Source organism: Globicephala melas, chromosome 20, assembly GCF_963455315.2.
Source record: "Globicephala melas chromosome 20, mGloMel1.2, whole genome shotgun sequence".
In the NCBI taxonomy this organism is placed as follows: domain Eukaryota; kingdom Metazoa; phylum Chordata; class Mammalia; order Artiodactyla; family Delphinidae; genus Globicephala; species Globicephala melas.
In genome coordinates this window covers 17871988-18002441 of record NC_083333.1, presented here as the reverse complement: position 1 = coordinate 18002441, position 130454 = coordinate 17871988, and the positions used below count along the sequence as shown (strand labels likewise).

General features: G+C 52.7%; 3 protein-coding genes, 2 long non-coding RNA genes, 3 other non-coding genes and 1 pseudogene across 13 annotated transcripts; 7 read left to right on the top strand and 2 right to left on the bottom strand.

Annotated features, from left to right (window-relative positions):
* Positions 1-10832: 10832 nt before the first annotated feature.
* On the top strand, positions 10833-12941 carry UBB (ubiquitin B). The gene is made up of 2 exons (XM_060290356.1): positions 10833-10989; positions 11654-12941. The coding sequence occupies exon 2, from the start codon at positions 11660-11662 to the stop codon at positions 12803-12805; it is 1146 nt and encodes a 381-aa protein (XP_060146339.1). The 5' UTR covers positions 10833-10989; positions 11654-11659; the 3' UTR covers positions 12806-12941.
* A 4370-nt stretch (positions 12942-17311) lies between these two features.
* LOC115855792 (uncharacterized) lies at positions 17312-35715 on the bottom strand. The gene is made up of 4 exons (XR_009560307.1): positions 35588-35715; positions 34542-34659; positions 18944-19032; positions 17312-17645 (listed from the first exon to the last, which is right to left on the bottom strand). It is a non-coding gene; the product is annotated as an uncharacterized lncRNA (long non-coding RNA).
* A 789-nt stretch (positions 35716-36504) lies between these two features.
* On the top strand, positions 36505-53073 carry TRPV2 (transient receptor potential cation channel subfamily V member 2). Of its 5 annotated transcripts, XR_009560368.2 has the most exons (16): positions 36505-36720; positions 38092-38328; positions 40226-40359; positions 42182-42475; positions 43085-43383; positions 44915-45088; positions 45486-45641; positions 46185-46280; positions 47096-47166; positions 47634-47799; positions 47931-47997; positions 48091-48416; positions 49327-49454; positions 50265-50344; positions 51778-51967; positions 52074-52949. XR_009560368.2 is itself a non-coding variant. In XM_030861337.3 (15 exons), the coding sequence occupies exons 2-15, from the start codon at positions 38129-38131 to the stop codon at positions 51870-51872; spliced, it is 2286 nt and encodes a 761-aa protein (XP_030717197.2). In that variant the 5' UTR covers positions 36506-36720; positions 38092-38128; the 3' UTR covers positions 51873-52938. The 5 variants fall into 5 exon arrangements, 4 of the variants coding, with proteins under 4 accessions (XP_060146613.1, XP_060146612.1, XP_030717197.2 ...); XM_030861337.3 differs by having other exon boundaries at positions 36506-36720; positions 51778-52938; XM_060290628.2 differs by lacking the exon at positions 36505-36720 and adding an exon at positions 36732-37592 and having other exon boundaries at positions 51778-52939.
* A 665-nt stretch (positions 53074-53738) lies between these two features.
* Positions 53739-56073, top strand: LOC132594249 (uncharacterized). Of its 2 annotated transcripts, XR_011377084.1 has the most exons (5): positions 53739-53754; positions 53869-54242; positions 54463-54528; positions 54939-55008; positions 55701-56073. It is a non-coding gene; the product is annotated as an uncharacterized lncRNA (long non-coding RNA). The 2 variants fall into 2 exon arrangements; XR_009560450.2 differs by having other exon boundaries at positions 53740-54242.
* Positions 54316-54382, top strand: LOC115856220 (small nucleolar RNA SNORD49). The gene has a single exon (XR_004040743.1). It is a non-coding gene; the product is annotated as a small nucleolar RNA SNORD49 (small nucleolar RNA).
* On the bottom strand, positions 54736-91448 carry LRRC75A (leucine rich repeat containing 75A). Its single transcript, XM_060290979.2, has 4 exons — positions 91197-91448; positions 67495-67623; positions 60042-60157; positions 54736-58068 (listed from the first exon to the last, which is right to left on the bottom strand). The coding sequence occupies exons 1-4, from the start codon at positions 91446-91448 to the stop codon at positions 57549-57551; spliced, it is 1017 nt and encodes a 338-aa protein (XP_060146962.1). The 3' UTR covers positions 54736-57548.
* Positions 54788-54858, top strand: LOC115856219 (small nucleolar RNA SNORD49). The gene has a single exon (XR_004040742.1). It is a non-coding gene; the product is annotated as a small nucleolar RNA SNORD49 (small nucleolar RNA).
* Positions 55556-55628, top strand: LOC115856226 (small nucleolar RNA SNORD65). Its single transcript, XR_004040749.1, has one exon. It is a non-coding gene; the product is annotated as a small nucleolar RNA SNORD65 (small nucleolar RNA).
* A 20257-nt stretch (positions 91449-111705) lies between the features above and the next one.
* Positions 111706-112298, top strand: LOC132594201 (NAD-dependent protein deacylase sirtuin-5, mitochondrial-like; annotated as a pseudogene).
* Positions 112299-130454: the final 18156 nt, after the last annotated feature.

Below are 130454 nucleotides of genomic sequence, written 5' to 3'. Positions count from 1 at the left end.
GGAAACAGTCTATGGTAATCAGAAAAAGAAATGAAGAATAACTCCTTGAAGTCTAAGGGATTGGTGTTAAGATTAATTTATTTATCCAAGGATATAATAGCAACTATTGCCTAGTCATTTCTGGATACCTAATACAATTTTCTAACAGATTGAGAAACTGATACACTAAGCCTCAGTTTCTTGGTTCATTGACTAAGTTTCAGAATTCCCTAGAAAGGTATTGGAAAAAAAAGAAAATACCAGTCTTTCCAAGGGCAGCTCTCTTTTTTCCTTGGCAAAGGAAACCAAGCAAAAAGGCCAAGAGAAAGGTGTGGAAATGACATTTTCTCAGCACCAAGTGCCAAGCGATTTGCCTAGATTTAAGACTCACCACAACCTGACAAGCTAGGAAGACAACTAGTCCACGATTTTTCTTTACAAATAGGGAAGTTAAAGGTTAAAAGTGGTGAGGGCCTTCCCTGGTGGCCCAGTGGTTAAGACTCTGCGATCCCAATGCAGGGGGCCCAGGTTCAATCCCTGGTCAGGGAACTAGATCCCACATGCATGCTGCAGCTAAGATCCTGAGTGCCTCAACTAAGACCCGGCGCAGACAAATAAATAAATAAATATATTTTTAAAAAAGTGGCGAGTAGGGCTTCCCTGGTGGCGCAGTGGTTGAGAGTCCGCCTGCCGATGCAAGGGACACGGGTTCGTGCCCCGGTCCGGGAGGATCCCACGTGCTGCGGAGCGGCTGGGCCCGTGGGCCATGGCCGCTGAGCCTGCGCGTCCGGAGCCTGTGCTCCACAACGGGAGAGGCCACAACAGTGAGAGGCCCGCGTATCGCGAAAAAAAAAAAAAAAAGTGGCGAGTAAAATACACATAGTCATAGGACTGGTGTGAAATCAAGCTGGGAATCTGACACAGTTGCGTTTGATTCCAAATCTCATGCTCTTGTTGCTGCAGCACACTGCCTTAGGTTCCTAAAAGGATTTACTGACAAATCTGACATAATTACCAAATTTTTAAATTAAAAATAAATCACCAGTTATTTGTAGTGAGGTGGATGGACCTAGAGTCTGTCATACAGAGTGAAGTAAGTCAGAAAGAGAAAAACAAATGCCGTATGCTAACACATATATATGGAATCTAAAAAAAAAAAAAAAAGGTTCTGATGAACCCAGAGGCAGGACAGAAATAAAGATGCAGACGTAGGGAATGGACTTGAGGACACGGGGAGGGGGAAGGGTAAGCTGGGACGAAGTGAGAGAGTGGCATGGACATATATACACTACCAAACGTAAAATAGATAGCTAGTGGGATGCAGCCGCATAGCACAGGGAGATCAGCTCGGTGCTTTGTAACCAACCAGAGGGGTGGCATAGGGAGGGTGGGAGGGAGATGCAAGAGGGAGGGGATATGGGGATATATGTATACGTACAGCTGATTCACTTTGTTATACAGCAGAAACTAACACACCATTGTAAAGCAATTATATTCCAATAAAGATGTTAAATAAATAAATAAATAAATCACCAGGGGCTTCTCTGGTGGTGCAGTGGTTAAGAATCTGCCTGCCAATGCAGGGGACACAGGTTCAAGCCCTGGTCCGGGAAGATCCCACATGTCGCAGAGCAACTAAGCCCATGTGCCACAACTACCGAGCCTACGTGCCACAACTACTGAAGCCCTTGCACCTAGAGCTAGTGCTCTGCAACAAGAGAAGCCACTGCAATGAGAAACCCACACACCCCAACGAAGAGTAGCCCCCGCTCGCCACAACTAGAGAAAGCCCGTGCACAGTAACGAAGAGCAAACACAGCCAAAAAATTAAAAAATAAATAAATAAAATAAATTTAAAAAAAATTAAAAATAAATAAATCACCAAACACTGCAAAGGCAATTTGTTTGTAGGAGCTAACCCAACATTCCTTTGCATCCTCACACCCTCCATCAGCAGCTACAAGTCACCTTTCTCTGCCTCATACAGGTCTTCCCAAGAGGCTCCTTCGAGCCTCACACCAATGGACCTCTTGTGGCCAAATCTACCAGATGTCAGACCTGCCTCAGTGGTGTCTCCCTCCCTATAGTCAAAACCCATCTGAAAACAAATAGGTTCATATTTATAAATTAAACTGAAGGGGACTTTGTAAATCTTGTTTTCTAAAAAAAAGTCTTCCCATCAGGTTAGCAAAATTTTAAGAGCCTGCCAATCCTAAGCGCTGCTGAAGCTACAGAACTGTGGGAACTGTCCTACACTGCCGGAGGGAGTGTAAGTTAGTACAATCACTTGGAGAGCACTTTGGCAAAGTTTAGTAGAGTTTAAGACACATCCCACAATCCTATTCCTAGGTATATTTCCTAGAGACATTTTCACACATCCATACAAGAATATACATGAATGCTTTCATTGTTGGTGGGAATGTAAAATGATGCAGCTGCTATGGAAAACAGTATGGTAGTTTCTCAGACAATTAAAAACAGAATTACCATGTGATCCAGCAACTGCACTTCTGGGTAGATACCCAAAAGATTTGAAAGCAGGGCCCCTCAAACAGATATTTGTACACCATGTTCATAGCAGCATTATTCACAACAGCCAAAAGATAGAAACAACCCAAGAGTCCATCAACAGATGAATGGATAAACAAAATGTGGTACAGGGACTTCCCTGGTGGTCCAGAGGGTAAGACTCCATGCTCCCAGGGGGCCCAGGTTCGATCCCTGTCGGGGAACTAGATCCCACATGCATGCCACAACTAAGAGTTTGCACGCCACAACTAAAAAAAAAAAGAAAATATCCCACACGCCACAATGCCTGGCACAGCCTAGACAAATAAATAAATAAATAAATGTATACATATATATATTTTTTTGCGGTACGCGGGCCTCTCACTGTTGTGGCCTCTCCCGTTGCGGAGCACAGGCTCCAGACGCGCAGGCTCAGCGGCCATGGCTCACGGGCCCAGCCGCTCCGCGGCATGTGGGATCCTCCCGGACCGGGGCACGAACCCGTGTCCCCCGCATCGGCAGGAGGACTCTCAACCACTGCGCCACCAGGGAAGCCCCTATATATATTTTTTTTTAATGTGGTACATACATAGAGTGGAATATTATTCAAGTTTTAAAAAGAAGGAAATTCTGACATATGCTGCAGCATGATGAACCTCAAGGACATTATGCTAAGTGAAATAATCCCGACACAAAAGAACAAATACTGTATGATTCCAGTTATATGCGGTATCTAGAGTAGGCAAATTCATAGGAACAGAAGGTAGAATGGTGGTTGCCAGGGACCAGGGGCAGGAGGGAATGGGGAGTTATTGTTTTCTAGGTACAGTTTCAGTTTTGCAAGATGAAAAGAGTTCTGGAGATGGATGGTGGTGATGGCTGTTCAATAATGTGAATGTACTTAATGAGCTGTGTACATAAAATGGTTAAGATGGAAATTTTATGTGTCTTTTACCACAGTTCTTAAAAATAAAATAAATGTAAAATAAAATTTTAAAATGCTTTTAGCAGCTTTGTTTGTAACTGTGAAAACTAGGGATACCCTAATGTTACACTGTGATAGGTTCACATAGCACAATACTATATAGCAGCTAAAGCAGTTGAACTAGATTTATCAACACAGCTAAATCACAAAAACAATATTAAAAAAGGGAAGTTGTAGAATGATATGGAGGGTATGACATCATTTACATAAAGTCTAAAAACAGGTGCCGTAATCCATTCAGTCTGCTCTAATAGAATATCACAGACTGCGTGGCTCATAAACAACAGAAATGTATCTGCCACAGTTCTGGAGGCTGGGAAGTCCAACATTAAGGTGCTGGCAGATTCAGTGTCTGGTGAAGGCCCACTTCCTGTGTCCTCACATGGAGCAAAGGGGCTCTCTGGGATCTTTTATAAGGGCACTAACCCCATTTCTGAGGGCTCTGCTCTCATGGCCTAATCACTCCCACAGGCCCCACTTCCAAATACCATCACGTTGGGGATTAGGTTTCAACACATGAATTCTGGGGGTCACAGTCAATCTATACCAACATGTAATATTTACGGAAACATAAATTTATATTATTAGACTTAAAAGGTTCCTGGGGTTGATAAACATCGAACTCAGCACTGTGTTACCTTCAGGAAGAGAAAGAAAGAATTGTTATTGGAAAGGGAATAGTTTAAAAACCAAACAACTAACATAGATCCATACAAGTCCAGCCAACTGAGTTTTGACAAAGGTGCAAAAGTAATTCAATGGAGGAAAGATAGTGTTTCCATGGAGAAACTGGAGGAACTGGACATCCAAAAGTGAAAAAATGAACCTTAACTTAAACCTCAAAATGAATAATAGATTTACATGTAGAAAAGATCCAGGAGAATGGGACTTCCCTGGCGGTCCAGTGGTTAGGACTCCACGCATAGGATCCCGCATGCCATGCCTCCGGGCCAAAACAACAACAGTACCAACAACAAACAAATCTATGCTAAACTGATAAGGAAAATAATTTAAAAAAAAACCAAACAAACACAGAAGAAAATCTTTGGGATCTAGGGCTGGGTGAAGAGCTCTTAGACATGACACGAAAAGCACAATCCATTAAAGAAAGAAAAGAAACAGTAAATTGGACTTCATCAAAATTTTTAAATTTTGCTCTGTGAAACATGCTGTTAAGAGGAAAAAAACAGAGAACTGGGGAACTGCAGGCCTTAGAAGGTTTACAGAGCAGATGCAAACAAGGTAGAAAGACAGCTAGACAAGCAAGAGGTTGGGCCCTGAGAGTTGAATACTGGGGTTTAAGAAAGCACAGTTCAGTCAGTTTCCGGTGATGCCAAGGTTCATTGCTCAGGTAAAATGGAGGTGATTGTGGAAGAGATCAGGTAAGCGTGATATAAGATAGGGTGTTGAGACGTCATCAAAATAACAAACTTATATTTCAAAAGACACCATCAAGAAAGTGAAAAGACAGGACTTCCCTAGCGGTCCAGTGGTTAAGAGTCCACGCTTCCAATGCAAGGGGCGCAGGTTCAATCCCTGGTTGAGGAACTAAGATTCCACATGCTGTGTGGCGTGGCCAAAAAAAAAAAAAAAAAAGTTAAAAGACAACTTATAGAATGGAGGAAAACATCTGTATTTTCTTCTAAGAATTTGTGAACTTGTATCTAGAACACATAAAGAACTCTCAAAACTCAACAGTAAAAGGGCAAACAATCCAATTACAAAATGGGCAAAAGACATGAACAGACATTTTAGCAAAAACAATATCCACATGGCAAATAAGCACATGAAAATATGTTTAACATCATCAATCATTAGGGAAATGCAAATTAAATCTATGATGAAATATCACTACACAAGTATTAGGTAGCTAAAATAAAAAATAGTGACCATACCAAATGCTGTAAGGATGCAAAGAAACTGCATCTCCCAGACACTGGGGGTGGGAGAGTGAATAATACAGCCCCTCTGGAAAATAGCTTAGCAGTTTCTTAAAAACCTAACCATATACATACCATATAACCCAGCAATTACAGTAGTGAGCATTCATCCCAGGGAAATGAAAACATATGTTCACACAAAAATGTACATGGGGCTTCCCTGGTGGCGCAGTGGTTAGGGATCTGTCTGCCAATGCAGGGGACACGGGTTCGTGCCCCGGTCCGGGAAGATCCCACATGCCGTGGAGCGGCTGGGCCCGTGAGCCATGGCCGCTGAACCTGCGCGTCTGGAGCCTGTGCTCCGCGACGGGAGAGGCCACGGCAGTGAGAGGCCTGCGTACCAAAAAAAAAAAAAAAAAAAAAAAAAAATGTACATGAATGATCATAGAAGCTTGTGTTAAAAAGGAGACAAGGGACTTCCCTAGCGGTCCACTGGTTAAGACTCCACACTTCCACTGCAGCGGGTGTGAGTTCAATCGCTGGTCAGGGAAGTGAGATCCCGCATGCTGCGCAGTGTGGCCAAAAATAAAAAATTTAAAAGGAGACAAAATGTCCCAAATGGAGTCACTCGTGTTAGGCCCCAGGGCAGCAAACCAAGACTTAATACCTAACCCAATTGCAGTTCCAAGCTTCCCCGGGAATGTGACCTTTAACCAGACAACCTGGAAATGTCGTAGTTAGCACTAGGAGGTAATCCGTGGGTACACCCCTTCCCTTCCCCTTAGGAGGGCATCCTCGCCCAAAACAAGGTACTCTTTGCTAATTCTTTCCTTTTTTCTGCTTCCTCTCTGGCTTTAAAAACCTCTCCTTGGGACTTCCCTGGCGGTCCAATGGTTAAGACTCAGCACTTCCACTGCAGGGGGCATGGGTCTGATCCCTGGTCTGGGAACTAAGGTCCCCCATGCCGCGTGGCGGGTGGCCAAAAAAATAAAAGCCTTTCCTTTTCTGCAGCTCTACAGAGATGCTTTCTGTTGCTAGGTGTGATACTGCCTGATTCACAAATTGTTGCATAAAGCCATTACTCAGTTGAATTTTTGTTGCTTAAGCCTTGTAATAGCCAAAAATTGGAAGCATCCCAAAAGTCCATCTGTAGGTGAATGATTAAACCAACTGTGGGACACATATACAACAGAATGCTACTCAGCAACAAAAAGGAATGAACTATGAATATATATTCAACAATTTGGATGAATTTTAGACAAAAGCTAATGTCAAAAAGTTACACATCGTACGATTCCATTTATGTAACATTCTCAAAATGACAAAATTATCCAGGTGCAGAACAGATTAATGATTGCCTGGGCTTGGGGGTAAGTGGTGGGAGAAACTTGTGACCAACCATAAAGCGGTATCAAGAGGTTATCCGCACGGTGATGAAAACAGCTCTGTATCTTGACCGTGGTGGGGGGGACATGAATCTACTACCCATGTGATAAAACTGCACACAACTATGCACACACACAAAAGCGCACGTAAAACTGCTGAAGTCTGAATAAAGGTCTGTGCGTTGCACCAGTGTTAATTTCTCGGTTTTGATATTGTACTACAGTTGTGTAAGATGTTATCACTGGGGGAAAATGGGTGAAGGGTACATTGAGACTTCTCTGCTATTTTTGCGACTTCCTGTGAATCTGTAATTATTTTAAAGTAAAAAATAAATCATTAAGGAAATGCAAATCGAAGTCACAAGGAGATATCATCTTACACCCGTGAGGGCAGCCACCATTTTGTGTTTTTTTTAAGTAACAAATGTTGAGGAAGTGGAACAATCGTGGCTGTGCCTTTTTGGGTGGGCATGTAAAATGGTGCAACGGCTGTGGAAAACAGTATGGAGGCTCCTCGAAAACTTAAAAATTTTGTCACATTAAGATCCAGCAGGGCTTCCCTGGTGGCGCAGTGGATGAGAGTCCGCCTGCCAATGCGGGGGACACGGGTTCGTGCCCCGGTCCGGGAGGATCCCACATGCTACGGAGCGGCTGGGCCCGTGATTCATGGCCGCCGAGCCTGCGCGTCCGGAGCCTGTGCTCCGCGGTGGGAGAGGCCACAGCAGTGAGAGGCCTACGTACGGCAAAAAAAAAAAAGATCCAGCAATCCCACCTCCGAGTGTCTGTCTACAAGAACTAAAAGCAGGGTCTTAAAAAGAGATATCTGCACACACGTGTGCATCGCAGCAATTCATTATTCATGTGAAAGCAATCCAATATACCCATAGACAGATGAATGGATAGACAAAATGGGTTCTATACACACAATGGAATACTAGTCAGCCTTAAAAAAGAAGGAAATTTTGTCACACGCACGGATGAACCTTGAATACATTATGTTAAGTGAAATCAGCCAGTCCAAAAATGACTAATACTGGGACTTCCCTGGTGGCACAATGGTTAAGAATCCGCCTGCCAGTGCAGGGGACACGGGTTCGAGCCCTAGTCCGGGAAGATCCCACGTGCCGCGGAGCAACTAAGCCCCTGTGCCACAACTACTGAGCCTGCGCTCTAGAGCCCACGAGCCACAACTACTGAAGCCCGCACTCCTAGAGCCCGTGCTCTGCAACAAGAGAAGCCACTGCAACGAGAAGCCCGCGCACCGCAACGAAGAGCAGCCCTCGCTCGCCGCAACCAGAGAAAGCAACAAAGACCCAACGCAGCCAAAAATAATAAACTAAATAAATTTTTATATTAAAAAAAAAAGCTGAAGCAAAATAGCAAAATGTTAAGATTTAATAAAGTTGGGTGGTGGTTATATGGTGTTTATTATATTACCTCCAACTTTCATATATGTATGTAATATTTCACAGTAAAAACATTTTTGAGTACCTATTTTTAAATGGACAGATTTTTGTAATTTTGAGGCCCAGTGTAAAGACAATTTAGAATTTTGCTCTGTGTTCATTTGGGCATTCAATATCAAAGTTTCTAACTCGGTGGTAAGAAATTAGGAATTAGTCTCATAATTCTGTCGAGATAAATTGCCAAACAAGGAAATGACAAACCACAGACTAACTCCATACTTTAAATATCAGCTGATAATGTCAAGAAAACAATTGTGAATTTATAATTGGAAACATAGTTTTCTCACAGATTTTTATTAAAAGACATCTAGCTAAGTAAAACATCACTTTGAATCTCAGAATCAAATCCTCTTCGTTTTTTTCAAAGGAACTGCCTAGGCAAAAACTATTTGCCTATGGATGTTAAATAAGTACTGTGTTTCTGTTTTGTATTTTAAGTGTCTAAGGGTGTCACAGTTGTTTGTTTGGGTTTTTTTTTCCCAGTTGAACAAAAGGGAAACTGCACTTCACTGAACAAACATTTATTGAGCACAATACCAAGTATTGTGCTAGATTTCCAAATTCCTGATTTGGGGGATTTTGCCCATCTAGTCTTTAATTTGTTTACCAATTACTTTTTACAATTTATCACCAGAAATGATGCTATTATTAAAAGTATTATTTATAAACAGGCCATAAAAAATTCATCTTGTTTTTATTATACAAGGAAGGCACAGGCCTCCTTTCTGAAAACAGTTTGCTATGTTGAGCTTACCAAATGCCCTTCGGTAAAACATTAAACCAAGAAGCTGTATAACTAACTTATTTCTGGTAACTGCTAGAATTCCCAGCCAAGTCATCATATCAAACCATGAGATCTCCATTCTAGATCATTCTACCAATTCACATGTATGACTCAGGAGGAACTGCGATTTGGTGAAACAAGCTCAGACTACTCACTGTCAGCTTAACGAAAATGAAAATTTATACTTTGCGCAATAAACATTTTATCAACTACCTCCCAATCCAAATGATCTTAAAGAAACTTTATTTCCATCTCCTATTACCCCTGTAAGTAGATCTTACCAAGTTTTAAATAATTCAGAGCTGTCTAGGCGTTAACGCATAAACCTGTCACATTGCAGCTCCACCGACATAGTCTTAATGTTAAGCTTAGTGATGTCATTTAATGACTAACGACCTTTTCTAAGTGATAGCTAGCCAGTTGGTACTCATGCGCACATCGTTACACCACCTCTTAACTTAGGGAGGCTGCTATTACGTGACAAACAGCCGCTCACATGTTTGTTTACGCCTCCACCTGCATGACTTAGACGCGGGGCTGCGGGGCTCCGGATCCAAACACGCCTGCCTGACTCACGTTCCCTGGGTTATCTCCCTGCGGACGAGCGGCCATAACCCCAGTGCGCGGAAACCAGTCCGAGCTGGTTAGGCCCACCTTTACTGTCGCGTGCACAACCAACACATTGATGGGACACTAAAAATACTAGCTATTTCTCGTACATGGATTCTCTGTCTCTCCAAGTGGGTTTTCGGCTCCCTAATCCACATTCCCTCTTTCCCCACCAGAGTCTGGACAAACTGCTAGGAGGGAAAGGGATGTGCAGTTTTGGTCGTTGCACAGCCGCCGGGTCACATGGAGGGTGTTGGGGAGGGGAGAGCGGGGCCTCCATGATGCGGAAGAGGGAGGGAGCCTTCGCAGCGTGCGTTGGGTGGGGATCCGCGGTGGGGGGATGGGGAGTGGGGGAGGCGTCGCCGTGGGAGAGGCTGGGGGAAGGGGTGCTCCGCAATGAGAGAGCTCAGGAGAAACCTCCACGGTATGGGGTGGGAGCCGGGGGCTCCGCGGTGGAGGAAGGGTCGGGGGAGAAACCGGGGCTCAGCAGAGAGTCCACCGACAGAGTCTAGATTTCGTCTCCTCAGAGCACGACCAAAGCACCCTAACTGTAAAGCGTGACTAAAGCTCCGCAACGCTGATCCAGACAAGAACAAAAATAAAAACAGGCCAGTGTGAGGGGGGCTTATGCTTCAGAGCAGACACCGGGAAAAACTACTACGGGCCCCGCCGCCCAGCGCCTGGGCACCTCCAGACCGGGACAGGGAGCCCTTCTCAGGAAGGTCGCCGCGGAGCCCGCTATGCTCCAACCAAAGCCCTGAAAACACGACATTTACGGGGTCGGGGCCTCGGAGGAAGGAGCGAAGGCCCCCTCCTCCACCCCCGGCCGGAAGTACGCTTCTCTCCCGAAGGCGCTCCTCTGCCGCGCACGCGCACTCAGTTACTAAGCAACGTCGGTACCGAACCACTCCAGCCAGAGCCCAGCAACAGCCGAGCCGCCGCGTTCTCCACCAATCAGCGCCGGCCTCGCCTCACACGCCTCACCAATCAGCGCCGGCGCCGCAAGGAAGTTTCCAGAGCTTTCGAGGAAGGTCCCCTTAACTCGAATTCATCCGCCCGATAATTTTCCTACCTTTTCCGAAAGGAGGAGAAGAATCACCTGGAAGAGAGGTGAGCTGACTTGTTAGGATCCTTTGCTCGGCTCTAAGCAATTTAGGGCTCAGTCGAAGGGCCTAAGTGCGTCGCGGGAGGTGGGGGCCGAGCGAACTACTTTCAGCGGCGCACGGACACGGCGCCTACGTAAGAGTGATAAGTGACGCAACAGACGTTGCATAAATTTCGGCCCTGCCGAACCGGAGCGTTCAGAGGCGACTGGCATCGTCGGGGTTTGCTGTGTTGGGGTGGAGGTGACTCGGCGTCGTTGAATTCGCAGCATTTTCGGATTCGCTCACAGGTACTGGCCCACGGCCTACGAGTGCCGGGAGAACTGGAGAGGGGGGCGTCCGTGAGGGTGAGCGGGCGGGGGCTCGGAGGCCGCGGGGAGGGGTGGGGGAGGGGAGGCGAGGTGACGCGGCGCCGGCCTTTCCGGAAGAGCGGGCCTTGTTTACGGGTTGGGAGCGGGGCGGTTGGTGCGCGAGCCCGCAGAGGCCAACGGATACTTAACCGATGGAGATTCCATCCTCTCTTTTCGTGGCGGGGAAGGTGGAAGAGAGGTAGTCGGCTGGGGCTTCTGGAAAGGTTTTAATTTGAATCCCGACGTGGAGAAGGTATCGCACCGTACTTCCGTCTAACCGGGATTTTTATTTTAATGCCGCCATGATACTAGGTTTGGGGGAAATTGGGGCGGGGGCATTTTAGCGAAATACTTGTAGCAGTTAAGGGAGAGAGAACTGGATGTTCATCTCAGAAAGCACTTTTGATTCTGCCATCCCGTTTGGGTTGCCGTTTTGAGGAATTTTGTGTTCAGTGATTAACTTAATGGTTAGTCTAGTAATTGGGGGAGGTTTGTGAGAGTCATTAACGTAGTTAAGAATAATAAACTGTTCGTTGTAAAGAATTGATTACCGACGAAAGCAGTAAAAAATCCTGAGGTGAAACACTAACGTTTTACTTTGTAGGTCAAAATGCAGATCTTCGTGAAGACCCTGACCGGCAAGACCATCACCCTGGAGGTGGAGCCCAGTGACACCATCGAGAACGTGAAGGCCAAGATCCAGGATAAGGAAGGCATCCCCCCTGACCAGCAGAGGCTCATCTTTGCAGGCAAACAGCTGGAAGATGGCCGCACTCTCTCTGATTACAACATCCAGAAAGAGTCGACTCTGCACCTGGTCCTCCGTCTGAGGGGTGGTATGCAGATCTTCGTGAAGACCCTGACCGGCAAGACCATCACCCTGGAGGTGGAGCCCAGTGACACCATCGAGAACGTGAAGGCCAAGATCCAGGATAAGGAAGGCATCCCTCCTGACCAGCAGAGGCTCATCTTTGCAGGCAAACAGCTGGAAGATGGCCGCACTCTCTCTGATTACAACATCCAGAAAGAGTCGACTCTGCACCTGGTCCTCCGTCTGAGGGGTGGTATGCAGATCTTCGTGAAGACCCTGACCGGCAAGACCATCACCCTGGAGGTGGAGCCCAGTGACACCATTGAGAACGTGAAGGCCAAGATCCAGGATAAGGAAGGCATCCCCCCTGACCAGCAGAGGCTCATCTTTGCAGGCAAACAGCTGGAAGATGGCCGCACTCTCTCTGATTACAACATCCAGAAAGAGTCGACCCTGCACCTGGTCCTCCGTCTGAGGGGTGGTATGCAGATCTTCGTGAAGACCCTGACCGGCAAGACCATCACCCTGGAGGTGGAGCCCAGTGACACCATCGAGAATGTGAAGGCCAAGATCCAGGATAAGGAAGGCATCCCTCCTGACCAGCAGAGGCTCATCTTTGCAGGCAAACAGCTGGAAGATGGCCGCACTCTCTCTGATTACAACATCCAGAAAGAGTCGACCCTGCATCTTGTCCTCCGTCTGAGGGGTGGTATGCAGATCTTCGTGAAGACCCTGACCGGCAAGACCATCACCCTGGAGGTGGAGCCCAGTGACACCATCGAGAATGTGAAGGCCAAGATCCAGGATAAGGAAGGCATCCCCCCTGACCAGCAGAGGCTCATCTTTGCAGGCAAACAGCTGGAAGATGGCCGCACTCTCTCTGATTACAACATCCAGAAAGAGTCGACCCTGCACCTGGTCCTTCGTCTGAGGGGTGGCTGTTAATTACTCAGTCTTGCATTCATAATGCCCAATAATGGCATCACCCTGCATTCTAGCTATTTGCCCCAATTTAAGATAGTTTCAGTAGTAGCTGAACTTGTTCAAAATGTTAATAAAGGTTTTGTTGCATGGTAGCATATTTGGTGTCTGTTGTCCTGAAATTATGTAGTGATGGTGGGGACTCCTAACTGGTTAAAGTGGTGTTCAAAGAAGACATTTAACTTGAGGTTGTCAATATGACCAAAATTAAGTCACTTGATTTTGGTAAACATTGGGTGTGCCAAGGTGTAGGGACTTTTGTCCTTTGTTCAAGATCATTTACAAGTTAGGATTCTGGTGTCATTAACACAATTTTAAAGTGTAAGAATTTAAAACTATTGAATATGGAGGCATATTGAGAGAAAGCAAACTTGCCTGTGTGCCTCCACTTCAGATGGTGATCCAGGCTGCTCAGTTGTGCTTTCAATATCATTGTTGACTATCCTTGTGCTTTTTTTTTTCTTTCTAGTGCATACATTTAAGTGCTCAGCCTTAGACAATGATATAGAACCCTAATTCTGCTTTGTGAACTGAGCCAAGAACCAAGTGGAGCCCTAGTCAACAAAGGTGGAGAGACAAATCGCTTGGAAGAATTCCTGAGTTAAAAGGGTATACTAGGGCTTCCCTGGTGGCTCAGTGGTTGAGAATCTGCCTGCTAATGCAGAGGACACGGGTTTGAGCCCTGGTCTGGGAAGATCCCACATGCCACGGAGCATCTGGAGCCTGTGCTCCACAAGAGAGGCCACGATAGGCCCGCGCACCGCGATGAAGAGTGGCCTCCGCTTGCCACAACTAAAAGCCCTCGCACAGAAAGGATGACCCAGCACAGCAAAAATAAACTCCTACCCCCAACATCTTCTAAAATAACAAAGGGTATACTAACCTAAGGCAACTTGCTGACTTGGGTGTGTTAGGCAGCAAATTAAGGTGGTTCCTAACATAATTGGTTCCTAATGACTAACAGCTTTGCCTCACTGTAAGGATAAGATTGCTCCAGTAAGAAATTCTCTAATTCAGGTCGTGGTAAGAATCTTGTCTAAGCCCTACACAAGCAGTTTTTGTGCTGCCATACCAATAAACACTAGGCAGTATGTTTCCAATACTGATACAAAACCGAGGGAGTAAGAATCTTTCTGGGCACAAGGTACTCTTTTTTAATTTATTTTTTTACAATACTTTCAAGTTCTCAACCTTTTCCCCCTTCACAGTCGACTCGCTGTAATGTAACTTCAGTGCTCCTTCTTAACTTGGTACAAAACAGTGGTGAGGGGAGGGACGTGCAAGTAAGGGGGAGGAGTTGGAAGCCCTCCTGGTTATCTCAGTTTTGCACTATGCTAGGGAAATAGCTCTTCTGGTACTAAAGCTGGTGTAACCACAAAAGCAATGTTAGGGGTAAGAATCACTCAGAGGCGTGTTATAAAAATGTAGAAAGCCGAGCATGTCTAGAAATACACCTTTGATAACTCCAGGTGTACCTGGGAAGTGCTTGGCGCATAGTTTTAGGAACTCTGCCCTCGCAGTAGCTTTTCTTAAACTTCTGTCCTAGAAATAATAAATTGGAATACTTACCCGGTTTTCTTGGTTAAGTTAGACACTGGAGGTAGCTCTTAATTTTAGACTGTTAATGCTTCAACTGCTTGGAGTGGTAAAAACTTGGGCCAGAGAGGGGGGGAACTGCTTATATTAAACTTTTTTTTTTTTTTTAATTTTTTGCGGTACGCGGGCCTCTCACTGTTGGGGCCTCTCCCGTCGCGGAGCACAGGCTCCGGACGCGCAGGCTCAGCGGCCATGGCCCACGGGCCCAGCCGCTCTGCGGCATGTGAGATCCTCCCAGACCGGGGCACGAACCCGCGTCCCCTGCATCGGATGGGGCTTCCCTGGTGGCGCAGTGGTTGAGAGTCCGCCTGCCGATGCAGGGGACGCGGGTTCGTGCCCCGGACCGGGAAGATCCCACATGCCGCGGAGCAGCTGGGCCCGTGAGCCATGGCCGCTGAGCCTGCGCGTCCGGAGCCTGTGCTCCGCGACGGGAGAGGCCCCAACAGTGAGAGGCCCGCGTACCAAAACAACAACAACAACAAAAAGTGGTAATGAAACATCAAGCCTTTAAAAAGCCTTAGACTTAAGGGAACACATTATATTCACTGTCAGATTGGAAGGTTATATCCTTCCCAGTCCCAGTGTTTTGACTTGCTCAAGGCCTGGTTTTTGTTCCAGGCAAACCAAGGACTGGAATCCAAGTGTCAACTCTGACATAGCTCAGAAAATTCATGAAGTTTTATTATGTTCCTTGCCCCTCAAACTGCTGCTTGCAGGTCGGGTGTTTTGCTGAATATTTAATAATTTAGGCCTTTTGCAGTAAAGCTGGGTTTTGAGGATTAAAAGTTCTTTCCTACACGTTACACTTAATAAACCTGAAAAATCATTTCACCTGAGTAAGTGAAGACTAGTGCTGATTTGGGCGATAGGACTCGCACAATTGTGTTGGCCTTTCTCCCAAATCACTGACTTGACAGGCTCGCAGGTCTGCAGTCCTGTGAATCCCTTGAGTAAGGTTTCAGCTGTTGCCCTAATTCAGGATCTCTTCCTATCTGTAGGGATCCCTTAAGGTATTCATGGATCTCAGCAAACACTCTACACACCTGAAATCTGTGGATCTCAGGAAACTCACTCTACACACCTGAAGTCTGAGCAAGGAAAAGTCTCTCTAAATGTGTTGGTCTTCAACAACCTGTGCCATCAGTTGGTTATGGAAGTCGGTTTTTCACTCTTGGCCTCAAACCTTGCTCTACGCTGAATTCAACAGGCCAGTTGTGGTTTGTGGTTCCAGCTGACTCCTGTTGACTGAGGGGTCAGCAATGCAGTGGGGAAATGTGATTAGGAGTGAAACTTTGGGATGACCTAGAAAGGGATGGGAGAGTTCATAAAAATTTGTTCACGTATCTCAAGCCAAGAGAGTTCTCAGTCCTATCACCTACTCATCTCAACGTTCCTTGTCCAGTTAGCTTCTCATCCAACTGTCAGGAATATAGTTCTCAAGTCCAGTGTTGGTCCAAATGTTAAAGAGCCCATGGGAAGGAAGATACATGTATATTCCGTTACAGCCCATGGTGCAAATACTTCACCTGCCCTTCCTTTAAGGGAATGTCTCCCTGGACCTCTCCACCCCTTATAAAACCTCAGAAACAATAACACAGAGGGATGCTTAGGGGACCTTTGTGACTTGTTAGACTGGTGTCCAAAGTGTATGTGGGTCAGTCTTGCAAATTATTTTAAACTTAATCTTGGACCTGTGCTATCTCAGGAAAGCAGATTCCCTGTGTTGACCAGAACTGCTTGTACCGTACATCATTACGTGCCCTGAGATGCCAGAGTTTGCACAACAAGCTGCCACTCAACCACCCCACTTGTAATCTTCAGTTTCCCTTTTACTTAGGAATTGGATAAAAGAAGAGTTTCTGTTAATATATTTCTTGTTCCCTTTCCTGAAAGAATGCTCACATGTGTGTGCAAAGATGTGTTAAAAGAATACTTGCTTGGTATACTGAAAGCAGTGGTCCCAGGGGCTGGTCTGTGGCCTGCTGCCACTCCAAGATAAGTTTTTGCCAGTTCTCAGTGAAATGAAAAATATGAAAACGGCACAGTGGATTTTACATAAAATTAGGTCTATTCAATTTAAAAGATCATATGCCCTCAGTGTAAAAATGTCTAATGTAATGGTTCAGAGTGTTGCTCTGGAGACAGGACTACTTGAGTTCATACGTGGCTGCACCACTTACTGGCTTGTAACCTTGGGCAACTCATTTATCCTGTCAGTACATCAGATTCCTTACCTATAAAAATGGGGTAGTTATACCTATCAGAGTAGTTATGAGGATCACATGTGAAGTACTTAAAACAATGGAAAAACTTGCCTAGTGCCGACAACGCTACTGTAATGACAAAATTGGGAACAAGCTAATCGCCCATCAAAGGGGAGTGGTTAAATGATGATAATGCAGTAGTTCAACAGAATGAAGGAGATAGGAACTCATGGAACACCATTCAAGACAGTGAAAAATGCTAGAGCAAAAGGTGTGCGCATGTGCACAAGCACGCAGATGAGTGGGCCCCTGTGTGTGGCTTCAGGAGAGGAAAGGGGGGATTGTGAAGGGAGATGTATTTCAGCTTATCGCCACCCCCAGGCTTTCAAGAGGACTGAAGTCACTGACAACACAGCAGCAGCAGTGTTCACAACAAGCGGGTCCCCGTCCAAGGGCCAGTCATTCCGCCCTGAAGTCAGGCCGCACTCCCAAACTGCAGAGTAGACTTATTTTGCACCAGTCTCTGTTTCATTTTCCATGGAAACTACGTCTCACGAGACTTTCCGAACCTCAACAAGATTACTGAACCTCAACAAGCTTCATTTAAAAAAAATTTTTTTTAATTTATTTTTATTTTTGGCTGCATTAGGTCTTCATTGCTGTGCATGGGCTTTCTCTAGTTGCGTTGAGCGGGGGCTACTCTTCGTTGCGGTGCGCGGGCTTCTCATTACGGTGGCTTCTCTTGCTGTGGAGCACGGGCTCTAGGCGCGTGGGCTTCAGTAGTTGGGGCGCACGGGCTTAGTTACTCTGCAGCATGTGGAATCTTCCCGGACCAGGGCTCGAACCGGTGTCCCCTGCATTGGCAGGTGGATTCTTAACCACCGCGCCACCCGGGAAGTCCATCACAAGCTTCATTTTAGATACACTCTGCTCATTCCTCAAATAATCCAAAGGGGCAAGTCATGGCTCTCTTTCAATCAGGCCCAGCCAACACCAAGTGGAAGCTTTAAGATAAATGTTGATTTTTGGGAAAGGATCTTGCACTTAGTGCAACGATACTAACTGGGAAATAAGTTTTGAGATTTTCCTTTCCTTTTTTTTTTTTTTTTGCGGTACGCGGGCCTCTCACTGCCGTGGCCCCTCCCACTGCGGGGCACAGGCTCCGGATGCGCAGGCTCAGCGGCCATGGCCCACGGGCCCAGCCGCTCCGCGGCATGCGGGATCCTCCCGGACCGGGGCACGAACCCGCGTCCCCTGCATCGGCAGGCGGACCCTCAACCACTGCGCCACCAGGGAAGCCCGAGATTTTCCTTTTTTCATACTTTCTTGATCCCATCACCATCCTTATCTCCCCCTCTTTTTCGTGGCCATCAGAAGCTGAGTGTCACTCTCCAGCTAGTAGGTCTGCCAACGCCTATAATTTACTCTAGCACCTACTCCTCTAACCATGTTAACACCAGCACTCCTCTTAAGGAACACCTTTACCTACACAAGTTTCTGATATCAGTGTTTCCCAAACTCTGTCCTCCAAACATTACAACCACCGTGAAAGGATGCTGTGGTCACAGGAGCTCAGGAAGTTGTCTGTTACTTCCCCCTTGGAGACCATCTTGAAGACTCCAAGAAGTTCTGCCTTAAAGGAACCGGTTTAATGTGGTTCAACCCAGTGTGTTCCAATTTCACTTTTTTTTTTTCCACTTAACTTTTCAATCGGGTAACATCCCTCACACTTTGAGAAACCTTGTTAGAGCCATGACCCCTCCCATCTCCCTACCCAGCACTGCTGATTTTGCTTGGTTTCCTGGCCTCTGCAGGGCAGAAGCATTGCTGGCCTCAGGGAGTGTCACAAACTGGGTCTGGATATTCTACTACTAAATCAGAGCAACACAGGGGCTTCCCTGGTGGCACAGTGGTTAAGAATCCGCCTGCCAATGCAGGGTACACGGGTTCGAGCCCTGGTCCAGGAAGATCCCACATGCCGCAGAGCTCCTAAGCCTGTGTGCCACAACTACTGAGCCTGCACTCTGGAGCCCACGAGCCACAACTACTGAGCCCATGTGCCACAACTACTGAAGCCTGTGCACCTAGAGCCTGTGCTCGGCAACGAGAAGCCACTGCAATGAGAAGCCCTCGCACCACAACGAAGAGTAGCCCCCCTCGCTGCAACTAGAGAAAGCCCACGCGCAGCAACAAAGACCCAACGCAGCCAAAAATAAATAAATAAATAAATAAAATTAAAAAAAAATAGAGCAACACAAATACAAAAGAGAACAATATAAAGGAAAACATTTTTCCAACTCACAAGGAAATGGATAAGACTTTTCAGGTTAAATGTTTCTTCTGTAAGTTGTTCTTAGTCAGCTGGTACCTGCTATGGCTTGTCTTCATCAGCTGTTAACAGACAAAACAGTAGTAAAGTTTGGACATGTGATTTTTTAAAAAAGTTACCTGATTTTTTTTAAATACAAAAGTGATACAAGCTCTTTTTTTTTTTTTTCCGAGCTCTTGATAAAACACATCCAATGACATATAGGAGTATCCAGTAAAAAGTGAAAAATCCCCTCTTACCTCTCCCACACATCCCCGAGCAAACCATTGAAAGAGACTATTTTTCCATCCATTTATTCATTGAACAAATATTTATCGTCTACTGTGTTTCTAGCATTGGAAATGTAGCAATGAACAAAATTGACCAAGTCTGCCCTCATGGAACTTACATTAAAGAGGAGAGGAGACAGACAAATACGTAAATACATCATATTTTAGATAATGGAAAGTACTATAGTAAAAAAAATAATAATAAAGCAGAATAAAGGGCATTGGGTGATCAGGGAAAGCCCCACAGATAATATGACATTTCAGCAAAGGTCTGGAGGAAATGAGGGACTTGCCTCATGATATCTGGGGGAAGGGTGTTCCAGGCAAAGGGAACATCATGTGCAAAGGTCCTACGGCAGAAGAAAGCTTAAATTCAAGATCAATATGATGGCCTGTATAGCAGGAACTTAGCAAGGAGAAAAGTGGAATGAAATTATATCAGGGGTGATGGGAACATTACTTATTGGTTCATAAGGACACTGTAAGGATACACGTTGTAGGTATCCTTCTGGATTTCTATGCCACTACAGACACATTTGTGTAAATATATACATGTCCCAATGTATATATTTACTTCAATCTTGCTAATGTCTGCATAATAATTCATAGTAGGTACACCATGTTTTCCTTAAAATAATTTTATTGCTAAACAAGGACCCGGGAATTCACTGGCGGTCCAGTGGTTAGGACTCCACGCTTCCACTGCAGGGGGCAAAGGTTCAATCCCTGGTCAGGGAACAAAGACCCCACATGGCGGCATGGCCAAAAAAACACAAATAAACAACAAGGACCTACTGTATAGCACAAGGAACTATATTCTATGTCTTATAATAACCTATAATGAAAAAGAATCTGAAAAAGAACATATATATTCTGAATCATTTTGCTGTACACCTGAAGCTAACACAACATTGTAAATTAACTATACTTCAATTTCTATGTCTTATAATAACCTATAATGAAAAAGAATCTGAAAAAGAACATATATATTCTGAATCATTGTGCTGTACACCTGAAGCTAACAACATTGTAAATTAACTATACTTCAATTTTTAAAATGGTTTAAAAAAGCGCTACTAAAAAATAATTTTAGGGCTTCCCTGGTGGCGCAGTGGTTGAGAGTCCGCCTGCCGATGCAAGGGACACGGGTTCATGCCCCGGTCCGGGAAGATCCCACATGCCGCGGAGTGGCTGGGCCCGTGAGCCATGCCTGTGCTCCACAACGGGAGAGGCCACAAGAATGAGAGGCCCGTGTACCACAAAAAAAAAAAAAAAAAAAATTATTGCTTTCCTAATTATGAACGTAATACATACTCAATGTAATTAACTTGAGAAATACAGAAAAAGAAAGCACCCATTAAACCTACAATCCAAATATACTCAATTTAGCATATTTCCTATTTTCTCAGTATTTTTTACTTAAATAACAGTGAGTGTGATCCAGTTGTCAAGACTCAATCAATGGATACGTGTGTGTGTGTGTGTGTGTGTGTGTGTGTGTATAGAATAAAACTTGAAAGTCCTTTTTCAGTGTCCCTCCTCGGAATCTCTCTCCACACTTATCTTTCTCTGTGTCACTTGGTAAAGGTTTGGTGTATTTATCACCAGGTTGTTCTAGTGTGTTTACATATGTATGTATTATATAAAATCATACTTTAAAAATTATACATAAAAGGAATTGTACAGAACATACTCATGTAGCTTGAAGCCAGCACATACAGATCTCCCTGCTTCTTTCTGAATTGCTACAATATATTTCACAGTACAGATAGACCATATTTTACCCATCTCTTTACTGATGGATATGTGTGGGGTTTTTTGGCTATTAAAACAACCCTGCAGGGACTTCCCTGGCAGTCCAGTGGTTAGGACTCCAGGCTTCCACTGAAAGGGGCACGGGTTCAATCCCTGGTCAGGAGCTAAGATCCCACAAGCTATGTGGTGGGTGGCCAAAAAAATAATAAATAAATAAATAAAACAATGCTCCAATGAATATCCTTGAGAACGTCTCATCTCAGACGTGCAAATATTTCTTCAGGATATAGCTAGAAGTGGAATGGTATCAAAGAATATGGCACTGAAATCTGTGATTACTACAAAGTTGCCCTTCAAAAAGACAGTACAGGGGGCTTCCCTGGTGGCGCAGTGGTTGAGAATCTGCCTGCTAATGCAGGGGACACGGGTTCGAGCCCTGGTCTGGGAAGATCCCACATGCCGCGGAGCAACTAGGCCCGTGAGCCACAACTACTGAGCCTGCGCGTCTGGAGTCTGTGCTACGCAACAAGAGAGGCCACGCTAGTGAGAGGCCCGTGCACTGCGATGAAGAGTGGCCCCCACTCAACGGAACTAGAGAAAGCCCTCGCACAGAAACGAAGACCAAACACAGCCAAAAATAAATAAATAAATAAATAAAATTTTAAAAATAAAATGCTTTATTAAAAAAAAAAGACGGTACCACATGCAACGAAATATTATTCAGCCTTGAAAAGGATGGAAATTCTGACACATGCGATGTAGATGAATCTCGGTGAAATAAACCAGACAAAAAGGACAAGTACTCTATGATTCCACCTATACGAGGTCCTTAGAGTAATCAAATTCATAGAGACAGAAAGTAGAATGGTGGCTGTCAGGGGCTGAGGAAAGGGGATGGGAAGTTAGTGTTTAATGGGTGTAGAGTTTCACTTTGGGATGATGAAAAAGCTCTGGAGATGATGATGGTGATGGCGCATAACAATGTGAATGTACTTGATGCCACTGAATCTTATATTTAAAAAGGGTTAAAACGGTAAATTTTGTTATGTATTTTTTAACACAATAAAAAAGAGAACTATACCAATATGAATTCCCACCAATACTGCACAAGAGTACCTAGTTCTCCAGACCCTCGTATATATATATTTTGGGGACTACACTGCCCGACTTGCAGGATCTTAGTTCCCAGACCAGGGATCAAACCTGCGCCTCCTGCAGTGGAAGCATGGAGTCCTAACCACTGGACCACCAGGGAATCCCATATATATATATATATATATATTTTTTTTTTTTTTAACATCTTTATTGGAGTATAATTGCTTTACAGTGGTGCGTTAGCTTCTGCTGTATAACAAAGGGAATCAGCTATACGTATACATATATCCCCATATCCCCTCCCTCTTGCGTCTCCCTTCCACCCTCCCTATCCTACCCGTCTAGGTGGTCACAGAGCACCAAGCTGATCTCCCTGTGCTATGTGGATGTTTCCCATGAGCTATCTATTTTACATTTGGTAGTATATATAAGTCCATGCCACTCTCTCACTTCGTCCCAGGTTGCCCTTTGCCCTCCCCGTGTCCTCAAGTCCATTCTCTACATCTGCGTCTTTATTCCTCTCCTGCCCCTAGGTTCTTCACAACCATTTTTTAAATTTTTGTTTCGATTCCACATATGTGTTAGCATACAGTATTTGTATTTCTTTTTCTGACTTACTTCACTCTGTATGACAGACTCTAGGTCCATCCACTTCACTACAAATAACTCAATTTCATTTCTTTTTATGGCTGAGTAATATTCCATTGTATATTGAAGATGTGCAACATCTTCTTATCCATTCATCTGTTGGTGGACACTTAGGTTGCTTCCATGTCCTGGCTATTGTAAATAGAGCTGCAATGAACACTGTGGTACATGACTCTTTTTGAATTATGGTTTTCTCAGGGTATATGCCCAGTAGTGGGACTGCTGGGTCGTATGGTAGTTCTATTTTTAGTGTTTTAAGGAACCTCCATACTGTTCTCCATAGTGGCTGTATCAATTTACATTCCCACCAACAGTGCAAGAGGGTTCCCTTTTCTCCACACCTCTGCAGCATTTATTGTTTGTAGATTTTCTGATGATGGCCATTCTTACCTGTGTGAGGTGATACCTCATTGCAGTTTTGATTTGCATTTCTCTAATGATTAGTGACGTTGAGCATTCTTTCATACGTCTGTTGGCAATCTGTATGTCTTCTTTGGAGAAATGTCTATTTAGGTCTTCTGGCCATTTTTGGATTGGGTTGTTTGTTTTTTTGATATTGAGCTGCATGAGCTGCTTGTAAAGTTTGGAGATTAATCCTTTGTCAGTTGCTTCATTGGCGAATATTTTCTCCTATTCTGAGGGTTGTCTTTTTGTCTTTTTATGTTTTGCTTTGCTGTGCAAAAGCTTTTAAGTTTCATTTGGTCCCATTTGTTTATTTTTGTTTTTATTTCCATTTCTCTAGGAGGTGGGTCAAAAAGGATCTTGCTGTGATTGATGTCATAGAGTGTTCTGCTTATGTTTTCCTCTAAGAGTTTTATAATGTCTGGCCTTACATTTAGGTCTTTAATCCATTTTTTTTTGCGGTACGCGGGCCTCTCACTGTTGTGGCCTCTCCCGTTGCGGAGTACAGTCTCCGGACGCACAGGCTCAGCAGCCATGGCTCATGGGCCCAGCCGCTCCGCAGCATGTGGGATCTTCCCGAACCGGGGCACAAGCCCGTGTCCTCTGCATCGGCAGGCGGACTCTCAACCACTGCACCACCGGGGAAGCCCTTTAATCCATTTTGAGCTTATTTTTGTGTATGGTGTTAGGGAGTGATCTAATCTCATATTTTACATGTAGCTGTCCAGTTTTCCCAGCACCACTTATTGAAGAGGCTGTCTTTTCTCCACTGTACATTCCTGCCTCCTTTATCAAAGATAAGGTGACCATATCCAATATATATTAATAATCACTTTAATTTTGGATAATTTGAAGGGCAAAAATGACACTTTTAATTTGCATGTCCCTGATTAAACTTGTGAGATTAAACACTTTTTGCATTTTTTGACATTAATTTGTATCGCAAATTACCTGTTCACATCTTTGCCCGTTCTTATTATTAATTTGTAGGACCGCCTTATACATTCTAAAAAGTAATCATTTTTCTGTTATAACTGTCATAAACAGTGTCTTTCAGAGGGTTATTTCACTTTTTGTTTATGGTGTCTTTGTAAAAACTGAAGTTTTGGATTTCAAAAGGAAGCTGCCAATCCTTTTCTTTATGATTTCTGGGCCAAAGAAGTGAGGGAGCCGTTCTGAAAATTGGGGGCCTTCCCTCCATCCCTCAAGGCCAGTGTTTGAGAGGCATGGACCACACGCTGAAGGAGTGGAGGGGCTGGGCCAGCAGGGCCACCTGGCCCCAGAACTCAGGCTGCTGCGCGAAGCAGCAGCAAGTTCACATCCATCCGCGCAGGAGGCTCTGGAGCGGGAGAAGGCCGGAGGGAGGCCCGGCTCTGCTCAGCTTGCCTTTCTTCAGACTTCTAGTTTTCAGAACTGCTCTGCTCGCCCTGAGTCAGAGCGGAAAATACTGACCGCTCCAGCAAAGGGGATGCTTCAGCATTTGGGAGAGAAAAGGGCCTTTGGGGCTTACCCAAAGAAGGCCTTACTCCCCAGGGAGAATGCTCTCCCCTTCCATAATCCTCGGCCTTCCCACTCTGCTACATATGGGTTAGCTGGCAGCCCCAACACCTCCTGCTTTGCCCTGGCTTCTGAGAATCGGCACCCCGGCCCCTCCCACTCCTGTGAAAGCTGTTTTTCTGAGCATCAGGCCTGAGCGTAATCACCTTTAGAAGCTCAAGCGGCCTGCTCTCTTTTTGCAGCCAATACTAAGTTCAGATGCTCTGACGGCCTTTTAGATGATGCTACTCCTGCCCCGAGCTTTTCCTGGAGGCTCCTGTTCCCACACCAGCCAGGACCTCGGGAGGGACCAAGGCCCCGAGCCACCCAAGGGCATGAGCAGGGAGCTGAGACAAACAGAGATCTCCAGAGGCAAGAAGACAGAGGCTGAAGGGGTGCAGCGGGGGCTGGAAGAGTATGCACATTGCAACCTCTGCACTCCTCTGGCACCCCCACCCCCACCCCGACGCTGAAACCTCTGCGACCTCCTCTCCTCTTTTCTGTAAAACCACAAGAAGGCAGGTGGAGACTGCTCAGTCCTAGTAAAGTGCTGGTGGTTTCCTCTAAGAGGCTGCTCCCCTGCAGACTCACGTCATCCACCTAAAATAATTCACTCATCTCACTTCCTGCTTTGCCGTCCCCACTTGTATTTCAGGCCAGAGCAGTGCAGCACGGCTCCAACCTCTGGCCACGAGGTTCAGGTGAGCGGGGCGCAAAATGGGTCTCCTCACATGGAAATTTATAGTGAAATACGAGGCCCATGCCTAAAGACATACCCCAAAGTATATACACCATCTGTGCAGGCTCTCTGGGGTGACCCAGGAACACAGAACGTAAGGGGCAGAAGGTGGAGACACAAACTTTCTGTGGGGCATGGTTTGGTCTCACCCAGAAATCAGCAAATGTCACCACTTCCATCTGGACAGATGGGGCCGAACAGCTCTGTGTGAATATGGGCCTAAACATCTCCTGGGGATACGAGTTCTGGGCCTTACTCCAAAGCCTCACGTGTGTAGAAATAAAATTTGTCTTTCTGGGAGGGGAGGGAGAGGGACGGACTGGGAGTTTGGGGTTAGTAGATGCAAACTTTTACATTTAGAATGGATAAACAACAAGGTCCTACCGTATAGCACAGGGAACTCTGTCTAATTTCCTGGGATAAACCAGAAGGGAAAAGAATATTTAAAATAATGTCTATATGTGTATAACTGAGTCACTTCGCTGTACAGCAAACATTAGCACAACACTGTAAATCAACTATACTTCAATTAAAAAAATAAAAAAGGAAAAAAAAAAATTCGTCCTTCTTACCCTGTGCAAAGTGCTGAGGCCGCCCAGACAAACATGCCCAGTCTTCAAGTGGAACAGGCCTGTAACATCCCCATATTTACCAGGGAAGATAAATACCAAGCTAGGTCGGGGTCAGGAGCCCTGAGGGCTGCTCCCCAAGACAGGGGAGGGTGGGAAAGTCTCCTGGGGTGCTGGGGGGGGACGCGTGTTCTGAATTGGGACGATGAAATGGAGCAGTGGGTCTGCTCCTGCCTCTCCCCCACCATTGCGCTGGAACACGCAGTACCTGCTGCCACCCCTCCAGTGACTCTCATCTCTGCTCCAGGCCTCTGGAGCCAAATCAGGGCGGCCCAGACCTCCTGTGTTTGGGAGACGCTGAGAAAAACAGGCTGGGACTGACTGATTTCGGCAATTGCCTACTCATCCCCCCTCCAAACCACCAGGCCTAACGGATGATATCGTAGTGGCGAGTCCCTCTGGAGAGCACAGTGTGGAAACAGGCCTGGAGGGGCTGTTCTGTGGGTCGAGGGGTGGCTGGCTGTGCTTTTCTGGAGCCTCCCTCTGGGGTTTATCTACTCCCCATGCGCTGAGCTTGTTGGGGCCTGCGGACAGAACAGAATATACCCAGAGGATATAGTATGGCAACCTCCTCTGCTCTCAATACTGCACTTCTGATACTTCTGGTCACCAAATGTGAGGTTGGTTTTTTTTTCCCCAACACTAACCAATTCAGCAACACCAGCTGGGTGTCCTACAATTTAACTAAATTCTGACACTATCTACTTGGAGACAGGTCAGATCCCACAGGTTAAGGACATCACCACTTTCAAGAGAAAAGCTACACACTGCATTATCTTCAGAATAAGAATTTTAAATTAGGTTAATAAACATGTTAAAAGATATAAGGAAGCTATTGGAACTACAAAACAAGAAAATATCAAAAAGAACCAATAAGAGAGACTAGGTTGAATACGTAATAGTTGGACTAAAAAATAATATTTAAACATTCTCTTGAATGGATGAATTAGACAGCTGAAGAATGAATTAGTGAACTGGAAGAACAGAAATTCCCCAAAAGGAAAAAAGAAAGAACAAAGGAACAGAAAGTATAAAACAGAAGCTAAGAGATACGGAGGATAAAAGTAGAAGTGGTAACATTTAGAAAATAGGAGTCCTGGAAGAAGGAGATAAAAATGGAGGGGAGGAAAGGCAAAATAAATAAAAGCAAAAATAAACAAATGGGACCTAATCAAACTTATACGCTTTTGCACAGCAAAGGAAACCATCAACAAAATGATATGACAACCTATGGAAGGGGAGAAAATATCTGCAAATGATGCAATCGACAAGAGTTTAACTTCCAAAATATACAAACAGCTCATATAGCTCAATAAAAATAAAAAAATCGGCAGAAGACCTAAATAGACATTTCTCCACAGAATATATACAGGTGCCCAAGAAGCACATGAAAAGATGTGCTAACTAATAACATCGTTAATTGGGACTTCCCTGGTGGTGCAGTGGTTAAGAATCCAGCTGCCAGTGCAGGAAACATGGGTTCAAGCCCTGGTCTGGGAAGATCCCACATGTGGTGGAGCAACTAAGCCCGTGCACCACAACTACTAAGCCTGCGCTCTAGAGCCCGTGAGCCACAACTACTGAGCCCACGAGCCACAACTATTGAAGCCCGTGAGCCTAGAGCCCATGCTCCACAACAAAGAGAAGTCACCACAATGAGAAGCCCGTGCACCACAACGAAGAGTAGCCCCTGCTCGCCGCAACTAGAGAAAGCCCGTGTGTAGCAACGAGGAGCCAACACAGCCAAAAATAAGTAAAATTTTTAAAAAACATCACTAATGGGTTTCCCTGGTGGCGCAGTGGTTGAGAGTCCGCCTGCCGATGCAGGGGACACGGGTTCGTGCCCTGGTCCGGGAAGATCCCATGTGCCACGGAGCGGCTGGGCCCGTGAGCTGTGGCCGCTAAGCCTGCGCGTCCGGAGCCTGTGCTCCGCAACGGGAGAGGCCACAACAGTGAGAGGCCCACGTACCACAAAAAAAACCAAAAACAAAACAAAACAAAAAATCACTAATTAGAGAAATGCAAATCAAAACCACCATGAGGTATCACCTCACACCGGTCAGAAGGGCCATCATCAGAAAATCTACAAATAAAAAATGCTGGAGAGTGTGGAGGACAGGATGGAGGTTCCTTAAAAAACTGAAAATAGAGTTACCATTTGATTCAGCAATCCCACTTCTGGGCACATATTCAGAAAAGACAAAAATTCTAATTAGAACTGAGATCCTCGAGCCACACAGCACAGCCAAAAAAGGAAAAAAGGAAAATATATATAGCTAAGAGCAAAGAAAAAGGGGAAATACTTTCATAAAACCAACCATTGAAGTCAGAATTAAAATAACTTTTGCACACATGAGTTCAGAGCTGGTAGAGCCTTGGCACTTCTGCAGGTTTGAGGTACAGAAGTGAATTCAGAGCCCCAGCCCCTAGCATGAGCCCTTTATTGGGCAGGATCAGCTCTCTGGGTTGGAGATTAATTGATGCCCCCTACTTCAGCCTCTGGAAAGCCCCTTCCCTCTCTTTCCTTCTCTGACATTCTCCCTGAGTTTCTCAGGCTCGGGCAGATTTGTGCACCAGCTGTCATGTGGTAACTGGCTTATTTACAAGAGAGGCTGGGAACCCCTTTAGCCTTGGGGTACCCAGGGCCCTGGGAGCTGCTGGGGTGGGGGAGGGAGGAGAGGGTCTGATCCCTGCATATACCCTCCCTTGGAAACACACCTCTTCCTCTTCCCTAGTCACCTAGCAAAACCTGAAGCCTGGAAGAGTCCTGCACCTGCCTTCGGGGGAGGGTATCACACACCTCAGCTGACTGGCTTCATTTTAAATTCATGACGACAAAACTCGGAAGGGGTTTGAGCACTGCCCTGCAGTTCTCCATTTCTCTAAGAGGTGATAGGCTCTATTTCTTCAACCTTCCCACACCCTTACTCCCAGATGGTGACCTTGACCTCACGTTTCTTTGAGAAAACACCGGCCATCAGACCTTCCCACCCTTGGCCTGAAACCTGTCCACACTTGGGCCACCTGACTCCTTTTCTCGCTCCATGAACAGAGATGAAAACCTCCACTTGGGCCATCCTCTCACCTTCTTGAGGTCTCTGTTCTTGCAGGTACCCTCCCCCCTGCACTGACCACTGGACATGCATCAGCATACAAACACAATCTGTCATTTCATGGACAGTTGATCTTTAAACGAACAATCCCCACCCACCTTGACCTCACGTCTCCTTAGTTACTGTGCCACCTCCCTGCTTCCCTGTATAATGAAACACCTCCAAAGGGTGGTCTGCACATTATCCCAACTTCAACTTCTTCACCTTCTGTGGGCAGAGGGGGTGGGGATGACTTCAGATTGTCTTGAAAAAAGAAATAAAACATCACAACCATGGTTTAAAAATGGTTTCCTCCCCAAGCCCCTCTAAAGTGATCATAGAAGATTTAAAAAAAAAAAAAAGTAAATCCACAGGGACAAAGAGAGTGGGAGGGGAGACCAGGCAGAGGCACGGCCAGCAGTGTTTGCGCCATGGACGGTGGATGGCCACTCGTAACTCAGTAGAGAAGCTGAGACCTAGTGCCCTGGGAACCCAAGCACAGAGGAGACCCTGCTGACTGGGGGGAATGAAGTGGACACCTGTCAGCTAAACTGTGGGAACTGTGACATCACCCATGGAGGATGCTCAGTGAAGCCCCATCCACACAGCTGACTTTTTGGTGCCAGACATTCGAGGAAAGCCTCTTCCATGAAAGGCAGAGATCCCCCCAAAACAAACAGAAAAAGTGGAACTGGGACCAAAGGAGACCACGCAGAGACACAAAGGAGACTCTGAGGCATAAGCTTTCCTGTTCTCGCTCCAACTCACTGGACCCAAGTGCTGCTTTCAGGCTGTGCTGGCCTGGACACTCAGCCTTCCTGGCCAACACCCTTTCTCTTCTGAGATGGGTTTTTAACATTGAGGCAGCCCCCTGGGGCACCCTGGGGCTCTGAGGGAGGGTCTAACAGTCAACTCTAACTCACTCTCCACAACTTACATGATAAAGTCTAAATGTGAGTGGCATTTCTGAAACGTCCTAAACCCTTGTTCTGCACTCCTGTCCCTGGTTCTTGAGTCAACTTGTCCTTCCCTCTGCTGTGGTCTGAAAGTCTCTGTGCCCCCCAAAACTCACAGGTTGAAATCCTATTGCCCAGGATGACAGTATTAGGAGGTAGGGCTTTGGGAAGTGCTTAGTACAGGAGGATGGAGTCCTCATGAATGACATTAGTGCCCTTATAAAGGAGACCCAGAGGGATGCTGCCCTTGCATCCGGTGAGGACACAGGGAGAAGGCCCTGGCTACCATCCTGGTCCTTACCAGTAGGTGACCATGCTGGGGCCTTGACTTGAACTCCCAGCTTCCAGAACTAAGAGGAATAAATGTCTGTTGTTTATAAGCTACCTAGTCTGTGATACCAGCCTGAATGGACTAAGGCACCTTCAAAACATCCTTCCTTTCCAGGCCTGCACTAGCCCCAGGCAGGGACAACAAATTTTCCTCAAAGTCTAGGGGCCTGGGAGGTGGTCAGACACTGCCAAGGGGAACTGCAGCAAAAGCAAGATATGTGGGACCTTAAAGGAAGCCAGGGATGACACGTACTGTGTGACTGCACTCACATGACATTGTGGAGACCGCAGATGTAGAGGACAGAAATCATCAGTGGTTACCAGAGCATGGCGGTGGGGGAGGGGCGGGCAAAGGGGCAACAGAGCACATTTTGGGGTGATGACAATGTTCTGTATCTTGACCACTGTGGTGGTCATATGCTTATATGCTTGTGTGTATATATATATATATATTTTTTTTTTTTTTTGCGGTAGAGGTGGGCCTCTCACTGTTGTGGCCTCTCCCGTTGCGGAGCACAGGCTCCGGACGCGCAGGCTCAGCGGCCATGGCTCACAGGCCCAGCCGCTCCGCGGCATGTGGGATCTTCCCGGACCGGGGCACGAACCCGCGTCCCCTGCATCGGCAGGCGGACTCTCAACCATTGCGCCACCAGGGAAGCCCATGCTTGTATATTTTTGTCAAAATTCTCTGACCTGCTGGCTTTAAAGGGGTGTAGATTCTTAAAAATTACAAAGCACATTAAAGTTTTAAAGGGTGTAAGTTATACTACAATAACCCTGACTTTTTTAGAAAAAGAGATGGGAACGCAAAAGGAGACGGGACCGCCTGCTCCCAGTCCCACCGCCATCACCTGCGAACTGAGCTGTAATCAAGAGCGAGCCAGTTAACTTCACCCCTCAGACTCCGTTTCCGCTTCTCAAAAATCGAGACGCCCACAGATCTCCCTCTCAGCGTGGAGGTGGGGCGTAAAAAACAGAAAGCCTCCGAGGCGCCGGCTCGAGCGCGTGCCTCCAGCTTTGCCCACGCCCAGAAAGCCCGAGGCAGGTGCCTCCCTACCCGCTGGGTGCGCCCCGCGGGCGCGCACCCGCTCCCCTGGACGGAGGCGGGGGCCACAGCCCGGACGCCCGCACTCCCGCGCTGTGACAGGGGAGGGGAGGGGGGCGTCAGCGGCGAGGCTCTGCCGCGCTCCTACCGCGTCCTTACCTGGGAGGCCCAGCAGGATCGCGGTCCCCTGGCTCCCGCGGCTCGTCGGGAAAAGGGGCGGGGCCTCACCTGGGCGGGTAATTGAGGGGACGCGAAGGGAGGGGCTCCCTCGGGAAACTGGGTGTGCGAGCGACGCTGAGGCGCGGAGAGGAGGAGTCCTGGGTGTGGTCGTGGCTGAGGCGCGGAGGGGAGGAGTCGCGGGTGTGGGCGTGGCTGAGGCGTGGAGGCGGGCCCTTTGCGTCACCTGCTTGGTCTCCTGATTGGCATTCACCCCTCGGTGCTCGACCGCGGTTCTTTGGCTCGACCTCGGACGCCTTCCGGCTCATCCTTTGTCTCGGTCAGGCTACCTGATGCTTCCTTGGTCCAGGCTGACTCAGCCTGCGTCTGGTCTTTCTCCTGTCGCTGTCGCTGGTTCTGGCCTGCCTATCTGGCCTCAGGCTGTGCCCCTCTAATCGGGCTTGACTCTGTCCCTTTGACCAGAGCTTCCTCTCTCTGTCCCGTCTGTATCTCGCCTCCGCCTCCCCACACCCCCTTTCTCTATTCTTGTCTCCCAGACGACAGAATATCCTTCTCTCCCGGTCTTTTCAGTAGTAAAATCAGACATCTATTAGCCAATAGCGGGGGCTGTTTATGACGGGCCCAGATCCAGCCCGAGGTCGGGGAAATTCCCCAGAGGCTATGCGCTTGGGACTGGGTCCCCGGATTTAGCCCTCGGCCTGGCTGTGGTTATTCTGAGTCCTGGGAGAGAGGCCCCACATCTGGGCCTGGCTGAGCAGTGGCCTGCGGGGCGCTGAGGCCGTATGGGAAGGGGCAGCTCGCTTTCCCTGAGAGCCAGAAGCCTCCCAGGCCAGGAGGGCCCCACCCACAGCAGCAGGACTTCGGTCCCGTTCTCCTGCAGGAGGCACCCTTGGCCTCCGTGGCCCTCTGAGGGCCAGGGCCACCTCAGCCAGTATTTTCCTCTCCCATTACGATTCTGCTCAACTCCAGTCCCTGTCTCCCTTGTTCCAGGAAGACTGTCCAGCCTCCTAAACTGGCTTATTTCTATTTCTTCTCTGTCAGTCTCAGACACAAAGCTGCTCAGAGAGGCTGCATCTGGCCACTAAACAGGCCCAGCCCAGGCTCTGGACCAAGTTTTGGGAGAAGCAGAGGTGCAGGCTTGTGCACCCCGCTTCCCCCCCAAGTCCCACCCTCCCTTCCCTCCGAGGCCAGAGCAATTCCCTCCTTCCCACTCTGGACTCCTCTCTCCCACCTCTCTTTAGAATTTACATTAATTATGCACAGGCTTTAGACATCTCTTGCACAGTTGAGTTGGGTTTTTTTGTTTGCTTGTTTAACTCTGCAAGAGATGCCATATTTGTTTTTCTAAAGGCAGTGGTAAAAAATTCAAATAGTCCAAATGATGCATATCGTAAAGGAAGTTGCCTTCCCACCCTCCACCCTTACTTAGTTCCCCACTCCAGAGGATATCTCGGATGCGCTTTTTTCTTTCCTTCTTTCTTTTCTGTTTTTGGCCGCGTGGCATGCGGGATCTTAGTTCCAGACCAGGGATCGAACCCATGCCCTCTGCAGTGGAAGCACGGAGTCTTAACCACTGGACCACCAGGGAAGTCCCCTGCTGCACCTTTCTTGAACCTCTCACTTGTTTTTGTTAAAATCGACTCTGAAAATCAATTCAAGTGAAAAAACATTCCTTTACAAAAAGTTACTAAGTGTGAAGTGAAACACATGGGAAGATTGAGCCTAAAGACTGCTTGGGGGAGATTTTCCTCGCGTGGAGACTGGACTGGTTGAAGCTTTTTGAAACATGAGTCCAGTGGCCTTGGAATTGAGGAAGCTGTGTTTCTTCTCTGCTCAGAGGACCTTTTCTTTCTTTTTTAAGATGAAATTCACGTATAGTTCTCTAATTTAAAGCGCACAATTCAATGGTCTGCCATATTTACAACAATCACCACAATCAAACTTAGAACATTTTTCATCACCCCCAGAAGCAGCCCTGTACCTTTCAGCTCCCCTTTACCCCCCAAGTCCTGTTGCCCTAGGCAACCACTAATCTACTTTCTGTCTCTGTAGAGTCCCCTATTCTGAACATTTCACATAAATGAAATCATGCAATATAAATCCTTTGTGACTGGCATCTTTCACTTAGCCTAATTTTTTCAAGGTTCATCCCTGTTGTAGCATGTATCATTATTCCATTCCTTTTTACGGCTGAATAATATTCTATTGTATGGATAGAATTTTATTTATCCATTCATCAGCTGATGGACATTTGGGTTGTTTCCACTTGGCTATTATAAATAATGCTCTTGTGAACATTTGTGTACAGGTGTTCGTGTGGACTTAAGTTTCCATTTCTTTTGAGTACTTACCTAGGAGTGGAATTGCTGGGTCATATGGTAACTCTATGTTTAATTATTCTGAGGAACAACCAGACTGTTTTCCAAAGTGGTTGCACCATATAATCCGCCAGCAGTGTATGAGGGTTCCAACTTCTCCATATCCTCACCAACACTTATTATTATCTGTCTTTTTAAAAAATTTATTTTATCCAAGTATAGTTGATTTACAATGTAGTGTATTATCTGTCTTTTAAATTATAGCTATCCTAGTGGGTGTCAAGTGGTATCTCATTGTGGTTTTTGATTTGCATCTTCCCGATGACTGATAATCTGAGAACTTTTTATAAACTTGATTTGCAATTAGAGTTGTCTGCCAACTGTCATTGTCACCTGATGTGGTGATGCCTCTGAAGGACTTGAGGGTCTCCACTTACTCTTTAATTTTTCCCCAACAGCACAGTAATGTCCTCTGCATTATGATCATAATTCAAAGCCTTCCTGAGCACCAACTGGGGGCTGGACGCTGTGCTGGGTGATGAGATACAGCAAAAAAAAAAAAAAAAAAGCAAGATCTCACCTCTTGGAGAGCTTGGTGGGTAAATGTGTGGCTCTGGATTTGAATCCTTGCTTTGTCACCTCACAGCCACGTGGCCTTGGACAGGGTATCCACTCTTGCCCAGCCTCAGTTTCCTCATCTGTGAAATAAGGTTGCTCTGAGAGTTGCACGTAAATCACTTAGCACAGCGTCTGGCACATAGTGACTGCTCACAAGGCATCTGTTATTGTTAAAGATGAAGCCAGGACTTCCCTGGTGGGGCAGTGGTTAAGAACCCGCCTGCCAATGCAGGGGACACAGGTTCGAGCCCTGGTCTGGGAAGATCCCAAATGCTGTGGAGCAGCTAAGCCTGTGCGCCACAACTACTGAGCCTGTGCTCTAGAGCCTGCGAGCCACAACTACTGAAGCCCGCACACCTAGAAGCCCATGCTCCGCAACAAGAGAAGCCACCACAATGAGAAGCCCACGTGCAGCAACGAAGACCCAATGCAGCCAAAAATAAATAAATAAATAAATTTATAAAAAAAAAAGAGATGAAGCCAGATGATAAAGTAAATGTTAACAATACTGGACAATGAGTTATGATCAGAGAAATGTAAAGTGTCATGGAACACATAGTGGGGTCTAGGAAAGGCTACCCAGAGGAAGTGATGTTTAAACAGAGAGGTAGGAATTGGCTAGAGCAAGGCAGTGTGTGTTTGTTTGTGTGTGTGTGTGTATGTGTGTGTGTGTTCCTGGCAGTTGCAACAGCTTGTGCAAAGTCTTGGAGGCTTGGAGGCAACAGAAGAGAGCATGGCATCTGGAGAGACGGAAATGTGTTCAGAATGTCTAGAGCAGGGCTGTGCCATAGAATTCTCTGCTATGATGGAACAGTTCTATCTCTGTGCTATCCAACGTGGCAGCCACTAACCACATGTGACTATGAGCATTTGAAATGTGGCTAATGTGACTGTAGAACTGAATGTTTGATTTAATTTTATTGTAACTGACTTAAATTTAAATAGCCACTGTGGCTGGTGAACTTACATTGGACAGCACAGGTGTTTACACTGGAGTGTAGTGTGTACCTTCAATCCGAGATGAAGGTGGAGTGTGGAGAAGGGCATCCAGACTGCACCGGCTTGGTATGGACTTTGCCTTTTACTCCAAGTGTCGAGGGAAGCCACCAGCTGGGGGGAGGGGAGTTAGGTGATCTGGTTTTCATTTTTGAAAGATCACTCTCGTTGCTGTAAGGAGAATCGATTATGGGGGTGTTGGGGACAGGAGTGAAGCAGGGAGACCAGCTTGAAGGCAGCTGTGGTCTCCCCGGCAGGGATGATAGTTGCTTGGATCAGGCAGAGATAGAGACAAATTGGTAGGTTTGCCGGGTGTGGGGATCCTGACGGCTTGGATTTTAGGAGTGAGGGAGAGGGAGGTGACCTAGGGCTGGATACTTACTTGGATGGTGGCTGCGTCCCCAAGTCCCAGCGCTGAGTCTGGACCAGGGCTGGTCTGGAAGGGAGGTCTAATTTCGAAGCCCAAGTCGGCCTCCTGTCCGCCCCTGCTGGCTGGTGCTGGAAGCGCCTTTAGCTCAGGGAAGGAAGGCAGCGGCCGTCAGGGCCCCTGGCTGGGGGGCTGGGGGGCTGGGGGAAGGCCCCGGAAGGTCGGGTGGGCGGGGTGCATTTCCAGGGAGAGGTGCTGGGCTGAGTCTCTCCTCTCCGGGGGGCGTTCACATCAGCTCTCCCTGCCCTGCGACGGGTCAACGAGTTCCCAGGCTGAGCCACATGGCCGCTGGGGGGCAAGTGGTGGGGAAGGGGAGGGGCGGATGTCCGTGCAGTGGGGCGAGTCCCCTCCCCGCCCCATGCGACACGCCAGCTCCCCCCGAGGCAGGGCCCCGCACCCAAGGGTTGCCTCAGACTGCCCCCCGCATCTGGGGGCCTCAGCAGCAGGCAGTGGGGTGGGGGCGGGTGGGAGGAGGGGCGTGTCTCCCCAGAGAGGGTGTGGCCCATGGTGCGGAGGGTCAGTCTCCCGGCCAGCGGGCCCTGCCGCGGGAGAGCTGACCCCGCTGCGGCCAGGCGCGCGGGCCGGGTGGGCTGAGCGTGCGGAACGCCGACGGACCCAGCCGGCTCGCGGGGCTCCCAGCCACTCTGCGCCCCCTACGCACTTCCTCGGCAGCTCCGCCGCCCGCCCGGACGCGCCGCGCGCAGCCTCCGCCGAGCCGGTGAGTCAGGGATGATGCGGGCTTCCCAGGGGCCCGGGCCCCGAATCCTGACGGTGAAGGGTGGCGGCCGGGAAGCCTGGGTGGGCGCCTTGCTCCCCCAGCCCTGAGCCAGGGTCTTCGAGGGGCTCCGGCTCTCTTCTCCACCTGGCCTACCAGATCCTTCCTCCCCGGCCGGGAGGATGGGGGGTCCGGTGGTGCAGCGGCTGGGCAGACAGCTGTTGCTGCGGAGACTTGGGAGCAGGGCTGGGAGGCAGAATGGTGAGGGGCTGGGGACATCAGCCAGGCTGAATGGCGTGTGGCCCGGGAAGGACGCCCCAGGGTGGGCAGAAAGACGCGAGGTCGAAACTGCATGATGAGGCAGTCGACAGGCCCTGGGCTCTCCTGCTGCTGTGGGAAGATGCCCCCCGCCGGCCCCCCGCCCCCCCGGGGCTGAAGCTGCGCAGAAGATGGTCCAGGCCCTGACCCTCCCACCCTCCGCTTCCCGTCCCCAAGCTCTGCTCCGCTCCCTGCCCCCTTCTCCTCCCTGCCAGCCCCGCTGTCTCCCCCCTCCCCAGCTCTGGACTCATTTGCCTTCCTTCTGCCCATCCACTGGGGGGGCCCCCGGGGCTTCCCCCTCCCCGCCCTGGGGCCACGCCCTGGCGAGCGCTGGCGGCTGTGGTTTCAGCTCTCCCCGGAGGGTGCGCTGAGCTCCCCAGCCTGGCCTCGGGCCTGCCGGGGAGCTGCTGGGCGAGGGGGGCTTGGGCACCAGCGAGGCGTCTCCCTCCTGCTGTGAAGCCCCTAGAGACCCTAAGGCACACCGAGGTGGCACTCCTCAGAAACTGCAAGTACAGATGGGCCCTGAAAGGTTTTGAGAACTGCAGAGGAACCTCACGGTAGGCCGCGGTGGTTTCAGACTAGGCTCTGCCAGCAGCTTGGGACCTTGGGAGAGTCACTTCCCCTTTCTGAGCCCTGGTCCTCCTGGCAGCAAAATGAGGGGTTTGATAGGCCAGGGGGTTTCCAACGGTTTCCCCAGATCACCCCACACCCCCTGTGTGGGAGGTTGAGCGACCTGCCCCACCCAAATCTGCATTTTTTTTTTTTGATGTAAATATTGGCCACTGAGCAAGATGTTTTCGGACCAGGGCCTGTGGCCTCTCAGGGATCAGGAAGTCCCAGAGGGAAGGTCAGGGACAGCTGTGGCCCCTGTTCCTCCAGCAGATCCTGGCCCTCCCTCCTGCTCTCCTCCCTGCTCCTGCCGGGCCGAGCTCCCGGCTGGCGGCTGGTCTGCTTGTACCCAGCTTCTAAACCTCTCTGGGCCTGGGCCTCAGCCAGCCCTCCTGCCCCCACTCCTGCTGGGAGAAGCAGATGCCTCTGACATCTCTGTCCCCACAGAGGTTCCAGCCGGAAGGAGCAGCCTCCTCCCCTTAGGATGTCCTCGCCCTCCAGCCCGCCCGCTTTCAGGCTCGAGACGTCAGATGGAGGCCAAGAAGATGGTGCCCAGGTGGACAAAGGAAAACTGGGCAGCGGTGCCGGGCCACCCCCCATGGAGTCACCATTCCAGGGCGAGGACCGGAACTTCTCGCCTCAGATCAAAGTGAACCTCAGCTTCCGAAAGGGGGCAGGTGCCAGGTGAGGCAGCAAGCGGGGCGGGGGGAAGCCCGGGGGCCTCACCTCCAGCAGAGTCAGACTGGGTGGTCTAGCCCAGCCCCAGTGCCCCTGTGCCACAGCCTTGGGGGTCCTGGGTCTGGCTCTGATGGCTCCTGGGCCCGACAGGCTGAACACTGCTCTGCTCTCTGGGGCTGCTCCTTCCAGAACCTTCCCCACTCTTGGCCTTCTGTCTCCTGGGGTTGTGTTCTTCTTGTAGGGACATACTCTTTCCCCTCCTGGCACGTCCCCTTCCCAGCCACAGTCCCTGCGGGGGGTGCTAGCAAGATCCATGCTCCAGTCCAAGAGAATCAAGGACATCTGGAAATGTCCCAGGTGTTCCCGGGCTCTGCTCCAAGGCTGGACCTGTTGCCCTGGGGTCGTGGACTCTGGGGATTGAGGATGGTGGCCTTCTGCTCAGAGCCACCTTCACTGTGACTTTCCCGTGATGTCTTCTAATTCAGACTGTGGGAGCCACTCTCGCGGGAGCGCCACCTCCGGTCCTGTGGGTGTGGGGGAAGGGTGCACCTGGATCCCCGCACTGTGAGGTCCGACATGCGAGGCTGGAGAACGTGCGTGGGCCAGGCAGCACTCTGCCAGGGAAGCCCCGCCCTCCCTGCTCATGCCTGGGACTCAGCCCCCAGCCTCGGCCTCCCAGCGCAGAGCCGCCTGTCCTGTCTGTGCTGCAGGCCCGAGGTCAGGTTCAGACCAGGTCAGGAGAGGATGCTTGCAAAGCTTCTGGGAACGGGGAGAGGCTGCCCGAGGCAGAACCGGCCCCTCGATGCCCTTTGGTGCTTCAATCTGTGCTCCCGTGGGGCCTCCCTATACCAGGACCGTGATGCCTCCCTGTGACAGGAAGTGCTTTGTCCAAATAGCCACTTCCCCTGGCCGGACTGACCACGGGACCCACCAGTCAGCCGCAGTGACCTATTGGTCACGTCGTGGCCGCGTGGTCTGCTGGATCATGGCTTAAAACACGACTGATCCCAATAGTCCCACTCATCAGAGCCCCCAACCCTTTCTTGGTTAATCCATTCCATGGCAGACCTGAGGGTCCCCAAAGCATCAAACAGTCCCCCCTTTCTTGTCCCTTCCTTTCTGCTGGTCGTGGTACCAGGAGCCCCAGGGGCGAGCCCAGGCGGGGATGCCCACACACGCTGGATTCAGAAGGGCTACCAGCACCTCCTGGGGCCTTTCCCGGAGGTGTGGCTTCTCAGGAAAATTCTGTGAGTGTCTGGTGTCCGCTCTGGACCCCACGTCTCTGAGAAACCTCCGTCTGTCCAGCCTGGAGTCTCTCTGGGGTTGGGAGTCGGGGTCTAGAGTTAGTTGAACAGCCAGCATCCCACACCCCGTGAGCTCTGCACCGTGTGACTTTGGGAAAGTTACTCTACCTCCTTGTTTGTCTGATGGAGAAAATAGAGATTACTCACGCAGGGCAGAAGTGAGGGCCAAAGGGGCAGGTACTCCATTGTTCGTCCATAGATGGTTTCGGAGAGGATGTGGGGCTTTTCTTGATTTTCTTGTTGAGGCCAGCGGCACGTACGGCCCCCAACAGTCTGTGGGCACCTCCGGTAGCCCCGCCCCGCCCCAGAGCCCAGCTCAAGAGCCATGACGAGCTCCTGTGCTGAAATGGATAATGAGGCTGTTGCGAGCACCTGGCGAGTGACAGGAGACGCCTGCAGTCAGGATGCGTGGTCCGGTGCCCCAGACAGAGCCCCCTGCTCCGCGGGTCTGAGCACTTGCGGTCTCCTTGGTCTGCCTGGGTGCGTAGAGGCTCTCAAAAGGGGCTCCTGGGCCCCAGAAAAGGCTCCCTGGGAAGCAGGACTTTCTGGGGGTCCAGGGCTCTCCTGCAGCGTCAGTCACAAACCACATCCCCCCACAGCCAACCAGACCCAAACCGCTTCGACCGTGACCGGCTCTTCAGCGTGGTGGCCCGGGGGGTCCCCGAGGATCTGGTGGGGCTACCAGAGTACCTGCGCCGGACCAGCAAGTACCTCACGGACTCGGAGTACACAGGTAGGCCTGCTGCTCGGGCCAGAGCCGCCGTGTGCTGTGCTGAGACCAGGCTCCCGCTGGGTGTTGGCCTCAGTCAGGAACTGAGGGGCGAGCAGGGGCGGAGTTCTAGCAGCCCTCCTGCCAGGATGACTGCAGGGGCCCTGCTGACAGAGCGAGGACAGCCCACTCCCTCTTCCACTCACCCCACCGGCTCCCAGCCTGTGTCTGCCGCCCTCAGCCGCTTCAGTGGCCGAATGGAGGGATGTTCACGGCCTTCCTCAATGCAGCCTTTCCCTGTCTCTCTCTCTTTTTCAGTAGCAGCATCGCTGAGATCTAATACACGTACCTTACACTTTATCCATCTCAGAGCATTCTTTGCCCCAAATCTAAATATCTGTATTGTTTGGGGATATCTGATTAGGAAAAGAACATGTGTGCCTTCTAGAAGGTTCAAATAGTAATGAAATGTATAAAGCTGAGGATAAAAACTGTCTGTCATCCTGGACCCCTGATAATGATTTGGGGTACATACTTTCAAACTGTTTAAATACATTAGGCATATATTTACATAAATGGGGTCATGCCATTGATGTAAATACATAATGATGTGCTTGTAATGGGCTTTCCCCCAACTTAGTCCATTTCAGTACACAGGCCTCTAACTCAGTCACTGTAACAACCTGCAGAGTTTCCCATCCTGTACATTTACCACAATTTACTTAACTAACCCCTTATTGGTGGCCATTTAGGTTGTGTGTAGTTTTCAGCCTCAACACACTGTGTGCCAGGCCCTCTGTGGGCTAAGAATTTTGTATATAATTCCATGTGATCCTTACAATAACCCTGAAGGGTCCCATTTTACAGTGAGGAAAACTGAGGTTAAGAGAGGCCAAGGGGCTTTCCTGGTGGTGCAGTGGTTAAGAATCTGCCTGCCAATGCAGGGGACACGGGTTCAATCCCTGGTCCAGTGGGCCACAACTACTGAGCCTGTGCTCTAGAGCCCATGAGCCACAACTACTGAGCCCGCACGCCACAACTACTGAGCCCGCACGCCACAACTACTGAAGCCTGCACGCCTAGAGCCCATGCTCCGCAACAAGAGAAGCCACCGCAATGAGAAGTCCACACACCACAACAAAGAGTAGCCCCCGCTCACCACAACTAGAGAAAGCCGGTGCGCAGCAGCGAAGCCCCAGTGCAGCCAAAGATATAAATAAATAAACAGGAGGCCAAGTGACTTGCCCAGAAAAGACAGAGGCATTAAGTGGTAGAGCCACTTAAGAAATACTGCTCCAGGGCTTCCCTGGTGGCGCAGTGGTTAAGAATCCACCTGCCAATGCAGGGACATGGGTTCGAGCCCTGGTCCGGGAAGATCCCACATGCTGCGGAGCAACTAAGCCCGTGCGCCACAACTATTGAGCCTGTGCTCTAGAGCCCACGAGCCACAACTACTGAAGCCTGTGCTCCTAGAGCCCGTGCTCCACAATAAGAGAAGCCACCGCGATGAGAAGCCCGTGCACCACAACGAAGAGTAGCCCCTGCTCACTGCAACTAGAGAAAGCCCGTGCGCAACGAAGACCCAATGCAACCATAAATTTAAAAATTAAAAAAAAAGAAATACTGCTCCACATGTTCTCGTGTAGATAGTGTTGCACACATGACGAACTCTGTCTTAGAAACTTAATTTCTAGGGCAGAAACTATAGTCATACCTGTTGGTATTCTAACACCTGTTGGCTCGAGTCTTAGCTCCCTCCAGCCAGCCGGGGTACTTTGGGGCATGGGCTCACTGTACAGGCGGGTGGGTGGCCTGAGCACCACGGTGCCCCCCCCTCCTCCCACAGAGGGCTCCACGGGGAAGACATGCCTGATGAAGGCCATGCTGAACCTTCGGGACGGAACCAACGCCTGCATTGAGCCGCTGCTGCAGATTGACCGGGACTTGGGCAATCCTCGGCCTCTGGTCAACGCCCAGTGCACAGATGAGTACTACCGAGGCCACAGCGCCCTGCACATCGCCATCGAGAAGAGGAGCCTGCCGTGTGTGAAGCTCCTGGTGGAGAATGGGGCTGACGTGCATGCCCGGGCCTGTGGCCAGTTCTTCCAGAAGAAAAGCCAAGAGACCTGCTTCTACTTCGGTGAGGAGCCTTCTTGGATAAATTGAGCTGCAGAGGGGGTAAGGCCTTGCCCAAGGTCACAGGGTTAATGTGACCCTTAAACCCAGATCTGTCTGACCCTGAGGCTCATGCTTCTAATAGCTAGGCCGCCTGCAAAAGCAGTTTGTCTTAAGAGGTGTTTTATCCTTGTCTGGCCAAGGAAGCTCACCACACATGAGCTCAGACCAGGGCAGGGGAACGGGGGCGTAGAACTGGTGTGTGAGGAGACTAGACCAGATGGGGCCTGAAGAAAGGGGTGTCTAGGCCCCGGCAAAGCAAAGAGAAAGAGGCGAGGGGCGGGAACCCTGGTTGGCAGGCTCCCGTTCTGCTCCCTTAGATGGTGAAGAGCTTTGGGCCCCTCTCCCTTGGGTCAGAGCTGGACAGAGCCACCTTGACTGGGGCTCCTAGGAGGATGCGGGGCCCGGGGCCTTCTCCGCTCACTGCACTGGCCTGGGTGGGCCCGGGACCCCAAGGCTGTGCGCATCCTCTCCTGTGGGCGCCTGACCCACCTCAAGGAGGTCCAGGGAGGGTGAGAAGCAGGCGGGTGGATGCTGGGAGGCCCAAGGCCCAAGCTGTCCCCTCGGCCCCCAGGCGAGATGCCCCTCTCCCTGGCCGCGTGCACCAAGCAGTGGGACGTGGTGACCTACCTCCTGGAGAACCCGCACCAGCCCGCCAGCCTGCAGGCCGCCGACTCGCTGGGCAACACGGCCCTGCACGCCTTGGTGATGATCGCAGACGACTCGGCCGAGAACACGGAGATGGTGACCCGCATGTACGATGGGCTGCTCCAGGCGGGGGCCCGCCTCTGCCCCACGGTGCGGCTCGAGGACATCCCCAACCTGCAGGGCCTCACGCCCCTGAAGCTGGCCGCCAAGGAGGGCAAAATTGAGGTGAGTGGCCAGCCCCTTTCCAGGAAGCAGCAGGACTCAACCCGGGATTTCTGCAGGAAGAGCCTGGGGTGGTGTCTAGCTCAGAACAGTTTCAGCATGCACCTCTCCTGTGTGTGTGTTTACTGATAAATTATATGTGAGCTACAGAATGAATATATTACATTTTTTTTTGAATATATTACATTTTTAAACAGGGATTTTATTTTATTTATTTATTTTCTTTTGGCTGCGCAGCTTACGGGATCTTAGCTCCCTGATCAGGGATTCAACCCAGGTCACGGCGGTGAAAGCACCAAGTCCTAAACACTGGACCATCAGGGAACTCCCAGGGATTTTTTAAGTCACTTGGGTTTCTTGATTAGGAGACAGTCTTGTCATGTTCTTAGCTCTCAGGTTTTCTTCGTATTGATGGCTAAGTGTTCTTGATAACGAACGTTATCATCATTTTGTTCACTATAACAGTTGCAAATTTTTCTCCCAGTTCAACATTAAAAAAATTTTTGTGGCATTTTTTGCGACACAGAATTTTTACATTTTTATGTATCCAAGTGTTATCTTTTCTTTGGTTTTGCTATTGCTTAATTCCTTCTACAAGGTTTTAAAACTGTGTGTGTGTGTGTGCATGTGTAGGTGTGCACGTGAGTGTGTATATTCCCTATCCATATTTGCTTCCAGACTTTTCTTTTGCAGTTTGATTTTGAATGCCTAAAGCTTTGATTTATCTGAAAGTTATAGGTTACTCTTATAAAGAGTAAGCACGAGGGACTTCCCTAGTGTTCCGATGGTTAGGACTCTTTGCTTTCATTGCCGAGGGCCCGGGTTCAATCCCTGGTTGGGGAACTAAGAGCCGCTCGGCAAAAGAGAAAAAAAAAGAAAAGCATGATCCAGCTTTACTTTTTCCCCAAAGACCTTCCTGTTGTCTGATCCTTATTATTAGCGGAGCTTACAACCCACACAGCCGACACAGGGCCCAATGCTCAGAACACAGGTATTTTTAAAGGTTAAGATAAAAATAAACATAAGCGGAAGTTTTATGTTTTTTTCCTGCCCTCCAAGGTCCCTGGGGTGTGGGTACCTCTCTTTGCCGTCTAGAGGCATGGCTGTGTGGCCTATGGAAGCCGCTGCCCCATCTGGGAAGCCTCCCCACCATTCCTCATTTGTAAGACCAAATTGCTTCTGGAGCTGTCCGGGTTAGGGGTGGCTTCTAGTCTGTTGAAAGCTCTAGACTCTGGCCACAAACGTGCACACACGTGTGTAACTGGTAGCCTCTGATCTCATGGGGCCTTAAGGACCCTTGGATTGGGGGTCCCTCGGCCATATGAGTGTCCAGGAAAGAGGCATTGGGGCAGGAGTGCGGAAGGAAGAGGCAGGCTGGCAAAGGCGGGTGGGTGGGAGTGTCTACGTGGTGGCTGAGTGTGCGTGGACCTGTGTAAGAGTTCATATGCGCAAGGACCCGTGGGTGCAGGGCATGTACGCGTGTCTGGGCGGTGAGCAGCTCTGTGCACGCCAAGCTCACGTGCCTGCCCTGTAGATTCTCAGACACATCCTGCAGCGGGAGTTCCCGGGGCCGTGCCAGTCCCTTTCCCGCAAGTTCACGGAGTGGTCCTACGGGCCTGTGCGGGTGTCGCTGTATGACCTGGCCTCTGTGGACAGCTGGGAGGAGAACTCAGTGCTGGAGATCATCGCCTTTCATTGCCAAAGCCCGGTGAGCCTGCTTCACCCCAGGGGCGGGGGTGTGCGTAGGGGGCCTGGCAGAGCTCCCTGCAAGGTCCACAGTTCGGGGCTGCCTGCAGGGCCGCCCCTGCCCTTTAACCGAACAGTCGGGGTGTGGCCGCACGTGTGCACCCGGCCGCTGGGCACACGCTCGCTCCACACAGGCCGGTCCCACCCGACACAGGGGTCACACCGGGGTCCCGGTGGCTACCACTGGGGGCTTCTCTGTTGACCAGCACCTGCTCTGGACTTGTCACTCCACAGCCACGAGGGTGGGGTGGCGGCCGGCGGGGAGGGGTCGCTCGGGGCTCCGCACCCTTTCCGCTCTCCCCTGGTGCCTCCACGTGTACTTGCTGAATGCACCTCTGGCTCTCGCCTTCCCATCCCAGCACCGGCACCGAATGGTGGTTTTGGAGCCGCTGAACAAACTGCTGCAGGTGAAGTGGAATCTGCTCATCCCCAGGTTCCTCTTCAACTTCCTGTGTTACTTGACCTACATGTCCATCTTCACCGCTGTCACCTACCACCAGCCTGCCCTGGACAAGGCAAGGCAGGGAGGGGCACATCCTGGGGAGGCCTCCTGGAAACAATCCTGGCAGAAGATGGGGCAGGGATTACAACCCCGTCCTGCAAATGCTGACCGGAGGCCGGACCGCTTGGTGGCCTGCCCACGGCGCTTACACAGCTGGTCATGATACGGAAGTAACAACATAGTAGTAACAACAACAATACTACTACTCACTCAGTGTGCAGCACACGTGAGAAAGTATTCAAGTGACTGACGACGTGTGTTAACGTATTTAATTAATTTCACAACAACCCTCTGAGATGATGAACTCTTATCATTGCCAGTTTATAGTTGAGGGAAGGAAGGCACAGAGAGTTTAAGGAACTTACCCAGGGTCACACAGGCTGTGAGTGGTGGAGTTGGGATCTGAACCCAGGGAGTCTGGCTCCAGAGCCCATGTTTGCTCTGCTGCTCGGGGGGCCTCCCCACAGCTCTCACGAGCAATGGGCCCCCAGCCTCGCTCTCAGCGGGGAGCTGCTGTGGGGGACCCCAGGCCTGACCCGAGTGTGTCTTCGTGCAGGACTTCCTCCCGCTGGAAGGAACTGCTGGGAACTCCATGCTGCTGCTGGGCCACATCCTGATGCTGCTTGTGGGGGCCAACATCCTCATGGGCCAGGTGAGGGTTCCTCACATCCCCCACCTCAAACCTGGAATTCTGCTACAAGCAGCCTGAGAGTGAGTTCACGACAGTCTCTCCATGTACGGGAAGCTGAATCCCACACCTGGTCCCATCCTGGCCAGCCTCAGGGCAGCTGAGGGCCGAAGGTTCTGGCCTTGCCTTTTGGGCTGGGTACCCTCCCTGCTGTGCTTTCTGGGGTGCCCACGGGGCAGCAGATATCTCCTATGACTCCTTGGCAGTGCCGGCTCTGCCCCCCTGGGAATGGAGCTGGAAGCCCCTGACCCCAGGTCCCTGGCTCATTCCTCACTTGGGGAGCACAGAAGGGTGGCGGCAGGGGGAACTCAGCCCAGTGCCTCCAGCACGGCCTCTTCAGGGCAAGATGCTGCCAGCTTGCAGGAGACAGGCTGGGCCGTGGCACTGAGACTCTTGGAGTGAGTCTTGGAGGGTGGGCAGGACGTAGGCACCGAGGCCAGGTTGGCTGGAGCAGCCGGTGGTCCCTGTGAGGCCGGGGCGGGGGAGGGAAAGGAGCCTGTTTCACTACGCGGAGTGTGAGCCCTCCACCTGGACCCACAGGGAGACAGCAGGCCCCTGGCATTGTCTGGGTCTCTGCACTTTTTGGAAACAGGGTCCAAACTTTCTCAGCTACCAGCAGGACTCATGAGCACCCCAAAAATTCAAAGCTGCCGCCCGAGCCCCTGAGGTGGTCCTGGCGAGACTTTTACAAGCAGGCCGGCCGGCGGCCCTGAGGGCAGCGGGGCTGCTTGTGGCCTGGAGAGCAGGTGTCACGGCCTGTCCTCCTCCTTCCCCCGCAGCTGTGGTACTTCTGGAGGCGCCGTCTGTTCATCTGGATCTCGTTCATGGACAGCTACTTTGAAATCCTCTTGTACGTGCGCCCTCACTCCTCCCCCATCTCCTGCCTGGGAGAGGGCACCAGGCCGGCTTTGGGGGTGAGGACCCTGGGCCAGGGAGCTCCAGGAGGCTGGGAGCAGCTCACAGGCCAGACCCCGGAGTCGGGCTGCTGTCCGGTCCGGGCCCTGAGCATGGTAGTCACATCGACCGAGCCCTCGCTCCGCACCAGTGGAGCCTGAAGTCTTTACACACGCGTGTCTCCCTGAATCCTCGCCGACACTCTCCGAGGCGGGCGTTACTACTGTTACCCCCGTTGTATGGGGGAGGGAACTGAGGCCCACGGGGGTTGAATGCCTTGCCCGAGGTGGAGGTCAGGATGCTTGGATCCAGTCCCAGACAGAGGCGGACCTTCTCATCTCTGAGACCGCGGAGGCAGCGGCAGCGGGGGTCAGTGCTGGCCACAGGAGGCCCGCGAGCTGACCCCGCCCTGCCTCCACGCAGCCTGGTCCAGGCGCTGCTCACCGTGCTGTCCCAGGTGCTGTGCTTCCTGGCCATCGAGTGGTACCTGCCCCTGCTCGTGTGCTCGCTGGCGCTGGGCTGGCTGAACTTGCTGTACTACACGCGCGGCCTGCAGCACACGGGCATCTACAGTGTCATGATCCAGAAGGTGAGAGGCAGGGGTGGCCCCGTGCAGCCAGACCGGGCAGGGCTGGACACCGCACCCCGGGGGGCTCCTCGTGGGCCCGGCAGGCAGGTAACTCCCCAAAGCTGAACCCCCCACCGGCTCGCGCCTTCTAGGTCATCCTGCGGGACCTGCTCCGCTTCCTCCTGGTCTACTTGGTCTTCCTTTTCGGCTTCGCTGTAGGTAAAGGCCCCCCGTCCCCCACCCACTCCTTGCGCCCCCTCGAGGCTGCCTGCTGGTCTCCCCAGGCTGAGGACCCCCTGCCTATCTCCTCAGCACTGGTGAGCCTGAGCCGGGAGGCCCGGGACTCCGGGGCCCCTGCGGGCTCCAACACCACGGAGGTGGCGGGAAAGGGGGACACGGAGGGCAGCACGGCCCCGTACGAGGGCGTCCTGGACGCCTCCTTGGAGCTGTTCAAGTTCACCATCGGCATGGGCGAGCTGGCCGTCCAGGCCCAGCTGCGCTTCCGTGGGGTGGCGCTGCTGCTGCTTCTGACCCACGTGCTGCTCACCTACGTCCTGCTGCTCAACATGCTCGTCGCCCTCATGAGCGAGACCGTCAGCAGCGTCGCCAGCGACAGCTGGAGCATCTGGAAGCTGCAGGTGCCCGGCGAGGTGCCCCGTCCCCTCCAGCGTTCCAGGCCCGGCAGGAGTGCGCAGAACCCACTGAGCTGGGTCCCCGAGTGGGTCCGGCCCTCTCGGGGCCTCCCTCGGCCACTCCTTCCTGCGCAGGGCTGATGTGAGGCTGCAGTAAGGGCTGAGGGCGGTGCCTGGCACACAGTAGGTGCTCAGCGTGTTAGCCACCGTCATCATTAGTATTAAGTGCTTCCTGAGAGCCTAGTGCAGGGCTAGGCACAGTTCTAGGCTCTAAAGACCCGGCGGAGAACGAGACGGAGACCCCGCCCTCATATAGCCCCCTTCGTCGCTTGTTCCGTGGGGCAGGCTTGGTGGACGAGGCAGGCGGGATGCGCGATCCTGGAGCTGGCCCAGGCTGCAGGAGCTTTGGGAGCAGGGGCTCGGGTAGCTGGGAGCTCATGTGGCACCTGCCTGCCGTGGAAGCAAGAGCTGCTTCTTGACTGGGGAGGGTCGGGGGTGGGCCTAGGCAGTTGGTGCAGGGAGAACCTCGCCCGCGGGGGCTGGACTGTGTGACCAATTCACCGTTGACCTTGGGCAAGCCCCTCACCTGCAAAGTTCTGTGCCTGCCCCCCGCCCCCAGCTCGCTTGTGTGATAGCAGCAGGCACATGTGACGTTCCATACCTGGTGGAATTCTAGAACCTGTAACGTTGCAATTGCAAGGAACTGTAGGGCGCTCGTCACATGCCGACTTCCCAGCAACCACCCAAGGCATATTGGCCTCAGTCTGTAAGTGGGAAAGAGACTCAGAGGGATACAGGGCCTGACACCACATACGTAATCAAACCTCGGGGCTGGACTCAAATCCATGCACTTAGCAGATGCAGAGTTCTACTGTAAAGTGCTGGCTACTCTGTCTGATGTATCCTTTGTCCCCAGAAAGCCATCTCTGTCCTGGAGATGGAGAACGGCTACTGGTGGTGCAGGAGGAAGAAGCAGCGGGCAGGGGTGAGACTGACAGTTGGCACCAGGCCGGACGGTCTCCCCGACGAGCGCTGGTGCTTCAGGTGAGTGGAGAGGCTGGGGGGTGGCCTGGGGACCTTGCTGAAAACCAGGCGACAGCGGCTAGGAGTCAGGTCTGGTGGGAAAGGCAGGGCCTCGGAGCGCCAGGGGACTCTGCCCTGGACAGGCGAGGTCAGCGATGCTGGATCTCATAGGCCTGGCCTCCACTGCCTGCTCTTCCTGTCTGGTCACCTTCCTGTCCCACTGACTGAAACTGGAGGTCCCTCCCCAGTGGTCCCTGACCGACTCCTTCTGGCCTGAAATGGGGCACAGTGAGGAGGCCAAGAAGCCAGAGGCATCCTCGGGTTAGAGCATGCTAAGCTTGCCCTGGCTGGTCTGCTCTGTCCTCCCAACGCCCCCGTCCTGACCACGGAGGCTACAAACCCTTCCACGCAGAGCAGACGCTCCCATGGGGGCGGGAACCTGGTGACAAGTGCTCGGCCAGCAACACACTTTCCTGAGGTAGCAGCCAAGCAAGGGCGGTGGGTCTTAGCCACGTAGAGTAGCCGTGAAAGGGCCCCGGAACCTGGGAACACACAGATCCAGCTGATCTAAACTCCTCTCTGGATGCTGGGGGCAACCCAGGTCGCCGTGAACAGCCAGAGGGGACAGACACCTGTTCCCCGCGGTGGGCGCCTGGCCGGGGCGGCAGTCTGAGAGCCGAGAGGACGGGGCTCGCGGGGGGCTGCTGGGTGGCCCAGTGTCCTGCGGAGAGAAGCCCCGTCCTCCTCACAGCCCTGGGGGCCCCTCTCCTGGGGCAGAGCACGCTGCGGCCTCGGCCTCCTGGAGCCTCACAGCTGCCCTGTGGCCCGCAGGGTAGAGGAGGTGAACTGGGCTGCGTGGGATCAGACGCTGCCCACGGTGCGTGAGGAGCCCTCGGGGCCAGGCAGCCCTGGTGAGTAGCTGTGGAGTGTGTGTGTGTGTGTGTGTGTAAAGGGTTTGCCCCTTAAAGCGGCGCTTCCCCCCTATTCCCGTCCCCCCCCCCCGTCGCCTGGGAAACCGGCTCTTGGGCACCCTCCCCTCCCTCCTCCGCCAGCAGGGGGACAAGTTAGGGAGGCCCCCCCAGCCCCGTGGCTCCGCCCCGACAGGCCAGCCTCGCTGCCGCCACACCGCTGAGAGGCCACTTCATCCGCCTTTGTCCCCATCAGGCCCGCGTCCCCTCCATTCTAGGGTGGCGCTGGCCCCCTCCACCCCGACTCCTTCGTCCCCCTCCACGGCCGGCAGGCACCCACCTCAAGGCTTCGTCCCCCCTCCTCTCCTTTCTCGTGCTCTTTCCCACCCCTCCACTTGCCGTGGCCACCCGAGACCCTGTACGTGCGTGGAGTCTCCTCCGGCCGCCCGGGCTCCTGGGTCCCTGACCGCGGCCCTCGCGAAGCGACAGCTTTCCTGCGCACCTGTCTCTGTGTCGCCCTTCCTCCGAGTCCTGCCGTCCCATCCCTGCAAGACTCGGAAAGCCCCCTTGTCCCTCATCTTGCCCCGCGCCGCCCCGACTCCCTGTCCCACCCGCCCGCGCCGCCTCCAGCTGGACGCCCCCAACAGGAACAGCCTTGTAGTCGGCCCCACCCTCCTGGCCAGGCGGGGGGCCTTGCGGGTCTCTCACCCTCCCCCTGGTGCTGAGTGTCCTGGGGCCTCCGGTGGCTGCGGTCCCGCCGCCGGCCCCTCTGCCCTGCGCCTCACCTCTCCCACGTCTGCACCACGCGGGGGCTGCTCAGCTGGCACCCGGACCCCAGACAAGGCTTTAAGTCCAGGCTCGTCCTACTCCAGTCCCTCGTACGTAGACGAAAACTACACACAGCCGCACCACACACCGCCTCCCACTCCCTGGCAGGCCACACCCCTCCCCCCGGGGTCAAGGCCCAGAGCCGTTGTCCAGCCCCCTCTCCGCACCTCCCTCCATGTGCCGGCCGGTCCCTCCACAGTGCTCACGTCCCTTCCTTTCCCGGGCTCGTGTCTCTGTAGGTGCCCTTCCATCCTTCCGGGCGTCCCTTCTCCACCTTCCCCACCGGTGGCGGGGGGCCGTGGGGGGTCTCCTCTCTCGTCTGAGCACCTGACGCTCCCCTCCCTCTGGCTCCTCAGCACATCATCGGCTGTTCTGGTTTCTAACACAAAGGCCTGTCACCTGCAGGGGCTTTCAGCTCCTGGGAGGAGGTCCCTGACTGGCACCTGGCAGGGGTTCAAGAGATGCTTGCAGAAGCAGGGAGGCAGGAGAGGGACTGCTGGGGACCCCGAGGCTGCTGTCCCCTGGCATGATGTGGTTTCATGGCCGTGGCTCCCTCCTGTTTCCCTGGTGCCTGCGTCCTGGGGACACTCCCTTCATCCCATTCACAGGCGCCCTGAAGAACCCAGCCCTGGCCTCCCAATCCAGCCAGGACAGTGCCGTGGAGGAAGACCATGTGCCCCTCCAGCTCCTTGAGTCCCACTGATGCAGCAGGGGGCCGGGAGGACAGAGCACGGAATGTTTCCAGCCCCACCTACTGGCTCTGGGACCTCAAGAGACTTCGGTGGCAAAAATAAATAAGTAATTTCTTGTGGCTAACTCTCCCGGAAACATTATTTGAGTAAAGGTACGGGGCCCCAGGACTTCCCTGGTGGCGCAGTGGTTAAGAATCCGCCTGCCAATGCAGGGGACACGGGTTCGAGCCCTGGTCCGGGAAGACGCCACATGCCGCGGAGCAACTAAGACCGAGCACCACAACGGTCTCTAGAGCCCACGTGCCGCAACTATTGAAGCCCGCGTGCCTAGAGCCCGTGCTCTGCAACAAGAGAAGCTCACCGCAGTGAGAAGTCCACGCACCGCAACGAAGAGTAGCCCCCGCTCAATGCAACTAGACAAAAGCCCGCGCACTGTAACAAAGACCAACGCAGCCAAAAATAAAATTAAAAAGAATTAAAAAAAATAAAAAGGTACTGGGCCCCTGAGCTGGTCGGCGTCTGCATGTCTCTGTGAGCTCACATCTGTGTCTGGGGCCGGGCTGCTCCCGCCCTCTCCTGAGCACAGGGACCCTCACCTACCGCCCCCCAGCTGCCCTCTTCGGGGTGCAGGCAGCTAGCCGAGGCGCTGTGCCTGCTGTCACCGCAGACGCGAGGTGGTGGACACCAGCAAGCACAGCAGCCTGTCCTTCCTCTCCCACAGCCTCCAGACGCCCCTTAAAGCCACCCCAGGACGTCTCTCAAAGCCTTTGCGCTCCTGGGCTTACTTAGTTCAGGCTGTGGATTATTGCCTCCTCTCCCCGCTGGCTTCTTGCGCAGTTCCCACCCTTCCAAGCCTGAGGGACCTTCCTGAGACACAAGGGCAACAAGTTACCCCCGTCTCTGAAGGCTTGAGAGGCTCCCGGCGCCCACGGGGGCCCTAGCTGGCACCACCCAGCCCTCCGCGCGGTTTTGCAGACGCCTCCTGCTCTCCTTGGCACCTGCAGTATATCCTTCGCGCAGGATGGTGGACCTCGTGTGTGTCTGACTCCTAGGCTTGGCTCTCCCTAGAAGCCTCCCCTCCCTCCATTAAAATGCTACGCTTATTTCTAAAACCAGCTCAAAAACCTATGTCTCACTACCGCTTTTCCAGTTTTCACCCTTAGGGTAATGTGTGTTCGTAAGACGCGCGTGCACGGGTTGAATGTTTTTTAAGTGGCAAGAGCCGAGCCTGTTCCCACGCTGGGACGGAGGGAGGTTTCGCCGCTGGTGAGACGGAGCACAGCTGGAGGAGTCCCGAGGGAGAGGGGACGGAGGAAGGAGACTGAGGAGGGGGGTCGGAGCGTAGGGGGCTGGAGAGGCTCGTGCAGGGAGAGCAGACGGCACCGCCCCCCAGGGCCAGAAGCAGCTACGGTGTGTGCACACTTGCCGCGCGCCCAGGCTCTGCAGGGTTTCAAGGGCGTGATCGCACGTGATGCTCAGAACCGCCGTCTGGGGCCTCCGTCGCTCCACCTTCCAGAGGAGCAACCGGAAGCTCACGACGGCGGACTCTCCGCTCAGGACCACCCGGCAGAGGGGCAGAGGGGCGGAGGGGCGGAGGGGCGGCGGAGCGGCGGGAAAGTCCCCAAACGGCTGGCGCGCACTGGACCTGCGCACGCGCGCTGGGGCTCGCTGTGCCCCTGTGACCCAGAATTCCACGGCCTCGGAAGAGACCATGGGCTCTGCAGGAGGGGGGAGTCCGGGGGCGGCGCCTGCACCATTAAACGGGCTGGAAGTTCCGTTGAGTCTTTTGCCATAATCCCCCTCCCTTCTGTGAGGGGTGGAATGTTCCGACTGCTTAAGAGGCTGGGACGGCTGTTGTGGGGCCTTTCCACCGTAGGTGTCGGGTGGCTGGTGGTGAGTTCGTCTAGGCCAGTCCGCGGGCAGCAAGGGCGAGGGAGCCAGAGCTTTTCTTTTTCTTTTTTTTTGCGGTACGCGGGCCTCTCACCGCTGTGGCCTCTCCCGTTGCAGAGCACAGGCTCCGGACGCGCAGGCTCAGCGGCCATGGCTCACGGGCCCAGCCGCTCCGCGGCATGTGGGATCCTCCCAGACCGGGGCACGAACCCGTGTCCCCTGCATTGGCAGGCGGATTCTCAACCACTGCGCCACCAGGGAAGCCCCAGAGCTTTTCTAATTTTTCGAACAATGTCCTCGGGGAGCCTAACTGGAGGGCGGCGGGCGGCTGCGTCCACGCGGGCCTCAGGGCGGGCGCCGTGGCCTTGTGTCCGAGTTTGGGGGCCGAGGCCCGAGGACCGCGTGCGTCTTCGTCCGGCCGGGTAGCCACCGTCTCGGGACCCCTGACCCCGGGCTTGCCGCCGGGAGTGAGCACCCCCCGAGAGAACTAGGTAAGCGGGGCTGCCTGCACCCTAGGGCGCGGAGCGACGTTCGTAGTGGGGCCGCAAGGGAGGCTTGGTCGGCTATCCTGATGATTCCGTAGCAAGTGCCGTCAGACGCGAGGACTGACGATTTCTAAGCCCATCCGACCGCAGTCGCTGACACCTGATGCTTTACGTTACTGTAGCTGCCCGAGTCTGCCCTAAATGCACGCCCTAATCTTTGTTTCAGAGGGTAGACACACTCGCTTTTGGAGACGGGAGCAGCATCCCAACCCGAGGTTAAGAGCCAGTCTGGGTAAGGATTAATACGTATTGTTACTTAGCCGTGTCGGTCTTGCAACCTTAAATGCACTGATAACTGCCTGGTGTCTTACCTGTTGTCGCTTTCATGCATTTGACGTAATTATGCGCTGCCTCGTTGCATAACTGCAACGGTTAGGAGGCTGCGGCCCCTAGTTATGTCTAAGCCGCATCTGTATTGAGACACGGATGCCTTACGGCGGTTTTAGCCGAAGCCCAGGTCTCTGGGGCGGTACTGTGGTGAGGTGCTTGGCTGCTCTGATGAAATCACTAATAGGAAGTGCCGTCAGAAGCGATAACTGACGAAACCAGTTCCTGGCTGACTGCAGTCACGCGTCCTCACCAGTAGCTGGTGCCCAGGAGTAAGCTGGGCTGGACTGTGACCCATAATCTGTCTTCACCCAGGCTGCAAGCTAGTGAAGGGTGGCCAGCGCGTGATCACCGTGTGGGAGCCCGAGCATCGGCCTGCTCCGAGGTAAGCTAGCTTTGGGCTCTGGAGAAGTTCGTGGTTGAGGAGGCCTAGCTGTTGATTCATGTGAAGTTTCTGCTGGACCAGATACAGGTCCGGCTGACCTAATACTTTGTGTCGGTGCAGCCCTTGAGCATTAGAGAAAATATCTGAGAATGATTTCGGTGCGTGATGTCTGGACCAGACGGCAGAGTGAGCCCAGGAGTTCCTTTTGATGTCATGGCTGTACAGTCCTGAGCAAACTGCTTATCTGCTCTGAGATGGACAGCCTTGGGTCTGTTTGCGATAACGTGACTTGAACGGAGGTTAAGACGATGGGAACTGCCTCCAGTTGCTTTTGGCATCTGCTGTCTGTCCGTGGGTGCCTCATTCATCCCACCAAGCTTTGAGCACCGAAGAGTGGGATCTGCACAGCAGAGTTCTAAAGCGGGCGGCAGTGGCAGCAGTACCCCAGCCCAAGAAGATGTAAGATCTGGTCTACACAATGACCACCCCCACGGTAGAATGGATAAGCAGCTAGTTTTGTTGAAATGGATTTGCAGAAAAGGATATCAAATGATGAAATCACCTAAAAAAGCTGGAATTACCGGCAGATTGTGTGGTGGTGAACCTACGGTTTTCTGAAGATATCTTTTAGGCTGTGAATGACTGTTCTTAGAGTATAAAGTAAGATTAACTGATACTTAATTTCCTTGCAGGCTGTGCTGCGGCAGGGGCAGAATTTGAAGTCCAAAGGAACAAGGGCAGCCATCAGCTTGGGCCCTGAAAACCTGGGCCTCCCGCATTTGGTGTAGAAACACCTTGTGCTCAGTATCAGAGGGACATTCTTACCAATGAGAGCCAAGAAATGGATTTTTTGGGACCGCGTGGACTGGCATTTCTGGTGTCACTAAGTTCATGAGGTTTCTTGTATCGTCCCTTAACCAAAAGGAGCTTTTGTACTTTTAAATATTGTATAAGTGTGTTCTTGGGTGAGAGCCTGAGGTTTTTGAACTGGAAACTTCCTGAAATTTGTATCTCCATGCAGTTAACCATCAACAATGTAATAAAAGTATGGTCTTTGGTATTGGTTCTTACAAATGTGTATTTGAAGAAAAAGTCCAGTTTGATCACTGCTGACAAATATTAGCGGTCCAGGTATTAGTACTTGTCACCTTCCCTTTAGGTAGGTCTAAGCTGTTCTTCCCTCTTGAGACTTGGGGCAAAAATCCCAAAGCATTTTAAGGCATCTGTAACACGCGAGTCCAGTCCCTGCCCCTCTGGGCTCTGTCTGCCCTTTTGCATAGCCTCCCTGTAGCTCCTGAAGCCCTACCCCACACCTGCCCAGACAGCAGCAGGCAAGGTCCCACTGTCTGGCTCTTCACCCACCCCCATCTTGCCACCTTCCGACGTACCTGGCCTGAGGCTGGAGGCATGTCAGGCTGTGCTTCCCTAGCCCTCTGCTGTTTGCCTGAGGGGCTCTGTCTGGTTCACCAACACTGGGCACCCAGAATGATTTTCTCTAGCTCAAGAATGATTGGTTCCCAATCTCCCTGGACTTGCTAATTGTGCCTGAAAGGGATGACTTTTTAACCCGTAGGCCTTGGGTAAGGGGAAGGTAGGGTGAAAACCTTGGCTTTCTCCCCTTGGGAACCTCCGGTTTATTTTTTTCCCCTTCTCCCAGTTGTCTTGCTTTGTGGTCCTGGGTTTTCGGGAATGTGCTCAAAGTAGCAAGGATTACTTTGGGGACTCCATGGGGAGGGATTTTATGGGAAAAGGGTCCTTATGAAAGCAAGCAAGGCTCCCTCTGGCCTGTACCCTAGGAACACCGACGCATGTGGAGTTGCACTAGGTGGAGATGCTGTGCGGTTTCTGAGTGGCACATGCACTGTCTGCCCCAGACTGTCCTAAATATTGAAGGGTATGGGGGGTGGCTGGTCCCGTGGCCTCTGAGGTCAGGCTGAAGGGCGAGCCTTGAAAATGGAGGCTGAGGCCGGGAAGTTGGTCCCAAGGAGCCTGGGCGCCACAAGGAGGAGGCAGACACCCCTCAGTCCAGACGGGGATGAGGCTCCTGGGGTCTCCAGCAGCCAGTCCCCTACCCCAACCGTCAGCCAGGAGCTAGAGATTCCGACCTGCCTTGATCAGGGGCACATCCAGCATCTGGATATCTGTAACTCAGGACTGGAAAATCCCGGGTTAGATGCAGAGCCCCCACTACACTTCCTTTTCTGGGGGGGAAAGCTCTGACCGCTCACATCAACTCAAGCCTCCAGCATCCCCAGCCCCTACACGGCACCCACAAGTTGGGAAGCTGAGGGTTGGTTCCTCTTGAGCCAGGGATGACTGCTGAGGAGCCAAAAGGCAGATGTGGATTGACGAGGGGGTGATGGAGAGGACCAGAGAGGAATTACAGTCCTTTCCTAGATGCTACCATCTGGCTTCCTGGGTCGGGGGGAGGTGCTGCCAGGCCCATTCTGGATGGTGGCCCGCTACCCCGCTGGGAACGCCCGCCCTGCCTCAGCCATCCTACCCCAGCAGGACTCCCTGGAGAGGCCCCCACCTCCCTGTCACGTCTGAGATGCACCTGTAGTCTCCCTGGCCTCCTGGTCCCCTCCAGGGTCCTCCTGGCCCACAGTCTCGTCCCGGGCCTCGTCCCCACTGCCCGGGCCCTCGCCCAGCTCCAGGATGGTGGGCAGGTGACCCTGCTTGGGGGAGCGCTTGCGCAGGCTGAGCAGGAAGGGCTGGGGCAGTGAAAAGATGTCCACGTTGTTGCCCAGGTCGATCCACGTGACGCTGGGGAACTTACTGGGGTCCTTCAGGGCATCGGTGAGGTCGCGCAGCAGGGCCCGCGTCAGCCGGTTGCCGTTGAGGGCCAGCGTGGTCAGCCGGGGCAGCGTGCTCAGCGCGGGCAGCAGCTGCAGGGCCATGTCGTCCGTGAGGCCCGTGAAGCCCAGCTCCACGCTATCCACCTGCTCCCCGCAGCGCTGCAGGTAGCCGGTCACCCGCTCCAGGTCACGGGGGGTCAGCGGGATGCCAGACAGGTCCACCGTGTTGTCCGGAGGGCTCCCGGCCAGGACTGCCTTGAGGCTGAAGGGGAGACGAGACAGCAGGGTTCAAGCGGGTGGGGCAGGCTTTTCTCCGGAGGCAGCCTCCGCTCAGCCCTCTGCCCGCGGGGCAGAGACCAGGGGCCCCGGTCCCCTTGCACTGCCCACATCTCAGCCTGGCTGCCCAGCGGGCAGAGCCTGGGGATCACAGGGCAAGGCCCAAGTGTTTCTGCAGTGACTAAGGGGACATTCTGGGGCCAGCGCCGGGGTCTGCACTGGACTCCTTCCTTCCTGCTTTTTTTTTTTTATTTTTTTATTTTGGCTGCACCGGGTCTTAGTTGCGGCACGCAGGATCTTTAGTTGCGGCAGGCGGGCTTCGTCCCTCATGCGACCTTTAGTTAGTTCCTTAACCTCTGCGCCTGTTATTTGCCTGAGAAATGAAGCCAACTGGGTACCACAGGGTTGTCGTGTGAAATAATAAACGCAGTCAGAACGGCGCCCTGTGCAGGAGGGCGGCGAAGGGCCGAGCTCCCTGCTCCCCCACGAGTGCCACAGATCTCGGAAGCCCCTCCTTCAAGACCATCTTCCCCACCAGACAGAGGGTCCTGGGGGGCCCCCGGGACGGCAGGCGGGTGGGGGCACAGGGGCCCCGAGCCTGGTGCGGGCTGCTGTCCTCCCCCTTCCACTCCCTACCGCCCGCCACCCCTTGCTCTTTCTCACCCGCTCCCTTGCTCGGGGGCCCAGATCTCCCAGCTTCCAGATACCCCAGGCGAGCCCCGAGGCTCCAACCCTGGGAAGGACAGGGAGTTAGAGGGGGCGCAGCACCTGTTACCATCAGCAGCCCTGGGATCACAGCTTGGTCTTCCTTGTCGGCCTCTTAGGAGAAAAAACAGGCCAAGGGAAGAGCTCGGTAAGAGTCCCAGCGGAGGGAACACACGTGCAAAGGCCCTGAGGCTGGTAGAGCTCAGCGTGTCTGTGAACCAGCAGGAAGGCCAGTGTGTGGGCGGGGGCGGGCGGGGGACCATCACTTGGGCCTGAGTGGGTTTCAGTCAGCGGGACGGGGAGGCGTCCGAGCAGAGTAAGGCTTCTGAACGAAGAATGGACTGAGCGCCCTGTGTGCCGGGGAGACAGGAGGCCCCTGGGTCCCAGCAGAGCGTACCCTCCTGCATTCCCCTCCTCCAGAACTAGCGCACAAGCAGACAGAACTGCCCTGTCCCCGCATTCGGTCCCTGCCCTCAGCCCACCTGGTGCCCCCTTTGGTGACTTCCTCCACCAGGGAAGGGCCCTTGAGGATCCATCTCCTCTCCTGCCCTGGGGGGCGGGGGGTGGTGTCCAGGAGAAGGGAAGGGGGCCCAGAGCTCTTCTGCTCAGCGAGGAGGCTGGCCTTCCCCTGCCGTCTGTGGGGCCTGGAGGAGCCTGCGTGCCAGCAGGGCCCTGCCAGAGCCTCGGGACCCCAGCCGCTCCGCTCCGTGATTTGCAACAGTTCCCCTCTGCTTCTTTCTGCGGTGCTGTTCTGGCTCCCAGGTCCTGTGTCCCAGTGTCCCCTCTGCCCCCAGGGTGCAGGGGGCCACACGAGCCCTGAGGGTCCTCACTGCTGTACGCCAGGGACAAGGCTGGGGTCTGGGTCCCCCTGGGAGACATCAGGAAGGCTCGGGGGAGGGAGGTGGTGGGGCGAGTGCCCGCATTCAGCGCACCAGGATCAGAAACCCCTCTTGTCCCCCTCCCCCAGCATCAGAACGGGCACGCACCCCCAGATCCCACCACACAGAGCGGGGCCCAGCTGCCAGCATCTCCCAGGGCTCCTGCCCACCTGGAATGCCCATCCTGCCTGCCACTTTCCCTCGGCCCCCAGCCCTTCACTTCACCTTCTCCAAGCAGCTCTTGCCCTCCCCCCACGGCCCCGGGACGGAGTGCTGTTCCCCAACAACCGGCCCAGCACAGCTGGCTTTGAGCTGCCCTTGTAGGAGGCGGCTGGGCGGCGGCGGAGGAGACCCGCCTCGGGTGACCGCGACTCACCAGGCCTGTGGCTTCCTCTTCACCAGCCCGCGGCGGCGCCTCCACTGGGAATGGGGGCTGAGGTGGTAGGTCAGCTGCCGGCACAGCTTCTCCATGGCGCCCAGCGCGTCGCCCTCCTGCAGAGGAAGCCACAGGTCCCTGAGTGGATGGAGCAGGCAGGGAGCCCAGGCCCCCACCTCCAGCTTCCTGCCTCTGCGGGACCAGCATGGACCCCAGGCCGAGCTGGGGAGGCCTGCTGTGAGGGCCCAAGGTGGCCGCCCTGAGCAGGGAGCAGGGGTTGCAAACTCATCTGCACGATGGTTTTAGTTTCTGTGAATTCGTTGCTATCACTGAAAAACCTGAGATTTCTATAGACGTCTGGATTCCAGGTGATCTGACAGTTGACCCCTTAGCCAGGGTCGCCACGGTCCCTGCCGCTCCCCGATGCCCAGGGCCACCTTATCATGCTCACTCCCTCGCTCGCCTGACAGATACCCGCTGGGCACCTCCTAGGTGCCGGGCACTTGCTCTAGAAGCTGGGGATTCAACCACAAGCAAACGTCCTTGCTCGCGTATTCCACACAGCAAAGGGGACGGTGAAATACTTTACCACATCTCTTCTGCCCACGTCAACGGTGGGAAAATAAAAGAATGAGGCGCCAAGTGGTTCCGGCCCAGTTCATTCGTCTTCGTTACCTGTCTGGCCCATCAGCATCTGACCTTGAGACCCTGGGTGTTACGGCCTGAATTGTGTCCCTCCGCCAAGTTCTTAAATTGAAGTCCTAATCCCCAATACCCCAGAATGTGGCTGTCTTTGGAAATTGGGCCTCTAAAGAGTAATGAAGGTAAAATGAGATCACTGCGGGGGGCCCTAACCCTATACGACTGGTGTCCTCACGAGACGCGATCAGGACACAGACGTACAGAGGGGAGACCATATGAGCACACAGGGAGGAGACGGCTGTCTACACGCCAAGGAGAGACGCCTCGGAAGAAACCAACCCTGCTGACGCCTTGATCTCGGACTTCCAGCCTCCAGAACTGTGAGGAGATACATTTCTGTTGTTTAAGTGGTATTTTTGTCATGGCAGCCCCAGCAAACAAATACGCTGGGTTAAAGGATGCAGCAGAGAGATTTCAGAGGCTCCAACTCTGTCTCAAGGGGAGTCGATTCAACGAAGAGTCCCCGAAGCCTGGGAGACTGAGTGGCCCAGAGCGTGTGCTCCCACCAGATGGTCCAGTGCCAAGGGCCAAGGCCAGGAAGTACCAGGCACGGATGCAAACCCACTTGCAGACAGCAACGCGATGTGGTGAGGGGGCCAGTGCCCAGCAGGGCGCCTGGCACAGAGTGGCTGCTCAGTAAAGGCTGGCTTGATTATTACCATTATCATCATCACGCTGTTAGTGCTGTCCCCCCCACCCCTCATCTGCTGTTTGGCCCTCCAAGGTTTCAGGTTACCTGTGGTCAACCTCGGTCCGAAAATATTAAGTGGAAACTTCCAGAAATAAACTCAGACGTGTACAATTGTGCGTCATTCTGAGCAGCGTGATGAAGTTGCCTGCTGTCCCGCTCCTTCCCACCTGGGACATAGATCATCCCTTTGTACAGCGCATTATCGCTGTGTATGTTACCTGCCCTTTAGTATAGGAAAAACAGTGTTCTTAGGGTTTGGGGCTCTCTGCGGTTTCAGGCATCCCATGAAGGCTTGGAACGTATCCCAAGGGTCACGGTGCCGGCCGGGGTGAAGGCCAACTTTGGAGGCCAAAGGGAGAAGGGGAGGGGCTGCACCCAGGACCCCTGCATGCTGAAATCACCCAGAGCTTTAGACAACACTGCTGCCTGGGCCACCCCGCAGCGATGGGTGGGCAGCTCGGGCACGGGGACTTTTAAAAGCTCCCCCGGTGATTCCCCTGTGCTGCCAGGTGGACACACTTGAAAGACAAGAAGGACCAGCGGGTGGGGTGTGGTGGCCTGCCCGGCATCACCCCTGCGACCACCCGGGACAGAACGTGGTCAGTCTCCCACAGCACCCGTTCCAAAGCCGAAGAATGAGCTCCTGGCCCTAAACCTAACCTCCCGCAGGGCTTCCAAAATCGGGGGCCACGTACTCTCCCTCCGCCCTCCAGGCCCGGAAGGAAGAAACAGGAAAAGAGGCGGCAAAGCAGCCGCCGCAGTGCGCCGACACTGCCACCAGGGGGCAGCCGCGCGCAGGGCGAGGCCCCCAACCTGAGCCTGTTTCCTCATCTACTAAACAGGGACAGAAGATGTGGTCACTTAACAGCGGACCTGAGACCAAACGTGAGCTAATGTCCTCGGAAGTGAGAGCCCCTCCGCTTGTCTGGACTAAAGAAACACAGCTAACGTTTACCGAGTTATATTACCTACTATACGCTGGGCACTAACTCATAGCCATCCCATGAAACAGGGGCCCCTACAATCCCGCTTGACAAATGCGGGAACCGAGGCACCAAGAAGTGGAGGGGGTGGCAGGCCACTGGACGTGTAGGATGGCATCAGGATCCAAACCCCGCAGCCGCTCTGAGCCTGGGCTCTGCTCTGCCCTTGAGGGATGAATCTTTTGCAAAGGTTGGTTCAAGTAGCTTCTATTGTTTGCAAACCAGAAAAGCCTCAAGCAAGCCCACCTACGTTTTCCCAACCCCATCACCGTCGGAAGCCCCCTCCAGGCCTCCTCCTGCAGGAAGAGGAGTCGCCCAGCGTGGAGGACGAGGAAGGAAGGGGAGGAAGGAGGCGAAGAAGGAGGATGCTGGCCCCTCTCCTCTTATTCGGAAAGCCGCGGGGCCCAGCAGCGCTTTTGTGGGACCACACCCCACTCCCAAGCCACAGCTGACCGGTCCAGAGGCGGACCCTGGGGGAGTCCCGACTTGGGACAAGACTCCTCGGGGGCTGAACACTGACAAGTCAACTCAGGAGCCCCGGGCAGCCATGAGGTGTGGGTACGGGGGGCGGGGAGTGAGGCTGGGTGGAGCAGAGGGAGGGGGGCAGGTGTCTGTGCTGTTTGGGGTTCTAGTGCCTCTTTCAAGCTTGGCTGCCACCGGGAAGGATAAGTCCTCTTCCTGGCTCGAGGCAGGCCGCGGAATCTGCAGCTTTCCCTCCCACCCGTGGAGAAGGAAGGAGAGGGAGGGGCTGTGGCGCAAGTCGGGTACACTGGGCACCGGCCCAGTGCCGCTGACCGCGGGCCTCGGAGAAGACCCTGCCTGAGGGACTCACTGACCCATTGGGAGAGAGGCCGATGGCAGACCTGCAGGCCCCTCCGGGCCGGGTCACCGTGTCCCTCCGACTCCCCTGCCGTCTTCAACCCCCCACCCCAAGAAGTGTAGCAAGCACAGCCCTGACCACTCTGCACCCAAGGCTTCCTCACTCAGTCATCAGACATGACTGCCCTGTCTACTGCACCTGGACGCCGCTCCAGATCCGCAGACTGTGCTGGGCTGTTTGTTCACTCCCCACCCCGCTCTCTGTGCTGGGAAGGCTGAGCTCTCACAGACGGCACCACCCGGCCCTCCTGCTCCTGGCTGTCAGTGCGACTCAGCTAACGGGAGGGAGGTTAGAGGGCAGGACAGAAAGGCCCAGGATTAACTCTTCTCACTCTCGCCCTGCTTTAGCCAGCCTCCAAGTCGGCCCCCACGGACGCTGGCCTCCTGGCAGGGTGCAGCCTCCTTCCGCACTGCGTTAGGGCTGATTGGGTGATCAATACGCTACGGCAGCAGGGACAGTATGCGACGTCTGAGGCTGGTCATAGAAGACACTGTGCTTCTCCCTTGCTCTCGGGGATCACCCCCTCTGGGGCGAGCCAGCTGCCCTGATGTGAGGAAGCTCAAGCAGTCCTGTGGACCGGCCACGGGGCTCGGAGCTAAGGCTTCCCACCAGCAGCCATGCTACCCTGCCAGTCCCCGTCGAGCCACCACGACTCGCAGCCTGGGCCAATGTCCTGAGCCCCTGACTAGAACCCCCGCCTGTGCTGCTCCTGAATTCCTGACCTGCAGAGGTGGATCAATGGTGAATGTCTGTTGTTTTAAGCCACCATGCTTTGGGGTGACTTGCTATGCAGCAATAGAAAATACAGTAAAATATAAAAGAAGGAAAAAAACACAAGGTGGTTCTGGGAGAGCTCCTCAACAAATCACTGAGCGTACACCCTCATTTTAGTGTCTGCTGGTGGGAAGCCTGACGGTGGACATGATGGAACAGACGTGCTGGGTGGGAAGGAAGGAGTTCCTAAAACTTCCCGCGACATGATCCGCGCTGACAGGGGGATTTGTTCTGGGGGATTTAGGGACACCCAGGCGGAAATGTCCAGGAGTGGGGAGACTTTTGAGTCTAAAGCCAGGCTGCAGATACAGACTTGGGATTCATCGATACGCAGTCAGGGGCGGGATGGGGTTTTGCTTCTTCCCCCTTCTGCGGGCAGGCACAGACCCAGCCCTGTCTAGGGTCTCGGCCCACACCCTGCTGGGCTACAGGAGGGGGTTTCTGGTAGGTTGAGAAAATAGACAGGACTCGTTCGAGGCGGTCGTCTTAGCAGTGGGAAGGATTCTGTGTCTTGTGGATGCTTCCCCGGGAGTTGGACCAGAAACGGCTACTTTCTTCGTCCCCTCTCACAGCTAAGGGAGACCCCGCCCCCCCTTTAGTCTACAACCTCCCGGCACACACTTGGGCTGATCTGAAATTCTCAGATGAAGGAGGTCCGAGCAGCAAGGCCTGGCTAGCCCTGAGCCAGCTCACGTGTGTGTGTGTGTGTGTGTGTGCGCGCGCGTGTGTGCGTGCGCGCAGAGGCCGCCCCCATCATCAGCTTGGGGACCTCAGAGCCAGGATCTCCCACCCATGCCTCAACCCCAGCTGGGAGAGTCCTTCCAGAGGGCCTCTCCTGCCACGTGGCCTTGGGTACGGGGAGGGGACTGGCCAGGCCCTAGGCCTCCAGCGGGGTGGACCCCACTCTGGCTGCCTCTGGAAATCTGGGTTGGCGATCAGCCTGTTGATTTCCAAGACTCTGAGTCCACAGGGGCTGGGCCTGAGGCCGCGACGTTCTTGCTTCTGTGTCCCACAACTGACCTGCTAAGTCTGAGCACCCTGCCTGGCACGTGGTCAGTGCCCACAGACTGGTTACACCTCGGCTCCTGGGCACGAGGCTCTCGGCCGTGCCGGGCACACACCCACGCTTCCTGTAAATCACCTCACTGAGCTCTGGAGACAGCTTTATAGGGGAGGGCATGGCTGTGTCCACATTCGAGTTGAGGAAGACGAAGTTCAGCTAATTAAGTGACCGGAGAAGGTTACACCTGTGCGATGGACGGAATGTTTGTCCCCCCTCCGCCCCCAGTTCATATGCTGAACCCCAATCCCGACGTGATGGTGTCTGGAGGGAGGGCCTTTGGGAGGTGATTAGGATTGGATGAGGCCACGAGGGCTATCGGAAGAGACCAGAGAGCTAGCTCACCTCCTTTCTGCCACGTGAGGCTACAAGGAGAAGGTGGCCGCCTGCAAACCACAAAGAGCGTCCTCACCAGAACCTGCCCGGGCCGGCACCCTGGTCTCAGCCCTCCAGCCTCCAGAACTGTGAGAGGTGAGTGTCTGTTGTTTATTAGCCACCCAGTCAGTGGCGATTTGATGTCGGAGCCTGAGCAAAACCACCTATGAATGGCCCTCCAGCCCTCCCCAGTGGAAGGGACAGATGGCAGTGCAGGACCCCTTGGCCTCAGCCCGCAGCCCCTTACCCTGTCCTGTTTCCTGGGGTCGACATGGGCAGTTGGCCACCTGCAGACCCGCCTGCGTGGAGGGAGGGGGGCACTGGAACTGCCCCCAAACAGGCCCCTCCTCCCCAGCCCAGCCCAGGCCTTGTGAGCCCCACGGAGCACTGATGGCCCAGAGATCCAGCACCTGAGCGCTGGCCTGCCCTGCCCAGCAGTGGGGCCCAAACGCTGGGGTTCTCACCTGGGCCGTAACCTTTCTCAGATCGCTTCATCACCTGTATTTCGTCTTCCTCAACTCTAAGATGAGCATAAAAAACAGTCCTCTCCTACTGAGCTGCTCTGAGTGCCCTGTCATCTGTCACTCCTCTCACCTGTGGGCAACTAAATCCATGCTCTGGAAAGGGCAGGGGTCTGGCACCCACAGGGCCTCCTACGGCCTGGTCTCAGCTCCCCAGGAGGGCCAGGTATACCCTGAATGAGAAGCGGGCAGTTCCAGCTGCAGCCGGTCCCCCGTGGCTCCTGCACCAGCCCCTCGACCCCAGGCCTTGGGGCTCCCAGTCTGCCGACACTCATTACTGTCACACGTCTGAGCCCAGCACCCCTGCCTCTTGCTGTATCCCTCCACCAACCCACCCCACACCTGCCCCGACGGGCTCCCAGCCCTCCGTGGCCAGCCCCCCACCTTGAAGTCTTGACACCAGGCAGTCCAGAGAGAAGCCAGAGAGAAGGCCCTAGACAAAGCCCCAGATGGAGGTACCACCCCAGAGCAAGGTTCCAGCCCTGGGCGCCCGGGCCAGGTGCGGCGTGGGCTTGGGAACCGCCTCTCGCCCTGATCCTAGGTCCTGCTGTGAAGTGGAGGCCGCCCCAGGCACTCCTCCATCCTGCTCTTGCTTCCTGCCCCTTCCTTCCTGCTGCAAGGAAGTGCATCTCTTGGAAGCTGCTGGAAATTGAGGGATGGGAGAGAAGAAACCAAAACAGAGAGAAAAGCCCAAGTGTGGAGCTGCCCTGCCCTGGCCCTCCTGTCCCTGCCTGGGTTCCAGCCTGGACTGTGGAGCCAGAGGGAAGAGGGGCAGATCCCCCAGACCCAGAGGGGCTGGGCAGCGCCCGTGGAGCCTGGAGAGCCTCGGAGCCAGGCAGGAAGTGGACAGGAGTGAAGTGGGTGGGTGTAAAATGACACTTGGCCTCAGAGAGGACAAGTGGGCATAGCGGGGACTGCAGCAAACAGAGCGGCATGTAGGGCCATGGCTACATTTGCTTACACAGCACCTTTGTGCAAAGAAGACAAAGCCCATCTCTAGGTGGACACAGTCTTGCACCCGTGCCCCCGGCTGGTGGGCAGAGAGAGGGCTGGACCAAGCTGTCTCCTGTCTCCCCGACCCCTGCCACCTCTGTGTACACATCTTTGTTCAGGGTACAGCCTACACAACCGTACCTGGCGGCTCTGACCCCATGTAACAGGGGTGGCTACTCAGCTCCAGGCCTGTAGAAATGAGGAGCTTCCCATTTTTCAAGAGCAGCTAATATGGGGATTGTGTGAAATACTCTGAGGTTTACATGTTGGCAATGAATCCAGATTTACTGCAGCCCATGGGCCAAACGAGGCCAGCGCTGATGGTGCTGGTACGCAGCCTCCGCCTCCGCCTCCGCCGTGAATGCTGGGCCTCAGGGCAGGGTGACCTGCCCCCCTCGGGCACCGGGCTGCTCCGCCCAGGAAGCTCCCCCCTTACACCCTGGCGCTCGCTGGCTCAGACCACGGCCACCCTACCGGCTTGGGACAGTGGATGTAGCGTGCCAGGCTGATGATGAGGTCGTGTGTGATGGGGTCCACCAGGTTCCTGAAGCTGGCGTAGCGGTACAGGACGTCGTCCAGCGAGGTCGACTCCATGCCTAGGTCCTGCAAGAGGGAAGGATGCCCAGAGGTCAGCGAGGCCCCACCTTACCCTGGAGCCCCGCCCAACATGCCCAGAGTACCCCCTGGCCAGGGAGGAGACCCCTCCAAAGAGGTTTCCCATCCCACACGGAAGCATTTACAGAAATTCGCCCGGGGGCCAGACAAGCCCCTGCAGAGGCGGCCCTCCCCAGATAGCCCCCCAGCCTTTGTCTCTCCAGTTCCCCCCGAGGATGAAGCCAAGGGTTGTGGGCCACAGCGCTGGTGGCTGCTTCTCCACGAAATTTGGAAACGGCGTGCTAGTAAAACTCCCGTGCTTTGTGACAGGACCACGTATTGAATTGATATTTATTTGCTTTCTTTTTGCTTCTGAGGTCATTTTTACTGCTCCTTCTGTTAAGGACCCCGCCTTGGTGTTCCTTTGCCTTGGGGGGCTGGGTCTCTGAGTTGTGGGGTTAAAAGGAGAAGCTGCTAGGCACCCAGAAGAAAACCCACCAGTCCTCCCCCTAAGAAAGGGTGTCAAGTGCAGTCCTCGTAACAGGAGGGGCGGGAGCACAGAGGCAAGGGGCACGGGGTGGGCGGGGGCCATGGCAGAAACCTCTGGGGCAGAGGTTCCCCAAGCCTGGGGAGGGGCAAGGGCTGGGAGCATCTGCAGAGACCCCTGTCCACCAGCAAGAGACCCCACGGGCTTGGCCAAGAGCAGTGACCGGTCTGGGTCCTAATCCCCGGGGCCTCGCTCCAAATGTTCTGGACTGTACAAGACCCGAAGATTCTTGTCCAACCCCAGGAAAGGGGCAGGCCCCCCAGGCACGGCTAAGCTTGAATTTCCCACCAGCCAAGCTGGCGGGGGCTTGAAACAGGGTTAATTGCTTTAGAGAAGTAAAGAAAGATGGTTTTCTACCCCAGGGTGTTGTACTACACGTTGTGCCCTCTGTCTGTGGAAGAGCTTGGGTATGGCTTCTGACTCTTCTCAAACCCCCTCTCCAGTTTCTGTTGTCCTTGGCGGGAGCTGAGGTTCCCTCCTAGCTTGGTCCCTTGCACAGAGCAGAAAGGAACGAGGACATTCCCATCTGAGGACTGCCCCACCCTAGGTCCCCTGGGCCCCCAAGCCGTATGTGGAGCTGCCCCATCACCGCCCAGAGAAGGCAGGCTCCCAGCCCGGGTTGCCATGGTCCAGCGACCTGCGGACAGGAATGTGTGGTGACAGGTGAGTCCCAGCCGGGGTTTGCTCCCTTGTCATTTCGGTGAGTTATCCTGAACTTTTCTAAATACCTTCCCCATGTGATTCTTAGAAATCCCCGAAAGCAAGTAGGCTGGGTTTCGTTATTCCCAATTTACAGATGAAGAAGCTAAGGCTCAGAGCAGCTGACTCTGTTTTTAACCAACCGTCAGAATTTCAGGAATGGAATGTATGCCTGGTGACTATAGTTAGCACAGCTGTGTGGTATATTTGAGAGTTGTGAGGAGAGTAGATTCTAAAAATTCTCATCACAAGGAAGAAAACATGTTTTCAAACTATATGAGGTGATGAATGTTAACTAAACTTATTGTGGTAATTATTTTGCAATATTTGTAAGTCAAGTAATTATGCTATACACCTTAACCTCAGTGCCAAGTCAATTATATCTCAGTAACACAGAAAGAAAAATAAATTGCATGTAATAAAGATGTTAAAAAAAAAAAAAGAATTTCAGGAATGGCAGGGGCGGGCTTCCACGTGGGCCTAGGGCCTGTCTTGGGAGGATCTGCCTTGTCCACCCCTGGGGTGAGCTGGGCAGCAGCAGGCTGGAGGGCGGGGATGCTGCCCTGTGGTTTGGCCGCTGACATTTCTAAGAGCGAAGAGAGAAAGGGCTTTGCTGGGGTATCTGGAGGGGCCGTGCTCTCTGTCCCATGGGGAGCCTCGCGAGTCCAGGTCCTAGCGGGGTTCCCCCCCCGCAATGGTTCCGGGACCTCTGCCTCCACCTCCCTGTTGGAAGAAATGGGTCTCGAGTGCCATCGAGGACACGAGGGGCCAGCCTTGGGCTGTTTCTGTTCCGCAGGAACGAGCGTCAGAGGCAGCAGCCGTGCCCGGCGCCAGGTTCTCTGGCTGCGGAGATAATTGACACGGTCTGGCGTGGACGCGGTGAGGGAGGCGTCGGATCAGGCTGCGGACAGGTCCAATCCTGCCGTGGACCTGTCCCCACCCTGCTTGTCCGGCCCCTCAGCCTCTCGGGAGGCATCCGGGGCACGCTACCTGTGTCACTGCGTCTCAGCCTCCTCGTATGTAAAATGGGAACGGTGACCCCGCGTCACAGGTGGGCGAGGGACATAAACCTAGTAACACAGGGTAACGCCTCCGCAGGGAAGAGAATCACCAGCTGAGCGCCCCTCCCCCTTCGGTGCCCCCCCCCCCCGCCACGCCCCGCCACGTACAGAGGTTCTTAGCCTCTTTTTGGATACCAGGCCCATTTGAGAACGTGACAAAAGCCACGACCTCTCTCTCTCTCTAGAAAAGCCCGGGAGTCGGGGCAGGACAGGGAGCCTGGCGCACAGACCACACCGGCCTCACGGTCAGCAGGGCGTGCCGGGGCCGCGGGGACGCTAATTGTCACCAAGCAAAGTGCAGACTCCGGCGCTGCCCTCTGTGTGGTAGGAGAGGCTGGGAATATAGGAAGCGGAATTCAGGCTGTCAATACGTGGACGAGAGACCTCTTCCCCCCTGGGGTCCATTTCCCCATCTGTGAAATGGGCAAACGGACCACACTCGTAGTTACTGAGCCGTGTCCCAAGACCTTGGGGCTGATGATGATGGAGAGAGGCCCAAGGCTTTGGGCCCAGCTCTCCGCAGAACAGCTCTCTGGCTGCCCTTCAGGGTTTCTGTTTGTTTGTTTCTGTTTTTTAAAGTAGTTCTGTTGTCAGAGAAGTTTGAAACCCTGGGACTGGATGGCTGCTTGGGTTTCTTGGGTTCCTACCAGCCCTGCCCCGTCTTCCCACTCCCCTCCTTCCCAGGCCAGTAGAGGCCATCCCATCCTGGAAGGACCAAGAAAACCCTAGCTGCTAACCCAGGACGCTGGGGCAGGTGTGGGAAGATGTAAACTGTCCTTCCCCAGCACCCCCCCCCCGGCCCCCTGCCACGTCCCGCCCTGCATGTCCCCACCCTCCCTGTCAGTCTGGGCGCCCAGCCTGCTGACAGTGGGTCCCTCTCTCCATGCTGCTGCTGTTGTCTGGGGTCATGGAATTGTGGCTGGGGAGGGGGCAGAGGGTGGGAGGAAGGGAAGGGGTAGGGAGGGGGTCTCCCCAGGAAGGCAGATGTGGCTCTGCTCCCGTGCTCTGGGTAAGTTACGTGTGAGTCATGGCCACCGCCCGCCCTGTGAATTCCAGCTGGGGTGGGGCTCCCGGAGGTCCCAGGGCTCCGGGTTACAAGAAGCTGCAACAGGGAGACCCAGATGGGGGCCCGACAGACGCTGCTGCGCTTTTATCTATCGCTTTACTCCTTTACTTCGACCCCACCTAGGCCCCCGGAATGCTTGTGCGGCTTTCAGACACCTCACATGTCCTGAGGGCCTCGGGCCACGTCTGGCGTCCTTGGTGTCCTCTCCGAGTCACCCACCAAGCCACCCACATTGTCACCCACACTGGGGACAAATGTGTCATGACTGCACTGACAGTGCCACCGACCCTGCCCACCGGGGACCTCAGTGTTCCGCTCTGCCCTGGCTGCCCGTCGGGGTGGGGGAATGCGGGGGTGGAAGAACCAAATCCACGTGCGGCTCCTCCAGGCTGCCCCGGGCAACTGCCTTGGCCTTGGAGGGGCTGGCCTGCCTTGCAAAAACCAGGCACCGAGGAGACTCCTGGATTCCTCATTGCGAATCTAAATGGTACTATCTCTGGGACCTGTGCGTGTGGTCTGTCCCCGATCAGAAAACCTGGGAACACCAGCCCGAGTCACTGCTCTGGGCAGCTTGGCACGGACAGTGTCGCTGGCCTGCGACCAAGAGGGTGAACGGCAAGCACGTGTCACCTCGAAGAAGTGGGGCTCCCGTGTTACTGAAGCTTGAAGAACCAGGTTTGGGGACTCACTCCAGTGGGAAGAGTGAGGGGTACGGCTTTCCAAAAAGCGAGCAGAGATTCACAGTATTTCTCAAAGTGTGAAGGGGGTCCTCAAGACCCTTCCAGGGCCTCTGTGAGGGCCTCTTTTCCAGTGACACAGCAGCACGATGCTACATTTTCTTTGTAGACTTCAACCAGAACAACCTACTGCAAGACACCGAATGCAGAAGCAGTGCGTGTGAGAATCCAGCTGTCTTCTACTAAGCCAGCCACACACGAAAGGGAGTCACACAACTATGAAACAATGCCGCTCTTCTCACTATATTTTTTCTTTTGGAAAATATAGTTATTTTCACAAAAATTTCTTTCACATTACAAGCTTATTAACTTTAAATGAATACATAAATAAATCTTTAAAATATTTTTGTTTTGATTTCTTACACAGCAGATAGCATTTATAAGATATGACCCACAGAGAGAAAACCTCTTTGAGGTCCTCCATAATTTAGAGTATAAAGGTTCCTCAAAAAATTAAAAACAGAACTACCATACAATCCAGCAATCCCACTTCTGGGTATATATCCAAAGGAAATGAAAACGTACTATTAAAGAGATATCTCCACTCCCATGTTCACCGCAGCGTTATTCACAACAGCCAAGACACGGCGACAACCTAAGTGCCCATCAACCTAAGACTGGATATAGCAGTTGTGGTCTATATATACAATGGAATACTATTCAGCCGCGAGAAAGAAAGAAACCCTGCCATTTGCAACAACGTGGATAGACCTTGAGGACATTATGCTCAGTGAGGTAAGTCAGAGAAAGACAAATACTGCATGATTTCACTTATATGTGGAACCTAAGAAGAACTCTGAAAAACAGAGTGGATTGGGGCTGGGGGGTAGGGGAATGGGAGAGGGTGTTTAAAGGTACATACTTGCAACTAGAAGAAAAATAAGTCCTGGAAGTCTCCACAGTACACAGTACAACTATGAAAGACAACAAAACTATTGTTACCAACACTAGAAGAAGTGATATTTATGGGACAAGACAGGGGTGTTGGCTAACGCAACAATTGCAACCACATTGCAATATAAATGTATCAAGTCAATACACTGTGGGCCTTAAACAATGTTATAGGTCAATTATATCTCAATTTAAAAGAGTTAAAAAAGTATAAAGAGGGCTCTTGGACTTCCCTGGTGGTCCAGTGGTTAAGACTCTGCGCTTCCGCTCAAGGGGGCGTGGGTTTGATCCCTGGTGGGGGAAGTTCCGCACGCCGCGCAGCATGGCCAGAAACAAAACAAAAACAATTAAATTAGAAAAAATAAAGAGGGCTCTTGATACCGAAAACAGCTGGAGAACCGCAGCGCTAGAAGCATGGGGTACCCTGGGAGAAAGGGGCTAAGCTGAGCCAGGCGAGGAGCCAGGGAGCCCCTGGGGAGGGTGCAGCTTCCCTGCTGTGCTCTCTCCCGTCACTCCGACCCTCAGCGAGGCTCCCTGTTGATGCGGGTGTGGTTTTGGCGGTGGAGCGGGGTGGGGGGGGGGGTCTGGGAGAGGAAGCTCCGCCCATGCCCACAGCTCGTCTCTGGTGTCTGGGAGCAGAAGCGATATCAATCTCGGGGGCTGGCCCCGAACTAGTGAGCTGGCACCGTGGGGACCCCGGGCAGCTTCAGAGGGGGCCCCCAGGACCTCGGCAGCGCTTGGGGTGGAGGGTCAGCGGGGAATTTTGACACTTGCCTGACCGCCAGCCTCTCCTCTTCTTGGCCTTTATGGGTATAATCAGAGATTTTAGATCCAGGTCACTGCTCTTATTGTTTTAATTTGTGGGGTTTTTTTTTAATTGTTAAAGGCACTCTATCGATGATAAAATTTGGCCATTTGCATTCAGTCTGAACACAGATTTGCACGTCTTTGGGACTGCGATAGCGTTCAGGGCCACCGCTCAGCCCTTCCCTGGAGCTGCTCCCATACCTGCACCTCATGCCGTCGCTGCCGGAGAACGTCATCCAGAATGAATACACGGGTGGTTATTTTCTGAGCTCTAGCCTACCTGAAAAATCCTTTATGTTAACGTCACACCTGAAGGCAACCTGGCTAGAGAGAGACTAACCTTCAAAACGCGGTAGCCCCCTGGTACTCAGCATGGCAGGTGACTCTGAGGCAGCCTGGGTTTTGTGTCTTTAGCTGCTTTTTCTGCCCAGACGTCCATGGGATTGTCTTTGCCAATAACCTCTAGCTGCCTCTCCTGGACGGTCTCAGCACACGGTCCCCTTCCCAGGAACATCAGTTCAACATACAGCATAGCCCGAAAAGCAGCTGATGTCTTTACAACAATCTTACAACGTCACCAAAAGGGCACCCTCAGGACAGCCCACCAAAACTCCTAACATCCCTTCCTTGTGTCTCCCCCAAGACCCCACCTGCCCCTCAGCGGCTCATCTCGACCCTGCAAACCCTCTCAGCACCCAGCCCTTCCCTTCCTAATACGAATCAAATCAACTTCTCTGGCTCATCCAGTTCTTAGCTCAAGCCACCGCCAGCCCCACTCTAACCAGAAGATGCCAGTGTTGATGAGGATGGACACACAGCTGGAGCTCCTGTGCATTGCTGGTAGGAATGTGAAGTGGTGCAGCCACCGTGGAGAACACCACGGCGATCCTTCAAAAAATTAAAAAGAGTTACCGTATGACCCAGCGACTCCACTTCTGGGTACATATGCCAAAGATCTGAAAGCAGGGACTCAGACAGATCCTTCTACGCCTATGTTCGTAGCAGCATTATTCACAATGGTCAAAAGGTGGAAACGACCCAAGTGTCCATCAGCTTCTACAGACACATGGATAAACAAAGTGTGGTATATGTCTACAATGGAATAAGAAGGAATGAGATCTGACATATGCCACACTGTGGACGATCCTTGAGGACATTACGCTGAGAGAAATCAGTCACAAAAGGATGATTCCACGCATATGAGGTACCCAGAGAAGTCAACTTCATAGACACAGAGTAGAACGGCGGGTGCCAGGGGCTTTCGGGGAGAGAGGATGGGGAGTTGTTTCTTGGGGACAGAGTTTCAGTTTTGCAAGATGAAAAGGGTTCTGAGGATGACGGTGGTGACGGTTGCAAAACAATGTGAATGTGCTTAACGATACTCAAGTGTAGAAATGGTTAATTTAAGATGGTAAATTGTATGTGATGTGCATTTTGCAACAATTTAAATTTTAAAAAAAGGTCCTGCCACTTAGGCAGGCAAAAACAGACACCTTCCTGAGATACGAGGGAGCACATGTTCCTGGCCATTGTTTTTCTGCCTGCCACACCAATTGGTTGGCCACTACAATTGCCAACCAATTGTAATTGGTTATTATAATTTTTACCACTGTGTATCTGGTTGTGGGTGTTTTCTTTGAATTTACCTTCAGTGTTGGGGTCATTCCATCTACAAACATGGACCTTTTTATAGCCTGTCTCATCAGGAGGGCGGATGCCGGCTCTGAGCGCCTTCTGAGCTGACCTCTTCTCGTGTTCATCCCGTAACACACGCCCGTGGACGGGCAGGGTTTGCCTTCTGCCACTGACCTCATGTCTGGCACCGTCAACGCCACTCCCACTGCTTCCAGTCAGGACTGTGTGTTGGCCAGCGTTTCGAGTCCTTGCAATTCTTATTTCGCTCATCGATCTCCCTTTTCATCTCACCCTCTGTCTTTTTTCTCTTTTTTGCCTCTTTTCGTGGCATTTTGTTCTTTTCCCACGAAGTTCATTTCCCCTGGATCCTGCCGTAGATCATTCCAGAGTCAGGGTCCAGCCTCCACAGTATTTCTCCGACGCACAGGGTTATTTTCCCCACTTGCTCACCCCTGAAGGAGGGGTGATCTAGTGAGACCCCCATCCACCATCTGTCTAGTGTGATGTTGTGATTTATAATAAGAAATAGATATTTGGTCTTTGTTCTCTTTCTGGCACAGAGCTCCTAAAACCTGCGGAATTTCCTAACTGATGAGAGAGGCAAAGGTGTCTTTTGTTATGAGATGACTTTTTTTTTTTTTTTTTGCGGTACGCGGGCCTCTCACTGTTGCGGCCTCTCCTGTTGCGGAGCACAGGCTCCGGACGCGCAGGCCCAGCCGCTCCGCGGCATGTGGGATCTTCCCAGACCGGGGCACGAACCCATGTCCCCTGCATCGGCAGGCAGACTCTCAACCACTGCGCCACCAGGGAAACCCAGACATGACTTTTTTAATGACTTTATTTTTGTTAATGAGGTGACTTTTGGAAGGCCCCTTGGTCACCTGAGGATGGGGCCAGGGGAACCAACCATGTCATCAGAGGTTGGAACTTTCAGTCCCGTCCCTATCTCAGGGAGGGGAGAGGGGATGAAGAGAATCAGTCACCAATGGCGACCGAGGTAATCAGTCGAGCCTATGTGATGAAATCTCCAGAAACTCTCCAGAGGGTGGGGTTCGGAGAGCTTCTGGGTCAGTGAGCACGGGGAGGTGTGGAGAGTGGACACCTGGAGGGCTGGAAGCTCCGTGTCCTTCTCCACACCTGGTGCTGTGCCTCTCTTCCATCTGGCTGCTCCTGAGTTACATCTTTTTTTTTTTTTTAATTTATTAATTGTTGGCTGCGTTGGGTCTTGGTTGCTGTGCACGGGCTTTTCTCTAGTTGCGGCGCACGGGGGCTACTCTTTGTTGTGGTGCACGGGCTTCTCATTGTGGTGGCTTCTCTTGTTGCAGAGCACAGGCTCTAGGTTCACACGGGCTTCAGTAGTTGCAGCACACAGGCTTCAGTAGTTGCGGCACGCGGGCTCAGTAGTTGTGGCGCACGGGCTTAGCTGCTCCGCGGCCTGTGGGATCTTCCTGGGGCCCAAACCTGTGTCCCCTGCATCAGCAGGTGGATTCTTAACCACTGCGCCACGAGGGAAGTCACGAGTTACATCCTTTTATAATAAACTAGTGAGTAAAATGTTTTCCTGAGTTCTGTGAGCCACTCAAATTAATCCAACCCAAGGAGAGGGTCGTGAGAACCTCCAACCTATAGCTGATTGGTCAGAAGCACGGGTAACAACCTGGACTTGTGATTAGAGTCTGAAGTGGGGAGCTGCCTTGTGGGATCCCCTTAACCTGTGGGATCGGACACCACCTCTGGGTAGAGAGCATCAGAATCAAGTTGAATTGTAGGACACCCAGCTCGTGTCGAGTAACTGCCTGTTGGTGTGAAAACCACACCCATACGTTGGAATTTTAACCAGAATCTTGACCTTGTCCCACGGCTGCCTCCCTGGATAAGAGCTGAGTCCACCTCTCAGGTTCTGGTTTGTAAGGAGCCCAGCCTGGGGACCACACCCCGGACACTGAGCTAATGTGACTCTGACCTTGGCAAGGGACATCTTTGCCCACCTCCACAGCCTGGGCCGCCAAAACTCCAAAGATGGAGTCTGTGGAAACCCACAGTGGTGTCCACATCCCAGGACTTCCCCATCCCTGGCTGAGCCCACGGGCCACGCCGAACTGCCAGCGGCCACCGCTCGCGGGTTTCCCTCTCTCCCGCCTGCCTGGTGGAGGTAGCGTCTGAGGGTGGCTTTCTCCAAATACACGCAGATGCCTGGGGAGGTGCAGTGAGGGCAGCGCTCAACAGTACTGTTTCTGCCCCCGAATCACTGCTCGCGTGGGAAAGGGGCAGCTGCCTGACGACTCCCTCCGACTGGGGAGAAGGGGGCTTCCCCTTCCTCTGGGAGGTCTCAGCTTCCGGGGGGAGCCGGGGCAGCTCCATCTGTCTCAGAGCTGGAAGGGGTTCCTCCCAAGCCGCCCACCTTTCTTGGCTTTCAGGAATTTTCATCTGCTTTTGGTGTGTCTCCGCAGGTATTTTAGGCTGAAGCCACTCAGCAGGCTGCCACGCACTCGCTATTTTAAACCACGAGCACCCTCTTGCCTTTTAAGTTCCAGGTTTTGGGCCTGTTCCCAGGAGGAAGGCCCTGCGGGAAATGCGCTTGTGTCTGTCTCTCTCCTCCAGGCATGGAGCTACGGCTCCTGCCCGGGGAAGGAGCAGGCAGCAGGCTCCGCATATTAACCAGAAAAGGTAGACAGCTGCATTGAGGCCACCGGAGCCCGCGTGCGCGGGGCGATAACGAGGCAGTGATCGCACGCGGTCCTCCTCTGGAACATCAGAGGCCACTCTTCCGGGGGAGGGACACAGTCTGCAGTACTGGCCTGCCTGGGCCACCGGTCTCCGTGTCCCCTCCCCCCTGACATTCTGGCTGCCTCGGGGATTCCCAGGGGAGGGACGGGAACTGCCAGGTGCTGTCAGGGAGATGCAGCCCCAGGAAGCCGCCAAGGGGAGAAGCCAGAGGAGCTCCGCGTGAATGAAGACCACGACCTCTAAGGAAGGTGGGCAGAGTCCCGCCGGGGATGGACGGGGTGGACGGGACACCTGGGGCAAGGTACACACCACGTGTGAGAAACGGAAACGGATGCGCCGGGCTAAATGGCGGCGCCCCAGAGACAACTCCACATCCCTAGTCCCCAGAACGTGCGAATTTATCTCATTTGGAAAAAGGGTCTTTGCAGATTAAGGATCTCAAGATGAGATCATCCTGGGTTACCCAGTTGGGCCCTAAATCCAACGCCAGGTGTCCTTACAAGAGACAGACACAGAGAAGAAGGGGATGGGAAGATGGATGCAGCCAGGGCCACCAGCCGCTGAAGCGGTGAAGAGTGAACTCTCCCGACAGCCTCTCAAGGGAGGGTGGCCTGCCCACACCTTGATTTGAGGCTTCTGGTCTCTAGAGCCGTGAGAGAAGAAGTTTCTGTCGTTCGAAGCCACCAAAACAGTGGTCGTCTGTGACGGCAGCCCTAGGAAACTAATACAGCGGATGGAAACAGCGGTGGCATTTTCCCCAGGGGACGCACCAAGGCGGAAAGGTTAGGGCAAGTGGGCGGGGACCCCTTTCCTCCTCTGGCCTGTGCTGACCTCAGCCAGGAGCACAGCTGTGGGCAACTGGGACCGTTATCGGCAGAAACCTCCTTGCTGCTTCCACCAGCCCTGGGTCCTCTCTGGATGCGTGTACCCCCGACACACTCTCCTTTGCTGTCTGCTCCCAGAGGTGGGACTGGGCTAGTCAGAGATGCTCCCTGTAGGGAATTTCCTGGCGCTCCAGTGGCTAGGACTCCGTGCTTTCACTCCCGAGGGCCCGGGGTTCAATCCCTGGACAGGGTTGACTAAGATCCCGCAAGCCGGGTGGCACAGCCAAAAAAAAAAAAAAAAAGAAATGCTCCCTATAGAACCACATCCCCTAAGACGGTTTCCAGCCCAGTGTAAGAAAGAACATTTAAAAACAAGTGGTAAAGGGAATCCTGACACGCACTCCAACAGGATGAACCGGGAGGACATGATGCTAAATGAAATATGGCGGTAACAGAAGGACACATGCTGTACGATTCCACTCGTACGAGGTCCCTAGAGGAGTCCAAACCATAGAGACAGAAGGGAGGATGGAGGGTGCCGGGGCTGGGGAGAAGGGGATGGGGAATTAGTGTTTAATGGGGACAGAGTTTCAGTTTGGGAAAATGAAGCGCTCTGTAGATGGATGGTTGCACAACACTGTACATGTGCTTAAGGCCACTGACCTGTACACGTAAAAGTGGTTAAAATGGTAAGTTTTATGTTATCTACACTTTACCACAATTTAAAAAAAATCAAGTAGTGAGTTCACAGACACTGGAACTATGTAAGCAGTGGGGAGAGATCCCTTAGTGCTGCTGTAGTAGGAGTTCTCTACCAGGAGGGAAGGTCGCTGCTAAGGACTCTTTCTTCGGGCCCCCTCGGATGCACGATCCCGGAGCCAAGGGCGTGGGGTGTTCTCCATCCAAGAGGACACTGCTAAACAGCTGAAGAGGTGGGGCCCTGAGGGCAGGAGGAACAGGGGAGGACGGATGAAAGGAGCAGCAGCAGACAGAATCCAGCCCAGCGGTGAAGCCGCCCGGACAGGGGAGTTGGAGGGGGCGCAGTTCGGGGTACTGAGGACAGAAGGTGGCTCTTGGGCTCATCCGCTGCCTCTTAACCCCGGAGGCGTTGAATTACACCGGCAGACACTGGAGTAATGCGGCTCAGATGCACCCAGAAATTCATAAATCTGACGCTTCACACACTTGTAACACTTCAGAGAATCACCTAACAGATGAGGCCTGCAATTCCAATCTGAGAGGGGTAAGTGAGTAACTGACTTTAGGCTTATGATTTTAAGCAGGACGCTGAAGGAGGATCTGGCCGAGTTTGTGCCAGTTTCGAAATGTCTAACAGAATTTAATATTCACCGTATTTATAAGCTTATGCATTTTAAGAACTGTGCGGGAGCTTGGGAAAGTCCCGCTTTTTAGGACGGCTACTTATAAACTTAAGAAAACTGGATATATTAAATTTGCGAAATCACTAAGATATTGAAAGAAACTTGACCAAGTTATAAGCCGTCTACCCTTAAATGTGGTTATTTACATCTACTAGGTTCATAAACAGAACGGCATTTGTAGCTTAGACTTAAAATCTTAGGGAAACAGTAGGCTTTAACATTTTTAGTTCAGGATGTTGAATCGTAATTGAGAAAATCTAGCACCCATGAGTACTGCGCGTGTCTGTATATATGTGCGTGTATGTGTGTGTGTGGTGTGTGTGCACAAACACGCCCCAAGGACACCATAAACCTCCCAGGGACAAGACAATGAGGCCGAGGTCCGGGCGGGCAGCTGTCCTTGTGTTTGTGTGTCCAGTGTAGCCCGTCCCCGGGGAGGGAGGCCAGAGGCGCGCCGGCGCGCGCGCACGCACGCACGCGCACACACACACACACACACACACACTCTCAGACTTCAGAAACACCAAAGCAAACCTGAAGAAGTCATAAAAGCTACCGCCGCGTTGGCCTCTCCCTGAAAGAAACCCGCTGGCATTGGCCTGCTTGCTGGCAAGGCTGCTCCCGCCGGCTCCAGGGTGGGCGCTGCCCCTCGGGCCGCTGCCCTGCCCGCTTGCCTGTCCCGCTGAGGGGCGAGGCCGGTTCTCTCGTCCCACTGCAGGGCCGCCGTCCCCCAGGGGGGCGGCTGGGGGCTCCTGCCCCTCCACGACCACCGGCCCTGCAGGGTTTGAAGGCGGGCACCCTGGCAGGCGACCCTCCTTAACTGTGACAAGTGCCTGGTGGGTCTGCTCTCCCCGCCAGCACGCAGCGTGCTGGCTTCACGGCTGCACGTTATTTGTGTTTTAACTTTGAGGTCTTTAAAAACGACACTCTCTGCACAAAGCAGGCCTCTGGAAACAGATGTTTGACCATTGCCAAGTGTAATGCAATTAAAATCCAAGAAACGGCAGTAGCAACAAATAAATAAAAGGCTGCTTTCTCTTCAGAAAAACAAAATCAGCCGGGTGGCACAGCAGGCCTGAAGAGGGTTTGCTCCGCCCCCTGCGGTCACAGGTCCACCCAGGCTCTGCTCAGGGCGGGGCAGGAGCCCCCCAGGCTCCAGGCCTGAGGTAGCCCCTAGGTCACTGTGTGGCCCCAGGCACGTGCCGCCCACCCCTGCGCCCTGCTCCCGTCCGACAACGTTTCAGCCACCGCTTTAAGACGGAAAGGCTGGGAGCATTAGCGCTACTTCCCAAACTTATTTTCCAGCCTCCCGCTCCCCAGAGCACCTTGTGGGCTTATGATTCTGCAGAAAGGCTGGGGCCAGCAGGTCCCTGAGGTCCACCCGCTCCTACATTCCACAGATTCTCAGCACTCTGTCATCCACCCCCGCCCCTCCTGATCTGTGCTTGGGAGATAATCCTTTGTTGATGGCTTCTGGTGAATGCATTTAAGCCCATCTGTCTTTCCATGTGGTTACTGTTGTCCATTTTAAATAAAAGGTTTGGTCCATTGTGGAAGGAAATGCAGAAGAAGAAGGGGTGGAGGAGTGACTTCAAGGCTCCTCTGGCTCGCTGACAACCTGCTTTCCAAGCAGGACAGGCTGCCTGGGACAGCCCACTTCTCAGAGTGAGAAGTCGAGGACCGGAGGGTTGCGATCCAGTGGCAGTGCGGGGGGCCGCGGGGGCCTCCGGAAGTTCCTTACCCGCCTCCCCCAGACGTCAGCCCTTGGAAGACAAGTGTAACAGTCGGCGTTCTCCAGAGGAACAGACCTGATAAGAGGGGTGTGTGAGAGAGAGAGGGGGGTGTGAGGAATAGTGACTGTGGGAGCCGGCAGGTCTGAAGGCAGGCAGCCTGGGGCAGAATTCCTCCGCCTTTTCTCTCAAGGGACTTCAACTGATCGCCTGAGGCCGACCCACACTACACAAGGTCACCCGCTTTACACAAGGTTGACGGATTGCACGTTAATCTCATCTAAAAAATATCTTTGCGGCAGTATCTAGACTCACATTTGACCAAAAACTGGGTACCATGGCCTCGCCGAGACGGCACATAAAATCAACCCCCCCCACCCCGCCCCAGACTAGGGGTCTTTACCACTTTAAATCTCTAGGTCAGAGGCAAGGCCCGGGCACAGCCTCCGAGAATCCGGGGGAGCAGAGATGAGTCACGCAGGACAGGGAGTCCAGCTCGAATGCAGCTCACACCCAAGTGCAGGGGTAAGAGGTCCCCCAGGTCCACGGCCGCGGCGAGGCCCTGCCTGCCTGCGCTCCAGCTCAGCTGATTTCCCCAAGACCTTTTCTCTGGGCAGCGGGGGGTGGGGCAGGAGTGGACCCAGGGAAGGAGCCCTGGCCAGGTGGACTCTTCCCCATCTTAAGGCCCTGCCTCGGGGCCTCACTGCCCCACAAGTGGAAGAACCAGGGGCCACAGCCAGCAGCAACAAGAAAGAATCAGTGAGCCTCAAAGGCTGCAAAGGGCAGTGTCCTTGGGGAGGGAGGGCCTTTGCCTGGTCTCTGGGAGGTCACCGAGTTTGTCCACAGCTTCCAGGGACCCTGGGAGGGCCGGGTTGGAGGTGGAAGTGGGTGAAGTGAAAGGGCCAAAGTGACAGGCCCGCGGAGGCCCAGAGCCTCCTGCCCGGGTCCCAGGTCTCTCTCCCGGTCCCAGGGTCCCTGGGTTCTGCCCACAGGATTTCCTTGGTGGCGTCTCCCCACCAAAGCCTGGCCCAGGCGCAACACACCGGCTCTCACGTCCCCAGCCAGCTGCCTCTGCTCCTTTGGGTTTCCTGGCCACCTCCTGCCAGCTTTCCAAAACTGTTTCTCCAGTTCCATCCTGCTGCCCCCTCTCCTATTCCAGGCCTGCTCCCCCAACTTCCTGAGCCTCTGGCCCCCTCACAGTGCCCACTTCTGGGCCCTCGCGCGTGGTCCAGCCTCCCACTGAGATGTGTCACACCGAAAACATCTCTATTATTCTCCCCCTGCTTGACTGGGCCGATTCTCAACCAGCAGGTGATTTCTGGAGAGATGGGAATTCTCAGAACAGGTAACTTGGAAACTTGTGTCTGAGCTTCCATCTCCGAGAACCTCCCCCCTCCCATGGTCCCTGGGCTGGCAGCTGTTTGGAAACCCCGAAACTCCGCAACTGCAGAAGAAAATAGAAAACGTAGATCGGCCGATGAGAATGATAAGAAGTTCAGAAGACTGGCTCGTACTAGGAAAAACTAAACTGAAGGGAGTTATTTCATCTGGAGACGTGGAGGTTATTCACAGGGGGTGCAAGCGTCCAGACCTAATTTCCCCCAGAATCAGCGGAGGCGGGGATGCAAACAGTCTGGGAAGCTGGGGAGGGATTCCTGGTCCCCAGGACATGGGCGAGGGGCTGGAGTCCTTGGGAGCCCAGCAAGGAAGGACTCTCTGATCTACCTGTGTCCCCCCTGATGCTCCCCCCTGAGCCTCACTCCAGACTCACTGATGTCTTTGCATCTGTCCAACGCCCTTGGAGAGGCAGGAGTGTTGATCTGGAACCTTCTAGAAGAAGATACCCAATCGTTTCAGCTCCCTGATTCAGGAGGGAGAGGGCAAGCGTTCAGCTCAGAGGCAGAAATCATGTTCTGGCTGACACTGCACTGTTCCCTGCCGTAGGTGATGTAGGAAGGCCATGCCCGAGGGGGCAAATGGGAGAAGGGGTGAGCCTCCTGACTGGCTTCAGCTGATAAAGACTGAACTTCTGTGCACCTTCACCAAGGATGCTAAGTACAGCTGTGCAGGATGCACACTGCACAAGGGTGTCTGGGTGGGGCTGAACTCACCGAGCCTTGACTTTGTCTCTGCCAACCAGAGAGGTGTCTTCTTCTACTTCTCACAAAGGCACCTGTATGGGCCAGGAGCTGCCTTACCTCTCACTGAAGGACTGAAGCGATGAGGCACCACTGGGCCACCTGGACTCACTCACTGAATGGCCTTCACGCCCCCAGAGTCCTTGGTTGCCGGGAGCAGGGGCGTGGCCACGCTCCACTGTGCGGGGACCACCCTCTCCTCGGGCTGTGCTCCACTCTCCACCTCCTCCAACTTCATCTGGGCCTCCACTGCCACATCATCCCACTTTAACAAACAAACCACTGAAAAAGTACCACTCGGAGAACGTGCTGGGGGACAGGGGGCCAAGGGGCCAAGGGCCTGGGAAGGGGGTGTGGACAGGAAAGGCACAGGCCTGAGCACCAGGACCGCTGGGAGGGACCAAGCAGGGCAGGTGAGACAAAGTCCCAACTAGGAAGTGGGGGGCTGGCGCCCTGCAGCTCCCAGCCCAGCTCCTGGTCCATTTGGGAGCCCCGAGGGAGGAAGGGTTTGTGCCGGTGTGCAGAGGTCAGCCCCAGGGGTCTGCTTCCCTCCAGAAGCCTCTCCCCGTGTCCCAGCTCTTGTACAAGGTGGGGACAAGGGAGTGACATCAGTGCACGACTGTGAATCCGGCTCTTGTGGGAATGAACGGGTCCATCCCTGAATCCACGGGAGCCTGGTAGAACCTGCGTGGTGACAGGGAACCTCAGTGGTCATCTCAGCCACACAGCCCTTCACTTTCTTGGTGGGGAAACTGAGGCCAGAGAAGGGAAGGGGCTGGCAAGTTAGAGCCTGAGCCGGGACCAGAGCCGAGGTCCCCCCAGTTCCCAGTGAAGGCGGCCACCAGAGCGGAGCCCTTTCTCGGAGCCCCACTAAGCACCTGCACCAGCACCGGCCTCCTGGATCCTCACAACCCCTCCATGAGGTGGGGGGACAATTACTACTGTCTCTTCTGCCTCCCGGGGCCTAGACCACTGCCTGGAAGAGCGGGCACTAGACCGTGGGACACGTGAAACACTCTCAGGTCTTAGTTTTGCTCATCTGTATTTTCTTGTTTTCGTACAATGATGATGCGCTGCTTTTATAATATTAAAAAAGAAAACCCACCCTTTTTTGCTTTAAGCAATATGCTGCTGACCTCACAAGACTATTTAAGGAGCAAAATAAACAGGAGAAAATGCTTTATGGGCTGGGAAGCAGCACGCAGGCGGGAGGGGTGTCTCCAGCGCCTGACCTCCCGCCCAAGGCACCGGGCACCGACCAGACCAGACAACCAACCCCCCCGCCGCTGACTCCCTCCAGTTCTCACGGCCCCCATGGCTGCCTTCCTGCCATGGAGGCTGGGGCGTGGCGGCTGCAGAGGGAAGCTGAACAAGATGGGGCCAAATAACAGAGACGAAAAGTCTGCTTCTCGCCCAGGGAGAGGGAGAGACACAGAGAAGGCCCAGGAGGCGGGCAGGAGAGAGGCAGACAGAGGCTGGGAGGCGGAGGCCAGAGCAGGCAGGGGCAGCCCTGGAGGTGGGCACAGACCTCAGGTCCAACGTAAGGCCACCCTGCAGGTAAACACTGACATCCTCCACTCTCGCCCCACTCTGCGTCTATCCTGGTTAAGATGAAGTTAGAAACATCAAAATGCCACATCCCTTGAGCAGCAGCCTTCGGCAGAACTCCATATGGCTGCAGCAGCCAGGAGTTTGAGCTAATAAAAGTTAAAAAAAAAAAAAAAGGCTGGGAAATGTTCCCAGAGAGCCACGTGGGCTCTGCTCGGGCCAGTGGGTGGGGTGGGGAGGAAAGCAGGCACTGTAAGGCCCGGCCCCCCGCCCCACTTGGCCCGTCAAGGTCACTGCTCTCATCAGAACAGCGGACTCTCCCAGCGACAGTGATGGGGCCCGCCGGTTTACACAACGGCTCCCACCCCCAGTTTCTCCTGAGGAGAGTGGATGTGACACAGCCGGAGGGCCAGGGCACGCAGCATAGGGTGGGGGGGTCACCCTTCTCACAGGCCGCCCACGGTGCTGCTCCTGGCGGGAAAGTGACGGGGGCAGACGGCTGGCTGACACCTCCACTTGGGGTGGGGATCTCCCCAGATGTTGACCCCACCCCTTGGGCACCCCGATGGGGAGAAACCCTAATCACCTGGATAACCCTTCTGCAGGTGGCTCCGGCCTGCAGGCGTGTGTGGGCTGTGTGGGCGGACTGGCGCAGCCGCTGGAACCCTGAGGATGGGGGAGGCTGTACCAACAATGCCTCCGGTTACTGGCAGGATGACTCGAGAGGTCTGAGCCAGACCCTGCTGGCTCCTGAGCGAGGACACTGTGGGGGGGTGGGGAGCGTCCCTGAGGACAAGCTTAAAATCCTCTCAAGGATTTCCTGTGCCCGGTATACGATCTGTGGCCTCTGCCAGCAAAGTGCACTTGGAAATGAAATGACTCTGGGCAAGGGGAGGGTGCCCCGATGCCCCAAGGCGGCGTTAGGCAAGGCGGGGGGGTGGGGGTCCGCGGTGGAGCCCAGGCTGTTTGTGGGTATCTCTGAGGGGGCGGGCATTAGCTCTAGCAGAGGGCCCCCTCCGCACCAGACCTGAAGCCAGGATAGCTGGCCCAGCCCCGGCCCTGCCGTCTCCCCGCCCCCCGGCCATACTGAGGTGGCCGTGTCCTGGCCTTGGAAACCAGTAGAGCAGGCCCTGGCATGGGATTCCTCCTGCTTCTGCAGCCCTGGAAATGCCCAGCCCGGTCAGAGAGCAGCAGCGTTTAAAAAGGCAGGTTTCTCTTTGCGGATGGAACAAACATGATTCAGCACAAGCAGCGAGTGAGGAACGTGGAGGCCAGCCTCCAGTCAGGCTCCACTCTCTCCCGCCACCTCAGCAGAGGCCCTGCGCTGCACCTGCCGAGCGGGATCCCCACGGAGCCCTCGGAGGCCGGGCACCATGCCACTCCCCTCTCCAAGAACACCACCGCCTGGCGGGCCGCCAGGCCACAGCCGATCCCTATGGACACGGCTCCCAGGAATCCAACCAAATGACAGCAAACTCGCCAGATCTCACGACCGTACCAGCCGGCCGGGCAAATAAGCCGCTGGACGCACAGCCCAGATCCAAGCGCTTGCCGAGGACATGCCGTGACAGCGCATCCCCAGCACACGACTCACTCGCGGTTGCAGCAGCTGGTGTTCAACACAAAGGCAGTAGTGGGGTCTCCACCCTCAGGGAGCATGTGACATAGCCTGACAAACAAAATGGACAGCGGGGAAAACTACGTCTGTAGGGACGATTAAATCCACACAGCCTAACCGGCACCCGGATCTCAGAGCCCTGGGCTGACGTGGCTCAGAAGGGTGGCCTTGGAAAGGTAAGGAGCATTCTGCGGAAATGCGGAAGTGCATCCCAGGTGGAGAAGAACGAGATGGAGGCTGAGGGTGGGGAGCTCCCTGCTCGTTGTCTGGTGGCCTTCCAAGCTGCTCGCCTAAGCAACCCTCTTGGGGGGTTGTCGGAGGAAAAAGCACCCAACCTCCAGGTTCCCAAGGGCCCTCCGCGTCCTCGCCCCTTAGCCAGCCTCCTGGGGCAGCCAGACATCCTCGTTGCTGAGGGTTCCTTTCTGCACTGCTGGTGAGGCTCACGTTCCCAGGGGCCACAGCGTCGGGCTAAGCCTGGCACAGCTCTGCTCAGCGGGGCTGCGCCACACTGAGGGGCAATAAGCCAACCCGACCAGACCCTCTTTATGGGAAAGCAGGGAGGAGGCAGCCACCTCAGCCTGGGGTGCCCCGGGGAAACTGAGCCCTTCCTCTGGTGCTCCAGGAAGCTGGCTGATGGCCCAGTCTGGGATCTGGGGACTCAGAGAGACCACTGCTCTGAAGAGATGACACCCCACCTCCCTTGTAGCTCGGCACTTGCCCTCTCTCCATGACTAAAGGTTACTTCTTCCCCAGGGCTCCTTGAAGATGGCAAGTGTGAGCCTAAGACTTAGGAAGCAACATCTGGGGACGGGTGAGGCCTGCAGGAACGGGGCCGGGGGAGGGGAGAGGAGCGGCCTCTTCTATCCACAGCTGACTTCTTTCATCCCCACGCCGCCCCACACTGCTTCTGAACTTGCAGTGAGCTTTTGACCTGGACTGAGCCCTGGTCAGGTAGACAGAATCTGAAACATCCTGGGCCCGGCTGGAGAAAGTGTATGAGACCCTGCCCGCAGCCCGCCCAGACCCCAAGCAGATTCTCCTGTTTCTTATCGTGGCCGGGAGAACGAGTCACACACTTTGTAGTATTTGCTCTGCTCAGTACCTCAGATACCCTCTGGGAAACAAGGAAACACCACACAGAGGTTATCAGCTGGGTCCAAGGTCAAAGCAGACTGAGGACCGGAAGGCAAGCTGCCCGAGCTGACCCTTGGCCCCAGGCTCTTACTGAGATGACACGGCTCCTAAAGGGAAGGGGGCGGCTCTCTGCTCCTTCCAGGCAGCTGGCAGCTTCCTGGCATCCTGCCTGCACCCCCAGCACAGCTCGGCATCCTTAACATGAAGGAGGTCTCCTGATTCCTCTCTGGCAAGGGACAGGCTCGGACAGGCTGGAGAGTCTCCCATCAGGGAAACCACCCCCCAAATCTCAGGTTGCAAAGAATCCTAGATTCAGAAGCGGCAGCCACCATCCTTCAGCCCACCGTGAATTGCCACACGTGGTCTCGGGGTCTCTAGTCCCACACCCTGAGCCTGTAGCAAGTCACACGGTCGGGGGAGGGGAGGTCCCAGATGGGGGCACACCCTGAGCTTGGGCTCTGCGAACCCTCCGCAGTGCTTGCAAGATTGTGAGTGTCGCTGCACTGGTCTGGGGAGAGTGTCTAGAACTCTCTCAGGGCCACAAAAAGCTCACGGACTCAAGGGGGTGAAGAACCACAGGGACTGAGGACCTCCAGCCTCCTCCCCCCTCGGGCTCTGGGCAGCCACACACGTTGTCAAACACAGGAGCAAGTGCGGACGCCGTGGCTGTCGGGCTGCCACCGTCTCCGCCTGTTTCTCTTCATCAACGCCACCCTGCGCCTTGTGGGGTTGGGACAGCATCCCAGCAGGACCAGCCCCTGAGCTCTGCACACCCCGCCTCTGCCCACTGTTACTGATGAGGCCTTGCTGGTCCCCCCCCCCCCCCCCCCCCCCGCTGAGGCCCCGGGTGTTTGCACCTCTCTCAGTGACTTCTCATTCCCTTTCTGAACATCACCACCTCCAGCCTAGAGGAGGAAACTGGAAAGGAAAATACGATTTAGGAGAAAGCCACTTCAGTGCACAGCACAGATGCAGCTCTACGTTCCTCCAAACAGCCTCAGGGTCCTAAAAAACCACCTCTTGGTTTCTCACAGACATTTGGACGCCCGGGGCTCCCCTCCCACACCGCCCAGGGCCCACCACCACTTCCTGGAGGGGCCCTGATCTGCAAGTTCTAGGCAACACAGCTCTCCAGGCGCCTTGGGCAGGCCCGCCACTGGCTCCAGAGAGGCCCACAGACCTTACCCAGAGGTCAGGAAAGCCCAGCACATGGCTGGAACTGGAGGGCAAGTTATGCTGCTGCTTTCACAGAAAAGGGTGAGCCTGGCTAACCTCTGCCCTCCATCAGCCCTCGCAGTCCTGCCACTGAGAAGGGTGTCAGGACACCAACAAGACACTCTCCGGAAATGCTCTCTGTCTCAGGGACCCTGTGGGGGTCACAGGGACGCATCTACTCTCCGAAACGAGCTTCCCCAGGATGTGGAATCACACTCAGCCTCGAGGGTCTGCCTCACCCGCAGGCCCCAGCGGACCGACTGGCGGCACTGTGCTCTTTCACCCTCCCAGAAGGGCTTGTCTGGACCTCCACCGTCAGCCCCTCCACGGTCCTGAATCCTCCGAAGCACCCACCCCGGTGCGAGGGAACAGCACATGATCAGAAAAACCTTCTCACTGTCTGCTGTGCAAATGGATATGATGGTCTGGAAAATCCATTATGCCGTTTGAAAGCAAAACAGTTTCCACAGAGGCCATACACTGGTTTCCAGTTTTTTGAAAGACAAAGAAATACACACCAAGAAAGTTATGTGGTGTGGAATGTCATCTTTCTTTGATGACTGGTCTCAAGAGAAGGCACCTGGGGATCCAGTGGCATCTCAGGCAGCCTTCCGGACGCTGTTTGGGAAAGTGGAGGCCAGAGCAGAAGCCTCTGCTTCCCTCTCCCTGTACAGCACACACCTTGGGAACATACACTCCAGGGTAACCCACACCACATATAAAGGGGGTTGGGGGTCTGCTGCAGACTCCAGGAGGGATGTGGCTCTGATTCGATTTTGGAAGCTCCTCCCGGGAAGGTTCTCCTACAGCCTCTCTCATCAGTGATGGAAGAACTTCAGAAAGGCCACCCGAGAGGCCCCCTCCCCCATCCCCTCCGGACTCCACCACTAACGGGGTCAATCTAGCAAGAATACGGGCTTGGACTCAGCTACCCTCACAAAGCCCCGCCAAGACAACCTCCGGGGATGCAGGAGGTGCACCCTCCTGCCTCTCTGCGACTCCACAAAATCCACGGAGCAGGCCGTCCCCTCCCTCAAAAGAAAGTGAGGAAGGAAAAAAGCCAAAGAGAGGTGGGGGACAGCGTCAGCCCCATGGCAGCCCCAAAGCAGAGGAGACAAGCCAGATGTGCAAGGACGGTCCCTAACCAGCGGGGCAGGGACGGGAACAGGCTGAGGGCACAGTGCAGGCAGCCTCCTGAAGTCCCTGCAGATAAAGACAGTCACGCAGGAACCCAGTCCAGCCCCCCCCCGCCCCCCTCCACTGCTCCGCGGGGGCCCCCGGCTGAGCGCCTGCCAAAGTTAGTCACAGGAGAGAAAACCTTGTCGCCCACCCGAACCGCCATCCGGGACGCCTCTTCTCCAGGAGGCCTCCCGGGTGGGCAAAGCCCCTGGGGACTGGCATCTATCTCACCAGCCCCAGGGCTGCGCCCTTGGACGCCCCCTGGGGAAGCTGACGACTGCGCATTCCTTGAGGACCCCTGACGGGGGTGACTGCCGGTGGGTAGAGGGGAAGAAAAGCGCCTCGGCCCAGGCAGGCATCCCCTCCCACGAACCGTCCCCGGGACCAGCCTCCTCCTCCTTCAGTCCTTGCCTGCGGAGGACTGAAGCGGGGACATTATTCCAACAGGTCCCTCTCAGCCGGGCCTCACCGGGCCAGCCTTCCTCCGCCCTGTCCTGAGGCCTCGAATTCAGGGTCAGCGTCGAGGCACCTGCGGCGAGACCGGGCTCCATCCCCGCGAGCAGGGGCCCGGGCGGTGCCCCTCGGCGCTCCGGGGCCTCTGCGGGAAGGGGCGGGGCACCCCCGCGCCCCCTCCCGGCGCTCACCTGGCGCAGGTGCTGCAGCAGCGTCCCCGCCTCCTCCCGCCGGCCCTGGCGCACCATCCGCAGCAGCTCCTGGACCATGCCGACGCGCCGGTGGTAGGGGGGCAGCCCCGAGCCGGCGCCCGCGCGCCCCGCCTTGTCCCCGGCGCGCAGCAGCAGCGACGCCCAGAAGTCGGGCCGCTCGCGGCGGGGGCCGGGCGCCGCGCCGGGGCTGGCTCTCTCCGCCAGGCTGCCCTTGGTCTGCCGGGTGCCCATGCCGCCGCCGCCGCCCGCGCTCTCCGCGGCGGGCCGCGACGCCGCGTCCCCGCCGCCGCCGCCGCCGCCGCCGCCTCCGCCCGCCCCTCTGCCGCCCGGCGCGCGCGCCTCCCGGGCGGCAACTTTCGGGGAACTGTTGCGCGCGGGCGGGCGGGGGCGGCGGCGGCGTCCGCGCTCCTCCTCCGCGCTCCCCGGGCGCGCTCCCCCGGCGTTCGCCGCCCGCCCGCCGGCCCCGCCCCGGCCTGGCCGCCCCGCCCCCGGCTCCGCCGCCGCGCGCCTCCCAGGCCTCGCGTGCCCCCCTCCTCCCCTCCCCGCTCCTCCGCTCCTGCTGGGCCGCCCGGCGCCCCCTCCGTGTGGTCCCCGCGCCGCGCCCCCTGCCGGCTGCCGCGCTGCGCCTCCCGGGCGGTGGCGCGGGGCGAAGGGGGCGGCCGGGGGCTTCCCTCCCGGCCGGCACCACTCTCCCCAGATGCTTCCACGACCGCGGGCGGGCGAGGCCCATAGGAGGGGAGGGGAGGGGGTCCGTGCGCTCGGCGACGTGGGGAAGGTTTGGAGCATGGAAGCTTTGGGGTGGGGGGGCGGGTCTCAGCCCCGGAGTCGGGTTTCTCAAAGCAGGCCCGCTGAGCATCAGAGCCCAAGTCGTCCGAGGGCTGGTTGAGAACGCAGACTCCCGGGCCTCGCCCCAGACCCGCCCGATGAGAGTTTCCGCGGCGGGGCCTGGCGAGCTGCATTTTTAGCCAGCCTCTCGGCTGATTCTGACGGACACTCCTTTGAGAGTTGGCCAGTGGCGGCGGGCGGTGGTGCATGAACCAGAAACCAGGTGCAAGGCTGCGTGTTGTGTGCGTGTTCTTTTAGGGAGAGCCCATTGCTGGCATCAGTCAGTGTCAAAGGGTTTGGACCATCCAGGTGCAAAGAACAGCTGTCTTCTCTTGCTCTCGCTCTCACACCTCTGGAGAAGGGGCCTGGGGGTAACCCCCGTGCGAAAAAGCAGAAGCATGCCTGCAAGCAGCCCCACGGCACGTTCCTACCGTCCCCTCCCTTCCTGGCTCCACGCCAGACCAGCCCTCACCCCCTTGGTGCGGCAGATCCCCCGGGGTCAGACGGTGGTAGGAAAGCTGACCACAGCCCTGCCAGAGAGAAGGCTCAGGCACCTGGGGACCTCCTCTGTCGCGACCCGGACCACCCTGGTCTCAGGGTCACAGCTGCGGGAGGAGCAGCAGTTGTGTCCTTGCCTCTGACCCAGGCCCCGGGTGCTGCTCGGGGGAAAGGACAGCGTGGGATGTAGGACAGGAGAGTTGGATCCCGAATCAGAGAGAGCTGAAGTCCACTGTGTCCTGAGCCCGGAGCGTCAGGCAAGTCCTCAGCTCCCTCCTGTGCCGCGTGGGAGGAGAACACTGTGCCCTGAGCTGGGAGGGTCAGAGGAGGGGTACAGAAACTCCAAGCAGGGTGCACGTGCCCCACAGAGGACTCGCCTCCTCCCACTCTGTGAGTGAACGCTGGGTCAGCCCCCAGTACCTGGAGGGCGGCGTGTGTGTCCCCCAGCTGGCTTCCTCTGCCCTCTGGACGCCCCACTCGCAAGGACCCACCTCTGCTGGCAGAGAACGCTCAGTCTTCCTGAAGGCTGGCTTCGCAGGGCTGGGCGACACCTTCCAAATTCACCTGCACCCTTTGTGTGTAGAACACACCTGTTGGCATCTCCAGAGAACCCCGGCCAGGAAACACTTCGGTGCCTCTCATCTCTAACCTGCAGGACCACGAGGCAAAGTGGCCGCCAGGAAACGTGCTGACCAGGCCCCTCCCTAGGGACGCTGGGCTCCACTTCCCTGGCAGGTTGGCCGGCGGGAGGGCGTGTGGCTGGAGCAATGCCATCTCAGTGGAAGAGGGCCCAGGCCATCCCCGCTGGGATCTGAGTGCCACCCCCTTCCTCTCCTCCAGAGACCTGGTTCCGTCCTTCTCCTTGCTCTTAATTTCACCCCCAATTTTCCTTCTTTTCTGGCTTGTTCTCAGTATGTAATCTCAAATCTCTTCCATCTATTTATTTATTTATTTATTTAATTTTTTTTTTTTTTTTGCGGTACGCAGGTCTCTCACTGCTGTGGTCTCTCGCGTTGCGGAGCACAGGCTCCGGATGTGCAGGCTCAGCGGCCATGGCTCATGGGCCCAGCCGCTCCGCGGCATGTGGGATCTTCCCGGACCGGGGCACGAACCCGGGTCCCCTGCATCGGCAGGCGGACTCTCAACCACTGCGCCACCAGGGAAGCCCCTCTTCCATCTATTTAGAAAGGAAACTTGTATTTGCTCCCACCCCTCCGGTTCCCAAGGCCCCATCTCTCTCTTCTCAGCCAAGTTCCTTAGAGATATCTTGTATGTACGTCCATTCATTCCTCACCCACTCCACTTTGGCTTCTGGCCGCACCACGTCACTGAAATGTCTCTTGCCAGTGACCTAGTTGCTAAACTCAGTGACTACTTTCAGTCTTCATCTTCCTTGACTTTTAAGCATCATCTGATCCTGTTGCCTACTCTGTTTTGATGGAAACTGCACTCCCTTGGCCTGTAAGGAACTGCTCTCCTCCAGGCTTCTTTCTTGACGTCCTCTGGGAGCTCCCTTTCTTAGCCGTATCCTTTACTCATTGCTGCTACCCTGGGTGCGGCCCCAGACCTCTTACTAGGCAATATTTTTTTCTTTAAATTAATTAATTAATTAATTAATTAATTTTGGGTTGCATCGGGTCTTCGTTGCTGCACGCAGGCTTCTCTCTAGTTGCAGCGAGCGGGGGCTACTCTTCATTGCAGTGCACGGGCTTCTCACTGTGGTGGCTTCTCTTGTTGCAGAGCACGGGCTCTAGGTGCGCGGGCTTCAGTAGTTGTGGCACACAGGCTTCAGTAGCTGTGGCTCGAGGGCTCTAGAGTGCAGGCTCAGTAGTTGTGGTGCATGGGCTTAGTTGCTCTGCGGCATGTGGCATCTTCCCAGACCAGGGCTCAAACCTGTGTCCCCTGCATTAGCAGGCGGATTCTTAACCACTGCGCCACCAGGGAAGCCCTAGACAATGTTATTTATACTCATGGCTTCATCTGACATGCACACACTGATGACTCTAAGTCTCTCTCTCCAACTCACAAGCTGCTAAGTTAACCTGTCACTGAATCTTGGCTGCTGGCAGAAGACATGACACTGGGTCAGAGACGCAGGACTTTCTATTCAGGCACCCACAGCACCTAGCATGAGCATCAGCATATTTGCATCAGTTCCCCTGGCCTCTGAGTCCTGCAGGAGCAGTGTGCTGGGCCCAGAGGGATTCTGCGCACGCAGCGGGTTTGCACCACCAAGGGTGGAGGACACCCAGCTTGGGAATCTACTGCTTATATAGGAAGCCGGTAAGCAAGCCAGGAGGAAACAAACAAAGCGCTGATAAGTGGTCCAGATGCAAAGTGGCCAGGTCTTGCCTTCTTGGCACACATGGCGAGATGTGAAGGAGTGAGAGAGGCCCGTGGAGGATTCTCTCTTCCACCAGTGGGTACTTCAGACTCCACAAACGAGCACATCTCCTTCCCAACCTGCCTGCCCTGCGACCTGCCCACTCTGGGCTCTGTTTCCTGTGAGTAGCGGCAGCCAGAAACCCTGGAGCCACTGTGCACTCAGGTCTCTGAGCATCTGTGTCTGGTCCCCGAGTCCAGGTGGTGGTGCCCAGGGTGGTAGCTCTCATCTGTGTGTTCACTGCGTGCTCTGTCTCGGGCTTTGTGCTCTCTAGGACAGTGCTCTTTCATCCTTTCAACAGCTGTGAGGTCGGTCTTACTATTGTCCTGACTTCACAGCTGAGGAAATGGACTCTGAGAGGTTAGTAATGGGCGGGGTGGGGATTCACACTCAAGTCTGCCTACCCTGAAAGCCTAGCTGTGAATATGACTTGATATCATGGACCCTACTGGATACACATTACACGGTACAGCCCCGGCCTTGTGGACGACCTGTCGTTTTCACCCCAACCATTGCGTCACAACAGCCTTCTTTCTAACTTGTCTCCCCACCGCCAGTCTTGCCCCTTCTAGTGCATCTTCCATGGAGCAGCAGGCTCCATCATTCTAAAAGAGGAAACACGGTCACAGTCACACAGACACACACAACCTCTCCCCCTTCAGTGACTTCTATCCCTTTCGGTACAAACTACTCAACATGCATTGCTGTTCTCCAGGTGCTACACTGTCATCATCCTGTGTTACTTACACCCGTCCCAAGATGCCATATTCCTTTTTTTTTTTTTTTTTGGCCATGCCGCACGGCTTGCAGGATCTCAGTTCCCTGACCAGGGATTGAACCCAGGCCACGGCAGTGACAGCTCAGAATCCTAACCACTAGGCCATCAGGGAACTCCCAAGATGCCATCTCCTGTGCCTTTGCACACACTGCATATGTTCCTGGGATGTCGTCCTTCACCTCCTTAACAGATGCCTAGTCCTTCCTCAGGTCTCAGTTTAGGTATCACCTCCCTCAGGAAGCCTTCCCTGAATGCCTCCCAGGCCTGCCTCCATGTGACTACAATACCCCGTGAATACGACTGCGTATCTTGTTTCTACCACGTGCTGCTAATCTTCTGCCTGGAGCATCCTTCTTCATCCCTTCATTGGCCAATCCCTCTTCTTCCCTTGCCTCCCACCAGTCGGTTAGGTGTCCATCTCGTGTTTCTCCAAGTCTGACGGCCTGTGCCGATACTGCTGTCGTGGCTGGTGACCTCATCAGGGAGGAGCTCAGCAAACATTTGCTGAACGAAAATCCCGTGGGCCCCCCCACCCCCGCACTCCCCATGCACAGCAGGCTCTCAGGAACCAGAGCACTGATATGCCGGTGGGGTGTGTTGACACAGACGACCTTCAGGAAATCCGTTTGCAGGCAACTGAGAAGCGAACGGGACAAGAAAGTTGAGAGCGCTAATGTAGCTTGTTCTTTCAAGAAACTTGCTTGTGCATATGGGCTGGTGAGCAGAGGGACACGGGGCAGAGGCTGCTGCTGTTCTTTGTTGGCGGCTTGTTACAAGGGAGATGGATCATGTACTTAGAGGGAATTTATCCTTTCGGTTATTCTCTTCTACGCAGGTAATTTTTGTAACATGAGAAGCACTGGCCTTTTCTCACCATCAGACCTGCAATTACGGAATTCTCATCATGGTCTTTCTTTGAACACTCACTGCAGTTTCTTCTCCTGTTGTAAGAATTTGAAGTATAAGATGCCTAGTGAAAATTAAAGCTCTTTCAGATTATATAAATGCTTAAGTAGAAACATCTAATGTATGGATCAAACACTAAATATTTTTATCCACGATTCAAGCTCTTATTGCTGCAATACATTTTATTATTTTTTTAATTTTACTTTTTAACATCTTTATTGGAGTATAATTGCTTTACCATGTGGTGTTAGTTTCTGCTGTACAACAAAGTGAATCAGCTATACGTATACATATATCCCCATATCCCCTCCCTCTTGCATCTCCCTCCCACCCTCCCTATCCCACCCTTCTAGCTGGTCACAAAGCACGGAGCTGATCTCCCTGTGCTATGCGGCTGCTTCCCACTAGCTATCTATTTTACATTTGGTAGTGTATATATGCCCATGCCACTCTCTCACTTCATCCCAGCTTACCCTTCCCCCTCCCTGTGTCCTCAAGTCCATTCTCTACGTCTGCGTCTTTATTCCTATCCTGCCCCTAGGTTCTTCAGAACCATTTTCTTTTTTTTTTTAGATTCCATATATATGTGTTAGTATATGGTATTTGTTTTTCTTTCTGACATACTTCACTCTGTATGACAGACTCTAGATCCATCCACCTCACTACAAATAACTCAATTTCGTTTCCCTTTATGGCTGAGTAATATTCCATTGTATATATGTGCCACATCTTCTTTATCCATTCATCTGCTGATGGACACTCAGGTTGCTTCCATGTCCTGGCTATTGTAAATAGAGCTGCAATGAACATTGGGGTGCATGACTCTTTTTGAATTATGGTTTTCTCAGGGTATATGCCCAGTAGTGGGACTGCTGGGTCATACGGTAATTCTATTTTTAGTTTTTTTTTTTTTTTGCGGTACGCGGGCCTCTCACTGTTGTGGCCTCTCCCGCTGCGGAGCACAGGCTCCGGACGCGCAGGCTCAGCGGCCATGGCTCACGGGCCCAGCCGCTCCGCGGCATGTGGGATCTTCCCGGACCGGGGCACGAACCCGGGTCCCCTGCATCGGCAGGCGGACTCTCAACCACCGTGCCACCAGGGAAGCCCCTATTTTTAGTTTTTTAAGGAACCTCCATACTGTTCTCCATAGTGGCTGTATCAATTTACATTCCCACCAACAGTGCAAGAGGGTTCCCTTTTCTCCACACCCTCTCCAGCATTTATTGTTTGTAGATTTTTTGATGATGGCCATTCTGACCGGTGTGAGGTGATACCTCACTGTAGTTTTGATTTGCTGCAATACATTTTACACTGATAATATTGAACCCTTTTCTTAATAATCATGCAAAAATGTTTTGATAGCCCTTTTTACAGTAGAAGAAACCAATGTTTAGAAAAAAGTAAAGAGTTTGGCCAATGCTTCCTGGAGAGCTGGAATTCAAAACCAGGTCTGCGCTGCTTGAGAGAATATAAATGCTCAACGTAATTAAAAATGTTTTGTTTGAAAATGTTATGTTGGTGCCGCTCATCTCTGAACGTGGGGAGAGGACTTAGCGGGAGGAGCTCAGGAGAGGAAGGCTCCTGCCCAGGTGCTGGGAGATGGTCCAGAACATCACTGGAGGGATGAGCTTCAGACAAGCCTCAGGGAGACTCCAGCACAGATTTGAGAAAGGAGGAAGAAAGACACAAATAAGTTTGCAGATGGAAGAGAAACTAGGGGAGTAACTACCTGCTAAGGTGCCAGGGAGGCAGGGCAGGGGCTTGTGAAGGGAGGTGCAATGGGACCTCCACTGAGGGGAGAGGCAGCTGCCAGGCAGCTGGAGGGGAGGGCAGGCAGGACGGGCACGTGCAGAACCTTCTGTAGGCGGGAGACAGGAGACAGTGTTAGCGTGAGGGTTAGGGTTAGGGGACCACACTTTGAGAAGAGCCGGAAGAGCTGGGTGTGGGCAAGAAGTGAGCGAGAGCTTTTGCTCATTAAGGTTGCCAAGGGGCCAGTTCTGGGCTCAGAGGAATTCCAGGCGTCCCTGAAGAACCGGCCCTGAGCGAACACTAAAGACACACACGCACACACGCACAGGCACGCGCGATGCAGGGGCCCTGTCTCTTAGTCCATTTTCTTCTCGAAGGAAGACCCCTTCCCCCTTGCAGGGTGCTCCCCCCTCCCCCCGCCTACTTCTCTCCCAGCAGCTACTCCCACACGTGGTCCCTTCTTCAGGGCCCCTGAATGCTGCCCTGTGCTGGGGATGAATGTGAGCCCCTGAGTTTGTCCCAAAGTGCAAGCAGATCACCTGTGACGTCCCAAACGTGGGACCAGCTCTCATCAGGAAGCTCGAAGCCCCAGGACAGCTGGCCCAGGCCTTTGCCGGAGAGGATTTAGAGAAGTGGCCTGGGCGGGGAGAAGGGCTGGCAAGGGCAGGAGAACGAGCGAGCAGCCAGGGCTGCACAAGTTCCAAGGCTCCCCTTGCAGATGGAGCTCCAGAAGGACCGTCCTGGGAACAGCCCACCCAGTGCCACTGAGAAGTGCACGCAAGGCTGACTGCACGATTTCCGTCTACTTCCCAAATTGCTTCTTCGTGGCTCCATGCGTGACTGGCTTTAATTTGGTTATTTAGTTAGTTATGTAACAAGTGCCCATGAACTCACCATCCAAAACAAAACAAGCCAAGCCAGACCTATGACAACAACCGACATTTCATCGTAGGGTTCCCTGTATCCCATCACCCTGACCCCCTGCCTTTCTCTTTATATTAACATTTCTCTCTCTAATGGAAACATCAAACACATCCAAAGCTAGAGAGACTAGTGAATCCACATGTCCTTGTCCAGATTTTAACTTTTCAAATCATGCCCAGCTCTTGTTTTACCTGTTTTCTCTGTTCCCACATTCTTTAGGTGGTTGTATTGTATTTATGCGATCCTAAAAGGTATCTATTTTTAGTTTGGTTGTTTTGTATCAAATAAATATATATATATATAATTTATATATATATCAATATATATATAATGATATATCAAAGTATATCTTGCTCTGTGTCATTTTTTTCAGAGCTGCTATTTTCACTTAGTATTGTGTTGGGAAGAATCATGCCAGTTGCCACCTGTCACCGTAGCCTGTCCGTTTGGTTGGGGTATCACGGTACACTGTATGAATGTCCCTTGGTTTATTTCTCCACACTCCCGCTGATGGCCCTTCAAGTTGTTTGCAGCCTTTTGCTACTGGGAAGAGCGCTCTTATGATTATTCTTTGGCGTTCTTGCCGTACCCCTGGTAGAGCTCTAGAAGTGGGAAGGTGTGGCTTCAGGATTAACAGGGGGTTGTTTCCCACCAAAGTACCGCCCCACCCCCAAGACTGTACGAGAGACCCCTCCCCCATCCACGGCCTCTTCTCCTCCCTAACGTTGGTTATTGACAGGCTTATTAATTTTTTCCGATTACTCTGCCAATTAAAGTATCCAGCTGGCCAAAAAGTTCGTTCGGGGTTTTCCGTAACATCTTATGGAAACACCTGGACGAACTTTTTGGCTAACCCAGTGGAGCGTCACTGGGGCCTTAATTTGCATTTCCTCGATAACTGGTGTCTTAGCTTAGGCTGCCAAACAAAACACCACAGATTAGGGTTTGGCCTTGCTAGGGACTTGTCACCCCCTCCTTCCTTCCTGTTTCCCGCTTTGGGAATGGGAATGTCCATTCTAAGCCCCCCAGTCCGCCGGCGATGCTGGCTAGCCCTTCACCTGCTTACTGGCCCGTGCGTCTCCTTTTCTGTCAAATGCCTGTTCACCTCTTTTGTGCATTTTCAACTGGGCTGTCGAATTTGTTTTCTACTGCCGCTGTAACACATCCCCACAAACTTGGTGGCTCAAAAGAACATAACTTTATTAAGCTACAGTTCTGGAGCCAGAAGTGTGACGTGGGTGTTGCTGGGTAAAATCAAGGCGCTGGCAGCGTGCGCTCCTCCTGCAGGCTCTAGGGGAGAATCTGTTCCTGCCCCTTCCCGGTGCCTAGCGGCACCTGCGTGGCTTGCTCAAGCTCCCCGTCAGCAATCACATCACTCTGACCTCTGATTCTGTTGTCACATCTCTGCTCTCTCTGACCCTCCTGCCTCCCTTGTACAAGGACCTGGAGATGACATTGCCCCCCGCCCAGAAGTTCCAGCATCATCTCCCATCTCAAGATCCCTCGCTTAGTCATATCAGCAAAGTCCCTTTTGCCACGGAAGCCAACATATTCAGTGGTTCTGGGGATTAGGGCATGGACATCGCCGAGGACCACTGTTCTGCCTGTCACACTTGCGCTCTCACCTTCTTCATGGTCGCTGTGAGCAGAGCCCTGAACAGGATGGAGCAGCAGAGGCCAGTCCCACATGGAGGTACCTGCTCCCACCCTCTCCACCGGGCCCCTGCAGGTGTTTGGGGAGAGTGCAAAGCCCCGCCACCGCAGACCCTCTGAGCCACGGGACGGTCCATGTTCCCAGGTGCCAGGAGACATACCTGCCTCATGTGTCCTGACAGTGTTTCACTTCTTCCCGACATGTTATATTATTCAAAGCGCTTTCCCATCCACACTCTCCCTTGGCTCTGACGCTGTCACAGGCCGAGTGCAATGGGGGGACTGTGCTGGAAGCTTCCCATCTCAGTGCTGAGACTAGCATATCCCATGCTCCTAACCCCCAAACTGGGGGTCTTCCTAGGATGCTGAGCTTCAGGGGAGAGACCCAGGTGACTTGTGAGGGGGCCTGGTTCTAGCCTCCCCTATCAACTGCCACATGGTGAGAGCTGCAGGGTCATGGGGCAGGGCTTAGAATCACACAGGATTGGTCTAAGTCCCTGCTCAACCACTTACAGCTGTGTGACCTTGTGCAGGTGGTTTAACCTCTCTGGGCCTTGGTGCCTCTTCTATAAAAGGCGAATATTGATTGTACCTGCATTTCAAGGTTATTATGAGGATAAAATGAGATCGTGTCTGTTACTGGCTTACATAATCCATGACATATACTACACTTCATGAATGGCAGATAGCAAGTTTAATAGATGACTACAAAAACAAACAACCTGATTTCAAAGTGGACAAAGGATTTGAATAGACATGTCTCCAAAGAAGATGCATGAATGGGCAATGAAAAGATGCTCGACATCACCAGTCATTAGGGAAATGCAGATCAAAGCCACAATGAGACACCACCTCATGCCCATTAGGATAGCTACTATCAAAAACAAAAACAAAAAGTAGGAAGTTTCAGGGAGGATGTGGAGAAACTGGAACCTCTGTGCACTACTGGTGGGAATGTAAAATGGCACAGCCAACATGATGGGAAAAAGTATGGTGGTTCCTCAAAAAATTGAACACAGAACTACCATATGATCCAGCATTCCACATCCAGGTATATACCCCAAAGAATTAAAAGCAGGGACTTGAACAGATATTTATACACCCATGTCCACAGCAGCATTATTCATAATAGTTGAAAGGTAGAAGCAACCCAGGTGTCCACTGATGAATGAATGGCTAAACAAACTGTGGTCTATACATACAATGCAATACTATTCAGCCTTAAACAAGAAGGAGATTTTAACAGAAGAGAAGCAGAGTCATAGAAACAGAGGACAAACAAGTGGTTGCCAGAGGGGAGGGGGTGGAGGGAGGAGAGGTATAGGTGAGGGAGATTAAGAGGTACAAAGTTTCAGTTGCAAAATAAATGAGTCAAGGGTATGAAACGTACAGTGTGGGGAGAAGAGTCAATAATTACGCAACGTCTGCATTGTGGCAGATGGTAAGCAGACTTACTGTGGTGCTCATGTTTAAATGTATAGAAATATCTGATCACTATGTTGTGGAACAGGAACTGACACAGTGCTGCAGGCCACCTATACCTCAGAAACAAACAAACTCATAGAAAAAGAGATCAGAGTCGTGGTTACCAGAGGCAGGGGGAGGGGGGAAAGGGGAATTGGATGAAAGCTGTCAAAAGGTACAAACTTCCCGTTATAAGATAAAGAAACGCTAGGGATGTTACGCACAGCATGATCAAGATAACTAACCCTGCTGTTAGACAGGAAAGTTATTCAGAGAGTAAACCCTAAGAGCTCTCATCACAGGAAAACCTGTTTGTTTCTTCAATTTTGTATCTCTGTGAGATGACGGATGTTCACTAAACTTACTGTGACAATCATTTCATGATGTGTGCGAGTCAAATCATTATGCTGTCCACCTTAAACTTACACAGCGCTGTATGTCAATTATATCTCAATAAAGCTGGAAGAAAACAAAGAAGGAAACTCTGATACATGCTAAAACATGGATGGACCTTGAGGACATTGGGCTGAGTGAAATAAGCCAGACACGAAAAGACTACATGATTCCACACACCTTAGGTCCCTGGAGTCGGCCACTTCATAGAGACAGAAGGCAGAAGGGTAGCTTCCAGGGGCCGGGAAGGAGAGGGACGGGAGAATTAGCAAGTAATGGATACAGAGCTTTCAGTTCTGCAAGAAGAAAAAGTTCTATAGATGCATGCACCATAACCTACCTAAAATGCCACTGAACTTTATACTTAAAACTGGCCAAGATGGTAAATTTTAAGTTCTGTGAATTTTATCACAATTTAAACAAAACTAGACAGACACAGGAGTTTTGTCACATTCGGGACAGTGTGTGCCTTAAGACTGTTCTGGAACCCAGGGGTTTACACAGTCCAGAACATGGTGTAAGCACCACAGCACCTCAGCAGCTGGTGTGGCCTGCATGGCCCCTCTGGATATGGGAGGGCACTGATGAGTCTTCACCTCTCACCCTCTGTCAAGCTTGCATGCTGGGGCTGCGTCCAGGGCCCCCGGTGTAGAGCGCTCCATGTAAGGGCACCGATGGGTCTCCACCTCTTGCAGAACTTCCTTCCAAAACAGAGCCGTTGGGGCTCCCCTGGTGGCGCAGCGGTTGAGAATCCACCCGCGAATTCAGGGGATACGGGTTCGAGCCCTGGTCCGGGAAGATCCCACATGCCGCGGAGCAACTAAGCCTGTGCGCCACAACTACTGAGCCTGCGCTCTAGAGCCCGCGAGCCACAACTACTAAGCCCATGAGCCACAACCACTGAGCCCACGAGCCACAACCACTGAAGCCCCTGCACCTACAGCCTGGGCTCCGCGACAAGAGAAGCCACTGCAATGAGAAGCCCACGCACCGCAACCAAGAGCAGCCCCCGCTCGACGCAACTACAGAAAGCCCGAGCGCAGCAACGAAGACCCAACGCAGCCTAAATAAATAAATAAATAATTAAATTTCTAAAAACAAAGCAAAACAAAAAAGAGCTGTCCCTTCCAAGGACTTGAATAGACATTTCTCCAAAGAAGACACACAAATGAGCAGCAGGTGTGTGTAAAGATGCTCAACATCACTCATCATCAGAGAAATACATATCAAAGCCATGGAATATCACCTCAACCTGTCAGAATGGCTGGAATGGCCAAAAACCCGGCAAATGGCAAGTGTTGTCAAGGGTGTGGAGACTGTGGAGCCCTCGTGCACTGTTGGTGGGGATGTGAAATGGTGCAGCCACTATGGAGAACAAACAGTATGGAGGTCCCTCAAAAAACTAAAAATAGGGGCTTCCCTGGTGGCGCAGTGGTTGAGAGTCCGCCTGCCGATGCAGGGGACACAGGTTCGTGCCCCGGTCCGGGAAGATCCCACATGCCGCGGAGCGGTTGGGCCCATGAGCCATGGCCGCTAAGCCTGCGCTCCGCAAAGGGAGAGGCCACAACAGTGAGAGGCCCGCGTACCACAAAAAAAAAAAAAAAAAAACAACTAAAAATAGAGCTACCATATGACCCAGCAATTGCCCTTCAGGGTATTTACCCAAAAGAATCGAAAACAGGCTCTCAAAGAGAGATTTGCACTCTCATGTTCAGACCATCATTATTCACAATAGCCAGGAGGCGGAAACAAGCTAAATGTCTGTTAATGGCCGGATGGATAGAGTAAATGAAACCTATACATGCACTAGAATATTGTTCAGCCTTAAAAAAGGAAGAAATCCTGTCATGTGCTTCAACATGAATGAATCCTGAGGACATTCTGCTGAGTGAAATAAGCCAGCTACACAAAGCCAAATCCTATATGATTCCACGTATATGAGGTGCCTAGAGGGGTCAAACTCATAGAGACACGAGGTAGAGCAGTGGCTGCCGGGGGAGGGGAGAGGGGGAAGTGAGCAGTTGTTTAATGAATATTAGTTTCAGCCCTGCAAGATAAAATGTGCAAGAGATTTGCTGTACAACAATGTATGTATAGTAATAGCACTGTACTATACACTTACATATTTGTTAAGCAGGTGCATTTCATGGTATTTTTTTTAACCACAAATATTAATAATAAAATAAAGCACTGTCCCTTCCCAGTCTTAGGGCAGCCACGCCCTCCCCTGGGTCCCACCACTCCACTCACCCCATCTAGAACCACCTTCCCTCCCCGCCCCCATCTGTGGAAACTGAAGCTTAACTCATTGATCTGCTTCTCCTTGGGAACCAAGTCCTGCGTGGAAGCTTCCATCAGGTGCCCCCAACATTCAAAGAAACTGTAAACTGCTCTCCCTGCCCCCCTCCCCCAAGGAGAGCCTAGACTGGCCCTTCTCACAGGAGAAGGAAATTGCCTTTTCCTTCTTCCGAGCTGCCTCTAGTTTGTGGTTTACTTATGCAATCAATGTTTGAGTGCGTGCCGTGTGCTAAGCGCTGTGGTGGGCTGTGGAGACATGACAGTAAAAAAGGACAGCACCTTGCCTCAGGGAGTTTACTCCTCAGCAAACACACAAGGTAAACTTCAGAAGGTGTCAAATGCTGCGATGAAAATAAACAGAGGGATATGACAGTCATGGAGGTGCCCTGAGGAGGTCCTTCTGAGGAGAGAACATTTGCCTTGAGACTCGATGTGAGGAGAATGGAGCCGGGAGGGATAGCATTCCAGGCAGAGGAAACAGTTTGTGCGAAGGTCCTGGGGCAGAAAAGACCTTGGCACACCCGAGGAACACAGGAGGCTGGTGGGGGCTGGGGGAGAGTGGACTGGAGGGAGGCAGAGACGTAGCTGGAACGGGTGTGTGCAGGGCTGCCTGGAGCAAGTAGGCTCAGGAAACTATTAGCTACTAATGTGCAAGGAGCTCCACAAAGGACAGCGCCTGAGGACATCCTTGGGTTCTCCCAGGTCTGTAAACTGCCGCCAGCATGACTCTAGGTCCGGGCTTCCCGACCTTGGGCATGCATTTGAGCCACCTGGAGGGGGCTTGTGACGACGCACAGGTGGGCCTCATGCCAGAGCGTCTGATTCAGGAGATCTGAGTGGGGCCCAGACTTGCGTGTTTATGAAGTTCCCAGGTGATGCCGACACCGCCAGTCCTTGGACCACTTTGAGAATCATGCTCTAAGCAGGTTACTGATTCTCTGAGTCTTTTCTTCACCTGTGAAATTGCCCTTCTTTCCTGGTTGATGTTACCATCAAATGAGATAAAGCCCTTTGTAAAGAATAAAAAAGACACACAGGGGGAATGATCAACTTGATGTTGAATAATCACTGCACCCGTGTGTTTCTCACAACCTACAAGGAATGTGCGCACGCTAACGCTGCAGCGGTGCCTTAGGAGCGTCAGGCTGGCTGACTCCCGCACGACGTCATGCTTGAGCCCAGCGGTGCCGCAGGGGACGGACGCCTGCCTGGCCCTGCCCCGGGGGAGCCTGGGATTCGCTCCTGCTGTTCACTCCACAGACACAGGCTGGATGACCCCCAGCATCTGTGGTTTTTGTTACCCCTCATCTCCCCCCACGCCTCCCCAAGGAAAAGTCGTCCCGTGAGTCACCCGGAGGCCCGGGAGGAGGCCACGGCTGCTCGGCCGGCAGCTGGCCACTGAGGGGCAGGAGGGGTGGTGCTGCCTCCTTGGGCTTTGAAGAGAAACTCCATAGATTCACAGACTCCCGGAACCTCGGCCTCTGGAACGTGTGCATATGATATACACTTGGTGTGTACATTTTTTATTTGTATTCACTCACAGGGTCAGCAAATATTTGTTGAATATCTGCTACGAAGCAGGCTCTGAGGCTACAGCCGTGACAAAATAAAGTGCCCCTTTCATGGAGTTTATGTGTGCGTGATATTCACCCAGGGACCATACTGAAAGCCTACGATGTGTGGCGAAGTTTACAGTCTGGCAGGGAAGACAGACTTGTAATCACATAAGTGAAGTAAAGTGTAATAGGGCTTGTGATGGAGATAAACACAGGGTTGGGGACAGTGAGTGATGGAGGAGGGAGAGGGCCCTGAAGAGGCGTCCCGATAAACTGGTTATTAAAGGCGGTGGCATTTCCGAGGTTGTCTAAGGGGAGGCCTTCTGCAAAGAGGAAGCAGCGTGCTGTAGCTAGGCACACGGGTGCCTGCAAGAGGTTCCACAGAGTTGGAGTATCGGGTGCCAGGGCTGGAGGGGAGGCTGGAAAGGGCGGCAGGGGTCTGGGGCTTAATCCTGCCTTCAGGTTATCGAAGTGCTGAAGAGCTCGGGTGAGAGAGTGAACTGTGACAGAGCTGTACTGTGTTTATTCTGGAGGACACGTGTGGAGAGAGCCAGTAGGAGGGCAGGACTGGAGGTGAGCAGAGGAGGCTGCACTAGCAGATGGGAACAGGATGCCGGCTGGAGCAGAGGCAGGAGACGCGGGCTCAGAGAGAGACGCTAAGCACGCAGGATGGACAGGCTTTGCTTACAAGTTGGATGAGGGACAGGAAAATGCCGAGAGAAAGAAGCATCTAGAGTAGTGAGAGTGTGGGCAGAAAATGACTTCTGTCCCGCACACGTGGAGTCTGAGATGCATGTTGGGAGAGCGCAGGACCTAACGAGACGTGTGAGGTCGAGAAGCACCACACCCAGAAGTAACTGAACCCAAGTGAGTATCGAGGACGGGCAGACCGGTGGGCGCTGCGTCGTCTAACATGTGGAGGGGACGGGGCTGAGCCCCTGAAAAGAACTTGGAGGTGAGGTCAGAGGAAGACAGCAAAGGAGGAAGAAACAGGGTTTTGGACCACTGCTGTGGAAGCCAAGGGTGGAGAAAGTCCCAGAAAGAGCAGTCAGTGGTGGCAAATGCTGCAGACAGGTCCCCACAAGGACTTGGCAATTTGGGTTCAAGAGAGTGAATGGAGCCCCTGCCAGGAAATAAATATTTATGGAACGAATGGGAAAGACTTGGGAGGTGAGACTCTGAACACCGTCTCCAAAGGGCGATCACTGTCTCATGGGTTCACGCCCTTCTCATTTTGACTCTTGTTTGTACCAGAAATCCCCTTCTTCCCAGTGATCAGTGAAAGAAATAGAAGGGGGTTACAAAGGAGTGGGAAGTTACACTCGAAATTAGGAGAAAACACACATTCAGTTCTCAGAGACTTGAAGGAACTTCTGCAAGGGGTGATGCAAACAAGAGCAGATTCCAGGAAGCGCCTGCAGACATTCGGGTCATCACGCACAGACGACAAGTGCAGCGGCCCTCAGCAAAGCCCCACACGCCCGAGCTTTGGCAGAAGCAACGCTCTCTTGCACACGTCACGCCAGGGCCATGCTAGGCACCAGGCTCGGTGAGGATGCTGCAGGGACCAAGACAGACAAGATCCCAGCCCTCAGGGGTCTTGCATTCTAGTACGAGGGATGGACAATAAACAAGTAAACAGATAAACCAAGTAATCACAGAGTGCGATAAATGCTATGGATGACATAAATTAGGATGAGCCAGTAGAAACAGGAGAGCGTTACTTGAGACAGATGGTACTCAGTTTATCTCGCTGAAAATTTTCCAACTTTTAGTCACATAGCAGACTTCACGTGCCATCGTATTTTATGACTGATCACACCTTGCACAGTTAGAATTTTCTCCTGTCACATTTCAGACAGCGCTCACTGGCAGTGGTAGGAGCTGGGGTAGAGGGCGTGGGGAAAACCATCCTGTGACGTGCTCTCCGAGGCTACAGCCCGATCCCCTGGCTCAGAGCAGGGGAAGAGGATGGGTCGCCGGGCAGGTGGGCACATCTCCACTGAGTACAGTGTGTGCACGCTCACTGCCTATGTGGGGACAGGCCTGTTCCTTACTGCTCCCAGAGCACACCCCTCTCCAGCCGCAGCAGGAATGCTCAACCCAAGTCCTTCCTGGAGCTTTGCAAAATGAGGATATGAGCTCAAGGATGAAGGTGCCTTTTCCCTCCTGTGTGAAGCAGCTCGAGCGCAGAAATCCAGAACGGGGCCAACACCCCCAGAGCAGTGGAGGCAAGAGGTGGAGGAGGGGAGCCCCGCTGCTCCAGCCGTCTCTGTGGCAGGTCCACCCTGCTGCTTTCACTGTGGTTTGGTTTCCTCAGCCTCTTCCTTTTGTTGCCTAAGCTGGTCCCCGTTGAAATTCTGTCATTGGCAACTCAAGTGCCCTAATCCTTATGATGCAGTCGAGGTCACACAGAGCTGGGATCGTATCACAACGTATTCTGGAGTCGAGGTTATGCTGAGCAAAGCAGGGCCCCTGGCAGTGGGCTTTGACAGTTAGGGGAGGGGGCCCCATGCTAACCCCAGGGCAAAGATTCCCGCCATGGTTGCCTCACTCACAGGTCTCAGCTTCCCAAGGCTCCGAGGGCCACAATGGGCTTTTGGGGGAACGTCCGTTTTTAGCTGGGATGAGCTAAGCTGCCGTGACAAACAGACCCAAAGACGCTTACTGGCTCAAACACAACAGAAGTTTCTCTCATTCACATGCTAGACTGCAGCCTGTGCTTTTAGCTGATGGTGGCTCTGTCCATCTGTCCATCTGGGATGACTCAGGGATCCAGGATCCAACATGTGGATCCAACATGTGGCGCTACCGCAGCCTAGCTGTCATCTACATCTTGCCAGCAGTAGGGGGACAGACATCACTTCAGGTCACATTCTATTGGTGAGAACCGGTCACACGACCACACTGAACTGCAAAGGAGGCTGGGAAATGTAGTCCAGCCTCGCACCTTGCTATAACCCCCATTGCTACAAAGGGAGAAGATTTTGTCGGGCAGAAAAGTTTGAGAGGACTAAATGGAGGCACTCAGGTGCCTTGATGTTTTAACTGGACAGTTCTTTGAGGGTGGGAGGGGGCTGCCCTGTGCACTGTAGGATGTTTAGCAGCATCCCTGGCCTCTACTCACCTGATGGTTGTAGCATCCCTCCCCCAACTCCCCCGCAGTCCCAGTCATGACATCAAAAATGCCTCCAGGCATTGCCAAAGCCCCTGGAGCACAGTCACCACTGATTGAGAATCACTGCTCTAGACACTGAGAGCAATGTCAGAATCTTTGTCAACCAGGGAGGAAATGCAGTGAAATTACCTCCTCTCACTTTGTCACTCGGGAATCTCACGGCGTGGCTGCTGGTCTGTGCTCACGAGGCTGACAGACAGATTAGCTGAGGTGCCAACTTGAAGTTTCACAGAGGAGTGAACGATATGAATGCCAGCTCCTGAGTTCATGATGAGAATGACGTTAGGAGATTCTGCAGATGCCCATCACAGCCAGGGCAGCATGCAAAGAAATGCTCTAAGTCCTTTCACTCAATACAAAACCCAAAATGGCACTGGCTTGTTTGCACAAAACAGGCTTTCTGAATTATTTGGTGCTGATTCCCTGAAATTTCTGTGAGAAATAAGATTTTTTTGATACCTTCTCTAACAGGAGGCCATATTTGTAAGCCCCTGGTGAGTTCTTGCTCTGGATGGACGTGGCGAACGAGGGCAGACCCCTAAGAACATATTTGTTTGCAGGAAATGGGCTGTCCTGGAATATCAGTGAGAATTCCTTGCAGCCTGGTGGAAACCGGAAGTACTGCCACCCAGCAAGGCATTAGAATGTCAATAGTATGCTTTATCTCCTAGAAACCCAACAGCGCTGTTCTGACTTCACAGGAAACAGTTTTCAGGCTACAGCTGATGGGGATTCCTTCACATTCCATGGAGAACTTTGGGACACGCTTCAGGCTTCGGGCTGTAGTCCCCAACAATGAGCCTAGGTTTGTGTGTAGCTGCCGGTACAAACGTATTAGTTTCCTGATTCACTGGGAATATGCAAGGCTCTTGAATATTAAATAAAACTGGTTACATAAGTCTTTTATTTGAAATGAATACAAGGTCATAATCAATAAAGCTCACATTGAAGCACTGCTGAGAAAAACGAATACAGACGTTTTCTCTGCTGCTGGAGTTGCACAAAGTAGCAGGTTTATGTCAGACTGAGGTTTGTGTGCAAATAGCTAAGCACTCCTTCAGAGGATGAGCAGTGTGGGTCTGAAGAAGGTCCGATGCCTCGCAGACCCATGCGGATCATTCTCTCTGAGCTTGAAAACACTAGGCTCTTCTGGCTTTTTACCAGCTGCTGTTTAGTCTGCAAATAACAATGAAAACCAGGCTAACCAATCTGGTGTTGCTGAGGGATGGTTCTCACGAGCCCAGCGCCCCCTGGGGTCTGGCCCTCGCCTCCTTCTCGAGCCCTGGCTGCTGCTGGCCCCGGCCTCCTCATGGCTACCAATGCAGCAGGACATGCCAGGCCCTGCACTGCCCAGATTTCTCTCCCCGGCAAACTCCAGAGCTCGGTGACCACTTTGCCGGGTTTCGGGATTCAGGTCACGTGTCACACTTTCCAGAAAGGCTTCCTGACTTCCACTGGTCTCTCAAGAAGAGCTGGCCAGTCACTGCCCTGTGCCCCTCGCGCCGCGAACAGGCCTTTATCACCCAGGGCACTTTACAGCACTTTACTCCCCACCCTGTGTGGGTGCCTCGCCCCTGTTCGACCACGAGCTCAGGGCAGAGCCTGTGTCTTATTCCTCTTGGGAGCAGCAGTCCTAACACAGGATCTGGAGAAGGTCTGTTCAATAAGAATGATCGAACAAAGCAATGAACAGTAATTACGCAGCAAGTGCAGAGGCTGTCACGTGGCTCTTCTTGTTTTAAAAATTGTGGTAAGAGGCGCATGTGCAGAGGCCCGAGGCCCGGTGTCTTCCCGGCACAGCGCTGGGGCAGCTGCGACCCGAGAGACGAGGGAGGGGCAGGAAACGAGCCCATCTCGATAATTAGTGCGACACAAAAAACCTGATGCCACCTCTCCGGATTGTCCCAAGCCACTTACTTGCCCAGCTGTATTGTGGACTGACCTCTCCAGCCTCTGCGCAAACCAAGATCTGCCTAACAATGGCTCGTCCAAGTTCAAATACGGCCGGGCTTCAGGAAGCTTTTTGCAAAAGCCAAGCACACAGTCATCAATTTCAGGGGCTGGCGTCAGTGCTGAGAGTGGGGTTCCGACTTTCAGAGGAGCGGAAGGTTATTGGAGAAAATGGCAAGCTCAGGACCTGGCCACGCCTCAGGCCTTTGCCTGAAGCCCGTCCCAGGTGTGGGAGTCCTACCAGTGCAGAGCAAGGGGCCCGACGCCAGGCACCTGGCCATCGCCGAGCGTGAGGCGCGGCCCGACCGGTGGGCCGACGGGCTGTGGTCATCACCCGGAACACCAATGAGCTGCACCACGAGGCTGGCACCAAGAGCCTTCTGGAAATCCATGGTAGCTTATTTAAAACTCGATGTACCTCTTGCGGAGTTGTGGCTGAGAACTACAAGAGTCCAATTTGTCCAGTTTTATCAGGAAAAGGGGTTTCCAGAACCTGAAGCTCAAGACGCCAGAATCCCAGTGTTGAAACTTCGCCGGTGTGAAGAGGCAGGCTGTGTGGGCCTGCTGCGACCTCACGTGGGGTGGTTTGGAGAAAACCTGGACCCTGCCATCCCAGGGGAGGCTGACAGGGAGCTGGCCCTCTGTGACTTGTGTCTGGTGGTGGGAACGTCCTCTGTGGTCTACCCTGCCGCCATGTTTGCCCCCCACGTGTCTGCCCAGGGAGTAGAAGTGGCCGAATTTAACATGGGAACCACCCCAGTCATGAACAGGTTCACGTTTCATCTCCAGGGGCCTTGTGGGACGACTTTCCTGAAGCCCTCGCTCCTCGTGAAACTGAAACTGTTTCTCTTTTTTTTTTTTTGGTACGCGGGCCTCTCACTGTTGTGGCCTCTCCCGTTGCGGAGCACAGGCTCCGGACGCGCAGGCTCAGCGGCCATGGCTCACGGGCCCAGCCGCTCCGCAGCATGTGGGATCTTCCCAGACCGGGGCACGAACCCGTGTCCCCTGCATCGGCAGGCGGACTCTCAACCACTGCGCCACCAGGGAAGCCCCTGAAACTATTTCTTAATTGCCCTGAGGAAGGAAGAAATCACAGCACATCTAAATACCAGGCCACCAACAGGAGAAACAGTCTTGTGGATGGTGAGCTGAATACTGAAAGGTCTGAGAATATCATCTGGAATCCAAACTGCTGATAAGTAATGGGGACTTAGAAGCAACAGTAGTAAACATGTTTAGAAGGAGAAGTCACAGAATTTCTCAAGTCAATTCATGTTATTTGGTTTGAACCTAAACATAAGATACCTCTGATGTGTTTGGTTGGTTACTGGGCAGGAAACAACTTTGTAATTAGGTTGTCTAAAACAAGTAATTATCCTGATTGTATTTTTGCTATTTGGGCAAAGATGGAAGTAGAGGGGTAAAACCCTGGTATTTGTGATTTCCACGCAAGGGTTGCTGGAAAACAAAATCCCTTTCTACAGCAAAAGAAAAAAAATTGTGGTAAGATACACATAACATAAAATTTACCATCTTCACCATTTTTAAGTGTACAGTTCAGAAGTGTTAAGTACATTCACAGTGTTGTGCAACCAACTATCACGCATGTCCAGAACTTTTCCATCTTCCCAAACTGAAAGTCTACCCACTAAGCATTAACTCCCCACTCCCTCTCCCCCAGCCCCTGGCACCCACCCTTCTACTTTCTGTCTCTATGAATTTGACAGATCCACATTTGAGGGACCTCATATAAGTGGAATCATACACTATTTGTCCTTTCGTGTCTGGCTTATTTCACAATATGTGTCCTCAAGATTCATCCGTGTTGCCGCATATGTCAAAATTTCCTTCCTTTTTAAGACTGGATAATATTGCACTTTGTGGACAGACCAGATTTTGTTTATTTACTCGCCTATCGATGGACACCTGGGTTGGTTCCACCTCTGGGCTACTGTGAATATTGCTGCTATAAACGTGGAAGTACAAGCACCTGTCCGAGTCCCTGCTTTTAGTTCTTTAGAGTATATACCCAGATTTCTGGATTATATGGTGATTCTGTGTTTACTACTTTTTGGAGGAACATACATGCTATCCCAGGCTAACACTTTACACTCATTATTTCATTTAGCGCTCATGGTAGCTCTGGGAGGGAAGACAACTATTACTCCTTTCTCAACAGATGAGGGAATGAAGGCAGAGAGCGTTAACTTGCCAATTTCATAGTCAATCAGTGGCAGAGCTGGGACTGAGGCTCACAAATTCCAAAACCCATGCTTTCGAGCCCTGTGTCATATTTGCTTTCTTCCAGAAGGGTGGGGGGCTCCCTCACTCTGATGGGCGAAGGACCTGCCTTGGGTTGAGGGAAAGGACCTTCCTAAATAAGAGGCATCCTGCTTGTAGGTGGTCACCGAGGTTAGATGTGTCCAGCTTTACCCCAGTCCTTCACAGGCTTGGATATTCTGTTATGAGGCTGTAGCATGTCCTCTGGTGTTATACATCCTAGGATGAGACCGGCTAATGAGCTCATACTCAAGTGTGGTAATTACAAATTCACTGATTCAACTCTCAAAAACAACCTGGTTGTTGTGTATTCCTCTTAAGTGATGACTTAATATGGATAAGAGGTCATTTAAATCTGGAACAGATCTCTCAGATTTTGTAATCCAACCTCTCTTTTAGTGGTTCAGACATGAAAGAGAGAGTTGGTTCATAATTTACTAAGTCATTCAGAAATAATCTACCTGTAATGAACTTTCCCCATCTGTCTCATCAAAGCTGATTATTTGGTAAACTGTGGTCAGCTCATACCCATATACATCACTGCATCAATAGACACAAAAATTCCCTTGCTTAGTAGCCACTGGACATAAAGACTTGGGGCAGAGAAGAAAGGCCAGGGATAAGACGGAGAGTTCATGCTTTGATGTACCTTCTCTGTTCCAAACATACAGCAGTGACAGATAAAATACTGAAACAGAAAACCTAGATATGTATACCTAGATAAACTCAAGGATAAGATGAGTATTTGAAGATAGAAAAGATCCAGCAGAAAAGAGATAAGTACTCCCTTTGCAGAAATGCAAAACAGAGCAGACGGCAGCCTGGGGTGTGCTGTGCTCTGACCCGGAAGTCAGCAGAACTGATTGGGAGTTTGATCCTATGTGATAAAGAGAACTAAAAATTTTCCACACAAGGCTCACTGCTGGAAGTGAGAGGCAGAGTAGGTCATGAAAGGAAGTTGGGAAAAAATAAACAACTATTGCTGATTGCCACCTGGGGAGATGGCGTTTCCTAGACTGTGAGACTGGAGAGGTAGGGACACAGAGATAAGCCTCACAACCAGGCCTCCAGTGGTATACTTCCTGATTCTGCATGACTCTGAAACCACCGTGGGACAGGGGAGGCCTAAAATGTCATTGTAGGACTATGGCTTAGCCAGGGGTCAGGTGTAAGCAACCATAAAACCACTAGGCAGGGCAGAGCAGCTAAGCCGGTGCGCCACAACTACTGAGCCTGCATTCTAGAGCCTGCGAGCCACAACTACTGAGCCTGCATGCTGCAACTACTGAAGCATGCATGCCTAGAGCCCGTGCTCCGCAACAAGAGAAGCCACTGCAGTGAGAAGCCCGCGCACCACAACGAAGAGTAGCCCCTGCTTGCTGCAACTAGAGAAAGCCGGTGTGCAGCAATGAAGACCCAACACAGCCAAAAATGAATGAATGAATGAATGAATGAATTTATTATTTCAAATAAATTTAATTTATTTATAAATTAATAATTTATTAATAATAAATTATTATTATTTTAATAATTTTTTATTTAAAAACCCCACTAGGCAGGGAAGTATGAGTTCAGGATAAGGGAGAGAGAGAAAAAAAAAGCTTTCCAAGAAAATAAAAAATTGGAATGTGAATCCACTCCAAATTCACACTTTGGAACAGACTGATAAAGACTTCAAAATAAGTATATGTGGCATGCTCAGACAGATACAAAAAGGGATAACTTCCATTTTAAAAAAGAACAATTCTTAAAAAGCAATCAGAAATAAAGCAGCAACAGGTGATGTTAAAAAGAAACAAATTGAAATCTTCAAATCTTGGAAAGAGAGTCACTGGAATTTTTAAAAATTACTCTACATATGGGATAAGCTTGATACCGGACAGACTCAAAGAGAAAATCAGTGAATGAAAAGAGAGACAAACTAAAAATAAAGCACAAGGAGATCAGTTGCATCTATTTTGGGGGGAAAAATCGACAGCCCGCGCACGTGATCCGCTTGTCACCGTCCCCGTGGACGACTCCCTCCTCAGATCACTTTCTCCTCTGCTAGGCAATCGGTATTGGGGTCAGCATTCCTGCTCAACTCCTAGGAAAGGCTCTCAGGGCTCAGGACCACCACCCTCTCCCAGAACAGCCCCCTCGGATTCAGGCCACAGTTTCCTCAGGAAGTACACGTACTTAATGAGGAGTCCACTCGGGCCATCTCTGCCGACCTCTGTCTCGGTCTGAGCTTAACCCACTTCTAGCTGTTTTCACATCCACATGTTATGGGGCCTCATTAGTCCTTCCCTAATCTTGCAGCTTCAGCAGTGCAACTAGAGCCGCCCAGGATATTTCCAAAATTCGTCTTGGTGAGAGAAAAACCTCCAAATACACGTGTGAAAACTCTGGTAACTTCTAGTTCCTTCCCTCTCTTGGTTTCTCCCTCTTACACCAGGAGCATTCCGTGGATTCTGGATCCCTCCTGGCATCGCAGCTCACAGCTGGGAGCAGGCGTGAGTGCGGGAATGAATCATGTCATGGACACTCTGTAACATACGTAGAAGCTGAGTGCGCGGTAGCAATGGATACTCAAAAAGGTCTTAGGACCACTTCCCTAAAGGTTCCTGGACGTGTATGATTCATTCATTTACAAAATGCCCTCCTGTCTTGGTCTCCTCTTGTGTTTCTCTTCTGATGGCCTGACATGGAACACATGATTGTACACAGTGGAATCTACATCCTGAGGGAAACAGGGGCTGCATGCACCTGCGGGCCAGTGGTTAAGGCCGCCTTCAGGTGATGGCCCCTGCATTAAGGTGAGTGGTGTTTGCAGACTGGGTAGTTCTCCATTTTCCATGTTTCTCAGCCGATTCCCAAAGTGTATTCAATAACTTTAATTTACTTTCCTCCTCTTCGTTTTTGCTCCTATTCTGAAATGAGTGCTTCCTGAGGCCATAAGATAGTAAGTCTATAACAGTGGTCTCCAACCTTTTTGGCACCAGGGACAGGTTTTGTGGAAGACAATCTTCCCACAGACTTGGGGGATGGTTCAGGCAGTAGTGGGAGCGATGGGGAGCAATGGGGAGCGGCAGATGAAGTTTCGCTCAATTGCCCGCCACTCACCTCCTGCTGTGTGGCCCAGTTCCTAATAGGCCACAGACTGGTACTGGTCCACAGCCGGGGGTTGGGGACCCCTGGTCTGTAAGACAGAATAAGCTCTCAGGTTTACTATATTACAAAAGTCTAATTCTGCTCAAGTGTTGGCCACCCAAAGGTTTAGCTGCTAGTTGACTAGGTTCTTTTCTTTCTTTAAATTATTATTATTATTTTATTTATTCTTGGCTGCGTTGGGTCTTTGTTGTTGCACGTTGGCTTTCTCTAGTTGTTGCGAGCGGGGGCTACTCTTCATTGTGGTGCTCGGGCTTCTCATCGCGGCGGCTTCTCTTGTTGTGGAGCGCGGACTCTAGGCGTGCGGGCTTCAGTAGTTGTGGCTCGTGGGCTCTAGAGCGCAGGCTCAGTAGTTGTGGTGGTGCATGGGCGTAGCGGCTCCGTGGCATGTGGGATCTTCCCGGACCGGGGCTCGAACCCGTATCCCCTGCATCGGCAGGCGGATTCTTAACCACTGCGCCACCAGGGAAGCCCTAGGCCATTTTATATAAGGAACTTGAGCATCCGAGAGTTTTGGTATTCTGGCAAATCCCCAGCAGATACTGAGGGACACTTCTCTGAGTTCTCTGAGCCATCCTAGCAAATCAATCAAACCCAAGGAGGGAGTTGTTGGAACCTGCCATCTATAGCGGTTGGTCAGAGCACAGATGATAACCTGGACTTGTGATTGGCATCTGAAGTGTGTGCGTGCTTGTGGGGGCAGTCTTATGGGACTGAGCCCTTAATCTGTGGGATCTGACACTACCTCCAGGAATATAGTATTGGAATTGAGTTAAAGTGCAGGACACCCAGCTGGTGTTGTGGAGAACTGCTTGATGTTGGGAAAAAAACTCCAGCAGAAAACATTTGGTGACCAGTAGTGAAGTGTTTTGTGTGACTCACAGAAAAGAGAGAGAAGTAGCAAAGAACTGGGTTTTTCCTTGACAATTACATAGGCGCAATTGATTAAATCATTGGGCATTTGTGATTAAGTCAATCTCCAGTCCTCTCCCCTCCCCAGAGGTCCCCTCCAGTTGAAATTCCAACCCTTGAATCACATGGTTGGTTCCCCTGGCAACCAGCCCCCCATCCTTAGGGGCTTTCCAAAATTCACCCCATTCATATAAACTTAGGTGCTGCTATGAATAACAAAAGATACTCTTTTCCTGCTTATGACTCACAGAACCCAAATAATGATGCTATTTCTTTTATTACTTAGGAAATTACGACGGTGTTAGGAGCTCTAACCAGGCGCTCCGGATGAAGCCCCACATATGTATTTATTATAGTCCAATTTCACAGTAAAAATTGTAGTTAAACTTGTATGGTTGCATCTGGTCAACAGCCCAGCCAGAGCAACATCATTGCTGCTGACACAGGGCCCCAGTGTATGGACCCATCCCTGCAGCACTGTAAGCTGCTCTGTTTGGGGCTGGACTTCCCCACTGGAGGGGATACTGAAACTGAGCAGGACCCTTTGGGGCCCTAAAGGGTACAAAAGCCCTCTGTGTCCCCCGTTTCTTGTTTGTAGGGAAAGACTTTAGTCTCCTAGGCCTTCCCCGAGTTTCAAAGAGCACAAGCAGTTACCAATTAGGGAAGTGAGGGAACACAGAAACAAAGGAAAAGCAGTTAAGCAAGAAAAGTACAGTAAGTCCCCTATGCACGAACCTTCAAGTTGCAAACTTTCAAAGATGTGAACATGCCCCTGTATGCCAGCTGTTGTACTGTACTACTGTACTTTACAAGGTACTGTACTGCAAGATTAAAAGTGTTTATTTTTGTGTTTGTTTGTTATGTATTATTTGTGTGAAAAGTATTATAAACCTATAATAAACCTATTACACCTATTACACCTATTAAACCTATTATAAACCTATTACAATCGGCTATGATATAGCCGATTGTGTTAGCTGGGCACCCAGGCTAAATTTGTTGGACTTATGAACAAATTGGCTTATGAACAAATTGGACTTATGAATGTGCTCTCAGAATGGAACTTGTTCGTATGTAGGGGATTTCCTGTAATGACAATAGGTCAATGGTAAAACAGAGTCCTAGTTCCTCCCAAGAGATATACATAACAATCTGATGCTTACCTTAGAGTATTCTGCAGGAACTAAGATCATCCCCCCACCCCCAGGTTGATGCAGACCACCAGCTCGTAGACCCCAGACCGGTTGGAATCAGAAGGTTGATGATTAAGATTCCTGAAACACCACCCTGTTATCTCACCTCTAACAAACTAGAAGAAAGTCACCCAGCAGCCTTCCCCCAAATGTTGCCTTTAAAATCCCTTCCCTGAAGCAGCCACATAGCACAGGGAGATCAGCTCGGTGCTTTCTGACCACCTGGAGGGGTGGGATAGGGAGGGTGGGAGGGAGGGAGACGCAAGAGGGAAGAGATATGGGAACATATGTATATGTATAACTGATTCACTTTGTTATAAAGCAGAAACTAACACACCATTGTAAAGCAGTTATACTCCAATAAAGATGTAAAAAAAAAAACCCTTCCCTGATAGCCGCCTGGAAGTTTGGGTCTTTTGAGCACGAGCCACCCAGACTCCTTGCTTGGTGTCCTGCAACTAAACACTGGACCTTCCTTCACCAAAACCCGGTGCCAACTACCAAACCTAAGGTAGATAGCTAGTGGGAAGCAGCCGCATAGCACAGGGAGATCAGCTCGGTGCTTTCTGACCACCTGGAGGGGTGGGATAGGGAGGGTGGGAGGGAGGGAGACGCAAGAGGGAAGAGATATGGGAACATATGTATATGTATAACTGATTCACTTTGTTATAAAGCAGAAACTAACACACCATTGTAAAGCAATTATACCCCAATAAAGATGTTAAAAAAACAACAACAAAAAAAACAAAAGTCCTGGAAATACCGGCCAAACTCTACATCCCTTATTTGGCTGCCTCACAAATGCCAAGTTTAATAAAAAAAACAAAACAAAAACAAACCCGGTGCCAGCGAATTGGCTTCGCTGTGCGGTGGGCGAGCGGACCCAAGTCCATTCAGTAACAACACTCTCAAACCCTGGAAATGAGGTAAAATTAATTTCTAAATCAATAATAAAATGAACTATATTCCCTACTGTCTTTTACAATTTAGCAGCAGCATTAGAGCTGTGGGATTTTAATCCACTCAGCGTAAAAGACTTGAGCAAAGCTGCTCCTTTGAACACCACTGATTTTTATTTGCTTTTTACTTTTTTTTTTTTTTTTTTTTTTTTTGCGGTACGCGGGCCTCTCACTGTTGTGGCCTCTCCCGTTGCGGAGCAACAGGCTCCAGACGCGCAGGCTCAGTGGCCATGGCTCACGGGCCCAGCCGCTCCGCGGCACGTGGGATCTTCCCGGACCGGGGCACGAACCCGTGTCCCCTGCATCGGCAGGCGGACTCTCAACCACTGCGCCACCAGGGAAGCCCGCTTTTTACTTTTTAAAGTTGTCAGAGACATTTTCCCAGAATGCCCTGTGCTTAATTTGCTGAAAAGATTTCTACAGACTTAAAGGTACACTTTTCTCTTAGGTGAGGAGTGATTGGTGAAACGGTGATTCCACTCTAATTCTCCAGGATATAACCATTTTCACAATACAAAAAAGTACATTTTAAACATTCTCTTCACTTTCTTACAAGCTTAAGATCTCTCATATGTGAAAGACGGCCAATATCTACCTTCACTGCACGTAAATATGTCCTAGACTCTCCATTTCTCTTATCCTCATGAGAAAAATACATAGAGGACAGGACAGCATGATTAGAAGGCTTAACCAGATTTCAATTATTTGCTTTATTTTCCTTTAAATCTCACAGCACCCAGGAGACAGCTTCATGCTCACTGTGTTTTCGTTTCCGCAAACCTGCTGGCCACCCACCTCTGGCCTCTTTACTGAAGACTTCTACCCACAAACTCCCTCTCCACCCCAAGTCTTAGCTTCCTGCTCAGCACGGTCAGTGTCCACAGGATGACTGACCCCCACCCAGACGCGCTGCTGTTGGAGTATCTCCTTGCCACCCACATAAGGCCTCACGCTGAGGCTTCACCCCACAGACCCCACCACCACCAGGAACCTGCTCCCTCTGGAATATCCATTTCAGAGCCCCATTCTCTCCCCCCACGGTAGTCAGCTCGCAAGAACCTGTGATGCTCAGACCCTTGTACCTCTGGGAGCGCTCCATCCACGACACCGCCTGGCAAGTTGGTCACGACACTTACTTCCTTGCAATGCCCCCAACTTCCTCATAAAAGCCTTATTTAACCATAAAACCCACATTTTAGATGAGCTCAGGTGGGCTCCTTCTCCAGGACTACATTCAAATGACTGCTTGTTTCAAAGAAAGATTACACAGTTGTGTGTAGTTTGCCTCACTTTAAATGCACAATCGAAAGACTCAAACCAGCGCGCCTGGAAATGCTGCCATTTCCCTGTAGTTGGCATCCTGCCCACTCTCAAGTTCTCTGCTTCCAAGATTCACCTTTTCACATAATAATGGCCCTTGCACGGCTTCTGGTCTGATGTACAAGCTTGCAACAGACCAGCGCGCCCACGACAGCACACAGAAAGGTGTTATAAACTTTAAGAATGACGTTTTTAAGGACACACAGGTGAGACAGGGATGCAAAGAAGTCCAGAGGAATTAGATTCCGAAGAGCCAGGAGCCCTTCCCAGCTGGGCAGTGACTGGCCCTCCTCCCCGGGGACATCCTCAAAGGATCGTGCTTGCTGGGGTGGGTGGAGGGTCTCTGCTCGCTTGAGGAGATGTCCGTGGAGGGTTGTTTCTTTAAAAGTATTTGTAAAGTATCTGGTTGGCATGTTGGGCTGAAATCTATAGGAACTATAACTGCAGAGCTAATTCTACCTTTGCTGAGTGTGGGCCGCTGTGCTGGTGGTGCGGGGGCTGGAGCCTGGCATGACACGGGTTGACAAGGAAGATGAGAGGGAGCTGGGGTCAGCGCGGTCACACTGCGGGGAACATCTGTCACCCGTGGACACCTGCCTTCAGTCCTGCTGCCAACAGCGTGCTGCCGGGAAGCTGTTGCCCAGCAGTAAAGACTGACTTCACGCTTCTGACCGGACTCTCCTTTGAGTCACAGGCTGCCTGTCCTGCAGCCCCTAGAAGGAGGTTCTCTGGAAGGTTCTTTTCAACATTTTGAGTCAGCGGGGAGCAGCAATGGTCTAAGACCCCAGGTCACTCCCTTCCTCTTTTTTTTTTTTTTAACCCCTTTCCTCTTAATTGCAGCCAATATCCTGCTTAGAAGTTCGTCACAATCCTTAACGGAAAAACTCCTTCACCTGACCCCACTCTTCTTTGGTGAGAAGGTGAGGGAAGTTTTCGCATACTCAGGTGTGGGGAAGTTATTCCGGTTATACATGAGTTAACTCGAATTTCATGTTAACTAGAACAGCCTGCGTGTGGCCTATGACACGCATCGTACGTCTGCTTTAACCATTAAAGAAAAGGGCTCACTGACCAGAAGTAAAGGACGTCCCTGTCAACAATAAAGATGAGATGCCTCCCTCCCTGGGACCCCTTCAATGAAAACACTGCCCTCCCAGGCGCCAAGGCCATACTGTCCCGCTGCGTCCGTGCCGGTCTTTTTGGGAACATTGAAGGAACGAATCCCTGACTGGTTTGACCTCTGTTCTGACAAGATTTAAAACCGCGCTGAAAACCCTGCCTCTCCAGAGCAGATCCGCAGAGCTACTGAGAGGCCGTCTCCTGGGCCACAGTCCTCAGTTTGGCTCAGATAAAACTCCTTCCCATTCCTATCATAGATTGTTCATTGTCGACAAGGGGATGCTTCTACCACCCTCCAGGCTTCGTGCCACCCGCAAAGCCCATGAACAATTCCCGGCGATAAACATAGAATCTGGGTAATAAAACAACATCTAACCTTTCTTCTCTTCTGTGCTGAGTCCAGTCTCTCTTGCTCACAGCGGGCCGCGGACACGGGGCTCGCACCCGGCCCTTCAGCCTGAAGCTGCCGGTGGGAAACGGGTGCACCTGCACCTCAGCTCGGGGCCGCGTGCAGACGCGCAGCGCACGACACTCAGTCCAAGATGGCGGCGGCGGGCCGTGTGCAGAGACGCTGCGCACGACACTGCCATCTGCAGCCAGAGCCGCGCAGGCCCGTGAGAACCCCGCCCCCTCCCCACCCTCGAGACCCTATAAAGCAGCTCCACCATGACCTGTTCGGCTTGTCGGGAGAGCTTGTCCTCTCCACCTTCTGATGGGAGAATAAAGCCTTCCTTTGCTTCTCATCCCAGCCTGGTCTCCTATTGGCTCGAATGACACCGGGCAGGAGGACCCTTGTTGGGACCCGACTTGGGAGGGTCGATGACAAATGGACAATCCTGCAGCCTTAAGTTCTCTTGTCTTGGGCCTCACTAGTCTCCCCCCAATTTTAAGAGGAGTCAAATTGGCTGCCAGCCTGGAATCAGTGGGAAGAGAGAGCCTACTTCAAATGTTTTATTTCTTAACAACAAAATAAGAAATCAGACAAATCGGGCAGGTTAAGAATGGACAAGACAGAGTGAACACTGGTGTTGGTTATGTACTTCAGTACTTCACTTTACTTTTTAATAGGATTGAGATTTTTAATTAAAATAATGCAAAGGGAATATAAATTTAAAAGATTTTGTGTGTGGGGGGGCGGGGGTTTCACTGGTTGCGCAGTGGTTAGGAATCCGCCTGCCAACGCAGGGGACACGGGTTCAAGCCCTGGTCCAGGAAGATCCCACATGCAGCGGAAAAACTAAGCCCGCGCGCCACAACTACTGAAGCCTGCGCGCCTAGAGCCCCTGCTCTGCAACAAGAGAAGCCACCGCAATGAGAAGCCTACCCGCTCGCCGAGAAAGCCTGCGGGCAGCAAAGAAGACCCAACGCAGCCAAAAATAAATTAATTAATTAATTTAAAAAAAAAAAACCTGCTTAAAAAAAGTACACTGGGGCTTCCCTGGTGGCGCAGTGGTTGAGAGTCCGCCTGCCGATACAGGGGATGCGGGTTCGTGCCCCGGTCCGGGAAGATCCCACATGCCGCGGAGCGGCTGGGCCCGTGAGCCATGGCCGCTAAGCCTGCGCGTCCGGAGCCTGTGCTCCTTAACGGGAGAGGCCACAACAGTGAGAGGCCCGCGTACCGCAAAAAAAAAAAAAAAAAAAAAAAAAAAAGTACACTGAAATGTTCACAGGTAAAATAATATGCTGAGATCTGGTTCCAGATAAGGGGCGGTGAGTGTTGGTGGTGGACTGTAGACCGGAAGCGAGACTGGCTGACTGCCCAAGCAGGTGGACAGGTACGTGAGGTTTACCTCTGGAGACAAGAGCGGCTGCTGCACTCTTGGAGGGAGGCGATGGGAGCGGCTAGAAGGGGCTGTTTGAATATCCGCACCAACAATCTCCTCCGCCCCTGAGGGCAGAGCTCAGGGGGCACCTGGGAGGAGGTGTCGGGGTGCACGGCCAGGCCGCCCCAAGGATGCCCCCGCTCCCTCCAGCCCTCCCTGCCTGGCCGCAGCGCGCCAGCAGGTGCTCTGGCACGGCGCGAGGGGATAAGTGGCGACGGGCAGAGCCACGACGACACGCGGTGCGCCTGCGCAGGGAGGTGCCGCCCGCATTTCCCAGGAACGCCCGCGCGCCTGGCCCCGCCCAGCAACCGAGAATCCTCCGCAAGCCGGAAGCGGGGCGTTTTCAGCGGGTGTTGGGACGGATGGGCCGTGGTCACGGGAGGGCTGCTCTGGTCCGAACCCGTCCCTGTAGAGGGCGAGCGCGGTCTCTGGCCGTTCTCTCCCCTCAGCCTGACGGCGGGCCGTCCGGAGCGGGCGAGGGTCCCTCGTCTCTGGGTGGACTTACCCCGCTCGGGGCGTGCGGAAGGTGGGCATCGAAGCCCCTCCGGCTTACTGAGGATTTCTCAGTCAGAGTGGGAGGAGGGCGCAGTGCCGAGGAGCCACCTCCCCGTTTGTGTACTGAGTGAACGGCTGAATAACTAGAGGAGAGGGTGCCGAGTTCACCCACGTCTCCTTCCGCAAGACGGGAAAGCGAGTCCGTGACCCCGGCCGCTCTGGGAAGGGAGGACCTCTGACGAGCCGCGGACCTCCGCTTGGATGGGGACGGGGCTCCTGGGCGCCAGGCAGGGAGTGGTCGGCAGGGGCGGCATGGCTCGGGCGCGGGTCTCGGCAGCCCTGGCCTCTCGCTTCGTGGGCAGCCGGCCGCCCCTCCCGTGTTAGCCCGGACTGGCGGCTGCGCGCGTCTGTACCCTTCGCTTCCGTGCTCCAGGGCTCTCCCGGTTGGCTTTTCTGTCCCAGCGCTCTCGCCCTCCTCTGCACACCCCGAGTGCTCTCGCCCTCCTCTGCACACCCCGAGTGTTGCTCCTTTTGCTAATTCGTGTGGTGTTCGCTCAGCCGGTAGACCTCAGCCCGCACCCTGTTGTGCAGACGCAAGATTTGTTCTGTGAAGAGTCAGAAGGTAAATAGTTCAGGTCTCTTGATGGTCCACGACTTTGTCTTTGCAACAGGAAAGCAGCCATAGACAATATTTAGAGGAATAAGTGTGGCTGTGTTCTAGTAAAACTATTTATTGACGCTGAAATTTGAATTTCATGTGTCAAGAGATATTCTAATTTTTTTCAACCATTTAAGTTTCATGTAATGTATTACACTCTAGTGTAAAGCATGATGCCCAAAAATGAGATCAAGTAGTCCAGGTGTAGTTTTAAATCAGTGTACAGTGTAGTGAGATCATTACTTTTCAACTTCTGGGTGTAGGTCTGATTTAGTATGACCTAAGATTTTTCTTCAGGAAAAGGCCTCTACTCCGTAGGCTTGGAACGAGCAACTTCATTTTGCTTCCTCTCTTCTTACCTGTAGGCAAGAACGACCCCCCCTTCTCAGTGGAAGGGCATTCTTGGGAGAGACAGTAAGGCCACGGCCCTGAGTATCCCTACAGTTTGTGCTGGTATCTTTACCTGGGCCACTTCTCAGGCTTGTGTTTACAGCGAGCAGCGTGTCCCAGGACAGAGCATGCTTGCTTGCCGTTCACTATAAAAGGAGTGATTTCCCCAAATGTTGCTTTCCTGTGATGCAGTCCCGCCATCTAGGCCCACCGGTACCCTCTTGTGATTGGAGTGGGGATGAGGGAAAGCAAGGGTAATTGGCTCAGATATGAATTCTGGCTACTGCTCTTGCCACGAGTAACAAAGTTCTTTGTCTTTGACCCAGGAGTCGCATGTCTTGTGCCAGCACCCATGAAAATAACAGGCTAGTTTATTATCTTGGAAGTCAAGTAAAATCCCAGACCCTTTGCAGTTCTGGATGGACATGTAAAATTATTCTTTTTTCTGAGGAAACAATCTTGATTATTGTGCAGAGGTTCCTGCAGAGATGCACTCATCAAACATTTATTGAGGGCCTACTTCCTGCCATGTGCCTGGCGCTGTGCTTGGTGTAGGAGATACAGAAGTGAATACGCCAGTCTCTCCTCCTGGGAGCAGCGACAGCCGTCCATGGCTCCTCTCTGCCTCACACCCCAGTCCAAGCCACCAGCAAATCCTGTATTCTACCTGCAAAACACACCACGTGCTGGGTCACTTCTCAGCACCTCTACCGCAACCACGAGTTCTCCTCTGAATCACCTGTAAACACACCTTCCTAATTGGCTTCGCTGCTTCTGCCCTTGCTCCACTTTGGAACATTAGGATCACCTGGGCAGTGAAACACTGAGGTCCAGGTCCCATCCCAAATGAAGTTAATCAGCTGCTCAGGTCATTCTAACATTCAGCTAAGAGTGAGAGCCACTGCTGTGGACGGTGAGATACTGAGGGCTTTTCAGCAAATGGTGACACAGTCACATGCACGCCTCAACCTGCACAGCTGCATGTGGTGGTCCTGGTTAGATGTCTTTACTTTGGCAAATGTGGCAGATACAGTGAGAGGTGCAAGATCTGGGGTAGGGTGAACACTTAACCTGGCTACAAAATAAACAAGAGCTGATGAAAGGCCTGAAATGAGGTAGTGGCTGTTGGGATAGAGAAGAATGAACCGGAACATGGAGGGGTAAAGCCCAAATCCGATGGTCCAGGTGGTCATTGACCACGTGGTTGCCGAACGGGGAAAAGATCTGGGTGGGAGACCAGAATGGGAAGGGGGAGGGGAGTGCATCGTTTTTTGGGCTCTTCTCATATAAAGATTTGAATTTAAAAAACACGGGGAGACAAAAAACTTTCAATGCTCTAATCTCATCAAAATACGTAATTAGGTACATACTTTCTGTGTTCTCAGTTTTCACTTAACTATATATATATATATATATTTTTTTTTCACTTAACAATATTTTACAGGAAGAACTCAACTAAGGGCTGGAGCCATGGGTTCCAACCCTTGTTCTGTCACACTGTGTACGTGACCTCAGGTCAGCATCCTGGGCTTCACTTTCCCCGTCTACACAGCAGACTCAATGCTGCTGACAGGCTTACACACACATGCATACATATCACCGCAGTGCACATGCTTGCCATGTTCAATGGTTATAGTGTTCTGAGGTGGGATAATTATAGTGAAATAGAGCGCCACGAGGAAAGTAATGGAAATAGAGGGCTGGAAGTACATTTACAGGCACGTGCAAGTGAATTCATACCGGCCGGAAGATAGAGCGTCGAGTGAAAACTAATGGCTTTAAGTTTTAAAGAACAAATAAAAGTTTAGCAAGAAAAACTAGTATTTTGCATGAAATAGACTCTCAGAATTCAAATTTAGATCAGAAACCTGCCTTAAGGAAATGTGATGGGAAAGAAGTGTGATTAACTTATCAACACAGTAAATCATCAAGTTCATAGTTAAAACACAACATAGCTGGTGTCCTTACTTCGTTGCTCTTAACTGCCCTCTACTTAACCCACTTGCCAGGTTGACTGACACGCTCCCGTCCTCTGGAAATGCTCTGCTGATGGCCTTGGCAAAAGACTTCGTGGTTAAGTTTGCTGCTTTCCTAGTAAGCGTTAACACTTGTGTTCTCTCCAGTTTAGTTTGCTCAGCAAAACTTGTTTGCTCCCAGAGTCCTTTGGGAGGTAATTATGTCTCCCATTACATAGATATTATGTAACTGATGAAACTGAGGGCAGAGTTGCCTTTATGCAGACTCAATGGTTGGAAGGGCTCAGCCCACTTGCTAAGCACGCCCAGTAGCAGTGAGCCTGCCCACTGCCCAGACCTGGTTTCTAAATTGCTACCTATTAAAAAGAGCCAGGGATTCCTGGAGAAATGGCTCATGTCATACCTGGGGCATTTAAAGTGCAAGGTGAACCTGAGATGGCTTTGTCAAAAGGCCATTAAGTGCCCAGGGCTTCCCTGGTGGCACAGTGGTTAAGAGTCCGCCTGCCAATGCAGGGGACATGGGTTCAAGCCCCGGTCCGGGAAGATCCCACAGGCCGCAGAGCAACTAAGCCCGTGCGCCACAACTACTGAGCCTGTGCTCTAGAGCCCGCGAGCCTAGAGCCTGTGCTCTGCAACTGGAGAGGCCACCACAATAAGCCCGTGCATCGCAACCAAGAGTAGCCCCTTTGTCGCAACTAGAGAAAGCCTGCGCACAGCAACGAAGACCCAATGCAGCCAAAAATAAATACATTTACAAAAAAAAAAAAAAAAAGGCCATTAAATGCCCAGAGATTGGAGGGGTAATGTCAAAGGACAAAAGGGCTACTTGAAGGGTTCCAACTGGCTAAATCTGGGATAATTAGAGCATCAGAAACAATTATCATAATTGTTTGTGACACACTGAATCACTCATCACTGCCAGTGACTCCTGCCTCTCAAAACTGGTAATTTAAGGAAAGACTTGAGCATGACCCTACGTGCATTCCCAGCCGATGAAGGAAAGCTCTTCCTTAAAGAATGCCAGTCAGTAAATGTAAATCCGCACGCCACATGGCGCAATCAAAACAAATAAAGAAAATCGCCATTTTGCAAATCTTGACGAAATGATTGATTCCGGCAAGGATCATCATCATTGGATCCCAAAACCACCAGATACAAGGCTGTTGGTAAACGGGCTATCCGTGCACTGCTGGTGTCAGTGCACAGGCTATCTATTAACTGCAACAGTAAAAACATACCTTACATTGGGAAGATGTGGTGATCAAATTCTGCATCACAGATAGTGAGTCAACCAGGTATTAATGAGACTTTTGTTGTGATGCAATATGAAATATATCTGTGAGGTGTTAATGTCAAAAATTTGTAACCTGAATATACCAAGCCTTTGGCCCTAATTGCAAATTTACAGAAACTACAGGAACAAGAAAAACAAACCACATGTAAACAATCAGGTACCTCCTGAAAGTCAGACATTCTACAACTGATCTGCTCTATTTAAAGAAAAAAAAAAAGTCCTGGAAAAAAATCAAAGGTGGGAAGCTGTTCCAGGTAGATGGAACAGACAATCATGTGTAAGGCTTGCAATGAGACTGGATCAATAGGGAAAATGGAAACATGGGCTGAGCACTAGATATTAGTACTGTTCATTTTTTGAGGTACATAATGTTACTGTGGTTGCTTTTATGAGATGCATGCTTAGTGTTTAGAGGTGAAATGTCTGTAAGTTACTTTCCAATTGTTCAGTAAAAAATATGGCAAAATGTTAATTTTTAAATCTAGGTGGATATACAATTTGTTTTATTATTTAACTTTTCTGTATATTTGCACATTTTCATAATAAAAAGTTGGAAATAAGACTGCCTGTTAAAAAAAACTTCAGGGCTTCCCTGGTGGCGCAGTGGTTGAGGGTCCGCCTGCCAAGGCAGGGGACACGGTCTTGTGCCCCGGTCCGGGAGGATCCCACATGCCGCGGAGCGGCTGGGCCCGTGAGCCATGGCCGCTGGGCTTGTGCATCCGGAGCCTGTGCTCCGCAGCGGGAGAGGCCGCAACAGTGAGAGGCCCACCTACCGCAAAAAAAAAAAAAAAAAACCAAACCAAAAAAACAACAAAACTTCAAAGCGTGGATCAGACAACTGTAAAAGTGGGAAAAACACAAAGATCTCGGATTCTCCACTATTATTATTATTGTTATTTTATAAGAGCGTCAGTTGCCTCAGTGTTTCAGTGGAAGACCTTATAAATGCATTATTTACATAAAACACACAAAGGTAGGAAATACAAATCAATGCAAAGAAAGGCGCTATGGACTGTAACATTCCACACATTCATTCCAGGAGAAAACAACGTTGTGTAAGTTATGAAGTGCTATTATAAAAATTGCATCTTAAATACAATGGTTATTTTTTAA

Excerpts from the sequence above, each read along its gene's own strand:
- UBB (XM_060290356.1), top strand. The coding sequence starts at position 11,660 with ATGCAGATCTTCGTGAAGACCCTGACCGGCAAGACCATCACCCTGGAG.
- TRPV2 (XM_060290628.2), top strand. The coding sequence starts at position 38,129 with ATGTCCTCGCCCTCCAGCCCGCCCGCTTTCAGGCTCGAGACGTCAGAT. Across the intron at positions 38,329-40,225 it reads CGAAAGGGGGCAGGTGCCAG|CCAACCAGACCCAAACCGCT; the intron begins GTGAGGCAGCAA and ends ATCCCCCCACAG. Across the intron at positions 43,384-44,914 it reads CCAAGGAGGGCAAAATTGAG|ATTCTCAGACACATCCTGCA; the intron begins GTGAGTGGCCAG and ends CCTGCCCTGTAG.
- LRRC75A (XM_060290979.2), bottom strand. The coding sequence starts at position 91,448 with ATGGGCACCCGGCAGACCAAGGGCAGCCTGGCGGAGAGAGCCAGCCCC. Across the intron at positions 60,158-67,494 it reads ACATCCACTGTCCCAAGCCG|GAGGGCGACGCGCTGGGCGC; the intron begins GTAGGGTGGCCG and ends CTTCCTCTGCAG. Across the intron at positions 58,069-60,041 it reads AAGAGGAAGCCACAGGCCTG|CCTCAAGGCAGTCCTGGCCG; the intron begins GTGAGTCGCGGT and ends TCTCCCCTTCAG.